This window comes from Phyllobates terribilis, unplaced genomic scaffold (genome assembly GCF_046119375.1).
Source record: "Phyllobates terribilis strain yellow unplaced genomic scaffold, ASM4611937v1 Scaffold_158__1_contigs__length_4374303, whole genome shotgun sequence".
NCBI lineage: Eukaryota > Metazoa > Chordata > Amphibia > Anura > Dendrobatidae > Phyllobates > Phyllobates terribilis.
Window position 1 is genome coordinate 639,856 of NW_027362918.1, and position 144,179 is coordinate 784,034.

Sequence of the window (144,179 nt, forward strand, 5' to 3'; positions counted from 1 at the left end):
AATCTCACTACACCCCTAGATGAATTCCTTAGGTAGTGGAGTTTCCAATATGGGGTGACCTGGGGGTGGGGGTTCTGCTGTTTTGGCACCTCAGGGGCTAAACTAATGGAGCCCATAATCTATTCAAAAGGAATCTGCGTTCTAAAAGCCAAGTAGCGCTCCTTCCCATCTGATCCCTGCCGGGTGCTCAAACAGTAGTGTATATCCACATATAGACTGCTGCCACATGCGGGAGAAATTGCAGAACAAATTGTTGGGTCCAAATTTGGTGCTAAAACAGTGTTTTTGTAAAAAAAAAAAAATTTGTTCTCACATCTAAATGTGTTATTCCTTGAGGGGGCTAGTTTCCCAAATGCTGTCACTTGTGGGGGTTTCTGCTGTTTTTCTTGTCAGGGGCTCTCCAAATGTGACATGGCATCCACTCTTGATTCAGTCTTTTTTGCGTTCAAAAAGTCAAAACGGTGCTCCTTCCCTTCCAAGCCTTGTTGTGTGCCCAAACAATAGTTTTCCCCCACATATGGGGAATCAACATGCTCAGTAGAAATTGCACAACAAATTTTGTGGTCCATTTTATCCTGTTACCCTTGTGAAAATAAAAAATTTGGGGCTATAGTAAAATTTTTATGAAAAAATGTTCATTTTTGCTTCCACATTGCTTTAGTTCCTGTGAAGCACCTGAAGGGTTAATAAACTTCTTGAATGCGGTTTTGAGGACTTGGAGGGGTGCAGGTTTTAGAATGGTGTCACTTTTGGGTATTTTCTGTCATATCGGCCTCCTAAAGTCACTTCAAATGTGATATAGTCCCTATAAAAATAGTTTTGTAAATTTTGTTGGAAAAATTAGAAATCACTGGTCAACATTTAAACCTTCTAACTTCCTAACAAAAAAAAAATATGTTTTAAAAATTGTGCTGTTGTAAAGTAAACATATGGGAAATGTTATTTATTAACTATTTTGTGTGACATAACTCTTTGGTTTAAAGGCATAGGAATTAAAAGTTTGAAAATTGCAAAATTTTCAAAATTTTCACCAAATTGTCGTATCAAAATTTTTTACCACTATCATGAAATACAATATGTCACTAAAAACAGTCTCAGAATCAGCGGGATCCATTGAAGCGTTCCAGAGTTATTACCACATGAAGTGACACTGGTCAGAATTCAAAAATTTGGCCTGGTCATTAATGTCCAAATTGTCTCAGTCACTAAGGGGTTAATAGACAATTTACACAGGAATACTGCGCTTCAGATACACTCTGAATGATCTGTATTAGACGATTGTTCATTGGCTGTCATTGTTCTCGGCAGCACAAGTCTTGTGCCAAGAATGATAATGTTGTGTGCATCCCAAAAGATCATTTCACCTGATGATTGAGCAGTTTGTTTATTCGGAGGATTTTTCGCAGCCGATTTAGGCCGGTTTCACATGTCCGTATATTTCGGTATAAACCGGTACCAGAGATATCCGTGTCTCGTGTGTCACATGTGGCAACCATGTGCCACCCCTGAGCAGCATCAAGATCACACGGAACGGTGCCTGGGAATCACTGTACAGTTAGCACTGTTCCCATGCGCGGGGTGCTGAACACTGCCCTCATCATGGTTCCTACCGGTGCTGCGATCAGCACCAGCAGGAGACAATGATGAGGGTAGTAGTGTCTGCTCCCGCAGTGTCCACCTGTAAAAATAAGAATAAAATAATAAAATCCTTATACTCACATGTCCTATGTGTCCCTAGCTTTAATTCTCTGACCGCTGATGCTGAGGAGCCAGGGATAATGAGCCGCACCAGCGAGCGGGCCCCGGAGCTGAGCCTCAGGAGCGGTGTCCTGTCACTCAGTGAGCCCAGCTCCGGGGCCATGTGTCTATAAATTCTTAGTGGGGTTTTTCCTAAAATTGTCAGCCGTTGGACTCACTGCATACCCTATAACTGTATAGCAGACTCTCTCCTTTCTAATGGGAACATGTCGTACTTGTTACTGTGGCCCTGCTCCATGTGTCTTTAAATTCTTAGTGGGGTTTTTCCTAAAATTGTCAGCTGTTGGACTCACTGCATTTCCCGGTGAATGCATTTGTCTTAAAAAAATACATAAAAAAAACAAAACAATAGGATCTTTCTTTAGTATAAAAAACAGCGTCACCAATTTAACAACAATGTAATCACATTGTTCAGCTCATGCACCTCCTCCTCCATCTCCGAAATGACCACATCAGTCACAAGCTGACAGCACTGCAGCACTGTCTTGGCCAAGCGGCAACAGGCTGTGCTGAAGATAACATGCTTAATACTTAATTGACAAACCGCCCAGCGCTGCAGAGTTGTTGAAAGCTGTAACACAGCAGTCTGATCTGTGGCTCTCACCGCTGAACATACAGCCAGGCATGGTCGTGTGTGTCAATGTCCGGAACCTGGTGACGGAGAAATGACACCCAGAATAGATATGGTTTCCCTCTATGCCAGACCTTTCGCCGAGCTAAATACAACTCTCAGCAAAAAAAGCTGTGGAGTGGCTCCATACCGTCCCTGGCCACATTCACCTGTCCACGTGTTTGTGGTTAGGCGGTCCTTCCCAGTAAGTGCACTGGGGAGGGCACTGGTAATGTTGTGGGACCCATGCTTGTGGAAGGCGGAGACGACACCGGGAGAAACAGTGGCGGCTGGGGACCGAGTATGGACACCCGGCCGCCGCAGGCATGAGGTTATGAAAAGCTTCCGCCTCCACGAGCCTAAAAGGCCACATTTCAAGTGCAAGCAGCTGTCAAAAATTTGGCAGTATAGTATTGCAGCCTGTGGGTGGGTGGCTGCCTGCATACTTGCGCTTGCATTCCAAGGAATGGGGTAGGGAAAACTGAATGCTGCACTGGGACAAGGACGTGGACGGTGATGTCTGCAACGACAGGTGCATGGCAGGAGGCATCTTCGCATGCGCCAAGAATCACTTATGATGGGCACACTTTTAGGCAGTGACCTGGGAGTCAGAAATGGTTCCAGAGGTCTTCCCCATGCTGGTCCCATGTCTTTTCAGCACTGTATGCATGTGTCTGATGATGTGTCACACACCACATGGCCAGATAAGGTTGTAAAATGTTAAAATGACATTTCCCAGTGTATGCATTTGTCTTTGCTGAAAGCAATGCAGAAGTGCAAAATCGCATCAAAAAACTACGTGTGAACATAGCCCAAGGTGTGGAGGAGTATTTTTGGTTTTGGTTATTTATTTTGCCATATATACAAGTCATTACCCTGGAAAGGATGTTCCTTAATATATTTCCCAGGAAAATCCATTTTGGTTTTGTTTTTGTATGTTTTATTGTGAGTCCTTAAAAGTGGCGTAATACTCTGACAACGTTGTTGACAGCAGTGACCTGGGAGTCAGAAATGCTTCCAGGGGTCTTCCCCATGCTGTTCCCATGTCATTTGGGCACTGTTCCCATCGATTTGGGAAATTTTTAGGCCCTCTGCAGACCGCCGGGTGGAGCCGCCTGAAAAATGCTCGAGTTTCCCATAGACTTACATTGGGCTCGTTGCTCGGGTCGAGCACCCGAGTATTACAATGTGTTCGACCCGAGCAACGAGTACGCAAGCATTTTAGTGCTCGCTCATCACTAATAATAATGCCTACACACTGTAGTTCACTCCCAGAAGATTTAGGTCTGAGCCGAAAATACAACAAACAAGCGTTTTTAAATGAAAAAAAATTCTGTTGTTTACCCGAGAAACACTCAGGTAATCCTACCTTAAGTTCTTCATAGCATTCTGCAGGGTATTTACTCATGTACTGCTGAAGATCGGCAACCTCCAGAGTCAATCCTTTCAAGCATTGAGCAAGCTCCTGGATGGTACACATACTGAAGATAACCCAGGAAGAGGAGAGGAGAAAAAAAAAAAAAACTTTTTTTTTTTAAACAGGGCGGGACATACTGTTATGTACTGCAACTTAGAACTAAGGAATAGGAGGGAAAAGCTGTCCCTTCACTGAGACTCAGCTTAACCCTACGCTGGAGTGGGTGCCCTATTATGAATAGCCGCACCTAAACTCCTGCACTGAACTCAAACGAAGACATGAAGGAAGGGGAAAAGGGGTCCCTAAAAGATCTAAGGACTGGGAGCAAAACTGGAGACCTCCTAACAGAAAAGTTAGTTGCAGAAACGAAGATAAAAGGGAACAAAACTGGTGGAACAAGAAGTCCCAAGCAATCAATTGTCCAAAGCACAAAGAACTTAACAAGGCTACTTAGCCAGAGCACAAGCGTAACAACACTGATGTGCAGCATGGAATGGGAGACAGGTGCTAAGTAATAAAGAGTGAAGAGATCACGTGACCAAGACACCCAGCACCAGAGGAAAAGACTAGAAGCCAGCAAACCACAACAAGATGGCCGATAGTAAAACAACATAGATTCAAACAGCCAGACTGCCAACAGCCAAGACTTCCCTTTCCTGACAAAGAGGACGACTGTCCATGCTTTCCTCCTCCTCATCCTCCACCTTTCCACCTCTTCATTCTCCCTCTCCTCACGCCATCCACGCTGACCAGGCGGTATGAATGTTGTGTGGGTTAGTAACATCTGTAGCGCATGAAACTAGCTCCTGTTCCTCCTCCTGTTCCTCCTTCTCCTCATTATCACCCAACCTGCATTGAGATGAGATGAGGCTAGGCTGTGTAGCATCAACCTGTATAGTTCCTTGCTTCATATCATGCTCCGCCTGCAATGCCTCCTCTTTAATTGTGAGCAACAAGCGTTTCATTAGACAGAGAAGAAGGATGGTGACGTCATCGCCGCTCACCATCTTGATGGAGTCCTCAAAGTTTTGGAGGATGGCACAGATGTCAGACATTTATGCCCACTCATCAGCTCTTATGTGTGGAGGCTGACTTGAATACCGACAGGCGTATTGAAGCTGGTACTCAACGACTGCCCTCTGCTGCTCACAAATCCTCCCCAACATATGCAAGGTTGAGTTCTACTGTATGGTGACATCACACACCAGTTGATGAGCTGGAAGCTGCAAGCGCTGCTGAAGCACAGCGAGGGTGGTGGAAGCTGTAGCTGACTTTCCGAAATGGGCAGACTGACGGCGTACTTTGACAACCAGCTCCGGCAGATCCGGGTAAGTTTTGAAAAACCGCTGAATCACTAGGTTGAGCACATGGACCAGGCATGGTACTTGTGCGAGGTTGCCAAGCTTCAGAGCCACCACCAGGTTCTGGCCATTGTCACACACCACCATGCCTGGCTGTAGGTGCAACGGTGACAGCCAGAGTTCTGCCTGCTCTGTTAAAGTTGTCAACAACACCATAGAGGTGTGCGGTTTGTCCCATAAGCATATCAGCTTCAGCACAGCCTGTTGCCACTTGGCCGAGGCAGTACTGCAGTGCTTCCAGCTTCCTACTGATGTGGTAATTTCGGAGATGGAGGCTGAAGAGGAGGAGGAGGTGCAGGAGCTTTATAATGTAGGGGCAACCCTGATTGACCCAGGGCCCACAATCCTTGGCGTCAGGAGGATGTGTTCCGTCCGACTGGGTCCCGGCTTCCCCTATTAACCCAGTGTGCCATCAGCGAGATGTATCGTCCCTGGCCACAAGCACTTGTCCATGTGTCCGTGGTTAGGTGGACCTTCCCTGTAACTGCATTGTTGAGGGCACGGCTAATGATCTGGGACACGTGCTTGTGTAAGGCAGGGACACCACACAGGGAGAAATAGTGGCAGCTGGAAACCGAGTACTGAGGGATGGCTGCCACCATGAGGTTGAAGAAAGATTGTGTCTCCACGAGCCTAAAAGACAATATTTAAAGTGCAAGCATTTTAGAAATGTGGCAGTTTAGTGCTATGGCCTGTGGGTGGTTGGCTGCATATTTGCGCTTGCGTTCAAAGGACTGGGGCAGGGACAAATGAATGCAGCCCTGGGACAAGGATGTGCACGTGGTTGCTGATGGTGGTGGTTGTGAGTGTCAAACTACAGGTGCAGGGCGGGAGGCATCTTTGCCTGCACCATGGACAGAGGATTGGTGTGCACGCACAACAGCGGTACAGGCAGTATGGTCACCCTTAGACACTATTTCTGGACTCTGGCATTACTAGTCGGGTGCTTTGCTGTCATGTGCCTGAGCTTGCTGGTGGTGGTCAGGCTGGTAGTTTTGCTGCCCCTGATGATGCTGGCATGGCAGATTTTGCAAATAGCCTTTTTTTGGGTTAACTGGACAGTTTTTAAAAAAGAGCCAGACTCTAGAAGACCTAACAGTTGGACTGGCAACTTTCCTCGTGTTAATGTCCCACCTCGTCTTCCCCGTATGCACCCTGGGCCTCCTTCTGACTCGCTGGCAATTGTGTCTCATCATCATCATCCACCTCTTGCGACAGTAATTGCACTTTTCGACCGTCGCCCTTATGTAACCATGGCTGCTCAAATATTTGGGCATAGCTACATGTGATCTCTTCTTGCCCCACTTGAAACGGGCCAGGAGAGAGGCCCAAATCTATAAATGGGAAAGTAAACAGCTCTTCTGAGCGTTCAAGTGTGGGATCAGTTGTCTCTGGGCACTCGGCATAGTGGGAGTAAGGAGGATCAGGGTGAGGAATATGTGGTCCATACTCATGGCTACTGAGACTGGACAGTGTGAAAGACGGTGGTGGTGGTGGCAAAGTGACTGGAAGCACTATATGCTATCCAACCAACAACCTTTTCACACTGCTCTGGCTTTAAGAGTGGGGTTCCGCTGCCCCCTACAAAGTGGGACAGGAAGATAGGGTGACCATGATGTGGGTGCTTGTTGTGCTCACTCAGCAGACATAATTTCAGCTTGCCCACGGCATAGGCCTTTGCGTGCACCATCACCATTACGTCCACTTCACTGTCCCTTGCCAAGCGTTTTGCCCATTTTAAATGGAGTGTAATTTTTGGCCCGCTCCAAAAAATGTCACGATTATAACTGCAGTAATATCGGATCACGTCTGATGACCAGGGTTTTAGGCAATGGCCTTATAGATGTGGTATTGGGCAGCGATCAAGTGTGAATAGGATGAACAACACACAACTGGCAGACTTTAAATGGAGGGTAATATGTAGCTTGCTCCAAAAAATGTCACGATTATCTCGTCAGTAATATCGGATAACGTCTGATGACTACGGTTTTAGGCAGTGGCCTTATAAATGTGGTATTGGTCAGCGACAAAGTGTGAATAGGATGAACAACACACAAATGGCAGACTTTAAATGGAGGGTAATATTTGGCAAGCTCCAAAAAACGTCATGATTACCGCAGTAATATCAGATAACGTCTGATGACCACGGTTTTAGGCCTTATAGATGTGGTATTGGTCATAGACCAAGTGTGAATAGCATGAATAACACACAGCTGGCAGACTTTAAATGGAGGGTAATATTTGGCATGCTCCAAAAAATGTCATGATTATTACAGCAGTAATATCGGATAATGTCTGATGACCATGGTTTTAGGCAGTGGCCTTATAGATGTGGCATTGGTCAGCGACCAAGTGTGAATATGTTGAACAACACATAACTTGCAGACTTTAAATGGAGGGTAATATTTGGCATGCTCCAAAACATGTCACGATTATTACAGAAGTAATATCATATCACGTCTGACCACGGTTTTAAGCAGTGGCGTTATAGATATAAATAATCAGGATTAAGAGCAAAAAAAAATTTGGATGTGAATGTATTTTAATGCACATCTGAAACACACTTCTTTTTTGTGTAGCATCATGGGAAAGTGTAAAGAAATCAGCCAAGATATCAGGAAGAGAAATGTGGACTTTCACAAGTCAGGCTCATCCTTGGGTACAATTTCAAGATACCTGAAGGTGCCTCGCTCATCTGTACAAACAATTATACATAAGTATAAACAAGATGGGAATGTCCAGCATTCATACTGCTCAGGAAGGTAATGGGTTCTGTGTCCCAGACATGAACGTGCTTTGGTCCAACATGTGCATATAAATCCAAGGACAAAAGCAAAAGACCTTGTGAAGATGATGGCAGAAGCTGATAAGATTGTGTCAATATCCACAGTGAAACGAGTACTGTATCAACATAGGCTGAAAGTCCATGCTGCCAGGAAGAAGTCATTACTCCAAAAGAAACATAAAGAAACCAGATTAATGTTTGTAAATGTACACAGGAACACATTTTTTTTTAATTTTTGGAAACTTGTCCTGTGGTCTGAAGTAACTAAAATTGAACTTTTTGGGCATAATGACCATCGTTAAGTTTGGAGGAAAAAGGGAGAAGCTTGGAAGCCTAAGAATACCATCCCAACTGTGAAATACGGGGGTGGCATCATCATGTTGTGGGGTTGTTTTGCTGCAGGAGGGTCTGGTGCCCTTCACAAAATAGATGGCATCATGAGAAAAGAAGATCATGTGACAATACTGAAGCAACATCTCAAGACATCAGCCAGGAAGTTAAAGCTTGGTAAGAAAATGGGTCTTCCAAATGGACAATGACCTGAAACTGTAATGCACATGCCCGGGCTGAGCGGCGTGTGCGTGCGATTCCACTGGACCATGCCGGAGAGTGAATGCCTGGAGGGGCGTAACTAGGTATTCACCCGATCCGACCAGGGTCGCACGACGGCATACGACGCCAATGCACCAAGGAGGAACCGAGCAGAGGGACCAGGTGCTACTCCAGGACAGACCCCGGACACGGCTGTTGACCCACACAGGGGAATACAGGAACAGACAGGTTAGGCTGGCACACAGACTGGTGGGTATAGGCAGGCACGACTGGTATGCAGGCAGGCGGGTATGCAGGCAGGGGGGTACAGGCAAGCACGGCTAGAGTGCAGACAGGGAGGCGCTAGCAGGTAGGAACACAGGCGGGATAGGACCCAGTACACAGTGGGACTCAGGAACAGAACCACAGATGTGGCGGACAAACACAGCAGAGTGAGGCCGCCCAGAGAGGCGAGCGAGAGCAGGGCAGGACGAGACCGCCTAGAGCGGCGAGCGAGAGCAGAGCAGGACGAGGCCGCCCGGAGCGGCGAGCAAGAGCAGAGCAGGACGAGGCCGCCTGGAGCGGCGAGCAAGAGCAGAGCAGGACAAGGCCGCCCGGAGCAGCGAGCAAGAGCAGAGCAGGACAAGGCCGCCCGGAGCAAGAGCAGAGCAGGACGAGGCCGCCCGGAGCGGTGAGCAAGAGCAGAGCAGGACGAGGCCGCCTGGAGCGGCGAGCAAGAGCAGAGCAAGACAAGGCCGCCCGGAGCGGCGAGCAAGAGCAGAGCAAGACAAGGCCGCTCGGAGCAAGAGCAGAGCAGGACAAGGCCGCCTGGAGCGGCGAGCAAGAGCAGAGCAGGCTAGAACCGCCAGGAGCGGCGAGCAAGAGCAGAGCAGGCTAGAACCGCCGGAGCGGTGAGCAAGAGCAGAGCAGGCTAGAACCGCCAGAGCGGTGAGCAAAGGCAGAGCAGCCTAGAACCGCCGGAGCGGTGAGCAAAGGCAGAGCAGGCTAGAACCGCCGGAGCGGTGAGCAAAGGCAGAGCAGGCTAGAACCGCCGGAGCGGTGAGCAAAGGCAGAGCAGGCTAGAACCGCCGGAGCGGTGAGCAAAGGCAGAGCAGGCTAGAACCGGTGGAGCGGTGAGCAAAGGCAGAGCAGGCTAGAACCGCCGGAGCGGTGAGCAAAGGCAGAGCAGGCTAGAACCGCCGGAGCGGTGAGCAAAGGTAGAGCAGGCTAGAACCGCCGGAGCGGTGAGCAAAGGCAGAGCAGGCTAGAACCGCCAGAGCGGTGAGCAAAGGCAGAGGAGGTTAGAACCGCTGGAGCGGTGAGCAAAGGCAGAGCAGGCTAGAACCGACGGAGCAGTGAGCAAAGGCAGAGCAGGCTAGAACCGCCGGAGCGGTGAGCAAAGGCAGAGCAGGCTAGAACCGCCAGAGCAGTGAGCAAAGGCAGAGCAGGCTAGAACCGCCGGAGCGGTGAGCAAAGGCAGAGCAGGCTAGAACCGCCGGAGCGGTGAGCAAAGGCAGAGCAGGCTAGAACCGCCGGAGCAGTGAGCAAAGGCAGAGCAGGCTAGAACAGGGCTCTGTTCACACGGAACAGACAGGAAGGGAAAGGCAGAACCAGATACCCACAGGGTACTTGCAGTGAAGTAGCGAGTGGACCACAAACTCACAACCGGGAGTACAGTGACAACGAGCAGGAGTTAGGTACGAGTTCAGACCGTGCAGAAAAAGGAAAGGTACGGACGTAGAGAAACACGGGAAAACAGGCTAGAAGAGTATACAGACAAGAACAGACACAGTAGCAAGATACAGGAGCGGGTCTAGGAATGCAGCCCCTAGAAGGTGGGAGGAACAGGCCAGGAGCGTGTTCAGACAGGACAGACAAGATACAGGAGCAGGTCTAGGTATGCGGCCCCTAGAAGGCGAAACGAACAGGCAAGGAGCGTGTTCAGACAGGCCTGGAAATACAGCCTCCAGGATAGGCAGACAAGAGAACACAGAAGGGGACCTGGCACAATCAGAGTGAAAGACCACACTGAATGAAACACAATGCTCAGGCAGGGATTCATTGGAGCAGCTGGGTTAAATAGCAGATGACAGACAGCAATAGGCTGAGAACACACAAGGGGTGTGCCTGCAGCAGGTACAAGAAACAGGAAGTGATCGGGCACCGTCCTTAAGCAGCAGACACAGAGGCAAGCAAACAGCATGGAGGGAAGCCAGGCTAGCAGACTGGACTGGAGATCAAGTGCGCGCTCTTGCACAGTGGGAGATGGAGCACTATGCAAGGATGCCGCCAGGTATGTTACAGAAACATACTGCCAAAATGCTAACAAAGTGGCTTAAGGATAACAAAGTCAATGTTTTGAAGTGGCCATTACAGAGCCCTCATCTCAATCCTATTGAAAATTTATGGGCAAAGCTGAAAAGGCAGGTGTGAGCAAGGCGACCTACAAACCTGGATCAGTTACACCAGTTTTGTCAGGAGGAATGGGCCCGAATTCCGACCAACTATTGTGAGAAGCTTGTGGAAGTCAGACCCAAGTCATTCAGTTTAAGGGCAATGGCACCAAATACTAATGAAATGTATGTAAACTTTTGACTTTGTAGTAAGTAATAAAAATGCCTTAAAACATTCTCTCTCTCTCATTATTCTGGCATTTTGGCAAATAGTAAAAATTATGGTAATCCTAATTGACCTAAAATGGGAAAGGTTTATTCTGATTTCAAGTTATATATTGAGAAAAACATGCATATGTGTCTTTTTATATAGTGTATGTAAACTTCTGGTGTCAGCTGTATATACAACTCCAATTTATAAGGAGGTTTTTCTCTAAAATTCTGCAGGAATCAGAGTGGAAAAGATTGCATTAATTCTAGGGGAGAAAATCAACTTAAATACAACACATAACATTCATAGTACAGCAGGTCCTATTTCACAACTTCAAACTTTTACAGTCAACTTTTTACAGACTGATGATGTCATAACAGTCATGACAAATCAAAGGCTGTCCTAGAGACTCCGAATGTAAGAGATCCGCAGGCCTCCCGTCTACCTGCCAGGTGCCACTGCCCTGGAACATGAACCGGAGTCTTGCAAATCGATCCGCTCATCTCAAATTGGGACTTGGATTTATTTTTGTCATTTTTAGTTGTATCTGAAGCGCCCCCTGGGCCGTGGGGTACTCGGTAGCCGGGTCGGTCGATGCTGGGGATGTCATGGTGGCGGTGACCCGGTCCGCGACCCAGAGTGGTCAATTAAAGGAAAAGTAAAACGGGAATAAAGTTTTTGGAGAATAATATTTTGTGACGCCACCTGTGGTATGCGGCTATATAGGGCTACCGCTGCGGTGCAGATCCACTGGAGCCGATGGTGACGCAGCAAAGTTGGTTCAGTTCTCCACAGGCAGAGCTTAGCTCCAGGGCAGTGTAGATGGTGATTTTATGAGGTAGATGTTGTCGGTGCAGTGTAGTGCAGGGCAGTTGATGGCGCATCAATTATTCAAGGACACAGTGGGTCTTCAGGTTTTACTCACAGTTGTTCAAGACTCCAGGTTACAGTTACCGGTGTGTAACATCGTCCTGTGTCCTCCGGGGTAGGGGTCCAGCAAACCCTCAGGTATCTCAGGAGCACTTACACGGGACCCCGTTCTATGTACCTTTTTCGGTCGTCTCACTGCGCTGGCTCTCACCCTCCTGCCCTGCACCTCACAATCAGTGTCCCAAGCTAGTGGCCTCGGGTCTTGTCGGGCGACGTGCTCTCAGTCCCCTGGACCCTATGCGGCCACCTTTTCGGCGATGTAATTGTGGATTTTGGCTGCAACACCTTGAAAATGCTGCTGCCTCCGGTTGGCTAGCTGAGAGTGGTTGTTCTCAACTAGTTTGGGGCCGGTCCCCTTCTGCAGCCTGATCCCTCCACGTCAGCGTGAATTCGGGGTCACGGGTTGCCTCTGCACTCGCCGTGCCTCTGGGATCCCTTCTGTCTTCCTGGAGCCCTCCTCACTGCTCCTCTCTTCTTTCCTCTCTCTCTCTCCTCCTTGCTCTCCTGAGCAGAGCTCCTCCTGAGCTCTCACAGACTCCTCTCCACTCAACTCTTTCTCCTGACTCCAAGTCTGTGCTCTACTGAACTTCTTCCTCCATCCACACAAACTACATGGTTCCCCCTCTCTTGGTTCCCCCCCCTTCCAGCCAGGGACAGGGCTCCGCAGTGAACAAGTGCATATTGCACCGCCTGCTGGTCTGGCGTGGTGTAGTGTTGGATGTAGATGTGTGGGTCCAGGGTAGTACTCCATCCTTACCTAAGAGTGGGGTACCACACCTCTGGGTGAGATGCAGTACCTCTGTGGCAACTGGACCTGCAGGGACGCCACATTAGTCAGAACTCTTTCATTTTTACATAAGCATCACTATATGACATCTGGCTTTTTTGATGTCTTTAAGGCCGAGTTCACACACTGAGTAAATACTCATTATTGCATTTTCGCTGCCTTTTTTATGAATTTTCTCCCTTATTTGATGTGTTTTTGGTGCAGATGTTGAAGCTGTATTTTAAATGTGTTTTTATAATACAGGAAAGCTTTGATTCTGCACGTATTTGGCTGAGTGCAGGCGCCGGGCAGCATAATAACGCTGTTATCCTGCAGATTAACCCCATATGTGCAGGCTAATAGCGTTATTTCTGGTGACGGTTTCCCTTTAAGCTGTGTATCTAATCCTATCATGTGTAGTTCAATCAAATAATACAGTCTGCTGAGCTGTGTATCTCATCCTATCATGTGTAGGTGTAGTCCAATCAAATAATGGAGACTGCATTCCCCTTCATCTGGTATTAACCAGAATGCCCTGGGCACATTGCCATTAGGGTGGAAAAGCTCCTCGAAAATAATAAAAAAATATGAAAAAGATGACAGCACCGGGGTCTTTGAAAAATTGATACAATGTGGATTTGTTACCACCACAAAGTGCCCATATACAGATATAAATATAGGTCAAGACTACATTGATTATAGTATTTATTAGGAAAAAAGTGAACGAAGAATGAATTAATAAAGATCACAAAAAAATGATAAAACATGATTCATAATAAGGGCTGGTTCGACAGGTAGGCAGGGTAGGCACTAGCCTAGGGCGCTACCCCTTGTCTCCCCGAGGGGGCTCAGTTTAAAAAAAAAAATGACATTGTTTCGGCCCCTTCCTCCAGTCACAGGCATTCAGTGAGTCACTAACACCGCTCACCGCCTGTCGCTCCCTCTCTGCACTGAATTGTATTTGCCTCTTTAAGACAATCTGAGCGCTGCCCAGGACAGGAGCAAAAGAGCTGTAATCAGCTCCCTCCCCTGCCGGTAACTCCAACAAGACGCAGGCTACTTCCGGTGTGTTCTCTGTTACAGGATGGCGCCACACAGGAATACGGCACTAGAAACGCCATCAGTTTTGTTACAAGTTGCATCTGTCACATGACCTTAATTGAAACCCACGGCCTCCATTATACTAACAGCTATATTAGTTTCCATCACTATCCTTGGGTAGGACATTTAAAATATAGAATGTCAGGGATTAATAACGCTATTTGTCCCTTGTAATGTGTAAATGGTCCACAAACAATGAACGATTCTATATATAACTTTGAAGTTGCGCTCCCTTTTAAGCCTCATCCCTAAAGTACGCCACATTTTTTTTACTTGTGCTGGTATTTTTTTGGTGAGAAAAGTAATAATTTGAGTGGAAGTGGTCATCAGAGATTATTATCGGGCTGATCGGAGGGGGGAGGTGCAGCGTTAGGGGTCCTGTTACCTCAGTTTCTTGCTTATTCCTTTGGTGGGGGTCACCATAGGCTTCATTTGCCTAAGGCACAAAAATACCTTGTCCTTATCATGATATTAATAAAAATAACAAAAAGCAGGTCTGTATATGAGAAGAATTTAACCAAACGCACAAAAGAAACTTAGATGTTTTATATATACATATATATATATTTGTGCAATAAAGTTGTTACAAATTTGCAATGATGATAAAAGAAAGTGTGTAGATACAGTGACTTTCTATAGAAAGGAGCAGATGATTCTGCTCCTCAGGCCTCGGCTTACACTTTTGCCGCTTTTGGACATCCAGGTCTGGATCACACATGAGAGAGGAGAAGAGCAGGAATGTGTGACTTGTGATCTGTATAGTTGGAGTTTTCCTGGATTCCTTCAGCATCGCGATCAGCCATATGGCCTTCTGTCTGACCATGGTCAGGAAGGTGAAGGAGCAGCCGCTTCCTTCTGTCTGACCATGGCCTGGTAGAGGAAGGAGCAGCCGCTGCCTTCTGTCTGTACATGGCCAAGTAGGAGAAGGAGCAGCCGCTTCCTTCTGTCTGTACATGGCCAAGTAGGAGAAGGAGCAGCCGCTTCCTTCTGTCTGTACAAGGCCAAGTACGAGAAGGAGCAGCCGCTTCCTTCTTTATGTCCATATCTTGTAGTCGTCTCCTTACCACCACATTGTAGATGAGTCGTCCAGATGGTAACATAGCAAGTATGGCTGAAAGAAGTCCTTCAATTTCAGCCTTTAATTACTTGCTATGTTGATCCAGAGGAAGGCGAAAAATAACCCTGAGGACTCGTTGTTGGATCATCCTCATATCAAGGGAAAAAAATTCCTTCCTGACCCCAAATATGGCGATCGGAATAAATCCCTGGATGTTTGGTGCTCAAATCTACTTGGATGTTATGTGGTGGAAGCTCGGTAGGTTGGTCACAGTCCGGTAAATAAGAAAGTCCAGTGTAATTGTCTCATCCGATTAATGTAAATCTTCATTCCTGGATGTTACTGGAATGGGGCTGATTTTTATCAGCCTAATACTCCTGCTGTAAGAAGAGAAATATACACGTCTTAGAATCAGCCCCTCACATACAGTATATACAGTACTAGGGGGATATAGCGATAAGGTGTATAGTGGGTAAGTGTGTTACTGGGTAGTGATAACACTATGGATGTCTGTATGTGTTGTACTTACATAGCAATATGGGAATGGTGGGTCGGCTCTGCCGGACTCCACATCGCTCCAGTCTATAGAATAGAAAAACGGATGCGATCTGATGGATGATGTAATGGCAGATCGGGCAGATGGAGATTTGCAGAGAAGCTAGAAAATGATAGAGACCATTAGTCATTATATTATGTATTATTACTGACAAGTTTTTACACAATGTCTATGGACTATTCCCATCTTATCTTCTATCTCTTTTAGTAATCCCCCCATCATACTTATCCATCTGATCTTACTCACCCCTTTTATGATGTCCATGGTATGACAGCAGATCCCAGGTGGAAAATAAGGGATGTCATCACGCAGAGACTGGTGGTATTCATCCATTGTGCCTTTGCAATAGAATGGCTGGTCACCTACACTCATTATATATAAGATGACGCCGAAGGAAAAGGAGTCTGCCAGATGGTTGTAGCCTTTACTGTCCATTATCTGTGGAAACATGAGATTGGAGAGGAGCTTAATATACCGGGAAGGGGATTTACACACAGAGACTATGAGGACCGGTCTGTGATTAGATATCAGCAGGATACATTGGGATCAGATTATCCCTCAATCCTACTATTGGCATCAATCACACAGAGATGTTCCTTACCTCGGGCGCTATGTAACCCTTAGTGCCAACCTTGTTCTTCACTATGCCATCCTCAAATACATTCATGGCTGCTAAGCCAAAGTCGGAGATTTTGATGTGTCCGGTGTCTTGGAGGAGGATATTACCTGGCTTCAGGTCACTGCAGGGAGAAGGAGCAGATACTGATTGTGAGGACAATTCATGGAAAGAACTTTCTACAATAGATATGTAAGGAGACAACAGAGAGTCACAGGTGACAGATTTATGAAGGTGAAATGATTACCGGTGTATGACGCCGCGTTCATGCAGGAACTGGAGTCCGCACACCATCTCTGCCGCAAAGAGTCTGTGGAGTAGAAAGGATGGATCAGTGGTTACATGCACAATCATACAGAGAACATGAGGAGATCACACACGTGTGCTTTTCATGTCATTATTTTCTCCTGTTGTCGTTGTCCATTGCTCTAGGACTACAGTGCGAGGGCAACGGATTATTAATATTCAGTATAAGACATTTACCTTGTTGTCCTTGTGTTAAACAGCATTGAATCTGCCATATGGTCAAACAGGTCTCCTCCGGCCATATAGTCCATGGCTATCACATACTCCAATGGTGATTCCATAAACGCCCGCATAGTCATTAGGTAGGGGCATCCGGCAGCCATTCTCAGGACTTCTAGCTCTGTAGAGAATATGTCCTCTCTACAATAACTTCTGTCCATGACTTTAATGGCCTGAAGTCCTTCATTGACCAGATCTAATGCCAAGATGACCTGGAGAAAAATCACAACAGATCAGACCAAACTCCCATCTATTAGTGTGTAGTAGTTCACTAGTTTATCTCATATATCATTACATATGAGCATCCTGTAATGAATATGTACAACCCTCCTGTGCATCTGGTGCAGGATACATTGATGAACATGGTGGAGGATAAATTCACACTTACATTTCCGAAGCCTCCCTTTCCAAGAACTTTCTGGAAGTCAAGGCTGTCAAAGTCAATAGTATTATTAGTGTTGACGACTTCTCTCAGGGGTGAAATACAGATTCTAGCATCACCGGGGTCTTCTTCTGGCATGTCTGCTATGTCAGGGGGTATCATAAGGCCTCCATCTGCTGAGAAAATACAAGATTTATTAAACCCTTTGCGAACACATAATGGAAATGTTTGTCATGTTGTGTATAAAATGTATGAAGCGGGCTCATTAGCTGAGCATGCACCATATCAGGCAGATGCTGGCTGTATTACATAGCTCACACTTGCCTTTAACTGCAGCGACTGGAGCACACTCCAATTACTGTAGTTTAACCATTTCAATGCTGACAGTGATATTTAAATGAAGCTATTGCTGATTTGAGTGCACCAGCACCTATTAACCCCCCAGGACACTATTGCAGGGGGTCAATTGTTTAAAATTACTACCTGGGCCTACTGCTGAAAGCCCCAGTCTGTCACTTTTGGCCTAGTGTTAAGACCAGCCTGGCTTAATTTCATACGAGAATGTCAATTTATCTATATACAGTTCTACCACAGTATATAGTACAAGCGATCAGAAAATCACAGGTTTAAGTCCCCAAGGAAACTAAAAAGTGAAGTAAATAAAAAAAAATAGTTTAAAAAAGAGGGAAAATGTAAAAAATATTTGAATCACCAAATTGACATAATTATAATCATATTTATAAGCACATCTTGTATCCGCATAAGTCAGATTTTGCAAAAATATAAAATTAAATATTGCAAACAGTGAACACTAACATGATAAAAAAATTAAACATTAGAATTGCATTTTTGGGGGGCGCTGTATTCACCTAAAAAATTGCAATAAAAAGATATCACAATGTCCTGTCTACCCAGGAAAGGTATCAATAAAAGCTACAGTTCACCACGCAAAAAATCATCAAGCCCTCACACATCTCCATCCAGCGATCACAATCACACAGTTCCAATGTCTCAGAACATGGCCACACAAAGCATTTGTTTAAATAAAATTCTTAAGTATTTTTTAGAAACCCCTATGCAAGTTCAGCAGTATCATAGCTGTAACTGACATGGAGAATCATTTTGTCAGGTCATTTTTACCACTCAATGAACATCTAGAAAAAAACAATGTTGGAATCACTTTTTTTCCACAATTTTACCACAGATTAAATCTTTTTCCCCGTGTTCCAGAACATTGAATGGTAAAATAAATAATGTTCAAAACTACAGCTCGGCCACTAAAAAAACAAGTCCACATACAGCTACATTGCCAGAAAAATTAATAAATAAATAGTTATGGGTTTTCAAAGGAGGGAGAGAAAAAAAAGGTTGCCTGGTCAATAAGGGGTTAACAAATGTAGCTCCAGAGAAAATTTTATAATTTTAAATGGCATTATGTAAATGAGCAGGAAATGTCTAATATTTGGGCTCTCATTTATCAAAACTGTCCAATAGCAAAACTGTCCTTGTTGTCCATAGCAACGAATCACAACATAGATTCCATCTCTTAACATTCTATGGAACAATGAAAGCCGCATTGTGATTGGTTGCTATGGGCAACAAGGACAGTTTTTCTGCACTTGTGATAATTGATGCCAGTACATAATATTAGGAGTATAATCCTCCTCACCCCCAGTCTTATTACAGTGAGCAGATCCATCTTACCTGGTCCATCTGTATCCAGTGATGTGTTTGGTGGAGAAACACTCAGCTGTTTGTTCTCTGGGATGGAGATGTTTTCAGCTGATGACCTCGACCTCCGTAATGCACCATTCCCATTTATAATGGGGTTGGCATAGATGAGACGTCTTCTACATTGGACAACCCAGTCTCTGCTGTTCCTGATCCTCTTCTGGGCTGCCACTCTTTGTAGTTTCGGTGCCTCCAGACTTTCAGATCTGGAGGATGTCACTTGTCTCGGTGTCTCTTGGAGAACCTCTTCCAGCTCTAACTCTGCGCTGATGTTTCTCCTCTTATTGAGGATGGCATCTTTGTTCCTCCTCCGTATTTCAGGGACCAAATGTCACACTGTCACAGAATACTGGAGGTAGGGGGCCTAAGCTGACCCTAAGCTGGGGCCCTGACTAATCCCTCAACCTGGAGGTACTGTTAAAGGTACAGAGGTCCAGGCCGCCAGCGTAACCCCTACCTCCTGAGGATCCCTGCACCTCAGTAATCTAGTCCTGAGAAGGACCCCGATCACAACAATTGGGAACCAGAAATAATATGCCCACACACAGTATTTAGACGAACGAGACAGTACAAGGGAAAAACCAAAACCACCTTGCATACAACTTCTACACAACTACAACAGAGGGAACACCAACGGGAAAGGAGATAAATGATAAAGCGAGGAAAGGGAAAAAACACTTCCAAATACACTTATCTCAGCAACTCCAAACACCACGATCCGCTCTGTAAGTCTGAATGAAAAGCTTTCACCGACACCTCCCAAACAGACCTGCAGGAATATGAAGGAGTCTCACTAAAGAAGCATTGATTGCAGCTGGGCGAGGCTGGACCTCAGCTAGCCCAGAGAGAGAGAATTAACTCCTTCACTGCCGAAAAAACACAAAGCACCAACAAGTCAGCTGCGAGAAGTCAGGCTGTGTACTCGTGACGATCTTCGTGGCAACACACCCGTGACAGTACCCCCCCTTCTACGAGGGGCCTCCGGACCCTCAGGGCCAGGTTTATTCGGGTGAGTCGTGTGGAAGGCCCGAACTAACCGGTCTGCGTTAATATCCGACGCAGGAACCCACATCCTCTCCTCAGGACCATACCCCTTCCAATGAACCAAGTACTGAAGGGACCGGCGATTAAAGCGTGAATCAATGACCCTCGATACCTGGAACTCCAAGTTACCATTGACAACCACAGGAGGGGGAGGTAAAAGTGACGGTACCACCGGCGCCACATACCTCTTAAGCAATGATCTGTGAAACACGTTGTGAATTTTAAACGTAGGGGGGAGGTCAAGACGGAATGCCACCGGATTAATAATAGAACTGATTCTGTACGGCCCGATGAACCTGGGACCCAGTTTCCAGGAGGGAACCTTAAGTTTAATATTCCTGGTAGACAACCATACCTGATCGTTCACACTTAGGTCCGGACCAGACACTCTCCTCCTATCAGCCATACGTTTGTATCGGTTCCCCATAGTATTCAGATTCTTCAGCACCCCTCTCCATACTGAAGCGAGAGATGAGGAAAATCGTTCCTCCTCCGGAACCCCCGAAGAGCCCCCCCCTACTGAAAGTACAAAACTGGGGGTGAAAACCATATGCCCCAAAAAACGGGGACTTACCAGTGGACTCGCTCCGCCTATTATTGAGAGCAAACTCTGCCAGAGGTAGGAAAGAAGCCCAGTCCTCCTGGTTCTCTGACACAAAACACCGAAGATATGTCTCCAAGCTCTGGTTCATACGTTCCGTCTGACCATTGGTCTGAGGATGAAAAGCCGACGAGAATGACAAATGCATCCCCCGCCGTGCACAAAACGCCTTCCAGAACTTGGACACAAACTGAGACCCCCGATCAGACACCACCTCGGAGGGTACCCCGTGAAGCCTCACAATCTCCCCAATGAACACCTGCGCAAGAGTTTTAGCATTAGGGAGAGCCGGAAGAGCGATAAAATGTGCCATCTTGCTGAACCTGTCCACTACAACGAGTATGACCGTTTTACCCGAAGACGGAGGGAGGTCCGTAATAAAGTCCATAGACAGATGAGTCCAAGGACGCTCCGGGATCTTCAAAGGTAAAAGGGCCCCAGACGGACGGGTATGTGAGGTCTTAGAGCGCGCACAAACCCCACAGGACGCGACAAAAGTTACCACCTCTTTATGCAAGTTAGGCCACCAAAACCGACGTGAGAGGAGATCCACAGTTGCTTTACTCCCCGGGTGTCCTGCAAAAACTGAGTTATGGTGTGCCTCGATCACCTTTTGTCGCAACTGATCTGGAACGAACAGTCTCCCCGGAGGTCCAACAGGGGCGTCCCCCTGAGCCTCCAATATCTCCTCCTCCAGCTCAGAGCATACTGCCGAAACCACCACCCCCTCCTGAAGAATAGGAATCGGGTCGTTCGTATTCCCGGCCCCAGGGAAACTACGAGATAAGGCATCCGCCTTTACATTTTTAGACCCAGGACGATATGTAACGACGAAATTAAACCTGGTAAAAAACAATGACCACCTAGCTTGTCTGGGATTCAGACGTTTAGCGGACTCCAGATATAGCAGGTTCTTGTGATCGGTGATGACGGTGACCGGATGAACTGCCCCCTCCAAAAAATGGCGCCACTCCTCAAAAGCTAACTTAATGGCCAAGAGTTCCCTATTGCCGACATCGTAATTCCTCTCAGCGGACGACAATTTTTTAGAGAAAAAGGCGCACGGATGCCACTTACCAGGGGACGAACCCTGTGACAATACTGCTCCCACCCCTACCTCGGAAGCGTCTACCTCTACAAAGAATGGCTGAGACGCATCAGGTTGAATGAGTATGGGTGCCGAGGCAAAACATTTTTTCAAGGAGGAGAATGCTTGACAAGCCTTGTCAGACCACCTAGAAAAATCCGTCCCCTTTTTAGTCATGTCTGTGAGAGGCTTAACCATGGACGAGAAATTACGAATGAACTTCCGGTAATAGTTAGCAAACCCCAGGAAACGTTGTAGTGCCTTAAGATTCTCCGGCCGATCCCACTCAAGAACTGCCCGCACTTTCCCAGGGTCCATACGAAAACCGGACGCTGAAACCAGGAAGCCTAAAAACTGGAGTTCCTGTACGGCGAACACACACTTTTCCCACTTGGCATACAGTTTATTATCCCGCAAGATCTGTAACACCTGTCTAACGTGCTCCTGATGAGACACCAGATCCGGCGAGTAAATTAAGATATCATCCAGATATATGACAACAAACTGTCCCACCAGGTGGCGAAAAATATCATTAACAAAGTGTTGAAACACCGCCGGGGCATTAGTCAGACCGAATGGCATGACAAGGTTCTCATAATGCCCCTCCGGAGTGTTAAAAGCCGTCTTCCACTCATCCCCCTCCTTCATCCTAATCAGATTGTACGCCCCCCTGAGATCCAACTTAGAGAACCATTTGGCGCCCACGATCTGATTAAAGAGATCGGGAATAAGTGGGAGCGGATACGGATCTCGGACCGTAATCCGATTAAGTTCACGGAAATCCAGGCAAGGGCGTAGGCCTCCATCTTTCTTCTTAACAAAGAAGAACCCCGCGGCCACCGGTGAAGATGAAGGTCTAATATGCCCCTTAGCCAGACTTTCAGAAATATAATCCTTCATGGCCTGCCTCTCAGGACCAGAAAGGTTATACAACCTAGCTTTAGGTAACTTGGCCTCAGGGAGCAGTTTTACAGAACAGTCATACTCGCGATGAGGAGGTAGTTCCTGACACCCATTCTCCGAGAATACATCCTCAAAGTCCGCCAGAAATGGAGGTAAGACCCAAGGAGTAACCGCACCGATGACCGTGTTCATGCAGTTTTTATTACAGAATTTACTCCATTGGCTTATCTCTCTGGTTTGCCAATTAATAACCGGGTTATGCTTAGCTAACCAAGGAAGGCCCAACACTATAGGAGTGGGAAGACCCTCCAACACGTAGCAAGACAACAGTTCTTTATGTATTGCCCCCACTTGAAGTTTTACGCCATGCACAGCTTGCAAAAAACTTCCCTGACCGAGAGGCCTGGCATCGATCGAGAATATGGGGATGGGTTTAGCCAACTCACTCAATCGCATACCTTGAACCCGGGCAAACCGAGCATCAACCAGATTAGCCCCGGCCCCACTATCCAGAAGAACAGATATCCTCTCAGTTCTCGCACCCACCACCACCGGTACGAGAAACTGAGACGAACCTAGGGACGAAATATCTACTCCCAGATTGCCGTCCACCACACAACCTGGGATCAACAGTTTTTTCGACGACTCTTTACTCTGCAAGGGACGGGATGGACACCCCCCAATAAAATGTCCCTTTTTCCCGCAGAGGAAACACCTTCCTGTCTTATGGCGCTCCACCGGTCCCCTTCCCCGAAATGATGTCCCTCCTAATTGAATAGGCTCCTCCGGACTGACCAGGGGAACCACCATATGAGGGGACCTTGTAGGAGGTGGAGACATTACAGGGGGTAGAGTTATCCCGCACCTCTCCCGAAGCCGTCTGTCAACGCGAATGGCAAGGGCCATAGCGGCTTCCAGTGACGCGGGAGAGTCATACTGTGCCAACACATCCTGTAATTTGTCGGATAAACCATGACAAAACTGGCTCCTAAGAGCCGGGTCATTCCACTGGGTGTCCGTGGCCCACCTACGGAACTCCGAACAGAATTCCTCCGCCGGACGATCTCCCTGCTGAATCCTACTTAACTTAGACTCAGCAAGGGAGATCCGATCTGGGTCATCATATACGAGTCCCAGAGCAGCGAAAAACCTATCCACTGACTGGAGAACCGGGGAGCTTGGGGGAAGAGAGAACGCCCAAGATTGTGGGTCCCCTTGTAGGAGCGAGATGACAATTCCCACCCTTTGTTCTTCGCTGCCCGATAACCGAGGCCGCAGCCGAAAGTACAATTTGCATGCCTCCCGGAAAACAAAAAACTTGTCCCGCCCCCCAGTGAACCTGTCAGGGAGAGCTACTTTAGGTTCTGGTCCGGCTTGCTCCAGAGGATGCAAAACCTTGGACCTAACGTCCGCCAGCCCCATGGACAAACTCTGCAACTGCCGAGCTAGACCGGCTACTGGATCCATGGTAGCTGGAGAAAAACTAAGTTGGTCGGTGAAAATGTCACACTGTCACAGAATACTGGAGGTAGGGGGCCTAAGCTGACCCTAAGCTGGGGCCCTGACTAATCCCTCAACCTGGAGGTACTGTTAAAGGTACAGAGGTCCAGGCCGCCAGCGTAACCCCTACCTCCTGAGGATCCCTGCACCTCAGTAATCTAGTCCTGAGAAGGACCCCGATCACAACAATTGGGAACCAGAAATAATATGCCCACACACAGTATTTAGACGAACGAGACAGTACAAGGGAAAAACCAAAACCACCTTGCATACAACTTCTACACAACTACAACAGAGGGAACACCAACGGGAAAGGAGATAAATGATAAAGCGAGGAAAGGGAAAAAACACTTCCAAATACACTTATCTCAGCAACTCCAAACACCACGATCCGCTCTGTAAGTCTGAATGAAAAGCTTTCACCGACACCTCCCAAACAGACCTGCAGGAATATGAAGGAGTCTCACTAAAGAAGCATTGATTGCAGCTGGGCGAGGCTGGACCTCAGCTAGCCCAGAGAGAGAGAATTAACTCCTTCACTGCCGAAAAAACACAAAGCACCAACAAGTCAGCTGCGAGAAGTCAGGCTGTGTACTCGTGACGATCTTCGTGGCAACACACCCGTGACACCAGATCTCCGAGTTTTTTCAAGGAGATAAGTATGGCCCTCTGAAGCTCAGCGGAGGTTGCAGAGTGAGACTCCGTGAGGGTCTCCATTTTCCTTCTCTCTGTAAGGATCTCGTATCTTTTGGTCTTTCTCATTTTGTCCAGAGTTTGACGTTTGGACGCCATTTCTGAGGCGTCAGTGTCCACGTCCGGTAGTATAAAGTCTTTTCGCCCAATAGCGAACAATGGTACTTGCTCTTCATTTAATCCTCTCCTCTCACTGAGAACCCGATCTCTATGGGCTCTTCTTCTCTCTTTATCCATTTTATAATCAATTTTTGCTTCGTTCGTGATGAAAAACAAAAGGGGCTGCCTCACCCTTGGGAGTCTGTAAGGCAGTGGTTTCCCTTAGGCCGGAACACAGGGATATAGAATGCGATGATGTCATCACATCACTTGTGACATCATTTTTATTCTGATCTCACCTCACAATGAGATAGATGGATAGATAGATAGATAGATAGATAAGATAGATAGATAAGATAGATATGAAATAAGATAAAAAACAGCACAAGCAAAAAGTTTAGGTGAAAAGCCCCCTTGTTACATACCAGTCCTCTAATATAATCCAAAAATATGTAGGCAGCACACAGATGAATTAGAAAAATTTATATTATGTAATAGCCCATGTAGCTTCAGAAAGGTGCACAATACTGGACCGAAACGTCGCCACATGGGCTATTAAATAATAAAAAAAAAAATTTCTTCAACTGTGTGCTGCCTCCATATTTTTGGATTAGATAGATAGATATCAAATTTGGAGGATGATGAACCAAACTTTTGCTTATAAATAAATAAATATATATTTTATATATATATATATATATATATATATATATATATATATATATATATACATATATATATATGCACTCTGTGCTGAATTTGTATTTTTGATTATTCATTTTAATATTGAACAACTCCAGTGCAGTCGGTCAATTTAAAACGTTAATAAACCTGAACCCTGAATATTTAGGAAAATAAAAGTGAGGTTTTGTCTTTCTTATGAGAATATCTATGTGTGCAGAATTATTATTGTTTTTTTTAAACTCGTTTCTTGAAGAATTCTTTATAATAAATGTTACAAACATACAGCAATAAGATATAAATCTGAATCCTGTTATAAACATCAGTAAATATCCATTTTAAAACAATGTTGCAGGTATTGTATCACACATTTAACAATAGGTAACTGCAATACAGTAAAATATATTAATATATAGGACATTGAAGTATCGGAATTATGTGAATATTGCAGAGATCAAAGTATTTATTATTCAAGACAGGAGGACAGTCTTCTTGATCCGTTTTATATCAGGAATCTCATCATCCCATGTATTTAGGAACCTGGAGCACATCGGGCTGCTACATATTTTTTAATTTCTTTGATTATTATTATTTATTCTTTCTGAATAAGCTATTATTTTTTATTCCTTATGGTTCATTTTTCATTATTTTTCTTTATTTTTCATCTTTTATCTTTATTTTTCCCCTTTTTTCATCTTTATTTTTTTATTTTATTTTTTATTAATTTTATTTTTTCCTTTATTTTTTTTTCATCTTCATTTTTATTTTATTTTTCTTTCCTCTTATTCAGTCTTTTCCTATGTTTTTTTCCCTTCCTCTACACTTTTTATCTGCTCCTAGCATGGTTTCATTTTCCACCTCTTTCTCTCTTCTGTTTTTTTATGACAATAAAACTACCCCTCCTGCTTTCCCACCCATTCCTCATGTTCTGCTCCATCCGTTAGTGGCCTGACATATATGATAAGGTTCCGCTTTGTATCTTATTTTACAGTTTGGGATAAATTAGTTCTATATCAGGACTCTCCAGTGGACTTTGGACTTGGGGCTTCTTTGTGACCACCATTCAATCCCCCCACCTTCTATGCACCATCTGTTTCATTTTTTATAGTCCCATGTTAAGTATTGCTTATTTCTATTTTGCGTTGTAGCCTGCATATTTATTTCCCCATAGAGACATAGTATCTTCTACACTATATATATTTTGGAGTTAGGGAACTGCCTACCTCCAACTCTGGTCTTCATGTATATTATTTTGTGGCTGTTACAAACTGCAATATATATTTTTCACCATTGCTCATAGACTTGGTGTCTGTATCTGCCAGATCTTGTGGTCCTCACTTAAGCATTACGTCATATCTATCTTTATAGTTTTACTAGATGGTGGCCCATCTAACGCATCGGGTATTCTAGCATATGTCTCCCGACCCTCCTTTATAATGCCCCATGCAGGAAGTCACATCCCCCCGTATATAATACCCCATGCATATAATACCCCATGCAGGATGTCACATCCCCCCTATATAATACCCCATGCAGGATGTCACATCCCCCCTATATAATACCCCATGCAGGATTCCACCTCTCCCCCATATAATGCCCCATGTAGGATGTCACCTCTCCCCCCATATAATGCCCCATGCAGGCTGTCACATCCCCCCTATATAATACCCCATGCAGGATGTCACCTCTCCCCCCATATAATACCCCATGCAGGATGTCACATCCCCCCTATATAATACCCCATGCAGGATGTCACATCCCCCCTATATAATGCCCCATGCAGGAAGTGACATCCCACTATAGTGCCCCATGCAGGATGTCACATCCCCCTATATAATACCCCATGCAGGATGTCACCTCTCCCCCATATAATGCCCCATGTAGGATGTCACCTCTCCCCCCATATAATGCCCCATGCAGGCTGTCACATCCCCCCCTATATAATACCCCATGCAGGATGTCACCTCTCCCCCCATATAATACCCCATGCAGGCTGTCACATCCCCCCTATATAATACCCCATGCAGGATGTCCCATCCCCCCATAGTGCCCCATGCAGGTCCCCTATGGCCCCGTACAAAAAAAAAAAAAATCCAATACTCACCTCACTGCTTCTCTGGACTCCAGCGTAGCCGGCATCTTCACGCTGTGCGCTGTGACCGGTCAGGAGAGAGCGCGGTGTAAAGACTTCACCGCGCCCTCTGACCTGAGACGTCACAGAGCTGCAGCGGAAGACACAGGAACTGCTGCGCAGGCACGGGGAGGGGTAAGTATGACGCCGGGTGCCGGGGTCCTGATCGAGCGGGGGGAGGGACGGGAGGAGAGGAGAGGGGAGGGGAGAGGAGGGGAGGGGAGGGGTAAGTATGACGCCGGGTGCCGGGGTCCTGATCGAGCGGGGGGAGGGACGGGAGGACAGGGGAGGGGAGAGGAGGGGAAAGGAGTGGAGGGGAGAGGAGGGGAGGGGCGTCACACTTGTCCTTGGGAGATAAGCGGCCGTAGCCGCTGATCTTCCGACGATAGCCGCATGTAGGTCAGCGGCGCCTGCGGTCGGGGGACTTATGCTGCGAGCAGCCGGCTGCATCTCCCGGCTGCATCGCCGCTGACCTCCGTGCCACACATGAGCCGCTAACGGCCGCCATGTTTTTCTGAAATGCCGCGTCGCTGATTGGTCCGGCCGCAGGATTTACAGGACAGACAGACAGACAGACAGAAAGACAGACAGACAGGCGGGATAAGACAATTATATAGATAGATGTTCTGTATTATATTTGTCATGTTACGTCTTTTGTTTTTTTATTTGTTGTGTGGCGCCCCTGAGGGTTCAGTCGCCACAGGGGTACTGCACCTCAGATAGAGATGTGGTATCTCCTCTCCCAGGTAAGGATGGAGCATCACTCAGAACCCCACTTCGCACTCAACACTTCACCACAAATGTCCTGTAGGGGGCCTAAATGCACCAGGGTGCTGCCCTGGCCCGGGATAGAGGAGATGGGGGGGAACCAAAGACAGGGGGAACGAAGTAGTGGGTGAGGGTGGAGGAAACACTTACAGGAAGCACTTATAGAACCATATATAATAAACGGCCATCTTTAGTTCAAAGTCTTTTGATTGTGGTCTTCTGTCAGGGTCCAGCAAGAGTCTGCAGCTGGCTGAAGATTCACGGTCCTTTTTCTCTGGCCTTGAGACGAGGAGCGGGTCAGAGTTAACCAGTGTCTCTGCCCGGTCAGGGTCCTGTTCTAAGAAGGCCTTGGAGGGGTGCAGAGGAGATAGGCTCCACAGGCAAAAGGATCCCAGGGGAATACGGACGGAGCGGAGTCGCCACCTGTATTCTTCACTCTGGCTTAGCCAGAGGGATTCCTGCTGCAAGAGGGGTGACCGGCCCCCGATATCTGACTGTGTACTTCACGTCACTGTTGGAAAAGCCCGGCGGCTTAGTGGATCCCAGGGAGGAACACAAGCGGGAGGAGAGAAAAAGGAGAGGAACACACCAGCGGGGTCTTGACAGGTGCTCTTGATCTACCTGAGAAGTGCTGAACCCCCTACCCGGTGGCCGCAGTGCGCCGTGTGTAGCAGAGAGAAGCTTTGCGGCTAAAAGTACATCTAAAGTGAGTAAAGACCAGGATGACTTTATCCACCGCCTCCGCTTGTTTATTCCTGCGCGGCACTGCACCCACCATACCTCCACACTAGTGTTGAGCGATACCTTCCGATATCGGGAAATATCGGATCGGATTGGATTGGACCGATACCCAAAAAGTATCGGATATCGCCGATTCCGATACCGGAACCCAATGCAAGTCAATGGGACACAAATATCGGAATAAAAATAAACCCTTTCTTTCCTTGTAGGTTAATTCTACATGAAGGAAAACAACTAAGAATAATGTAGAATGTATTGGGGGAGGTGGGGGAGACAATAAAGGCATAGAGGTTTAGCCCAATCAAATGGAATAGCAGGAATTAATATTTTTTTTAAGACGTTCTGAGTTACGGAAATATTGACTGTTAAGTTTTTTTATATTTTGTCAGATATTTATGTTTCACTACTTCCATGCTCTTCACCTTCTTTTTTACTTCTCCCACACTTTCTCCTTCATCATCCTCAGCATCAGCATCTTTTTCATCAACTTCTTCTTCACCTTCTTCTTCACCTTCTTCATATTATTCTTTTTTTTTACATTCTTCATATTCTTCTTATTCAACTATTATTCTTCTTCATATTCTACTTCTTCATCTTCTTCATATTCTTCTTCTTCATCATATTCTTATTTGTGACAGGCATTCCTGTAGTTGTTATCTATAAAAGTTTGAACATTACACCTTTCGTTCTGCCCATCACAAAAGATTTACAACAGGATTTGTCCGCGTTCAGTTTGCCCTGCAGCAGCAGGTCTTTTCCGGGGGCACCACGAGGAGGAACGGACTCACACCCATACACTGCTTAGTCATCTTCTGCTTATAATTTAGATAATATCTTTTGCTCTGATTTTTAGTCTTATGCTTAATGTTCTTCCGCTTTTTGTTCTGCAGCTTCTTGTACTTCTGCTTCTTGGTTTTCTGTCTCTTGTTCTTCTGTATCTTGGTGGTTGTCTTCTTGTTCTTTGTCCTCTTGGTCATCTTCTTCAGGGTCATCTTCTTGGTTTTCTTCGGGGTGGTCTTCAGGGTTGTCGTCTTCAGGGTCGTCGTCTTCGGGGTCCTCGTCTTCTTCGGGGTGGTCTTCAGGGTCCTCGTCTTCAGGGTCGTCATCTTCGGGGTCCTCGTCTTCTTCGGGGTGGTCTTCAGGGTCCTCGTCTTCAGGATACTTGTCTTCAGGGTCATCGTCTTCGGGGTCCTCGTCTTCTTCGGGGTGGTCTTCAGGGTCGTTGTCTTCAGGGTCATCGTCGTCGGGGTCCTCCTCTTCGGGGTGGTCTTCAGGGTCCTCGTCTTCAGGGTCCTCGTCTTCGGGGTACTCATCTTCTTCGGGGTGGTCTTCAGGGTCGTCGTCTTCAGGGTCATCGTCTTCTGGGTCCTCGTCTTCTTCGGGGTGGTCTTCAGGGTCCTCGTCTTCAGGGTCCTCGTCTTCGGGGTTCTCGTCTTCTTCGGGGTGGTCTTCAGGGTCCTCGTCTTCAGGGTCCTCGTCAGGGAGATCCAGAGTGATTACCAAGAACCATTTCAAAAAGCTTGAACTTGGAAATGTAGCAGAAGGTACAAGAAGGCTGAGGAACTGCCGAGAACCAGCTGATGGTACTGGAACCCAGATGGGTAGCAGAAGGTACAAGAGCCAATGGAACTACCGAGGACCAGCTGACGGTACTGGAACTCAGTTACTAAGCAGGAGGTACCTGTGCCAGAAAGCACTACCAAGGACCAGCAGACGTTGGTGGAACTTGGATACCGATAAGGAGGCACCTAAGCCAAAGGCACTGCCGAGAACCAGCTGACGGTACTGGAACCCGGATGGGTAGCAGAAGGTACCCATGAAAAAAAAAGTTGCAAGGCCGCGAGCCAGCCGCAGTTACCGAAACCCACAGTCCTACAGGGGGTGCTTGTCTTATTGGCACTATGGAATCAGCCTTCATTGCCAGATCCCGCAGCCCACATAGGAGTCACCTAAACTGCAGGCACCATAGAGTCGGCTAACCCTACCGCAACACGACAGGACAACGCATTGGAGCCAAAGTGACGTTGACACTACTTGGAAACAGCTGTCGTGCTGGAACCAGGCTGGGCAGGAGGGAGTACCCATGCCAAAGACACTGCCAGAACCAGCTGACGGTACTGGAACCCGGATGGGTAGCAGAAGGTACAAGAGCTAATGGAACTACCGAGGACCAGCTGACGGTACTGGAACTCGGTTACTAAGCAGGAGGTACCTGTGCCAGAAAGCACTACCAAGGACCAGCAGACGTTGGTGGAACTTGGATACTGAGAAGGAGGCACCTAAGCCAAAGGCACTGCCGAGAACCAGCTGATGGTACTGGAACCCGGATGGGTAGCAGAAGGTATAAGAGCAATTGGAACTACCGAGGACCAGCTGACGGTACTGGAACCCGGATAGGTAGCAGAAGGTACAAGAGCCAATGGAACTACCGAGGACCAGCTGACGGTACTGGAACTCGGTTACTAAGCAGGAGGTACCTGTGCCAGAAAGCACTACCATGGACCAGCCGACATTGGTGGAACTTGGATACCGAGAAGGAGGCACCTAAGCCAAAGGCACTGCCGAGAACCAGCTGACGGTACTGGAACCCGGATGGGTAGCAGAAGGTACCCATAAAAAAAAAGTTGCAAGGCCGCGAGCCGGCCGCAGTTACCGAAACCCACAGTCCTACAGGGGGTGCTTGTCTTATTGGCACTATGGAATCAGCCTTCATTGCCAGATCCCGCAGCCCACATAGGAGTCACCTAAACTGCAGGCACCATAGAGTCGGCTAACCCGACCACAACACGACAGGACAACGCATTGGAGGCAAAGTGACGGTGACACCACCCGGAAACAGCTGTCATGCTGGAACCAGGCTGGGCAGGAGGGAGTACCCATGCCAAAGACACTGCCGAGAACCAGCTGACGGTACTGGAACCCGGATGGGTAGCAGAAGGTACAAGAGCCAATGGAACTACCGAGGACCAGCTGACGGTACTGGAACTCGGTTGCTAAGCAGGAGGTACCTGTGCCAGAGAGCACTACCAAGGACCAGCAGACGTTGGTGGAACTTGGATACCGAGAAGGAGGCACCTAAGCCAAAGGCACTGCTGAGAACCAGCTGACGGTACTGGAACCCGGATAGGTAGCAGAAGGTACCCATGAAAAAAAAAGTTGCAAGGCCGCGAGCCCTCCGCAGTTACCGAAACCCACAGTCCTACAGGGGGTGCTTGTCTTATTGGCACTGTGGTCACTGCATTCTGAGTCTTCTATCCTTTGGATTACGAGCTCGGAGAGACTGAGACACAGGACAAGATGTGTGTCAAACAAGCTCTAAACTTTATTACAAAGCATGGGTTTATATCCACTCTGAAGGCAGGAAACGGATTTACCATATATGGTTTGATTATACAATTTTAGCACACAAAGACTAGTTTCTATTCTTGTGATGTCTATGCTTGCGTTGAAACATTTATTCGGACACATTTATTTAGACACATTTAATCAGATACATTCTGATGACTAGCAAGGACGCATTATTGATTCAAGAAGGAACATTCACAGCTGGTGTTATTTTGACCTAATGTAACTTTCAGACTTATATAGCATAGATGGGGTCTTTAAACTTGAGGGCCTCATCTTCTGCTCTAACATTCCATCCTTTTGTTCCTTCATTTATCAATATGTTTCTCTATATTTTCTTTTAGTACACCGCTGAATACACATTAGAAAAAGCTCAAAAACCAAATAAACCGCAAGACACATTAGCAAAACCTGTAAAATAGCTTGCACTATACCAGCCAACCACCCACCGATACCTTTAAACCAATTAGCAGGATTTAGAAAGGAAAAGGTGTTTGCCCACCAGGAATCCTGATTCTTGAGGTTGGCCTCATCATAAAGCTTCCTTAGTTTTACAACGTCCTCTAACTTATGTTTCAGCGTCAATACACTAGAATTGTCTATATAATGACAGCATGCGGGCCCTATTATCTGGCACATCCCTCCTTGTGCTGCTGTTAAATAATCTAGTACAAGGGTATGTTGGTTCGTGACAATAATCAATTGATTCTGTACTGCAAGAGATCCATTAACTTCTTCTAAAATATCCCAAATCTGATCATCAAGATAGTCCGTAGCTTCTACTAATTTATACCACATTTGTGTCAACATAGGATATATAAATAATGCACTGAAAAATTTGTTTACCCCTCCCATTTGAACTATATGGGGTCTCCCACTTGGTCTTTCTTTATTGTCTGCTGATCGCTTATGCAGTGTATGTTTTGGGATAGACAAAGGATCTAGCTGGTCTGGAGTAACAATATAAGTTGCGGGTGTCAATCTGGCTAAAGTACAAGTTCCTGTTACTCCTACTGGGAGCCACTTGAAAGCCTTGTCTCCACATACCCAATACATGGATAAGGGGAGATTCCATAATGCTGAATGTTGCAGTATTAGATGGTGAACTAAATCAACAAACTTAGAAACATTTGACATCATACACCACCCAGGCACTTGACCTATAGGGGAATAATAGCCAGCATCAGGATTGCCACACGTAGGTGCACCTCTCTGATAACTTGAGCTTTCATTACACTGTAGATTGCCAGGTATTTTGGCACAGGTATCACTTGTCCCGTTTTTAAAATAAACATTATTCACCCAATTAGAAGTGTGTAGATATCTTTCCAACAGGGAAGGTTTAAAGGCATCACTGCTTCCTGAAGTGGCATTAAAACTTATTTTCAATCCTTGTTCAGGTATTTTCCCTAGATCAGTAATTTTTGCTTTGTTACGAGGTACCCACTCCCCTCCTTTAAATGCTATATACAACCTGGGAATTATTTGACCCGTCAGGTTCCCTTGCCACCAGGGAAATTTTGTCCATCCTACTACGGGAATCCCAACAGTGGTATCCCAACAGTCTCTGTGTGGCATTATTGGCCCAAGTATCTGAACAGTTCACCCAAAAGTTTATCTCTTCCCATGAGACTGGGACAGCGAGAAAGGGTATGCTAGTGGATGTCACAGGGGCATGTGTACATATCCAACAATTAGCAATGGTCTGGTTTTGCTCCTTTAGTCCATCGATTAGAGCAAGATGGTGTTTAATGAATCTATTGTCGTCTCCATCTGTGGTGCTCAACCTAGTCCATGCACCTGTGGTCGCAAGGATGCAGGTAAGTATAAACAATGTCTTCATTCTTTGTCCGCTGGTTCTCCTAGTATCTTTTTGCAATGGGACGCGTGGATCCAGGTCTCTTTTCCCTCTAGCTTAACGGCTGTGCTTGTGGTCAGCAGAACTTGAAAGGGTCCGTCAAACCGTGGATCTAGGCTTTTCCTCACGTGTCTTTTTATAACCACCCAGTCTCCAGGTTGCAGCATATGGCTGCTAGAGTCTTGATCTGGATCTGGAAGAGAACTGAAGACATTATCATTAGAGATGAGCGTTGTTCTACTCGAACTGTTCGCCAATCTCAAATTCGAGCTGTTTTGGGCGGTGTTCGAGCCGGTCGGCGAACACGAACAATTTGAGAAAAATTCGGCTGTTCGAGGTTATGTTCGATAACTGTTCGTGCACCAAAATCATAACTGGATTTTTTCTCAGTAATGATGAAAATTAATGTTAATACGCAGTTTGAGTGTACAGCGGGGCGGGGGGAGGGGCAGGGGATGGATCTCTGCAGGAACAATGAAGATCTCCATTTTTTTTTCTCTTTCCCGCATTTGCAGTGGGGAGGTGCAATCTGTCAGCCTATCAGCAGCGCACACACGGAGCGAAGTGCTTTTTTTCACACAAGCAAGGGCATGTGTGATTGGCAGTGTATGATAGATTGTGGGAGTAAAGACTAATTGTAATTGGAGTCCTTTTCAGGACTAGGTTACATGAGTTCCTATCAGTTTTTGCCAGGCAGGTCTGTGCCAGTGCTGTGCAAGTTTTTTTCACAGCATTTGGCTGAATCTAGCAAAGCTAATCCTTTTTGGCCTATTGCAGAGTGTGTTAGTCAGTGGAGTAGCCTATCTGTGTTGCAAGATATACCACCTGTGTATAGAATACCAATTTTTTTACTGCACCTAGTGAAGTAAAATCTTTTGGGCATAGCATCATTCTATTAGTCCATCTATACTGACCTCCATCAGGTTGCAAACTGAATATAATTTTTTTCTGCATCTAGCTCTGAAAAAATATTTGGGCTTCTAGCAGTGTGTGGGACTTGGTCTATTAGTCCATCTATACTGACCTCCATCAGGTTGCAAATTAAAAATAATTTTTTTCTTCATTTAGCTCTGAAAAAATATTTGGGCTTCTAGCAGTGTGTGGGACTTGTTCTATTAGTCCTTCTATACTGACCTCCAGCAGGTTGCAAATTGAATATAATTTTTTTCTGCATCTAGCTCTGAAAAAATATTTGGGCTTCTAGCGGTGTGTGGGACTTGGTCTATTAGTCCATCTATACTGACCTCCATCAGGTTGCAAATTAAAAATAATTTTTTTCTGCATCTAGCTCTGAAAAAATATTTGGGCTTCTAGCAGTGTGTGGGACTTGGTCTATTAGTCCATCTATACTGACCTCCATCAGGTTGCAAATTGAATAAAAAAATTTTCTGCATCTAGCTCTGAAAAAATATTTGGGCTTCTAGCGGTGTGTGGGACTTGGTCTATTAGTCCATCTATACTGACCTCCATCAGGTTGCAAATTAAAAATAATTTTTTTCTGCATCTAACCCAGCCAATAGTTTTGGCCTAATACCACAGTTTGGCCACTCAGCTCTGCTCGGTTACCATCCATTGTTTTTTTGTGCAAACAACTCCAGAGTTGTGAATTAGTTAACCACCAAAATGAGTGGAAAAAGGCCTGCTGCTGGTGGAAAGGGGAATAGGCGTGTTGGGAAGGGGAAAAAAGGTTGTGTCCGTGGGGTAGGTGCAGAAGAAAGACCATCTTCCAGCCAAACTAAAATGTCTACTTCTTTTAGCGGACAATGTGATAAGATCCCTTTCTTACGGCCACGCCAATCGCTACAAATTCCAGATGAGGCACAAAAACAGCAGGTGCTTCAACGGATATCAAGTGCTCCTTTAAGTGGGCTCTCCTCCACATCAACTTCAACATCACAAATACTCCAGTCCTCAAAGGTGTCACCCAAATCGCACTTGCTTCCTCACAGCTCCCAAATCTCCAGCTGCCCGTCTGAGTATGAGGTAGAACAGGTTGAGTCTGCAGAGCTGTTTACTCATACTATAGCCTGGGAATCAGAGGTCGACTCCAGCGCTTCTGTGAATCCAGACGAGGAAATGATCTGCACTGATGCCCAGAATCTTTATGAGTCGGATCCAGGACCAGACGCAGAAGGTTCTGACCATAATGTAGACCCTCATTCCCAAACTGTAACTCCTGTTGGTGGAGACAATGAGGAAGACGATGATAAGACTCAAATACCTGATTGGAGCGACAACTTTAGTTTTTTGTCAGGGCAGGAACAGGTTGGCTCTGAGGAAGACGGGTGTGATAACGCACAGGGTGATGATGATGAGGTCGGAGATCCCACTTACTGTCAACCCACAGTCAGCCAAGAGATGAGGTCAGCAGAGGAGGTGGAGGAAGATGCTAGTGACGACGAGGTCAGGTTGCGCCTTCCTGGACAGAGACGTAGTACTGGAAGCACGTCAACAACTGCATCCTCAAACACAACTCTGCCTCTCACCACAAGTCGTGGTGGCTCTTCAGGTCGCATGGGTGCTAAGCCTTGCATAGCCTGGGCATTTTTTCAGATCGATAAAGATGACCCAACTCGTGTTATCTGTAACATTTGTCAGCAAAAGCTAAGTAGAGGCCAAAAAATACATAGTTTGAGTACTTCATGCATGAACCGGCACATGGACATGAAGCATAAGTTGCAGTGGGAAGCTCAGTGTGCTACAATGCGGTCTAGCCGGCCGGGCCAACCACCGTCTGCCATACCTTGTGCATCCGCGGCCTCTTCATCCTCTGTGACTGGGGGGACAGCAGTCACACCTGTTTTGGGGCGCAGACCTGCCACCTCTTTACCCGCAACAGCCAGCGTGATTGGCAGGTCATCATTTTCTTTGGAGGTGGTAACACCAGCTGGTCTTGAGCGCTGTCCGACATCGATAGCACCACCTTTGGATCAAGGCAACCTAACATGTCCGCCTGCATCTTCCTCACAGACCGGCAGTTTGCCGGGGACACCCTTATCAACCCCGTCTAAGCACAATAGCCAGCCCTCGGTCCCTCAGATGTGGACAAGTAAAAGACCATTTCCTCCTAGCCATGAGAAAGCTAAGAGGTTGAATTTCACCATCTGCAAGCTCTTGGCTACAGAAATGCTGCCTTTCCGCCTGGTGGACACAGAGGATTTTCGAGACCTTATGTCCGTCGCAGTGCCCCAGTACCAGATGCCCAGTCGGCACTACTTCTCAAAGAAAGGTGTGCCTGCGCTCCACCAGCATGTCGCACACAACATCACCGCTTCTTTGAGAAACTCTGTGTGTGACAGGGTGCATTTCACCACAGACACTTGGACGAGTAGGCATGGACAGGGGCGTTACATGTCGCTGACTGGGCACTGGGTAACTATGGTGACAGCAGGACAAGGGGCTGCTGTCCAAGTCTTGCCGTCCCCACGAGTTGTGCGTCAATCCTCTTTATGTCATTTTTCCTCCACTGCTTCTGCCTCCTCAACCTCCTCTCGGTCTTCCACCTGCACCCAAAGCCTGTCTGGTCATGCCACAAGCTTTCTAACTGCGCAGAAGGGATCCTGCACACCTCCTTACTATGCTGGCAGTAGGGCTCAACGTCATCAGGCGGTTTTTACATTGAAATGTCTGGGAAATGTGAGTCACACAGCTGAGGAGTTGTGGTCAGCTCTGGAGAACCAATTTCATGAATGGTTGTCTCCACTGGACCTGAAACCAGGGAAGGCCGTGTGCGACAATGCTGCAAACCTGGGTGCGGCCCTTCGCCGGGGCAATGTCACACACGTGCCTTGTATGGCTCACGTGTTGAACCTGGTTGTCCAGCAATTTTTAGCCCACTATCCCAGACTAGATGGCCTTCTGCAGAGGGCACGGTCGCTGTGTGCTCACTTCCGCCGTTCGCATCCCGCAGCTCAGCGACTTACATCTCTACAGAAGTCGTTGGGCCTGCCACTTCACCGGCTAAAATGCGATGTGCCTACCCGGTGGAATTCAACTCTGCACATGTTGCAGCGACTGTGGCAGCACCGACAAGCCCTGGTGCAATACGTTCTGACGTATAGCCTGGGCCAACGAGATTCAGAGGTGGGGCAAATCACGCTGGAGGAGTGGTCTCAGATCAGGGACCTATGCACCCTTCTGCACAGTTTTGAAATGGCGACGAAGATGTTTAGTGCTGACGATGCCATTATCAGCATGACTATTCCGGTGATTTACATGCTGGAGCACATGTTAAACAGAATTCGGAGTCAGGTGGTGGCACAAGAGGAGGTGGAGGAAGTAGAGGAGGAGGAGTTGTATGCGGAAGGGCTAACATCTGCAAGGTCCAGACGGTCGGCAGCACCAGGGCGGCAGGCATGTGAGGGTGGGGGAGATGATTTTACCAGGGCGCATGGTAGCAGCCAAACTAGTGAGGAAGGTGCAGGAGCCCAGGAAGAAGTGGAGGACGAACTGATGGAAGACTCATCAGATGAGGGAGACCTTGATCACATTTCTGTTGTGCGAGGTTGGGGGGAGAGGACAGAGGAAGGAAGCATGATTGTTACCTCGCCACCAACACAACAGGGACTTGGTGCTCCTGAATGCGCAACACACATGAGTGCTTTCTTGCTGCACTACCTGCAACATGACCCTCGAATTGTGAGAATTAGAAATAATCTTGACTACTGGGTTGCCACACTGTTAGATCCCCGGTACAAAAGTAAATTTGCAGAAATTATTCCTGCCATAGAAAGGGATGCACGCATGCAGGAGTATCAGCAGAGACTGTTGCAGAATCTTACATGTGCTTTTCCACAAAATACCAGTGGTGCACGTAGTGAATCTCACAGTTCCAACTTGCCAACCGTGGTCTGTATGGAATTGTTCAATAAAGGGCCCAAAATTAAGATAACATAGATGGGAGAGGTCTCTATGAATAGGAATTCCTAAGTATTTGATACCCTGTGAGGGCCAGGCAAAGGGAAAGTTGGACTGGATGGAATCCTATATGGATTTAGGGAGGGAGACATCGAGGGCCTCAGACTTCGCTGCATTGATTTTAAAATTTTACCATGTAACAAAGTGATCTATTTCAGCCATAACAGCAGGGATGGATATATGTGATTGAGTGATATATACTAGGACATCATCAGCAAATAGAGAGCACTTGTACTCGGTGCCTCCCACCTCAATCCACCTAATATTGGGGTTATGGCGAATTGATGAGAGCAGGTGCTCCGTCACTAGGATGTATAAGAGAGGGGACAGAGGACATCCCTGCCTTGTCCCATTGGTGATTGTGAAAGGTGATGAAAATGTTCTGACGCACCCCCTGGGCCTTGGGACACCCGGAGCCGGACCCTTTTTGGTGGATGCTGGTGGTTGTAGTCTTGGTGGCGGCGATCCGGTTCCGTGGCTCAGGGCGGTCAAACCGGTGGCGGAACTATTTATGTGGTTTTGATGTTTAAATGTCCGACGACGCCACCCGTGGATTGCGGTCAGAGTGAACCGCCGCTACAGGGCAGACCGTTAAGGCTGGTGTTGTGGGTGCAGCAGAGCGTAGCATAACTCCCCACGGGAGGAGTATAGCCTCAGGGCAGTGTATGCGGAGGATGGGGGTGATGGTGCAGGGCAGCAGCAGTAACGACACGGAGTCAGTGATGCAGTTCAGGGCCTTTACTCACAGTTCTTATTATCCAGACCACGTCTGCAGGTAACGGCTGCCCACGTCGTACTGTGCTCACCAGGTGAGGGGCTCAGACAACTCCCAGATTACTTTGGAGCGCTTCACAGGACCCCCTTTGTGTGTCCTTTGTCTGGCCTTTCTTACCAACACTTCTGTCCGGCTGCCTCGGGCCTCCTCTTGGTAAACTTGGCGCCAGTTTCCCTGACCCTATGTGGTGCCTTCCTAGCGGGTGGAGCAAGGGGCTGCGCCACATAAAATGTCAGAGCCTCCGGTTTCTAGCTGAGGGTCGTTTCCTGCCTCCACTAGTTCGGGGACCGGTCTCCCCCTTTGGCCTGACCCCTCCACGCAGGTGGATTCGGGCATGCGGTGGCGACTCGCCCGTCCGCACCCCTGGGATCCCTTCATTCCTCGTTCCTGGAGCCTTCTCCGCTCCTCTTCCTTCCTTCTCCCTCTTGCAGGCCTGGGCCTCTGTTACTAGGCCCGCCTCCGGAGTAGAGCTCATGCAGAGCCCCTGCTCCCTGCCACTTCTGCTCAGACTTCTCTGCACTGAACTAAGATGGTGCCCACCTTTTATACTCCCTTCTCAATGCACCCAGGAACTGCTTCCTCCCTGCTCCTGCACTGCAGGGTTCCCCTTCCTCAGTGTTCCCTCCCCCCACTCCAGCCAGGGACAGGGACTGTCGTGCCCATCTCAGGGGCATATTGGTCGCCCTGCCCCACGGCAATGTGGTGTAATGCATGCAGGTGTCGGGTCCTGATCCACACTCCATCCTTATCTGAGAGTGAGATATCACACCTCTGGGTGAGGTGCAATACGTCTGTAGCAACCGAGCCCTCGGTGCTACAGTTCCATTTATCTTCAGCCTAGGTGACGTATTGTGATACAGGGCCGTGATTTTGGCTATAAAAGGGTCCCCTAGACCCCTACCCCAAGCTTTTTAAGAGAATCATATATGGCGTGCCAGGAGACTCTATGGAATGCTTTCTCAGCATCCAACGAGAGTATCTACTTACAAATTTTTAACTGCATCTAGCCCAGGAAATATTTTGTGCCTAGTAGCAGTGTCTGCTAGTCAGCGGATTATCCCGGCTGTTAAGCAAGCTACACCACCTGTAGTTTGGACACTTAATTTTTTCAAAGGAAATGCTTCGGGACCACGGGATACTTAGTGAAGAGCATCAGGAGGCACCCCAAGGCATAGGGGCTGGGACTGGCACTAGGATGCCTTGCGGTGGACAGCCGAGCTCGATCCTTATAAAAGCTTTTTAACTGCAGCAGCTTTAGTGGACGCTACTGGAGCTGGAATTACGCGGCTGCTGGCATGAGACTTGCCCTCCAATAGATCCTTGTAAATGGATTTAAAGTGTATTCATTCAAATTAGAGGGACAATTTAAATTAAAAAGCTTAGAGCTGCCTCCACCACAGGGGGGCTCTCTCGACCCACCAGCGGACAGGCACCAGTATTGGGAGTGGGGGGCTGGCCGTCAGGGTTCACCGCGGCTCTGGCACAAACCCGGCGACACGGAGGTGGCACGGGCAGGAGCGGACTGGCCGTCTCGGCTTCTCACTTTTTGGATTTTAGAAGGGCATGACATGCCTATATCTGTGTCTCCCCCTCCTTTTACTCCTCCACCTCTTTTCTTTTCGCATGACTATATGTACTTGTCACTTTTCCATGTGTTAGTTGTGTCTTCTGAGCAGTTTGTCAGCTTTTGGACACCTTTGAAGGTGTTTTCTATGTGTTTCTATGTGTTTTTGTTTGCCTGCCATTGGTTTTAACGGTGTTCGAAGGTGTTCGACGAACAGTTCGACGAACAGTTCGGCGAACACACGGGTGTTCGACGAACCGAACCGAACTCGAACACTACGGGGGTGGCTCAACACTAATTATCATGTACTTGCTTAATCTTTTTGTGTAAAGCCCTCACGTAGGAACTTAGCACATGGTTATTCATTTCTAATGCTTGCGGATAGAAACACCCTAGGCTGGGTACGCTGCCAAACAATATCTCATATGGAGAGAGTCCATTCTTTCTATTAGGCGTGTATCTTACTGAAAACAGAGCAAGCGGTAAACAGTCTGGCCATGGTTTTCCTGTCTCAGCCATGGCTTTCTGAATTTTTAATTTCAATGTCCCATTCAGTCTTTCCACTTTACCACTACTTTGCGGGTGATATGGGGTGTGGAATGCTTGTTGAATTCCTAGAGCTGACATGACTTCATTCATTATTTCACTTGTGAAGTGTGTACCTCTGTCACTCTCAATTACCTCTGGTACCCCATACCTGCAGACCACCTCCGCAAGCAGTTTCTTTGCGGTTGCCGCAGCCGTGGCTTTGGCAATCGGGAAAGCCTCTGGCCATCCTGAGAATAAATCAATACAGACCAACACATATTCCCATGATCCTGACTTTGGCAGCTGAATATAATCAATTTGCAGTCTCTGGAATGGATACAGGGGCCGGGGGGTGTGTTTGGGTGGTGTTTTAACTACTCTACCCTGATTATGTGTAGCACATATCATGCACCCTTGTACCAGGTTTTCAATACAGGTGGAGAATCCTGGTGCCACCCAATGTTTCTGCATCACACTCATCACAGCCGTTTTAGATTGGTGTGTCGGCCCATGTAGCATCTGGGCAGCTGCTGGGTACAGTGCCCTTGGAAGGCATCGTCGTGTCCCTTTCCCCCATACCCCATTTGCTTCATTCAGGCATGCACCTTCCTTTAACCACTTATCAACCTCCTCCTTTTGAGCCTGAGCCTGCATTTGGGATAAGATGTCCTCCGACACAAAGGGGTTTTTAGGGGCACTTAACTGACGTACTGTTGACCCTTGTTGCGGCTTACAGGCTGCTGTTTTTGCCGCTGCATCTGCCATCACGTTACCTCTGCTTACCTGGTCGGTGCGTCTGGTATGTGCTCTTACCTTTATGACAGCTACCTTTTTGGGTAGTTGTAGTGCATCAATTAACTGCTGGACCGCATCAGCATTCTTAATGGGGTGTCCTGCTGCCGTCAGGAAACCTCTTGACTTCCATATGGGACCAAAATCATGCGATATACCGAATGCGTACCTATAATCTGTGTAAATGTTAACATTATTACCTTCCGCTAGTTTACAGGCCTCGGTTAGGACCCTAAGTTCAGCCTCTTGAGCCGATTGGTGTGGGAGCATTGGTTTTGCCTTGATTACTGCATTGAGGGAGACAACTGCATATCCAGTATGGAAAGTACCGGAATCGTCCTGATGACGGGATCCATCTACAAAAAATTCAAAATCTGCATTTTGTAATTCATGTTCAAATACAGTAGGCAAACCTGCCGTTTCTTGTGCCATCATTCGTACACAGTCATGAGGAACTTCCTCTCTTGGATCTTCCTTAAAAAGCACAGTACCTGACCCCTCCTTCAGATCCGAGAGAGGTAACAAAGTTGCTGGATTCAGGGTAGTACACCTCTGTAAAGAAACATTGGGAGGCATTAACAGTGCACATTGTAACCTAAGATGACGTGCTGCTGAGAGGTGAGAGGGTTGCACTTGATTCAATATAGTGTAGACATCATGAGGTGTTAGAACGGTGAGCAGGTGGTCAAGAACAATGTCTGCGGATTTATGGAGTAATAGTCCAACAGCATGCAGAGCACGTACACAGGATGGTGCACCTCTGGCTACCGCGTCTAATCTGCCACTAAAATAGGCAACAGGTCTCTGATTATCACCGTGTGTTTGAGTTAAAACTCCTGCTGCATGTCCGGCTTGTTCATGAAGGTACAGAGTAAATGGGAGCTCATAATTAGGGGTACCCAAAGCTGGAGCAGCCAAAATACGGTTTTTGAGAGAATAAAAACAGTCTATTGCCTCTGGTGTTAGTACAAAAGGTGTTGGGGTAAGACAGTCATAGAGGGGCTGCATCTAAATAGAGACGGCATGAATCCACTGTCTGCAATAGGAAACAAGTCCAAGAAAAGTTCTGAGGGCTGCAACATTAATGGGGACGGTGAATGCCTGTACTGCTTGTTTACGTGCATTTGTTAAATGGCGGGCTCCTGGTGTAATGCAATGTCCCAAAAAGGTGACTGAAGATTTACAAAACTGAAGCTTATCTTTCGATGCCTTGCAGCCAGCGTGATAAAGAAACAACATAAGCGATATAGTTGCACTATGACATTGTTTCCTAGAAGGGGCACAAATGAGCAGGTCATCGACATATTGCAAAACAACGATATGTGGTTCAGACCATCCCTCCAGTATTTCGTGCAGACTTGCAGTTTACATTGTGGGTGAATTCTGGGCACCCTGTGACAACACCGTCCATGTATATTGACTGCCCTGGAACGTGAAAGCAAACAAGTACTGGCAGTCAGGATGTAATGGTACACTGAAAAATGCATTTGCCAAATCGACCACTGAAAAACAAAGAGAGTTAGAAGGTATCTGTGACAGAAGAGTATGCGGGTTGGGCACAACTGGTGTTAGAAGTTCTGTGGCTTTGTTAACCAACCGGAGGTCATGGACCATTCTATATGCGTCTGGTTGTCCTGGCACGCTCTTTTTCTTTACTGGGAACAGGGGAGTGTTGCAAGGGGACTGGGTTTTGACTAGGACTCCCCTGTGTAGTAATTTTTGGACTTGCTGGGCTATGGCATTCTCCTGAGCCGAGCTAAGGGGATACTGCTTCTGTTGAGGCAAAATTGCTCCTGGTTTTAATTTTACCATTACTGGTTGAACTCTTAACCTACCAACATCTGTTTTGTCTGAGGCCCAAAAATCATGTGGTACAGCATGCTCCAATATCGGGGGAAACTCATTTTTCTCTTCTATGCTGGCAATATCTAGTGACATAATTTTGCAAAGGGTACTTGGTTTTAAACCTGGGGTCATGGTGACAGTGCCATCGGGATGATACTCAATATGTGCTTGTAATTGGGACAACACATCATTTCCCAATAGATTACATTGGCCTCGGGGCGATACCATGAGCTGGCTATGTACAGTATCTCCTTGAATTTGCAGGGGAATTCTTTTAGTGACAGGGAGCAGGACAGACAGGGAATTGAAGGGGGTGGCAATGACATGATGTGAAAAATCAGTGTCAGTGTATGGCCAATCACCTTGCGTAATTACTGAATTGTCGGCTCCCGTATCTACTTGGAAATCGATTTCATGTCCCCCTGGTATGTTCACCTGCACTATACAACTGGGAGTTGGGGGTAAGGAGATGAGGGGGTTCATGTGCAAGCTACCCTCATCCTATGGGGGCGTTGTTTGGTCAGCTGGAGGACCCGTACTCTGAGCATTTGGATACGGGTTGGTCCTACAGTCCTTTCTAAAATGTCCTGGCTTTCTACATCCGTAACACAGTTTCTGTCCTCCTCCTGCAGTCCGTCCTCTGCCTCTGTTGTTTCTGGGGGTCGTCTCTACTATGTGTATTCTGGCAGCTCTTTTTGCCTGCGCTATGTCATGCTGTGCCCCCTGAGCTATTCTAGCTAAATCTTCTGCCTTCACTGATCTCTAGTCCGGTCTACTTGCTTTTATCTTCTCTGCAATCTCCTTCTTTAGTCCATTCATGAAAGCACTTGCTAATACCCTCTCACTAGTCTTATTTCCGGGGTTGAACCCCATTTCTGACCAGGTTTTCTTTAATGCATAGAAATAATCCTTAGGATCTTCCTCCTTCCCCTGCACTCTATCTTCTAGTGTAACTTGGTTTTCTGCTTGCCTATCTTTACATGCTTTTACCAACGCTTTTACGTACAGAACCCCGGCTGCTGCATCATTAGCCTCCGCTACATCAGGGCCCGTTCTACTGTCATATTGTTTATAAGTTTCGTCTGTCAGTCTGTCATACCTAGCTTCATCTGCCAATTTCCCTTTAATTACCCCTTGCAGATCTATTCTAGTGGCATGGTACGTATCCTGTATGGTGGTGATCATTCTAGCGAAACCCATAGGGGACTGGGATGGGTCTGGCAGCTGGGAGATCAATGCCAACTGCTCTGAAGGACTCCATGGTCTATACATTAACATTGTGCGAGCTTCCTGACCTGGAACAACTGCATCCCCCCCTGCTGCTGCCGCTGCTGCTCCCGGTGCTCCTGGCACAACTACCGTCCTCATTGGGAATAGACTAGCTGGGTGGGGTCTCGATCCTCCACATGCCACACAGATGTCTACTGTCAAGGGGTTCTGCTGTCCACATCTGGGGCAAACCCAACAATTGGGTTCCTGAGAATTCTGGTACTGGGGTGAGGGTGAGCTGGGTGACGTCGGGAGCGGACAGGGAGAAAAATCTGTCATTCCGGTTTTTGTCAGTCTGTAACGTCCGTCTCCTAATTCTTCAATTTTTCCTTTAAAATGAGCGCATGCATTCATCCATACATCCACTGTCTCCAACAGACCCTTATCTTTCAGCCATCCATGATAGCAGTTAAAGAAGGATTTCCATTTCTCTCCGTTCATCTCTCCATTCTCATTCATTCCCGCTTTACACAATATTTTGTCAATTCCAATCAGTGCCTGTTTCCCTTCTCAGCGTACCACTAAGTCTTTGGCTATAATGCCTTCCTTGGCATTTTGGTTCCCCATTTTTTTTCGGTTCTCCTCACTTAGAGTAGACTCCTCAGTCACTTAGACAATGGTCACTTAGACAATGGGCCACAAAGGTTTCTGAACCATTCCACTACTAGCCTTCCAGGACTTATACGCCAACCAGAAAAACAGACCAAAAACACCAATCCCGAGACACACCCACAACACAATCATCGGATCCATACTTTCATTCTTAAGTTTTTCCAAAGGATAGAAGGCAGGACTGTCAATTTATCTGAGGGAATTCTACTGGTTCAAAGGGACCTGAGCCAGACAACAATCTGTGAATTACCTGGGGAGCCGACCGCTCGGGGGTGAGGGAGTCTCTTCTATGCAGTGATATAATTAGGTAGAATATAACAGTTATTCTTACCTCAGCGCTGTATATATCACCAACAGAGAGCTTCACTAGTCCCACGTCTCGGACCGGTCGAGCACCCCTGGGTAGATTAACTCAAGGTCCCTGTTCGAGGCGCCAGCTGTGGTCACTGCATTCTGAGTCTTCTATCCTTTGGATTATGAGCTCGGAGAGACTGAGACACAGGACAAGATGTGTGTCAAACAAGCTCTAAACTTTATTACAAAGCATGGCTTTATATCCACTCTGAAGGCAGGAAACGAATTTACCTTATATGGTTTGATTATACAATTTTAGCACACAAAGACTAGTTTCTATTCTTATGCTGTCTATGCTTGTGTTGAAACATTCAATCGGACACATTAAATTAGACATATTTAATCAGATACATTCTGATGACTAGCAAGGACGCATTATTGATTCAAGAAGGAACATTCACGGCTGGTGTTATTTTGACCTAAAGTAACTTTCAGACTTATATAGCATAGATGGGGTCTTTGAATTTGAGGGGCCTCATCTTCTGCTATAACACTTGTATATATGCTGCTCCCCCATTCTTGTATATAAGCTGCTCCCCCATCCTTGTATATATGCTGCTCCCTCATCCTTGTATATATGTTGCTCCCCCATCCTTGTATATATGCTGCTCCCCCATCCTGGTACATATGCTGCTCCACCATCCTTGTATATATGTTGCTCGCCCATCCTTGTATATATGCTGCCCCCCATACTTGTAGATATGCTGCTCCCCCATCCTTGTAGATATGCTGCTCCCCCATCCTTGTAGATATGCTGCCCCCCATCCTTGTAGATATGTTGTCGTCTCCCATCCTTCATCCTGGTACATGCCCACCCATGAATATGCTCCGCCATCCTTGTATATGTGCTGCTCCCTCATCCTTGTATATGTGCTGCTCCCCCATCCTTGCATATATGTTGCTCCCCCATCCTTGTAGATATGCTGCTCCCCCATCCTTGTAGATATGCTGCCCCCCATCCTTGTAGATATGTTGCTCCCCCATCCTTGCATATATGTTGCTCCCCCATCCTTGTAGATATGCTGCTCCCCCATCCTTGTATATATGCTGCTCCCCCATCCTTGTATATATGTTGCTCCCCCATTCTTGTATATATGCTGCTCCCCCATCCTTGTATATATTCTGCTCCCCATTCTAGTATATATCCTGCTCCCCCATCCTTGTATATATCCTTCTCCCCCATCCTTGTATATATGCTGCGCCCCCATCCTTGTATATATGTTGCTCCCACATCCTTGCATATATGTTGCTCCCCCATCCTTGTATACATGCTGCTCCCCCATCCTTGTATATATTCTGCTCCACCATCCTTGTATATATGTTGCTTCCCCATCCTTGTATATATGCTGCTCCACCATCCTTGTATATATGTTGTTCTCCATCCTTGTATATATGTTGCTCTCCATCCTTGTATATATGCTGCTCCCCCATCCTTGTATATATTCTGCTCCCCCATCCTTTTATATATGTTGCTCCCCTATCCTTGTATACATGCTGCTCCCCCATCCTTGTATATATGCTGCTCCCCCGTCCTTGTATATATGCTGCTCCCCCATCCTTGTATATATGTTGCTCCCCCATTTTTGTAGATATGCTGCTCCCCCATCCTTGTTTATGTTTCTCCCCCATAATTGTATATATTCTGCTCCCCCATCCTTGTATATATGCTGCTCCCCCATCCTTGTATACATGCTGCTCCCCCATCCTTGTATATATGTTGCTCCCCCATCCTTGTATATATGCTGCTCCCCCATCCTTGTATATATGCTGCTCCCCCATCCTTGTATATATGCTGCTCCCCCATTCTTGTAGATAAGTTGCTCCCCCATCCTTGTATATATGTTTCTCCCCCATCCTTGTATATGTGTTGGTCCCCCATCCTTGTATATATGCTGCTCCCCCATCCTTGTATATATGCTGCTCCCCCATCCTTGTATATATATTTCTCCCCCATCCTTGTAGATATGCTGCTCCCCCATCCTTGTATATATTCTGCTCCCCCATCATTGAATATATGCTGCTCCCCCATCATTGTAGATATGTTGCTCCCCCATTCTTGTAGATATGTTGTCGTCTCCCATCCTTCATCCTGGTACATGCCCACCCATGAATATACTCCCCCATCCTTGTATATATGTTTCTCCCCCATCCTTGTGTATATTCTGCTCTCCCATCCTTGTATATATGCTGCTCCCCCATTCTTGTATATATGCTGCTCCCCCATTCTTGTAGATTTGTTGCTCCCCCATCCTTGTAGATCTGCTGCTCCCCCATCCTTGTATATATGCTGCTCCCCCATCCTTGTATATATGCTGCTCCCTCATCCTTGTATATATTCTGCTCCCCCTTTCTTGTATATATGCTGCTCCCCCATCCTTGAATATATGTTGCTCCCCCATCCTAGTATATATGCTCCTCCCCATCCTTGTATATATGCTGCTCCCCCATCCTTGTATATATGCTGCTCCCCCATTCTTGTATATATGTTTCTCCCCCATCCTTGTATATATGCTGCTGCCCCATCCTTGTATATATGTTGCGCTCCATCCTTGTAAATATGTTGCTCTCCATCCTTGTATATATGTTGCTCCCCCATCCTTGTATATATGTTGCTCCCCATCCTTGTATATATGTTGCTCCCCCATCCTTGTATATATGTTGCTCCCCCATCCTTGTAGATATGCTGCTCCCCCATCCTTATATATATTCTGCTCCCCAATCCTTGTATATATGCTGCTCCCCAATTCTTGTAGATATGTTGCTCCCCCATACTTGTATATATGCTGCTCCCCCATCCTTGTAGATATGTTGTCATCTCCCATCCTTCATCCTGGTACATGCCCACCCATGAATATGCTCCACCATCCTTGTATATATGTTTCTCCCCCATCCTTGTATATATGCTGCTCCCCCATCCTTGTATATATGCTGCTCCCCCTTCCTTTTATATATTTTGCTCTCCCATTCTTGTTTATATGTTGCTCCCCCCATCGTTGTAGATATGCTGCTTCCCCATCCTTGTATATATTCTGCTCCCCCATCCTTGTATATATGCTGCTCTCCCATCCTTGTATATATGCTGCTCCCCCATTCTTGTATATATGTTGCTCCCCCATCGTTGTAGATATGCTGCTCCCCCATCCTTGTAGATATGCTGCTCCCCCATCCTTGTAGATATGCTGCTCTCCCATCCTTGTATATATGCTGCTCCCCCATCCTTGTGTAACGGGTCTGGGAGGCGGAACCTCTGAGCTACTATACAAGGGGGCGGTCCTTGTAAGGGAGCGGGTGGCGACCAGGGAAGACGGGCACGCAGTCACAGCAGGTGACCGGGACAGTCTCTGAGTGAACGGGCTGGGAGTCACGGCAAGTGACCGGGGCAGTCTCTGGATGAACGGGCAGGAGGTCACGGCAAGTGACCGGGGCAGTCTCTGGATGAACGGGCAGGAGGTCACGGCAAGTGACCGGGGCAGTCTCTGGATGAACGGGCAGGAGGTCACGGCAAGTGACCGGGTCAGTCTCTGGATGAACGGGCAGGAGGTCACGGCAAGTGACCGGGGCAGTCTCTGGGTAAAGGGGTGGTACGACCTGTGGCGGCTGATGGTAGACGTGAGCTCCAAGGTGAGCAGGCGAGAGTCTCTGGATAAACGGGTGGTCACAGCATGTGACGGCGGAGCCTCCAGGAAGACCAACAGACAGGCGGCAGATGAGCGCTCCCAGGTGAGCGGGCAGAAGTCTCTGGACAGGCGGGTGGTCACAGCACGTGACGGCAGAGCCTCCAGGTAGGCTAGCAGACAGGCAGCGGATGAGCGCTCCCAGGTGAGCGGGCAGGAGTCACTGGACAGGCAGGTGGTCACAGCACGTGACGGCGGAGCCTCCAGGTAGGCTAGCAGGCAGGTAGCAGATGTGCGCTCCCAGGTGAGCGGGCAAGCTGGTCCATAGACAGACTGACAGGAGTTGGAAGGCACCGTCGGACCTCAGGCAAGCAGGCAGGTAGCTGATGTGCGCTCCCAGGTGAGCGGGCAAGCTGGTCCTTAGACAGACTGACAGGAGTTGCAAGGCAGACCTTCGGACCTCAGGCTAGCAGGCAGGTAGCAGAATATCAGGCAGGAATAAGACAGCAAGCTGGCAGGAATCTGGCAGGTATCTGGCAGGTAACTGGCAACGGGACCTGAGGGCTGAAGCAGAGTAGTGAACAGTGCAACAACATTGCTCGGGCACCTCCATTTTGGAGGAGGTGCCTTATATATGGTGAAGTCATCCAGCCATTGGCCGGGGACTCTTTAGGACGGCGCACGCGGCCCCTTTAAGAGGGAGGGAGAGCGCGCGCGCGCGCCCTAAGCACAGTGGCCGGGTAGGAGCGCGCGCTGCCAGGAGAGCGGGAGGAGGACGCCGGGCACGGAGCAGAGAGGTGAGGGGAAGAGCGTCCCTGACTAGCAGAGGGCAGGGACGCCGGCGCTACACCTTGTATATATGCTGCTCTCCATCCGTGTATATATGTTGCTCTCCATCCTTGTATATATGCTGCTCCCCCATCCTTGTATATATGCTGCTCCCCCATCCTTGTATATATGCTGCTCCCCCATCCTTGTATATATTCTGCTCCCCCATCCTTGTATATATGCTGCTCTCCATCCGTGTATATATGTTGCTCTCCATCCTTGTATATATGCTGCTCCCCCATCCTCGTATATATTCTACTCCCCCATCCTTGTATATATTCTGCTCCCCCATCCTTGTATATATGTTGCTCCCCCATCCTTGTATATATGCTGCTCCCCCATCCTTCTTTATATTCTGCTCCCCCATCCTTGTATATATGCTGCTCCCCCATTCTTGTATATATGTTTCTCCCCCATCCTGGTATATATGCTGCTCCCCTATCCTTGTATATATGTTGCTCCCCCATCCTTGTATATATGTTGCTCTCCATCCTTGTAAATATGTTGCTATCCATCCTTGTATATATTTTGATCCCCCATCCTTGTATATATGTTGCTCCCCCATCCTTGTATATATGTTGCTCCCCCATCCTTGTAAATATGTTGCTCTACATCCTTGTATATATGTTGCTCCCCCATCCTTGTATATATATTGCTCCCCCATCCTTGTATATATGTTGCTCACACATACTTATATATATGCTGCTCCTCCATCCTTGTATGTATGCTGCTCCCCCATCCTTGTATATATGTTGCTTCCCCATCTTTGTATATATGCTGCTCCCCCATCCTTGTATATATTCTGCTCCCCCATTCTTGTAGATATGCTGCTCCCCCATCCTTGTATATATGCTGCTCCCCCATCATTCTATATATGCTGCTCTCCCATCCTTGTATATATGCTGCTCCCCCATTCTTGTATATATGCTGCTCCCCCATCCTTGTATATATGGTGCTCTCCATCCTCGTATATATGCTGCTCCCCCATCCTTGTATATATGTTTCTCCCCCATCCTTGTATATATGTTTCTCCCCCATCCTTGTATATATTCTGCTCCCCATCCTTGTATATACGCTGCTCCCCCATCCATGTATATATTCTGCTCCCCCATCCTTGTATATATCCTGCTTCCCCATCCTTGTATATATTCTGCTCCCCCATCCTTGTATATATGCTGCTCCCCCATCCTAGTATATATTTTGCTCCCCTATCCTTGTATATATGCTGCTCCCCCATCCTTGTATATATGCTGCTCCCCCATCCTTGTAGATATGCTTCTCCCCCATTATTGTATACAGGGTGGTCCAAAAGTAGGTGGACAGAAAGTGTAATAAGGTTATGAAGGGGGAGATTTATCAAACATGGTGTAAAGTGAAACTGGCTCAATTGCCCTTAGCAATCAATCAGATTCCACTTTTCATTCATCATAAACTCTTTGGAAAATGAAAGGTGGAATCTGATTGGTTGCTAAGGGAAACTGAGCCAGTTTCACAGATCTAGTTTTCACAGATAGATCTCCCCTAAATCTGTTTTCTTTTTAGATAATTCAGATAACACATAATGGCAAATAATTTAAATACAGATTAAAGAAAATGTATTTTAACAGAGTATTGGAAATCTCAAAATGCTGAAACCGTTAGAGCAAATTGGGTTGAAACATTTGGTACTCAAGCCCCAAAGAGACAAACCATTTACCGCATTCGTGACAAATTCAATATCACTGGCTCAATCCTTAATGCTCCAAAAACTGGTCGACCCAAAACAGTCTGTACAGAAGATAATAAACAACTTGTTGCTGAAACATTTGTTAAGAGTCCAAAAAAGTAAACCAGAAGAGCCTCTTTGGAATTGGGAATTTCACGAGCTTCTATCATGCGAATCATGAAATCTATTGGGTGGAAAGCTTATCGTCCACGTCTAACTCATGGTTTATTGGAGGATGATCCAGACAGGCGGCTGCAGTTTAGTGTATGATAAATCTCCCCCTTCATAACCTTATTACACTTTCTGTCCACCTACTTTTGGACCACCCTGTATGTTTCTCCCCCATCCTTGTAGACATGCTGCTCCCCCATCCTTGTATATATGCTGCTCCCCCATCCTTGTATATATGCTGCTCCTCCATTCTTGTATATATTCTGCTCCCCCATTCGTGTATATATGCTGCTCCCTCATCCTTGTATATATGTTTCTCCCCCATTCTTGTAGATATGCTGCTCCCCCATCCTGGTATATATGCTGCTCCCCCATCATTGTATATATGCTGCTCCCCTATCCTTGTATATATGCTGCTCCCCCATCCTTGTATATATTCTGCTCCCCCATCCTTGTATATATGCTGCTCTCCATCCGTGTATATATGTTGCTCTCCATTCTTGTATATATGCTGCTCCCCCATCCTTGTATATATTCTACTCCCCCATCCTTGTATATATTCTGCTCCCTCATCCTTGTATATATGTTGCACCCCCATCCTTGTATATATGCTGCTCCCCCATCCTTCTTTATATTCTGCTCCCCCATTCTTGTAGATATGCTGCTCGCCCATCCTTGTAGATATGTTGTCGTCTCCCATCCTTCATCCTGGTACATGCCCAACCATGAATATGCTCCCCCATCCTTGTATATATGTTGTTCACCCATTCTTGTAGATATGTTGCTCCCCTATCCTTGTATATATGCTGCACCCCCATTCTTGTATATATGCTGATCCCCCATCCTTGTATATATTCTGCTCCACCATTCTTGTATATATGCTGCTCCCCCATCCTTGTATATGTTTCTCCCACATCCTTGTATATATTCTGCTCCCCCATTCTTGCATATATGCTGCTCCCCCATCCTTGTATATATGCTGCTCCCCCATCCTTGTATATATGTTGCTCCCCCATCCTTGTATATATGCTGCTCCCCATCCTTGTATGTATTTTGCTCCCCCATCCATGTATATATGCTGCTCCCCCATCCTTGTATATATACTGCTCCTCCATCCTTGTATATATGTTGCTCCCCCATCCTTGTATATATGTTGCTCCCCCATCCTTGTATATATGTTGCTCCACCATCCTTGTATATATGCTGCTCCCCCATCCTTGTATATATGCTGCTCCCCCATTCTTGTAGATATGTTGCTCCCCCATCCTTGTATATATTCTGCTCCCCCATCCTTGTATATATGTTTCTCCCCCATCCTTGTATATATTCTGCTCCCCCACCCTTGTATATATGCTGCTCCCCCATCCTTGTATATATTCTGCTCCCCTATTCTTGTATATATGTTGCTCCCCAATCCTTGTATATATGCTGCTCCCCCATTCTTGTATATATATTTCTCCCCCATCCTTGTAGATATGCTGCTCCCCCATCCTTGTATATATTCTGCTCCCCCATCCTTGAATATATGCTGCTCCCCCATCCTTGTATATATGTTGCTCCCCCATTCTTGTATATTTGCTGCTCCCCCATTCTTGTAGATATGTTGCTCCCCCATTCTTGTAGATATGTTGTCATCTCCCATCCTTCATACTGGTACATGCCCACCCATGAATATACTCCCCTATCCTTGTATATATGTTTCTCACCCATCCTTGTATATATTCTGCTCCCCCATCCTTGTATATATGCAGCTCCCCCATTCTTGTAGATATTTTGCTCCCCCATCGTTGTAGATATGCTGCTCCCCCATCCTTGTATATATGCTGCTCCCCCATCCTTGTATATATGCTGCTCCCCCATCCTTGTATATATGCTGCTCCCCCATTCTTGTATATATGCTGCTCCCCCATCCTTGTATATATGTTGCTCCCCCATCCTTGTATATATGCTGCTTCCCCATCCTTGTAGATATGTTGTTCCCCCATCCTTGTAGATATGCTGCTCCCCCATTCTTGTATATATGCTGCTCCCCATCCTTGTATATATGCTGCTCCCCCATCCTTGTATATATGCTGCTCCCCCATCCTTGTATATATGCTGCTCCCCCATCCTTGTATATATGCTTCTCCCCCATCCTTTTATATATGCTCCTCCACCATTCTTGTATATATGTTTCTCCCCCATCCTGGTATATATGCTGCTCGCCTATCCTTGTATATATGTTGCTCCCCCATCCTTGTATATATGTTGCTCTCCATCCTTGTAAATATGTTGCTCTCTATCCTTGTATATATGTTGCTTCCCCATCCTTGTATATATGTTGCTCCCCCATCCTTGTATATATGCTGCTCCCCCATCCTTGTATATATGCTCCTCCCCCATCCTTGTATATATATTGCTCCCCCATCCTTGTATATATGCTGCTCCCCCATCCTTGTATATATGTTGCTCCCCCATACTTGTATATATGCTGCTCCTCCATCCTTGTATGTATGCTGCTCCCCCATCCTTGTATATATATTGCTTCCCCATCCTTGTATATATGCTGCCCCCCATCCTTGTATATATGTTGCTCACCCATACTTGTATATATGCTGCTCCCCCATCCTTGTATATATGTTGCTCCCTCATACTTGTATATATGCTGCTCCTCCATCCTTGTATATATTTTGCTCCCCCATCCTTGTAGATATGTTGCTCCCCCATCCTTGTATATATGCTGCTCCCCCATCCTTCTATATATTCTGCTCCCCCATCCTTGTATATATGCTGCTCCCCCATCCTTGTATATATGTTTCTCCCCCATCCTTGTATATATGTTTCTCCCCCATCCTTGTATATATTCTGATCCCCATCCTTGTATATACGCTGCTCCCCCATCCTCGTATATATTCTGCTCCCCCATCCTTGTATATATCCTGCTTCCCCATCCTTGTATATATTCTGCTCCCCCATCCTTGTATGTATGCTGCTCCCCCATCCTAGTATATATTTTGCTCCCCCATCCTTGTATATATGCTGCTCCCCCATCCTTGCAGGTGTGCTTCTCCCCCATTATTGTATACAGGGTGGTCCAAAAGTAGGTGGACAGAAAGTGTAATAAGGTTATGAAGGGGGAGATTTATCAAACATGATGTAAAGTGAAACTGGCTCAATTGCCCTTAGCAATCAATCAGATTCCACTTTTCATTCATCATAAACTGTTGGGAAAATGAAAGGTGGAATCTGATTGGTTGCTAAGGGCAACTGAGCCAGTTTCACAGATCTAGTTTTCACAGATAGATCTCCCCTAAATCTGTTTTCTTTTTAGATAATTCAGATAACACATAATGGCAAATAATTTAAATACAGATTAAAGAAAATGTATTTTAACAGAGTATTGGAAATCTCAAAATGCTGAAACCGTTAGAGCAAATTAGGTTGAAACATTTGGTACTCAAGCCCCAAAGAGACAAACCATTTACCGCATTCGTGACAAATTCAATATCACTGGCTCAATCCTTAATGCTCCAAAAGCTGGTCGACCCAAAACAGTCTGTACAGAAGATAATAAACAACTTGTTGCTGAAACATTTGTTAAGAGTCCAAAAAAGTCCACCAGAAGAGCCTCTTTGGAATTGGAATTTCACGAGCTTCTATCATGCGAATCCTGAAATCTATTGGACGGAAAGCTTATCGTCCACGTCTAATTCATGGTTTATTGGAGGATGATCCAGACAGGTGGCTGCAGTTTAGTGTATGATAAATCTCCCCCTTCATAACCTTATTACACTTTCTGTCCACCTACTTTTGGACCACCCTGTATATGTTTCTCCCCCATTCTTGTAGACATGCTGCTCCCCCATCCTTGTATATATGCTGCTCCCCCATTCTTGTATATATTCTGCTCCCCCATTCGTGTATAAATGCTGCTCCCCCATCCTTGTATATATGTTTCTCCCCCATCCTTGTAGATATGCTGCTCCCCCATCCTGGTATATATGCTGCTCCCCCATCATTGTATATATGCTGCTCCCCTATCCTTGTATATATGCTGCTCCCCCATCCTTGTATATATGCTGCTCCCCCATTCTTGTATGTATGCTGTTCCCCCATCCTTGTATATATGTAGCTCCCTCATCCTTGTAGATATGCTGCTCCCCCATCCTTGTATATATGCTGCTCCCCCATCCTGGTATATATGCTGCTCCACCATCCTTGTATATATGCTGCCCCCCATCCTTGTAGATATGCTGCCCCCCATCCTTGTAGATATGCTGTCGTCTCCCATCCTTCATCCTGGAACATGCCCACCCATAAATATGCTCCCCCATCCTTGTATATGTGCTGCTCCCCCATCCTTGTATATCATCCTTGTATATATGTTGCTCCCCCATTCTTGTATATATGCTGCTCCCCCATCCTTGTATATATGCTTCTCCCCCATCCTTGTATATATGCTTCTCCCCCATTCTTGTATATATTCTGCTCCCCCATCCTTGTATATATGCTTCTCCCCCATTCTTGTATATATGCTGCTCCCCCATCATTGTATATATGCTGCTCCCTCATCCTTGTATATATGTTGCTCCCCCATCCTGGCATATATGCTGCTCCCCCATCCTGGTATATATGTTGCTCCCCCATCCTTGTATATATGCTGCCCCCCATCCTTGTAGATATGCTGCTCCCCCATCCTTGTAGATATGCTGCCCCCCATCCTTGTAGATATGTTGTCGTCTCCCATCCTTCATCCTGGTACATGCCCACCCATGAATATGCTCCCCCATCCTTGTATATGTGCTGCTCCCCCATCCTTGTATGTATGTTGCTCCCCCATCCTTGTATATATTCTGCTCCCCCATCCTTGTATATGTGCTGCTCCATCATACTTGTATATATGTTGCTCCCCCATTCTTGTATATATGCTGCTCCCCCATCCTTGTATATATTCTACTCACCCATTCTTGTATATGTCCTGCTCCCCCATCCTTGTATATATCCTGCTCCCCCATCCTTGTATATATGTTTCTCCCCCATCCTGGTATATATGTTGCTCCCCCATCTTGTTATATATGCTGCTCCCCCATTCTTGTATATATCCTGCTCTCCCATCCTTGTATATATGCTGCTCCCCCATCCTTGTATATATGCTGCTCCCCCATCCTTGTATATATGTTTCTCCCCCATCCTCGTATATATTCTGCTCCCCCATCCTCGTATATATTCTGCTCCCCCATCCTTGTATATATTCTGCTCCCCCATCCTTGTATATATGCTGCTCCCCCATCCTAGTATATATTTTGCTCCCCTATCCTTGTATATATGCTGCTCCCCCATCCTTGTATATATGCTGCTCCCCCATCCTTGTAGATATGCTTCTCCCCCATTATTGTATACAGGGTGGTCCAAAAGTAGGTGGACAGAAAGTGTAATAAGGTTATGAAGGAGGAGATTTATCAAACATGGTGTAAAGTGAAACTGGCTCAATTGCCCTTAGCAATCAATCAGATTCCACTTTTCATTCATAATAAACTCTTGGGAAAATGAAAGGTGGAATCTGATTGGTTGCTAAGGGCAACTGAGCCAGTTTCACAGATCTAGTTTTCACAGATAGATCTCCCCTAAATCTGTTTTCTTTTTAGATAATTCAGATAACACATAATGGCAAATAATTTAAATACAGATTAAAGAAAATGTATTTTAACAGAGTATTGGAAATCTCAAAATGCTGAAACCGTTAGAGCAAATTAGGTTGAAACATTTGGTACTCAAGCCCCAAAGAGACAAACCATTTACCGCATTCGTGACAAATTCAATATCACTGGCTCAATCCTTAATGCTCCAAAAGCTGGTCGACCCAAAACAGTCTGTACAGAAGATAATAAACAACTTGTTGCTGAAACATTTGTTAAGAGTCCAAAAAAGTCCACCAGAAGAGCCTTTTTGGAATTGGAATTTCACGAGCTTCTATCATGCGAATCCTGAAATCTATTGGGCGGTAAGCTTATCGTCCACGTCTAATTCATGGTTTATTGGAGGATGATCCAGACAGGCGGCTGCAGTTTAGTGTATGATAAATCTCCCCCTTCATAACCTTATTACACTTTCTGTCCACCTACTTTTGGACCACCCTGTATATGTTTCTCCCCCATTCTTGTAGACATGCTGCTCCCCCATCCTTGTATATATGCTGCTCCCCCATTCTTGTATATATTCTGCTCCCCCATTCGTGTATATATGCTGCTCCCCCATCCTTGTATATATGTTTCTCCCCCATCCTTGTAGATATGCTGCTCCCACATCCTGGTATATATGCTGCTCCCCCATCATTGTATATATGCTGCTCCCCTATCCTTGTATATATGCTGCTCCCCCATCCTTGTATATATGCTGCTCCCCCATTCTTGTATGTATGCTGTTCCCCCATCCTTGTATATATGTAGCTCCCTCATCCTTGTAGATATGCTGCTCCCCCATCCTTGTATATATGCTGCTCCCCCATCCTGGTATATATGCTGCTCCACCATCCTTGTATATATGCTGCCCCCCATCCTTGTAGATATGCTGCCCCCCATCCTTGTAGATATGCTGTCGTCTCCCATCCTTCATCCTGGTACATGCCCACCCATAAATATGCTCTCCCATCCTTGTATATGTGCTGCTCCCCCATCTTTGTATATCATCCTTGTATATATGTTGCTCCCCCTTTCTTGTATATATGCTGCTCCCTCATCCTTGTATATATGCTGCTCCCCCATCCTTGTATATATGCTGCTCCCCCATCCTTGTATATATGCTTCTCCCCCATTCTTGTATATATGCTGCTCCCCCATCCTTGTATATATGCTTCTCCCCCATTCTTGTATATATGCTGCTCCCCCATCATTGTATATATGCTGCTCCCTCATCCTTGTATATATGTTGCTCCCCCATCCTGGCATATATGCTGCTCCCCCATCCTGGTATATATGTTGCTCCCCCATCCTTGTATATATGCTGCCCCCCATCCTTGTAGATATGCTGCTCCCCCATCCTTGTAGATATGCTGCCCCCCATCCTTGTAGATATGTTGTCGTCTCCCATCCTTCATCCTGGTACATGCCCACCCATGAATATGCTCCCCCATCCTTGTATATGTGCTGCTCCCCCATCCTTGTATATATGTTGCTCCCCCATCCTTGTATATATTCTGCTCCCCCATCCTTGTATATGTGCTGCTCCCTCATACTTGTATATATGTTGCTCCCCCATTCTTGTATATATGCTGCTCCCCCATCCTTGTATATATTCTGCTCCCCCATTCTTGTATATGTCCTGCTCCCCCATCCTTGTATATATCCTGCTCCCCCATCCTTGTATATATGTTTCTCCCCCATCCTTGTATATACAGTGCCTACAAGTAGTATTCAACCCCCTGCAGATTTAGCTGGTTTGATAAGATGCAAATAAGTTAGAGCCTTCAAACTGCAAATGAGAGTAGGTTTTATGAACAGAAGCATAAATCTTACAAACCAAAAAGTTATGTTGCTCAGTTAAATTTTATTAAATTTTAAACATAAAAGTGTGGGTCAATTATTATTCAACCCCTATGTTTAATATTTTGTGGAATAACCCTTGTTTGCAATTACAGCTAATAATCGTCTTTTATAAGACCTGATCAGGCCGGCACAGGTCTGTGGAGTTATCTTGGCCCACTCCTCCATGCAGATCTTCTCCAAGTTATCTAGGTTCTTTGGGTGTCTCATGTGGACTTTATTCTTGAGCTCCTTCCACAAGTTTTCAATTGGGTTAAGGTCAGGAGACTGACTAGGCCACTCCAACACCTTGACTTTTTCCCTATTGAACCAGGCCTTGGTTTTCTTGGCTGTGTGCTTTGGGTTGTTGTCTTGTTGGAAGATGAAATTACGACCCATCTTAAGATCCTTGATGGAGGAGCGGAGGTTCTTGGCCAAAATCTCCAGGTAGGCTGGCTATCCATCTTCCCATGGATGCGGACCAGATGGCCAGGCCCCTTGGCAGAGAAACAGCCCCACAGCATGATGCTGCCACCACCATGCTTGACTGTAGGGATGGTATTCTTGGGGTCGTATGCAGTGCCATCCAGTCTCCAAACGTCACGTGTGTGGTTGGCACCAAAGATCTCGATCTTGGTCTCATCAGACCATAGAACCTTGAACCAGTCTGTCTCAGAGTCCTCCAAGTGATCATGAGCAAACTGTAGACGAGCCTTGACATGACGTTTTGAAAGTAAAGGTACCTTACGGGCTCGTCTGGAACGGAGACCATTGCGGTGGAGTACGTTACTTATGGTATTGACTGAAACCAATGTCCCCACTGCCATGAGATCTTCCCGGAGCTCCTTCCTTGTTGTCCTTGGGTTAGCCCTGACTCTTCGGACAAGCCTGGCCTCGGCACGGGAGGACACTTTCAAAGGCTGTCCTGGCCGTGGAAGGCTAACAGTAGTTCCATAAGCCTTCCACTTACGGATGATGCTCCCAACAGTGGAGACAGGTAGGCCCAACTCCTTGTAAAGGGTTTTGTACCCCTTGCCAGCCTTGTGACCCTCCACGATCTTGTCTCTGATGGCCTTGGAATGCTCCTTTGTCTTTCCCATGTTGACCATGTCTGAGTGCTGTTCACAAGTTTGGGGAGGGTCTTAAATAGTCAGAAAAGGCTGGCAAAAGAGATCTTTAATCCACACATGTGAAGCTCATTATTCTTGGTGCCTGAATTACTTCTTAATACTTTAGGGGGACCAAACAGAATTCTTGTGGTTTGAGGGGTTGAATAATAAATGACACTCTGAATTAACTTTTAACGTTTTAAAAAAAAGAAAAAAAAAAAACAAAAACAAAATTTGCTGCAGTGCATTTCCCACTTCCAGGCTGATCTACAGTACAAATGTCACAATGCCAAGTTAATTCCGCATGTGTCAACCAGCTAAATCTGCAGGGGGTTGAATACTACTTGTAGGCACTGTATGTTGCTCCCCCATCTTGATATATATGCTGCTCCCCCATTCTTGTATATATCCTGCTCCCCCATCCTTGTATATATGCTGCTCCCCCATCCTTGTATATATGCTGCTCCCCCATCCTAGTATATCATAGAATCATAGAATCATAGAATCATAGAATGGTAGAGTTGGAAGGGACCTCCTGGGTCATCTGGTCCAACCCCCTGCTCAAAGCAGGATTCACTAAATCATCTCAGACAGATGTCTGTCCAGCCTCTGTTTGAAGACGTCCATTGAAGGGGAACTCACCACCTCTCGTGGCAGCCTGTTCCACTCATTAATCACCCTAACTGTCAAAAAGTTTTTTCTAATATCTAATCTGTGTCTCCTCCCATTTAGTTTCATCCCGTTGCTTCTAGTCTTTCCCTGTGCAAATGAGAATAAAGATGATCCTTCTACAATGTGACAGCCCTTGACATATTTGTAGACAGCTATTAAGTCTCCTCTCAGTCTTCTTTTTTGCAAGCTAAACATTCCCAAATCCTGCAACCGTTCCTCATAGGACATGGTTTGCAGACCAGTCACCATTCTGGTCGCTCTTCTCTGAACTTGTTCCAGTTTGTCTATGTCTTTTTTAAAATGTGGTGCCCAAAACTGTACACAGTATTCCAGATGAGGTCTGACCAAAGAGGAGTAAAGACCGATAATGACTTCACGTGATCTATACTGTATGCTTCTGTTAATACATCCCAGAATTGTATTTGCCTTTTTTGCTGCTGCATCACACTGTTGACTCATGTTCAGTCTATGATCTATTAGTATACCTAAGTCTTTTTCACATGTACTGTTGCTTAGCTCTATTCCTCCCATTCTGTATATGCTTTTTTCATTTTTATTGCCCAGATGTAGTGCTTTGCATTTTTCCCTGTTAAAAACCATTCTGTTGGTTGCTGCCCACTGCTCCAGTTTATTTAGGTCTATTTGAATCCTCTCTCTCTCTTCTCTAGTATTAGCTATCCCTCCTAGCTTTGTGTCATCAGCAAATTTAATCAGTTTACCCTCAATTCCTTCATCTAAATCATTGATGAAGATGTTGAACAATACAGGTCCCAGGACAGAGCCTATCCTTGTATATATGCTGCTCCCCCATCCTTGTATATATGCTGCTCCCCCATCCTTGTAGATATGCTTCTCCCCCATTATTGTATACAGGGTGGTCCAAAAGTAGGTGGACAGAAAGTGTAATAAGGTTATGAAGGGGGAGATTTATCAAACATGGTGTAAAGTGAAACTGGCTCAATTGCCCTTAGCAATCAATCAGATTCCACTTTTCATTCATAATAAACTCTTGGGAAAATGAAAGGTGGAATCTGATTGGTTGCTAAGGGCAACTGAGCCAGTTTCACAGATCTAGTTTTCACAGATAGATCTCCCCTAAATCTGTTTTCTTTTTAGATAATTCAGATAACACATAATGGCAAATAATTTAAATACAGATTAAAGAAAATGTATTTTAACAGAGTATTGGAAATCTCAAAATGCTGAAACCGTTAGAGCAAATTAGGTTGAAACATTTGGTACTCAAGCCCCAAAGAGACAAACCATTTACCGCATTCGTGACAAATTCAATATCACTGGCTCAATCCTTAATGCTCCAAAAGCTGGTCGACCCAAAACAGTCTGTACAGAAGATAATAAACAACTTGTTGCTGAAACATTTGTTAAAAGTCAAAAAAAGTCCACCAGAAGAGCCTCTTTGGAATTGGGAATTTCACGAGCTTCTATCATGCGAATCCTGAAATCTATTGGGTGGAAAGCTTATCGTCCACGTCTAATTCATGGTTTATTGGAGGATGATCCAGACAGGCGGCTGCAGTTTAGTGTATGATAAATCTCCCCCTTCATAACCTTATTACACTTTCTGTCCACCTACTTTTGGACCACCCTGTATATGTTTTTCCTCCATCCTTGTAGACATGCTGCTCCCCCATCCTTGTATATATGCTGCTCCCCCATTCTTGTATATATTCTGCTCCCCCATTCGAGTATATATGCTGCTCCCCCATCCTTGTATATATGTTTCTCCCCCATCCTTGTAGATATGCTGCTCCCCCATCCTGGTATATATGCTGCTCCCCCATCATTGTATATATGCTGCTCCCCTATCCTTGTATATATGCTGCTCCCCCATCCTGGTATATATGCTGCTCCCCCATCATTGTATATATGCTGCTCCCCTATCCTTGTAGATATGCTGCTTCCCCATCCTGGTATATATGCTGCTCCCCCATCATTGTATATATGCTGCTCCCCTATCCTTGTATATATGCTGCTCCCCCATTCTTGTATGTATGCTGTTCCCCCATCCTTGTATATATGTAGCTCCCTCATCCTTGTAGATATGCTGCTCCCCCATCCTTGTATATATGCTGCTCCCCCATCCTGGTATATATGCTGCTCCACCATCCTTGTATATATGCTGCCCCCCATCCTTGTAGATATGCTGTCGTGTCCCATCCTTCATCCTGGTACATGCCCACCCATGAATATGCTCCCCCATCCTTGTATATGTGCTGCTTCCCCATCCTTGTATATCATCCTTGTATATATGTTGCTCCCCCATTCTTGTATATATGCTGCTCCCTCATCCTTGTATATATGCTGCTCCCCCATCCTTGTATATATGCTTCTCCCCCATTCTTGTATATATGCTGCTCCCCCATTCGTGTAGATATGCTGCTCCCCCATCCTTGTATATATGCTTCTCCCCCATTCTTGTATATATGTTGCTCCCCCATCATTGTATATATGCTGCTCCCTCATCCTTGTATATATGTTGCTCCCCCATCCTAGTATATATGCTGCTCCCCCATCCTGGTATATATGTTGCTCCCCCATCCTTGTATATATGCTGCCCCCCATCCTTGTAGATATGCTGCTCCCCCATCCTTGTAGATATGCTGCCCCCCATCCTTGTAGATATGTTGTCGTCTCCCATCCTTCATCCTGGTACATGCCCACCCATGAATATGCTCCCCCATCCTTGTATGTGTGCTGCTCCCCCATCCTTGTATATATGTTGCTCCCCCATCCTTGTATATATTCTGCTCCCCCATCCTTGTAGATATGTTGCTCCCCCATCCTTGTAGATATGTTGTCGTCTCCCATCCTTCATCCTGGTACATGCCCACCCATGAATATGCTCCCCCATCCTTGTATATGTGCTGCTCCCCCATCCTTGTATATATGTTGCTCCCCCATCCTTGTATATATTCTGCTCCCCCATCCTTGTAGATATGTTGCTCCCCCATCCTTGTAGATATGTTGTCGTCTCCCATCCTTCATCCTGGTACATGCCCACCCATGAATATGCTCCCCCATCCTTGTATATGTGCTGCTCCCCCATTCTTGTATATATGTTGCTCCCCCATCCTTGTATATATGTTGCTCCCCCATCCTTGTATATATGTTGCTCCCCCATCCTTGTATATGTGCTGCTCCCTCATCCTTGTATATATGTTGCTCCCCCATTCTTGTATATATGCTGCTCCCCCATCCTTGTATATATCCTGCTCCCCCATTCTTGTATATATCCTGCTCCCCCATCCTTGTATATATGCTGCTCCCCCATCCTTGTATATATGCTGCTCCCCCATCTTGGTATATATGCTGCTCCCCCATTCTTGTATATATCCTGCTCCCCCATCCTTGTATATATGCTGCTCCCCCATCCTTGTATATATGCTGCTCCCCCATCCTTGTATATATTCTGCTCAACCATCCTTGTATATATGCTGCTCCCCCATCCTTGTAGATATGTTGTCGTCTCCCTTCCTTCATCCTGGTACATGCCCACCCATGAATATGCTCCCCCATCCTTGTATTTGCGCTGCTGTTCATCGCATAGTAAAAACAGACAAACATTATAAACCCTCCTACTCACCTTCCTTCCTCTCCCGCGCCGCGTCCTCTCCTGTAGCCGGCAGCTGATTTCAGCGTCCTCTCCTGTAGCCGGCATGACGTCACTGCCATGCGCCCAGTCGCTTGTACGCTGACGCCGCCTGCTGGCAGAGTGTATGGCCGCGCACGGGTTTGGCAAGTTCGTGCGCTGCAATACACTTCAGCTAGATGTGTGTCAGAGAACGCACATCTAGCTGAAGTCGGGGGGCTCCAAGTAATCACCCGCCAGGCCCGGTCCTAGTGCTGAGGCGATGGCGCGCGTGCCCTTTAGGGAGCACTCTGCGTGCCCTCTCTGGCGCGCGTGCCATAGGTTCGCCAGCACGGTCCTAGGTCATAGCACAAAGGCTCAGCAGATGGATAGTACCCAGCGCCCAGGACATAAGATATTTTAGGAATCATTCTGAATTATTAGAAAACTTACAGTGTAAAATCATAATCTTCTTAAAGGGTTTTACTGCTGCAATTAAAAAATATAAGTCACATGCAGATCTCCACTGGGAATTTAAAGGGGTTGTCCACTACTCGGACAACCTCTTCTCAATCCCTATGTGTCCCCCAGTAAAATAATAACACTCACTTCCAGTGCCGGCGCTGTTCCAGCGGTGTAGGCACTGGTTCTCCCGGGCTTGTGTGACATTGTTATATCACGCAATCCCTGCAGCCAATCAGCGCTGGCTTCACTTTTCCCTCCTTCATACAAATCAAGACATTCGGAGTAAGTGAGAGTTGCTGCGGCTCTTTCACTTCCCCTGGATGTCAATTCTATCCATAGCAGAGGAAAGTGAAGCCACCGCTGATTGGCCGAAGGGATCGCAGGGAGCACTGGAAGGGACACCGTAGGAACGGCGCCGGTGGTAAGTATAAGTTTTGTTATTTTAACTGAGTGTAAACATAGGAATTCAAAAGGGGTTGCCAAGTAGCTAACTTAGCAAAGTAGGTAACTTCTCCACAAAGAGAAAATGTATCCCTTGGATCCCCTGTCAGAGGTCACTCACCCATACAAGCAAGTTCTCTCCTGTCTTGCACTGATGAGGGACAAACATCCTTAAACACGTGTCCTGAAAATGGAGTTTCTGGTTTGGCCTTTTTATCCTAAGTCATGTGACAATACCCTTTAAAGAATCGATATTGACTTTTGAAATTAATACTTACAATAGGTGGCGCTAGTGTCATGGGTATGTCAAATGTAACAGACAGTTGCCCTGCAGTTGGTTGCAGAAGATCTCTTCATTTGGCAATACAGACACCTTCTTAGCTGTTTCCCTCTGGGACCCATCGGCTACCTCCCACCAGCTAATTGACACCCTGGCCTGGGTGTTTAAATAGTTTCACTTTGCAGCAGGGAGGGTCCGGTGATAGTCACGTTTCCTTGTGAATGCTTGGAGCTCTCAGACTGCTAACTTCCTCTGTGGTGGTAGGAGGACTCCTGGAGTTATCTCTACGAAGTCGGCTAAAGCTAAGCTACTTTCCCCCGTGTCTGTCTACCTTGTAGTCTTTATGAGGCAAAGTAATTTGACCATATAGGTCACATTTTAGAAAAACAGAGTCTGTTCAACGTCTCAAATAATGATTCATATAAAGAGAATGACGTACAAGAACATAGTAATATTAAAAATACAAAGTTTATTATTATCCAAACTTAAAAAAATGACTTACATATAAACCATAATGGCGCAGATACATTAGTGGTGGGCAAAAAGACAAAGTACTCTAGGACTGATCCAACACATGATATAGATTAGTAATAAAGAGAACATTAGAGTAAGATATATATAATCCAACACATGATGTAGATTGATAATCAAAAAGTCGCTGAAATGAGACGGATAGTCCTCCAAATTGTATGATGGCCTCTACATAGCATTCCAAATAGCATGATGGCCTTCAAATAGTATGACGGCCCCCGCATAGCCCTCCAGATAGTATGACCGCCCCCACATAGCCCTCCAAATAGTATGTCGGCCCCCATATAGCCCTCCAAATAGTATGATGGTCCCCACATAGCCCTCCAAATAGTATGATGGCCCCCACCTAGCCCTCCAAATAGTATGATGGCCCCCACCTAGCCCTCCAAATAGTATGATGGTCCCCACATAGCCCTCCAAATAGTATGATGGTCCCCACATAGCCCTCCAAATAGTATGATGGCCCCCACATAGCCCTCCAAATAGTATGATGGCCCACAAACAGTATGATTACCCAAGATCCCTCAGATTCATGGGCCTCATAGCAGCCATATGTTTATCTGCTGTTAGCGGTATGCCACTGCGTCATGACCGTACCACATGTGACTGCTGCAGCCAATCAGTTGACTGATCAGCTCATACCATGTACACTAGGATTAGACAGCACCTGGCACAGCTGTGATGGATTTGTTTGGCCATATCAGGTGCACACATAGTGAGGCCAATATTATTCACTAGGTCAGATGTTGAAGCAGGGTAAGACATGGTTCCAGAGGCAACTGAGATGAGGATAGAGAAGCCATGCTCTCCTCTATCGTAGCCACCTCAGAGCTGGACCGGGACCGCTCCCTGCACATAGCCCCGGGTGTCAGCTGTGACAATCAGCTGACACCCGGCGGCGATCGCGCCCGCACAGCCTGTGTACGGGCGAAATCGTCAGGGCGTATTAATAAGTATCTGGTCCATAAGTCCCAGGGCACAGATACGTACTAATACGCCCTATGTCGTAAAGGGGTTAATATCCATTAAAAAGGCACATATAGAAGTCCTTATATTTAAAGGGGTTGTCCACTAGTTTTGTAGGATAGGGCATCAATGTAAAAGTAGTGGACAACTTCTTAAGTAGTATAAATCCAGCTCATTAAGTGGATTCTTTCAGATGAGGTAGTAGAAGTTGGGACAGGACCCTCTAGGACCTGGTAATAGGTGGTCCTTTGTCTGTAGTGTCAAATAGGCAAAAACATAGTGTGAACAGATTATTCAGATAAGGAGCAATGTCTGGTAAGACACTAATGTCAAGGCAGGGCCCCCAGAGAGGTTAGCGGGGGGAACACATAGTTTTACAGGCCCAGTATAATATTTGTTCTGTAGGTAAGAATTTTGGCTATACTTTGGCTGTATTTGTGCTCCCCTTTCCGTTCTTCTTTCTCCTCCTACTCTTTTCGGCAATGGTACTTATCATTTCAGAGTCACTGTTGTCTCAGCTGTGATCCTCTACCAGCAAGTTATAGAAGATTCTGTTGTTTGCGCAGGAAGATGCATCTTTATCCTGATGGGAGAACTAATGCTAGCGCGGGAATATTTCTGCATAAAAGGCCCAGTTTCACCAAAGTCCGGGGTAGTCCATGCACAGCAAGTCACCAGCGTTGGCCACCCACCCTCTTTTTGTTGCGATGCCTATCAGTTGGCTAAGGCTGGGAGGACTAGGTCCATTTTTGATAGTCACAGTTGATTATTTATTTGATTACTGACTGATTAATTTATTCCATGGTTTTTAATATTTATTGACTTATTAATTTATGTTTTAAGTAACCTATTCTTTATCCAAACTAACCTTGTCTAGTCTTTTTTTATTAATAGGTTAAAGGGAATCTGTCACCAGGTTTTTGTTACTGAATCTGAGAGCAGCATAATGTAGAGGCTCTGATTGCAGTGATGTGTCACTTATTGGGCTGCTTGCTGTAGTTTTGATAAAATCACTGTTTTTTCAACAGGAAATTATCACTAGACGACTACTAATCCTGCTGCCAGGTAGTCCTCCATATTCATGAGCTCTATATAACCTCGCCCCCTATCACTGATTGGCAGCTTTCTGCCTATGCACAGTGTACACAGAAATGTGCCAATCAGTGATGTGGGCAGGGTTATACAGAGCTCTGCATTTTTAGATCTGCTAGATCTGCTGCAGGGAAAACTGTGATTTCATAAAAACTGCAGCAAGAAGCCCATTAAGTGATATATCACTGGAATCAGGGTCTCAGCCCCTACATCATGCTGCTCTCAGATGGGGCAGCAAAAACCCAGTGACACATTCACTTTAAGTTAATTGGTTGTATTTTTGTTGGTTCTTGAGAGGGTGCAACCTAAATAAAGACCAGAGTGGCAGCCAAAAATGCACAGTTACAATATTGTCAACAAGAAAAACAAAGGATCGGACATCCAAATATATAATAGGATATCTTTATTGTCAACGCTATCAAGAGAAAAGCAGAACAAATCCACAGATCACAAAAATCTAAAAAACACATCAACGTGTGCAAAATGACCAATCCATGTCCCAAGTCATGGACGGAAAGGACAACCACCCCCCATACTCCAAATAAGAGCAGGGGTTCCCAGGAAACATACAAGGATAGTAAAAAATACTCAATAAGTAGAAAAGACTCAATGTAACAGAGGAAATATGGAATGAAAAAAATTATTAAATTGCAGAAAATGGCTTTGATAAAGTATTCATACCCTGTGAACTTTTCCATATTTTTCCATGTTACATCCACAAACTTAAATGTATTTTATTGGGATTTTATGTGATCCAACAACACAAAGTACCAAGTATTTGTGAAGTGTAATGGAAATGATACATGGGTTTCTAAATATTTTAAAAATATCATCCCTAGTAACCATGATATATGAGAAATAGTATTATAACATGAAAGATAAAAGTAATGATTTTTTAAATATATGGAAACCCTAGAATTACATTGGTAATGGGAAGAGCTGGTATTTTATAGTATGTTAGGTTTTTTAATGTATTTTTGACTTATTATTATCTGTCTGTATAATGTGAATAAAAAGAATGTATTATGAAATAAAAAAAAAACAGCACTAGAAGCCGCCATGAAGTTCTGTGCCGTTCCTCTGGACCCTAAACTGTCACCCATGATGCCCACATCAGTGTATCGGGCAGAGCGGGCCATGAGCCGCTGCCTGCACACGACCAACTGCCGTTTACTTTCAACTGTCGGCTGAAGAGATCGGACGGAAGTCTACAGACTGGAAGATATTACTGCAAATGGCGTCTACTGGACACAGAGAAAGCGAGAAGCAGAGAGAAGACAAGAGGACGAGAGAAGAGGACAGTGATACTTCTGGATTCAAGAATATCACAAAGAAGAGGAGAGAGGCCAAAGGCAATGGACTGGAGGATGAACAGCCAACACCTGGATGCAGCAGGGACCCCGGAACATCCAGCCCCTACCCCAGGCTTAACATCAGCAATTTTACCATCCATGATATCTTGGGTAGGGGCAGTTTTGGCCAAGTAAGTTTTTATATATTTTTCTTTATCACCTATACTTGCCATGTTATCTCCATCCGTTGTCTTCTGCAGCAGGGTCGGCATCACCAGCCGGCACACCCGGGAAAGCGCCAGGGCCCTGAGGAAGCGGGGGAGCACACTCACCGTCAGGACACTGGCACATTGTGGGACCTGTGGGGCTGGATGGCAAATTTTGGCCTAGGGGGCAAGCACACAGCAGCGGCTCATGAGCAGCGTCCCATCTTTTTTGTATTTACCTATGGCTATTTCATAAAGGGAGCAGAAGGTACAAGACTTTAAAAACATAAAGCCGGAGTAATGATGGGATAGTTGTGGTCAAATGCCGACTAGATTCTCATCCACTTCTATCAGTGAGCTGCTCAGAGCGGTGTCTGAGACTAATCGGCATGCGACCATAACTATGCAAACTCATACTTGTGATCACTACGCTGGAAATACGAAGGAATCGTGACAGTGTGTGCACAGCGCTCTATCACGATTCAGCAATCTGCAGTGACAGAGGGACTACAGGAAGATGAGCTCTGAAAAGAGTGTTAGAAACAAAAGTATGCGGCTGGTAAATTGCATCATGTCTTCAGAATTGATTAATAATATAATAATAATATATTTTAATTTTATAGCACCAACATATTCAGCAGCACTTTACATTTTAGAGGGGACTTGTTCAGAAAATAAAAGACATTACAGAATAACGATGATCACATAAATCAACAGATACCAGGAGAAGAGAGGACCCTGCTCGCAAGCTTACAATCTATGAGGAAAGGATTAATATATTCGTGCCTCTATTGTAAAATAGACAAAACCGTCCACCTATACAGGATAATATGTGACTGCTGTATATTATACTATGTGTACAGACATCTGATGGTATATACAGGATAGTATGTGACTGCTGTATATTATACTATGTGTACAGACATCTGATGGTATATACAGGATAATATGTGACTGCTGTATATTATACTATGTGTACAGACATCTGATGGTATATACAGGATAGTATGTGACTGCTGTATATTATACTATGTGTACAGACATCTGATGGTATATACAGGATAATATGTGACTGCTGTATATTATACTATGTGTACAGACATCTGATGGTATATACAGGATAATATGTGACCGCTGTATATTATACTATGTGTACAGACATCTGATGGTATATACAGGATAATATGTGACTGCTGTATATTATACTATGTGTACAGACATCTGATGGTATATACAGGATAATATGTGACTGCTGTATGTTATACTATTTGTACAGACATCTGATGGTATATACAGGATAATATGTGACTGCTGCATATTATACTATGTGTACAGACATCAGATGGTATATACAGGATAGTATGTGACTGCTGTATATTATACTATGTGTACAGACATCTGATGGTATATACAGGATAGTATGTGACTGCTGTATATTATACTATATGTACAGACATCAGATGGTATATACAGGATAGTATGTGACTGCTGTATATTATACTATGTGTACAGACATCTGATGGTATATACAGGATAGTATGTGACTGCTGTATATTATACTATGTGTACAGACATCTGATGGTATATACAGGATAGTATGTGACTGCTGTATATTATACTATGTGTACAGACATCTGATGGTATATACAGGATAATATGTGACTGCTGTATGTTATACTATTTGTACAGACATCTGATGGTATATACAGGATAATATGTGACTGCTGCATATTATACTATGTGTACAGACATCAGATGGTATATACAGGATAGTATGTGACTGCTGTATATTATACTATGTGTACAGACATCTGATGGTATATACAGGATAGTATGTGACTGCTGTATATTATACTATGTGTACAGACATCTGATGGTATATACAGGATAGTATGTGACTGCTGTATATTATACTATGTGTACAGACATCAGATGGTATATACAGGATAGTATGTGACTGCTGTATATTATACTATGTGTACAGACATCTGATGGTATATACAGGATAGTATGTGACTGCTGTATATTATACTATGTGTACAGACATCTGATGGTATATACAGGATAGTATGTGACTGCTGTATATTATACTATGTGTACAGACATCTGATGGTATATACAGGATAATATGTGACTGCTGTATATTATACTATGTGTACAGACATCTGAAGGTATATACAAGATAGTATGTGACTGCTGTATATTATACTATGTGTACAGACATCTGATGGTATATACAGGATAGTATGCGACTGCTGTATATTATACTATGTGTACAGACATCTGATGGTATATACAGGATAGTATGTGACTGCTACATATTATACTATGTGTATAGACATCTGATGGTATATACAGGATAATATGTGACTGCTGTATATTATACTACGTGTACAGACATCTAAAGGTATATACAAGATAGTATGTGACTGCTGTATATTACACTATGTGTACAGACATCTGATGGTATATACAGGATAGTATGTGACTGCTACATATTATACTATGTGTACAGACATCTGATGGTATATACAGGATAGTATGTGACTGCTGTATATTATACTATGTGTACAGACATCTGATGGTATATACAGGATAGTATGTGACGGCTGTATATTATACTATGTGTACAGACATCTGATGGTATATACAGGATAGTATGTGACTGTTGTTTTTATACTATGTGTACAGACATCAGATGGTATATACAGGATAGTATGTGACTGCTGTATATTATACTATGTGTACAGACATCTGATGGTATATACAGGATAATATGTGACTGCTGTATATTATACTATGTGTACAGACATCTGATGGTATATACAGGATAGTATGTGACTGCGGTATATTATACTATGTGTACAGACATCTGATGGTATATACAGGATAATATGTGACTGATGTATATTATACTATGTGTACAGACATCTGAAGGTATATACAAGATAGTATGTGACTGCTGTATATTATACTATGTGTACAGACATCTGATGGTATATATACAGGATAGTATGTGACTGCTGTATATTATACTATGTGTACAGACATCTGATGGTATATACAGGATAGTATGTGACTGCTGTATATTATACTATGTGTACAGACATCTGATGGTATATACAGGATAGTATGTGACTGCTGTATATTATACTATGTGTATAGACATCTGATGGTATATACAGGATAATATGTGACTGCTGTATATTATACTACGTGTACAGACATCTGAAGGTATATAAAAGATAGTATGTGACTGCTGTATATTATACTATGTGTACAGACATCTGATGGTATATACAGGATAGTATGTGACTGCTGTATATTATACTATGTGTACAGACATCTGATGGTATATACAGGATAGTATGTGACTGCGGTATATTATACTATGTGTACAGACATCTGATGGTATATACAGGATAATATGTGACTGCTGTATATTATACTATGTGTACAGACATCTGAAGGTATATACAAGATAGTATGTGACTGCTGTATATTATACTATGTGTACAGACATCTGATGGTATATACAGGATAGTATGTGACTGCTGTATATTATACTATGTGTACAGACATCTGATGGTATATACAGGATAGTATGTGACTGCTACATATTATACTATGTGTATAGACATCTGATGGTATATACAGGATAATATGTGATTGCTGTATATTATACTACGTGTACACACATCTGAAGGTATATACAAGATAGTATGTGACTGCTGTATATTATACTATGTGTACAGACATCTGATGGTATATACAGGATAGTATGTGACTGCTACATATTATACTATGTGTACAGACATCTGATGGTATATACAGGATAGTATGTGACTGCTGTATATTATACTATGTGTACAGACATCTGATGGTATATACAGGATAGTATATGACAGCTGTATATATATTATATACCGTTTTGCTGGGGATTCGGAAGTAGGCCCCAGCGGGACCAATGAACGAGCGCCAGAACGCAGTGTGAATACACCCTTACTGATTACACCTGGACCTGGCTACAGAACATCACATATTATCATGTATAGCAGTATATATAATGTATGATGTCCTGGATCCAGGCTCAGGAGCAGTCAGTGTTGGAGTATGTATACAGTCTGCAGTGGCTCTGGGACTTTCCTGCAGATCTGGCTACAGACAGCGCGACCTGATGAAGCTGCAGTAATAACTCATGAGACCTCAGAGCATCGCTGACACAAGACACTCAGGATCCAGCCCTGACCTCCTGCCCTGGCCCTGCTGACCTCTCTCCGGTGAAGACCCAGCAGGCCGGCGTGCTAGTGAGTTCAAGAGATAGGGTCACACAGTCGGCAATACAGGGATGGCCGGACCAGCACTTATATACAATTAAAGTGCTGGCTGCTGTCTTCTTGGCAGCCGACGGCTCAAAGCCTCTGCGGTGGAACTGGCCCGGGGGGCATTTGCCCCTCTTCCCCCAGGCCCAGCCCACTCCTGCCTGTGAGTAAGCGGAGTTTGGTGCCAAAGCCCGTGAGAGGGGCCCCCCCGCTTGCTCAGGGCACCGGTACTTGCAATACTTACCTCTCCCTGTTCCACCACAGCTCTGGTGTCTTCGGCGTCTTCTAACTCTGTGATGTTGTGACGCCTCACGAAAGCCCTACCCTGGGAGATGGGGGACTCGGAGCCGGGTCCTATGTTGTAGATGGGGTGCAGCCGTGGCCCGGACCCGCTCCGTGCTCAGGGCCGTCACATTAAAAAGGGATGGTACGGGCTTATCCGGGTTGAGTGGCTGATCTCCACTACGCCACCTGTGGCACCTGGTGAAGGCCACCAGCGCTGCTGCAGTCCTCTGAGGAGGGATGTTACGGCAGCCGTCGTTGTTACTACTCCCCACAGGCGGAGCAGGGCCTCAGGGCAGAGAGACAGGATGGAGGGGGTAGTAGTCTAGGAGTTCTTGTGCCGTGTAGTGCGGAGTAGTGCCGAATAAAGAGTCCGGAGGCCATAGGGGTTAACTTCCAGGGTTTTTACTCACGTTGAAGAGTACAGCTGCAATGCTTCTCCCTGCTCCTCGCGGAGTTCTGCGGTCACCAGGAACGAGGGTCCAACCACCTCCGAGTAATACAAGTGTTTAATCAGGACCCCACACCAGAGTGTTCCTAGACTTCAGACTGGGTCCATTCCTGTCTGCGTGTGTAGATAGGCCAGGTCTCCCTCTGAACTCCTCTCAGAAACAGGGTACGGGTGGCAGCTTTGCTCCTTCCATTACCCGGTGGGATCCTCAGGGCCTACCGGGCTTTCCCGACCAGGACGTGGAGTAGCAAGGTCGGGTGTCGGTACCCCTCTTGCAGCCGGAATCCCTCTGAATAGATCAGCATAGCGAGGACAGGTGGCGTACACCGCTCCGTCTGCATCCTCCCTGGGATCCATTTGCGGTGGAGCTACACTCTTAAGCTCCGGGCCTTCTTGGTCATGGTCCTTGACCGGGTTGAGACATACATTATCTGCAACCTGCCCCTCGACCCAAGGCCAAGGTACGAGAGCTGTGTCTCCATCAGCTGCAGGTCCACACAGGATCCACGCTCAGGGTGGGAGATCACAGTAGAGGACAGTCAAAGAACCATTGCAAAGGACAGACTGCCAAAAGACGACGACCAATGACCAAGATGGCTGTGTATTAAATATGAATTATTGTCACTAAAATGTGAGTCCTCCACCCTCACCCACTAAATGGTTCCCCTATCTCTTGGTTCCCCAGTCTCCCGAGTACCCAAGAGGGAAGCACCTAGTGCATTCTAGCCCCCTCTGGTGGGAGAAGTGTGGTGTTGGATGTGGAGGTGGGGTCCTGACCATCACACTGTTCTTACCTCAGAGGAGGAACACTACACTCCATTAAAGAAGTGCAGTATCCCTGTGGCAGTCGAACCCTCAGGGGCGCCACATTGTCATAGGACAGAGGGAGCGATGACGTCACTACAGAAGCACCCTCTGTACTGAGAAGTGCTCAGAGCCAGAAGACGCTAACACTGAGGACTCCGAAGCAGAGCAGCGGCCAGCGAGGAGAGGTGAGTATTTGATTTTTTTTATGTAAGGAGCAAAATATGGGGCCCATTATGTATGGAGCATTACATGGTGCCCATTCTATATGGAGTATTATATTGGGCCCATACTGTATGGAGCAATATATGGTACCCATTATTCTGTATGGAGCATTATATGGGGCCCATAATTCTGTATGGAGGACTATGTGGTGCCCATAATACTGTATGGAGGACTATCTGGTGCCCATAATACTGTATGGAGGACTATGTGAGGCCATTATACTGTATGGAGGACTATGTGGTGCCTATAATACTGTAAGGAGGACTACGTGGGGCCCATTATTCTGTATGGAGGACAATGTGGTGCCCATAATACTGTATGGAGGACTATGAGGGGCCATAATACTGTGTGGAGGACTATGTGGTGCCTATAATACTGTATGGAGGACTACGTAGGGCCCATTATTCTGTATGGAGGACTATGTGGTGCCCATAATACTGTATGGAGGACTATGTTGGTTCCATAATACCGTATGAAGGACTATGTGGTGCCTATAATACTGTATGGAGTTCTATACTGTCCGGTCTGCACTGTGCGTTGCGAGGATTCGCCGGTTTCTGAGTTATTGTAGAATTTACAATAGATATCACTCATGTAAGTGAAATCTTTGGCATTGTACTATACCTATATTTCTCTACCGTATGTGTGCATCATGAATGGTGGTATGTGTCAAAGGGGCCCACTTAGACTTTTTCACCCGGTGCCCATGAAAACCTGGGGTTGGCCCTGTTCTGTAGATATATATTCATTGAAGTGCTCTTCTATGGGATGACTGAAAAAACATCCAGACGCTCCCCTGAGCCCATGATTATTTCACATATTAGCTCATCTATTCTATAAATGGGTATTCTGATTCATTGAAGAGCTGATCTCTGGGATCACATCTGTGGGGACAAGGTTTATTTCCGTCCATACCCTGGTCCATATGACGCGCCCCCCTGGGCCGTGGGGTGCACGGTGCCGGGCCGGTCGGTGCAGGGGATGTCACAGTGGCAGTGACCCGGTCCGTGACCCAGGCCGGTCAATAAAAGGGGATTATAGTTTTTATAGCTTAATGTTCATGACGCAACCTGTGGTATGCGGCTATATGGAGCCGCCGCTGCGGTGCAGATCCCTTGGAGCTAATGGTGATGCAGCAGAGTTGGTTCAGCTCTCCACAGGTAGAGCTATGCTCCAGGGCAGGATATAGTGATTTTATGAGGTAGATGTTGCTGGTGCTGTGTAGTGCAGGGCTGGTGATGGTCATTCAAGGACACAGTGGGGTGCAGTCTTCAGATTTTACTCAGTTATCACGCTGCTCCTGGTTACAACTGCCAGCTTATAACCACCCACGTCGCCCTGCGTTCACCAAGGAAGGGGTTCAGCAATCCCTCTTTCAGGAGTACTTAAACGAAGTACTAAAACGGGACCCCGTTCTATGTGCCTTCCTTTTTCAGGAGTACTTAAACGGAGTACTTAAACGGGACCCCGTTCTATGTGCCTTCCTCGGTCGTCTTCCTGCACTGGCTCTCACCCTCCTGCCCTGCGCCTCACAATCAGTGCCCCAAGCCGGTAGCCTCGGATCTTGTCGGGCGACCTGCAGTCCCCTGGACCTTCTGTGACCACCTTTTTGGCGATGTAATTGTGGTGGTTGGCAGCTGCACCTTGCAAGTACAGCAGCCTCTGGTTTCTAGCTGAGATTTGTAGTTCTCCACTAGTTAGGGGCCGGTCCCCTCTGCGGCCTGATCCCTCCACTTCCTGGTAAATTCGCGCGCACGGGTGGCATCCGCACTTCCCGTGCCCCTGGGATCCCCCCTGTTCCTCTTGGAGCCTTCCCTCTGCTCCCATCCTCTCTCTCAGTCTGTTCTCCTGGGCCTCCCAGACTAGGCCCGCTCCTTCCTCCTCTCCTCCTGAGCAGAGTTCCTCCAGAGCTCCTGCTCCCAACTATCTCTCTCTCAGACTGACCACACTCTCTCAAGATGGCTCCCCTTTTTATACACCTACTGAAGTGCTCCCCTAAACTAGTTCTTCCACCCACACCCACTACATGGTTCCACCCTCCAGCTAGAGACCAGGGACTGTGCTCTCCCTTAGGAGCAATCTCGCCCTTCCCTCTGAAGTGGAGTGTAATGGATGCAAGTGTGTGGGTCCCGGGCAGTACTCCATTCTTACCTGAGAGTGGGATACCACACCTCTGGGTGAGATGCAGTACCTATGGGGCGCCACACATATATGCTCCTATCAGGATACAATATATACTTTGCCCTCTATGTTTCAGTAAACTTTAAATCAGTTGCACATTGATATAAGACCAATACTGACTCCAACCAGCTCAAAGTGCCATCCAGTGTTTGTCCTATTTGTTCCCATATGGTGATAATGGAATACCCTTTAAGACCTCTCCATAGAGCATTCATGGAGCAGATAATGCATTATGCCGATAGATTAGCTTTGCTCAGCTATAAGGTCCAGGTTATTGTGACGCCTCCCCTCACGGGGACTCGCTCGCTAGCCCACCCTGAGAGATGGGGTACTCGGAGCCGGGCCTCCGTGTAGGGTGGTTGCAGTTGTGACCTAGGCCCGCTCCGTGCCCAGGGTTGTCACATAAAAATACGGGCTAGGAGGGATGATGGAAAGGTACTCGACTACGCCACCTGTGGTGTCCAGTGATTGCCAACAGCGCTGCAGCAGTCCTCTGAGGTGGGATGTCGTGGCAGCAGCAGATGGTACTACTCCCCACAGGCGGAGCAGGGCCTCAGGGCAGCGAAGAGGGATCAGGAGAGTAGTAGTGGGTTGTATGTTGTGGTGTGGTGTCGCGCTAGAATAAAGGACTGGAGGCAATGGATGCAGTCTTCCAAGCTTTACTCACGTTGTCAATGGTCATCTGCAAGGCTTCTCCTTGCTCCTCACGGCGCGCTGCGGCCACCAGGAAAGGGGGTTCGGCACTCTCCAGGTAGTTCGGGTGCATCAATCAGGAACCCCAGCACCAGAGTGTTCCTAGAAACTCCCACTAGGTCCTCTCCTGTTCGTGTGTGGTGCGTGTAGTAAGGCTGGGTCTCCCACTGGTTACTCACAGAACAAGGGTACGGGTGGCGACTCCGCTCCGTCTGTTACCCGGTGGGATCCACCAAGCCTCCGGAGCTTTTCTGACTAGGACGTGAAGTAACAAAGTCAGATAACGGGTGCCGGTCCCCTCTTGCAGCAGGAGTCCCTCTGACTAGGCCAGAATGAGGAGTACAGGTGGCGTAAACCGCTCCGTCCGAAATCACTGGGATCCTTTTGCCTGTGGAGCTTTACTTCTCCGCTCCCCTCCAGGCCTTCTTAGGTAGGGACCTTGACCGGGTAGAGACAGCCATTAACTCTAACCCGCTCCTCGCCTCAAGGCCAGAGTACGAGGACCGTGTATCTTCAACAGCTGCAGGTTCTAGCAGAAAGCCAAGTTCAGCGATGAAGATCTCAATCAAAAGACCTTGAACCTAAGATGGCCGTTTATTAAATATGTATTAGCAAGTGTAACCTCCTGGTGTGTCCTCCACCCTCACCCACTACTAGGTTCCCCCTATCTTTGGTTCCCCCCCATCTCCTCTTATCCTGGCTGGGGCAGCACCCTGGTGCATATAAGAACCCTACATGTGGGAGAGGTGTAGTGTTGAATGCAGAGGTGGGGTCCTGACAGGTGCTCCATCCTTACCTCAGAGAGGAGATACCACACCTCATTAAAGAGATGCAGTACCCCTGTGGTGACAGAACCCTCAGGGGAGCCCCATTACTATCAGACTCACACACCACTCAGCCCACCCGTTTCTTGTGCAGTGATAAACCAGCTGTTCACCTCCCATACACATTTTCTAAGCATTCCCTATTTCTTTCTTCAGGTGGTCCTGACATCAGTCCCCAGCCGAAACATCTTTATGGCTGTAAAAATGATCAAGAAAAAGAAGGTGAAGGAAAACATCCTTATGAGAGAGCGGCGGATACTCCTGGCGGCCCGAGACTGCCCATTCTTATGTCACCTCTATGCCGCACAGCAGTCTCGGAAACTGGCGTATTTCATCACGGAGTATCTGTCCGGCGGCAGCCTTGAGGCTTTGATTGACATGTGCGGCTGCCTGAACATCGACAGCGTAAGGTGAGTATGAGGAAGATATACCAAAAAGAAAGCAGAGGGGTGAAAATAAAAGCAGAGGTGGAAATGTAGCTGGGAGAGGACTGGCAGGTCATGTAGCCCAGGAGGGAAGGAGGTATCAGCGATGACATTGATACTACACTCTGTTCTCTCCATCAGATTCTACACAGCAGAGATTGTATGTGGTCTCCAGTTCCTCCACGGACACAACATCGTCCACCGGTAAGCACAACTTTCCTCCTTCTCTCTGTCCCCTCTACATGCTCAAAAAATTGCCCCCAACTTTCCTGGGCTCCTGTCTGCCTAGTCCACCTGATCTTGCAGTGACCCATTTTCCATCTCCTGTATCATGGGGCAGATTTCTTATTATGTTTTCTTATTTCATTGCAGAGATATTAAGCCAGTAAACATCATGTTGGATGCCGATGGCCACATCCGTGTAGTTGACCTGGGGCTCGCCCAAGATGGGGTCACCTCCTCCAATAACATCTCTGGAGTGACGGGCACTTTCCACTTCATGGCCCCTGATGTGCTTCTCAAAAAAGGATATGGCACAGCAGTGGATTGGTGGAGCCTGGGGATTGTGGTGTCCAAGATGGCAACAGGACGCTCCCCATTTTACACCGGCTCCGTCAGCAAAATGGCTTACACAGCGATAACCAGAGGAGAGCCTGAAATTCCATCTTGGCTTGATGCTGACTTCAAAGATCTTATCAAGAAGCTGCTGTGCAAAAATCCTGAGAAGCGCTTGGATGTGTGCGGGAACATCAGAGAGCATCCATTCTTTACCAACATCGGCTGGGAGGATCTAGAGAAAAGGAGAGCAAAGCCGCCATTTATACCATTCAGGCCAGTTCTGGAGAACCATCATCTGCAGTGGCCGGAGGATAAGAAAGCCTTTAACCCCGTGGCCGGATTCAATTATGTGTCATCAAGCTGGGCCCGGTAAGATCATCCTCTGTGAGGATAAATCCCATCAAATGTTCTTCTCACCTTGTGGCCATTATGACCATCTTTGTCTTCTCCCACTGTTTCTGTCAATGACTATGTCTCTGTCATTCTTAGGTGGATGAGAATATCTGGGCTGTGAAAGAATCCACGACCATCTGGTGAGTGACCGCTGTACACACAGGACACCGATCATTAGATGTGTACATTATATCTGATGTTACATAGGGGAATGGTTCATTATAATGACCATTCCTCTAAGATAACAGAAGATCCAGGAGATAGAAGTTATTGAAATGTCTTCCTTCTTATGTCTTGCAGGATGAACCCGTGCCAACTGCCCAGAACTTCTTGCCTCCTGACCCGTACCTCACGTCTCTGCTGCTGTTTGTCACCTCGGCTGCCCTAGAACATCATGTCTCTCATTAACACCTTCATGTCGGACCACTGCCATCGTGTCGCTGCACCAGGCCCTTGACTTGGCCTCCTCCAATCCATGGCTGGCATCTGAGATCCCTCCAGCCCGAAGGTCTTCTGCGCCCCAGGAGCGGCCTGTGCTAAGTTTCCATCTGGTGAGTTCAGGAACAATAGTATAATATTGGCCATTATCCCTGAACTTACCTCAGCGCAGGCCGGGTAAGTACTGCACCCATCATTCGTCACATCCACAGTACATGATAGGTGTAGACCCTACACTACACTACAGGTATAGGCACACACACATAGACACATAGGACGTAGATAGAAGTTTCGGCTTTTGATCCTGGGATTTAATCTGATCGCCATATTTGGGGTCAGGAAGGAATTTTCCCCCCTAATATGAGGATAATTGGCCCATTCCTCATAGGGGGTTTTCGCCTTCCTCTGGATCTTCACGGCCTTAAATAGGTTTAGTAATATATCAATAAGTAGATTCACACATAAGTAGTGCAAAAAAATAAGTTTAAAAAAATAAAATTCAAAAATAGTTTATTTTACACAAACCAAAAACATTTTTAGTCTAAATATATAACAATTAAAAAATGTAAATATATTTTTAAAAAATCTCACTTCCATTACACACAGGGAGGTACGAGCCTTTGATCCTGGGATTTAATCTGATCGCCATATTTGGGGTCAGGAAGGAATTTTTCCCCCGTCATGAGAATAATTGGCCCATTTCTCACGTGGGGTTTTCGCCTTCCTCTAGATCAACACGGCCCATAGATAGGTTTAGTAAAATAGAAGAAATAAGTAGGTTCTTATATTTATAATGAAAAAATATCTAAAAAAATAATTTATTTTTTGGTTTAAGAAAAATTATTTAATATAAATATAAAAATAAATTAGTCCAAAAATTGAAAATAATTAAATATTTAAATAAAAAATGTACACTTACGTATCACACATTAGCTATGAGCCCTTGATCCTGGGATTCATCCCGATCGTCATATTTGGGATCAGGAAGGAATTTTTCACCTTCATCTGGATCAACACGGTCTTAAATAGATATAAACTGACAGTTATATAAGTAATTCCCAGATTAATGGCTTATTATAAATACATAAAAACATTTTAAAGTATAGGCAGATTTTCAGATAATGTATAATATATACCGTAGCTCTGAACTTAAATAAGGAAAAGATAAATAGTTTAATACATTTTTTAGAAATTCATTTATTTTCGGTCTCAGCCCTTGATCCTGGGATTTATTCTGATCGCCATATTTGGGGTCAGGAAGGAATTTTCCCCCCTGATATGAGGACAATTGGCTTATTCCTCACAGGGGGTTTTCGCCTTCCTCTGGATCAACGGGGCCCATAAATAGGATTATTCTGATAGAAGAATAATTTACACATATACATGATACTATAACATATAATAACCCCATCTATAAATAAAATCTTTCGTTTACCCCCTACATCGTTGTTCTTGTCTTTATTCCATAGGTCGTCCATGTAGTGAATGTGGGTTTCGCCCCTGAGTCTTGATGGGGTCGTACGGTATCATGTAAGGTTTCTCCATATGGGTCAGAGGTGAAACCCCAATGTGCTGCGGATAAAGACCAAACTGATCCCTTCTGCAGTAAGCGAGTACCCGGCAGCAGGTGCTGAATTTCCCTACAGCGCCTCCAAAGGAGAAATTAAGTATTACAAGTGATTCTCTGTAATCACTGGGCTGTACCTGGAAATCATGGAAGTGTTGGGTCCTCCAGGGCAGGAGACGCTGTTTGGTGGTCGTTTTCATTCTGACTAATGGATGAGAATACAGAACTTCAGATTCCCATAAAATGGCATTTGGATATTGGGTTTTCTACAGCTGCCGCTCACTATACACAGAGCGGTGATTGAAACCGCGCAGGCGCCGCCCCTGTGACTGACAGAGAGAGGCTGCTGGGTGACATAAAGTTAATTTCCTCCTGGCAGCGGGGCTCTCAGTGCAGGCACCGCACAGTGTCACAATGCTATTACTTGCAGATTTACCCCATATCCCATATCTGCAGGTTAATAGTGTTATTTTACATGACAGGTTCCCTTTAACCCATGATGTAGTTTTGTCCCAGGTCTCTAAGGCCTGTATGAAACCAACTCAGTAGTAGAGCTCACATCATATGTAGCAGATGCCGGCTGTGCTACACAGCCAAAAACTGCCTGTAACTGCAGCAACCAGAGCTCGCTCCGATCGCTGAGGTTTATCCATCTAAATGCCTTTGTCAATCACTGAATGGCGATTGCAGGGAGCTGATGGGTTACTGACGCGCCCCCTGGGGCTGTGGGGTACTCGGTAGCTGGGCCGGTTGGTGCTGGGGATGTCACGGTGGCAGTGACCCGGTCCGTGGCCCCGGGTGGTCAAATTAAAGGAAAAGTAAAAGGGGAATAAAGTTTTTTAGAGATAATGTTTGTGACGCCACCTGTGGTATGCGGCTATATGGGGCCGCCGCTGCGGTGCAGACCCACTGGAGCTGAAGGTGACGCAGCAGAGTTGGTTCAGCTCTCCACAGGCAGAGCTTAGCCCCAGGGCAGAATAAGATGAATTTTGAAGGTAGATGTTGTTGGTGCGGTGTAATGCAGGTGATGACGCAGCAATTATTCAAGGACACAGTGGGGTGCAGTCTTCAGGTTTTACTCACAGTTGTTAAGTTCCTCAGGTTACAGTCACCAGTGTGCAACTTCCCATGTCGCCCTGTGTCCTCCGGGGTAGTGATCCAGCAAACTCTAAGGTACCTCAGGAGCACTTGGACGGGACCCCGTTCAATGTACCTTTCCTGGTCGTCTCACAGCGCTGGTTCTCACCCTCCTACCCTGCGCCTCACAATCAGTGTCCCAAGCTAGTGGCCTCGGGCCTTGTCGGGCAACTTGCAATCTCCTGTACCCTATGTGGCCACCTTTTCAGCGATATAATTGTGAATATTGGCTGCGACACCTTGCAAATGCTGCAGCCTCCGGTTGGCTAGCTGAGCCTGGTTGTTCTCCACTAGTCTGGGGCTGGTACCCCTCTGCGGCCTGATCCCTCCACGTCAGCATGAATTCGGGCGCACGGGTGGCTTCCTGCGCTCACCGTGCCCCTGGGATCCCCTCTGTCTCTGGAGCCTTTCTCTCGCTGCTCCCATCTTCTCTCACTCTCCTCCTGGGCTTCTCTTACTAGGTCCGACTCCTCTCTCTCCTTCCTTGCTCTCCTGAGCTCCCACTCCCAACTGAGCTCCTCTCTGTACTGTCCGCTTCTAGATGGTTTCCCTTGTCTTTTATACTCTTTCTGTCTGTGCTCCCCTGAACTTCTTCCTCCACCCACCTCCTGTACCTAGTTCCACCTCCAGCTAGGGACCAGGGACTGCTCTCCCTTAGGATCAATCTCGCCCTTCCCTACTGTAGTGAAGAATATTGGATGTGGGTGTGTGGGTCCCGGGTAGTACTCCGTCCTTACCTGAGTGTGGAGTACCACACCTCTGGGTGAGATGCAGTACCTCTGTGGCAACTGGACCCGCAGGGGCGCCACATTACCATGGCAGCCGGTAAGTATAGTGTAAGCAATCGAACAATTGCAGGTTGAGATTAGTGTTGAGCCACCCCCGTAGTGTTCGGGTTCGGTTCGGTTCGTCGAACACCGGGATGTTCGAGGAACTGTTCGTCGAACTGTTCGTCGAACACCTTAGAAAACCGTCGAACACCGCTAAAACCAATGGCAGGCAAACAAAAACACATAGAAACACATAGAAAACACCTGCAAAGGTGTCCAAAAGCTGACAAACTGCTCAGAAGACACTCTCTTTAAAAAAGCCGGCCGGCAAATTCAGCAGCGGCATACACCGGTACCCGACAATTTAGACAAGAAGGAATAGAGCTTCACACATAGATTAGATAGATAGAAACATGTCAGTCACACATATAAGAAGCACAGTGACAGTGTTGGTTACTGCACTTGTCATTTAGTGTAAAGGATTTATTAAAAAAAATATTAGTGTTTTCATGCACCGTCTCTTTAAAAAAGCCGGCCGGCAATTCAGCATCTGTACCCGACAATTTAGAACAGAAAGAATAGAGCTTCACACATAGATTAGATAGATAGAAACATGTCAGTCACATATATAATAAGTACAGTGACAGTGTTGCTTACTGTACTTGTCATTTAGTGTAAAGGATTTATTTAAAAAAATAATAGTGTTTTCATGCACTGTCTCTTTAAAAAAGCCGGCCGGCAATTCAGCAGCGGTACCCGACAATTTAGAACAGAAAGATAGAGCATCACACATAGATTAGATAGATAGAAACATGTCAGTCACATATATATGAAGTACAGTGATAGTGTTGGTTACTGTACTTGTCATTTAGTATTAAAATAAAGGATTTATTATTAAAAAAATTGGCGTGGGGTTCTCCTTAATTTTAGGCTCTAGCGGAGGTTAAGCAGACGGCTGGGGCAGATGTTTGAAGCCTGGGAAGGGGGTAATACCCACGGAGCTTCCCAGGCTACTAATATCAGCCCCCAGCTGAATACATAGCCTTTACTAGCTATTAAAATGGGGGACCCCCCAAAAAAAATGACGTGGGGTCCCCCCTAATTTAATAGCTAGCAAAGGCTAGGCAGACAGCTGGGGGCTGATATTAATAGCCCAGGAAGGGAGCCATGAATATTGGCCCCCTCCCAGGCTAGAAACACCAGCCGTCAGCCGCCCCAGAAATGGCGCATTCATAGGATGCGCCAATTCTGGCACTTAGCCTCGCTCTTCCACGCTGCCCTGGTGCGGTGGCAGGGGGTAATAGGGTTGGGGTTGATGTCAGCTTATAATGCCAGCTGACGTCAAGCCCAGGTTAGTAATGGAGAGGCGTCTATAAGACACCCCCATTACTAACCCCATAGTCAAAGTTAAAAAAAACACAAGCACCCAGAATAAAGTCCTTTAATTGAAATAAAGACACAATCCTTTATTGTTCTAAATTAAACCATACTTACCATCACGCCCATTCCAGCTGAAGCCAACGATCTCCTGCAATAAAAGAAAAATAATAAAGCAACCTCATCCTTACCTTTCCATGGTTCCCACGACAGCTTCAGCTCTGCTACATCGAGATGACAGGCTGGACCGCAGCAGAACGCTGCCATCCAGCCTGTCATCCCGCAGACACTGAGAAGCGCAGGCTTGCTTGCGCTGCTCAGCGTCTCTCTGTGACGACATCCAGATGAGCCGAGTTCATGTCCAATGAACTCGGCTCACCTCATGCACGTCACTGACAGCGTGGGAAAATTCTCACGCTGAAGCGCTGATTGCAGGAGAATTTTCCCACGCTGTCAGTGACGTGCAGGAGGTGAGCTGAGTTCATTGGACATGAGCTCACCTCATGCACATCACTGACAGCGTGGGAGAATTCTCCTGCACTCAGCACTTCAGCGTGAGAATTTTCCCACGCTGTCAGTGACGTGCATGAGGTGAGCCGAGTTCATTGGACATGACCTCAGCTCATCTGGATGCCGTCACAGCGAGACAGTGAGGAGCGCAAGCATGCCTGCGCTTCTCAGTGTCTGCGGGATGACAGACTGGATGGCAGCGTTCTGCTGCAGTCCAGCCAGTCATCTCGATGTAGCAGAGCTGAAGCTGTCGTGGGAACCATGGAAAGGTAAGGATGAGGTTGGTTTATTATTTTTCTTTTATTGCAGGAGATCGTTGGCTTCAGCTGGAATGGGTGTGATGGTAAGTATGGTTTAATTTAGAACAATAAAGAATTGTGTCTTTATTTCAATTAAAGGACTTTATTCTGGGTGTTGTGTTTTTTTTAAATACTTTACTAGAAATTCATGGCGGTCATGTCTAATACTGGCGTGACCCCATGAATTTTGGGCTTGGGGCCAGCTGATAATACCAAGCTGGCCCTAACCCCTTTATTACCCAGTGAGCCACCGCACCAGGGCCCTGGATGAGTTGGGTACAGCGCCAGAAGATGGCGCTTCTATGAACGCGCCATTTTCCGGGGTGGCTGCGGACTGCAATTTGCAGCGGGGGGGGGGCCCAGAAAGCTTGGGCCTCCCTGCGCTGCAGATTCCAGCCCCCAGCTGCCTAGTTGTACCTGGCTGGACACAAAAACAGGGCGAAGCCCCACGTACTTTTTTTTAAATTATTTCATGAAATTCATGAAATAATTAAGAAAAAAAGGCCTTCCCTATATTGTTGTGTCCGGCCAGGTACAAATAGGCAGCTGGTGGTTGGGGGCAGCCCGTTCCTGCCTGCTGTACCTGGCTGGACACAAATATAGTGCGAAGCCCCACTTCAATTTTTTTAAATTATTTCAGGAAATTCATGAAATAATTTAAAAAAAATTGACGTGGGGCTTCGCACTATATTTGTGTCCAGCCAGGTACAGCAGGCAGGAACGGGCTGCCCCCAACCACCAGCTGCCTATTTGTACCTGGCCGGACACAACAATATAGGGAAGCCCTTTTTTTCTTAATTATTTCATGAAATAATTTAAAGAAAATTGACGTGGGGCTTCGCCCTGTTTTTGTGTCCAGCCAGGTACAACTAGGCAGCTGGGGGCTGGAATCCGCAGCGCAGGGAGGCCCAAGCTTTCTGGGCCACCCCCGCTGCAAATTGCAGTCCGCAGCCACCCCGGAAAATGGCGCGTTCATAGAAGCGCCATCTTCTGGCGCTGTACCCAACTCATCCAGGGCCCTGATGCGGTGGCTCACTGGGTAATAAAGGGGTTAGGGCCAGCTTGGCATTATCAGCTGGCCCTAAGCCCGAAATTCATGGGGTCACGCCAATATTAGACATGACCACCATGAATTTCTAGTAAAGTATTTAAAAAAAACAACACCCAGAAAAAAGTCCTTTAATTGAAATAAACACACAATTCTTTATTGTTCTAAATTAAACCATACTTACCATCACGCCCATTCCAGCTGAAGCCAACGATCTCCTGAAATAAAAGAAAAATAATAAAGCAACATCATCCTTACCTTTCCATGGTTCCCATGACAGCTTCAGCTCTGCTACATCGAGATGACAGGCTGGACCGCAGCAGAACGCTGCCATCCAGCCTGTCATCCCGCAGACACTGAGAAGCGCAGGCTTGCTTGCGCTCCACAGTGTCTCTCTGTGAGGGCATCCAGATGAGCCGAGTTAATGTCCAATGAACTCGGCTCACCTCATGCACGTCACTGACAGCGTGGGAAAATTCTCCTGCACTCAGCGCTTCAGCGTGGGAGAATTCTCACACTGAAGCGCTGAGTGCAGGAGAATTCTCCCACGCTGTCAGTGACGTGCAGGAGGTGAGCTGAGTTCATTGGACATGAGCTCACCTTATGCACGTCACTGACAGCGTGGGAAAATTCTCCTGCACTCAGCGCTTCAGCGTGGGAGAATTCTCACGCTGAAGCGCTGAGTGCAGGAGAATTCTCCCACGCTGTCAGTGACGTGCAGGAGGTGAGCTGAGTTCATTGGACATGAGCTCACCTTATGCACGTCACTGACAGCGTGGGAGAATTCTCCTGCACTCACCGCTTCAGCGTGAGAATTTTCCCACGCTGTCAGTGACGTGCATGAGGTGAGCCGAGTTCATTGGACATGAACTCGGCTCATCTGGATGTCGTCACAGAGAGACGCTGAGCAGCGCAAGCAAGCCTGCGCTTCTCAGTGTCTGCGGAATGAGAGGCTGGATGGCAGCGTTCTGCTGCGGTCCAGCCTGTCATCTCGATGTAGCAGAGCTGAAGCTGTCGTGGGAACCATGGAAAGGTAAGGATGAGGTTGCTTTATTATTTTTCTTTTATTGCAGGAGATCGTTGGCTTCAGCTGGAATGGGCGTGACGGTAAGTATGGTTTAATTTAGAACAATAAAGGATTGTGTCTTTATTTCAATTAAAGGACTTTATTCTGGGTGTTTGTGTTTTTTTTAACTTTAACTATGGGGTTAGTAATGGGGGTGTCTTATAGACGCCTCTCCATTACTAACCTGGGCTTGATGTCAGCTGGCATTATAAGCTGACATCAACCCCAACCCTATTACCCCCTGCCACCGCACCAGGGCAGCGTGGAAGAGCGAGGCTAAGTGCCAGAATTGGCGCATCCTATGAATGCGCCATTTCTGGGGCGGCTGACGGCTGGTGTTTCTAGCCTGGGAGGGGGCCAATATTCATGGCTCCCTTCCTGGGCTATTAATATCAGCCCCCAGCTGTCTGCCTAGCCTTTGCTAGCTATTAAATTAGGGGGGACCCCACGTCATTTTTTTTGGGGGTCCCCCATTTTAATATCTAGTAAAGGCTATGTATTCAGCTGGGGGCTGATATTAGTAGCCTGGGAAGCTCCGTGGGTATTACCCCCTTCCCAGGCTTCAAACATCTGCCCCAGCCGTCTGCTTAACCTCCGCTAGAGCCTAAAATTAAGGGGAACCCCACGCCAATTTTTTTAATAATAAATCCTTTATTTTAATACTAAATGACAAGTACAGTAACCAACACTATCACTGTACTTCATATATATGTGACTGACATGTTTCTATCTATCTAATCTATGTGTGAAGCTCTATTCTGTCTGTTATAAATTGTCGGGTACCGCTGCTGAATTGCCGGCCGGCTTTTTTAAAGAGACGGTGCATGAAAACACTATTATTTTTTTTGATAAATCCTTTACGCTAAATGACAAGTACAGTAAGCAACACTGTCACTGTACTTCGTATATATGTGGCTGACATGTTTCTATCTATCTAATCTATGTGTGAAGCTCTATTCTTTCTGTTATAAATTGTCGGGTACAGATGCTGAATTGCCGGCCGGCTTTTTTAAAGAGACAGTGCATGAAAACACTATTATTTTTTTTGATAAATCCTTTACGCTAAATGACAAGTACAGTAAGCAGCACTTTCACTGTACTTCATATATATGTGACTGACATGTTTCTATCTATCTAATCTATGTGTGATTCTCTATTCCTTCTATTCTAAATTGTCGGGTACAGATGCTGAATTGCCGGCCGGCTTTTTTAAAGAGACGGTGCATGAAAACACTATTATTTTTTTTGATAAATCCTTTACGCTAAATGACAAGTACAGTAAGCAGCACTGTCACTGTACTTCGTATATATGTGGCTGACATGTTTATATCTATCTAATCTATGTGTGAAGCTCTATTCTTTCGGTTCTAAATTGTCGGGTACCGGTGTATGCCGCTGCTGAATTGCCGGCTTTTCATGTTTCACTGTGAGCACTGTTCCCATCGATTTGGGCAATCACTGTAATGCCACAACCACCATGGCTGTGGCATTACAGTGAGTGGCAGACAATCCCTGCATGATTGGTGCTCTAAATAGCGCCAGACATGCAGGACATGCTTTTGGTGCACGAACAGTTATCGAACATAACCTCGAACAGCCGAATTTTTTGCAAATCGTTCGGGTTCGTCGAACAACTCGAACACCGCCCAAAACAGCTCGAATTTGAGATTGGCGAACAGTTCTAGTCGAACACCGCTCATCTCTAGTTGAGATCCCCTAGTGGTACAAGAAAAGTAGAAATAAAAAAATGGGAACCTGTCACGTGAAAAAACAGGGTTAATCTGCAGGTTAATAGCGTTCTGAACCTGTCTGGCCCTGGCACTTAGAGCCCCGCTGCCGGGAGGAAATTATGTGTATTCCTCCTGGCAGCGGTCAGCTTCCAGTCATAGGTGCGGTGGCGCGGGTTCAGTCACTGCTCTGTACATAGAGAGTGGCGCCTCCAGCACTGACTGTCGTCCGGTCGTACTGCTGAGCTGCTGTCAATCAATGCCGGGGGGTGCGGTTACACCAATGCCGGGAGGAATAAAGCTTCCTCCTGGCAGCGGGGCTCAAAGTGCGGGCGCCGAGCAAGTTCAGAGTAACCCCACATCTGCAGGTTGATAGCGTTTTTCACATGATAGGTTCCATTTAAAAAATAAAACTGTATAAAAAACTGCACCTCCTTTGTCCCCATTCAAAAATGGAAAAATGGAAAAAAAAATTGATATCGTCATGACTAAAAAGTCCGATCTATCGAAATATTAAATTATTCAGACAATATGTTAAACATGAAGAAGGAAAAAAAAGTTATGGCTCTGGGAAGAAGGGGAGCAAAAAACGAAAACGCAAAAATGGAAAAACCCAAGGTGGTGAAGGGGTTAAAAGCATCAGCTCCCAGCGAAAAATAACCAAGACCTCACTCAGCTCCATGAGCGAAAAGATGCAGGTCTCAGAATATGGAGGAACAGACAATTTAAGGTTCTGAATTTTTTTTTAACCACTAAAATATAAAGAAACGTCATAAGGGTATGTGCACATGTTCAGTAATTGCAGCAGAAAAACCCACTGCAAATACCAGGGGAGGAGTCCTGAGGAGATAATTTGCATATTCCCACTGCATTTTGGGGTAAGTGAAGAGTCTCCGCGAGCTCAAAGAACACTGGATTTTGGCTGTTGGAGCTGAAAAGAGGACATCGGTAAAGCATTTTGAAGCTTTTTTTTTTTAAGCTTTTTTCACTGTTTTCAGAACATTAACAATAAGAACATGGAAGAGTCCAGGAGCCATTTGGTGAGCTGCATATCCTGCTACATGTTCACAGACTTGCCAGTGGAAAAGCCAAACTTCACATGCCAGAAATGCAAGCTTGTGTCCCTGTTGGAGGAAAAGTTGCGAAATCTAGAAGAGAGGTTAACTACCTTGAAAATCATTAAGGAAGGTGAAGAGTTCTTAGACAGAGCAGAATTATCTCTTCATGATTCAGAAAGAGAAGAAATTCGAACTGCACCTGACGAAACAGAGGAATGGAAGAATGTGACCCACAGAAGCAGGAGGATCGAGAGGCAGTCAGCACCCATACTGCTCAGGAACCAGTACCAGGCTCTCACGCAGGAGAACCATGAAGAAATACAGCAAAATAAGACTTTGCCAGCAATGAATAACCTTGTAAGCCCTCAGAATCCTCCTGGATGGAGAAAGAAGAATGTTGTGAAGAAAAACGGAGAGTGGTGGTCATGGGTGATTCCCTGTTAAGAGGAACAGAGGCCGCTATCTGCAGACCAGACATAACCTCAAGAGAAATGTGCTGTCTTCCAGGAGCAAAAATTAAAGATGTGTCTGACAGGATATCAAGACTCTTCAGACCTACAGATCACTACCCATTACTGCTAATACATGTGGGGACAAATGACACCGCAAGAAAGGACCTGGAAACCATCTGCAGTGACTTTGAAGACTTAGGCAAGAAAGTGAAAGAATTGGGAGCGCAGGTGGTCTTCTCATCCATCCTCCCAGTGGATGGCCATGGAACAATGAGGTGGAATAAGATTCTACAGGTGAACAACTGGCTACGTCGATGGTGCCGTCAACAAGGATTTTGATTTCTGGATCACGGAATGAATTACCTATACGATGGACTACTTGCTAGAGATGGGGTGCACCTTACGAAGACTGGAAAACATGTATTTGGAAGTCGCCTTGCTACACTCATCAGGAGAGCTTTAAACTAGAACAATGTGGGAAGGGAAGCAAAAGGCCAGAAAAAGCCATACAGCTGACAAATACTATTGAGATCTCTGCTACTGGAAGTGGAAAGGAAGAACAAAGACAAAACAATTTAAATAATAAAAATATGGGAGGAAGAGAAACCAATCAGAAACTAAAATGTTTTTATACAAATGCACAAAGCATGGGCAACAAACAAGGAGAATTGGAACTACTAATGCAGGAAAAGAAATATGATGTCATTGGAATCACTGAAACTTGGTGGGACGATACACATGATTGGAATAAAAGGCTAAAAGGATACAACTTATTTGCAAGAAACAGACTTGATAAACGAGGAGGAGGTGTTGCATTGTATGTTAGAAAAGCGTATATCTGCACAGAGATTGAAGCTTCAGAGACTGGGAGTTCTGTGGAAACTGTTTGGGTAAGAATACAAGGAGAGAACAACGGAAAGGACACCATTGTAGGCATTTACTACAGGCCACCTGGGCAAGCTGAAGATATGGATGAACTCTTTATGTATCAAATGACCAAGTTCTCCAAAAAATATGACGTAGTGGTCATGGGAGATTTCAACTATCCAGACATTTGTTGGGAATCTCTCTCAAGTAAAACTAACAGGTCAAGCAAATTCTTATCCTCTCTTGCTGACAACTTTATCTTCCAAAAGGTAGGGGAGAAAACAAGGGGATCTGCTACTTTGGATCTAATCCTTATAAACAGGGAGGAAATGGTTGAGGAGGTAAAGGTGGCTGGGACCCTAGGAGGCAGCGATCATGCTATTATAGAATTTTGGATAACTAGAGGAGGAAGACATGTGAAGACTCAAACTTCAAGGTTAGATTTTAGAAAGGCAGATTTTAAGAGACTCAGAAAGAGAATAGGAGGGATCCAATGGCTGGATGTCCTTAAGGACAAAAATGTCCAGGAAGGATGGGAAATTTTTAAAAATGAGATTCTCAAAGCACAATCGTTAACAATCCCGAAAAGTAGGAAGAATGGGAAGCATTTAAGGAAACCAGGATGGATGAACACAGAACTTAAACACATACTAAAAAGAAAGAAAGAAATGTTTATTAAATGGAGAGAGGGAGGCATATCTAAAGAAGATTATAATGCAGTCTGCAGATCCTGTAGGGCACGTATCAGGGTAGCTAAAGCTGACAATGAATTAAGGCTTGCAAGAGATGTCAAAAGCAATAAAAAAGGATTTTGGGGGTATGTCAAAAGTAAAAGAAAAGTCAAAGATGCTATAGGATTTTTACAGGATGAAAATGGAGAAATGGTAAGAGAGAATGTTGAGAAGGCCGAACTTTTTAATTCCTATTTTGCATCTGTTTTCTCTCAGAAAGAAAATGTAACATCAACTGATCTTCACTGTCCTTTTAAAGGAATAGAGGAATCCAAGTTATCTGTAAACAGAAAGATTGTGAGGGAATATTTAGCTAACATAAATGAGTTCAAGTCTCCAGGTCCAGATGAATTACACCCCAGAGTACTGAAGGAGATCGTAGAAGAAATTTTAGAACCACTCTCCATAATCTTTGAAAATTCTTGGAGAACAGGAGAAGTCCCAGAAGACTGGAGAAGAGCAAATGTTGTTCCTATCTTCAAAAAGGGGAAGAAGGTGGACCCAGGGAACTATAGGCCGGTGAGTCTGACTTCTATACCAGGAAAGATCTTTGAACAAATTATTAAACAACATGTATGTAAGTACATGGATAAGAATGAAGTGATTAACCAGAGTCAGCATGGGTTTGTAACTAACAAGTCATGTCAGACTAACTTAATTTCCTTCTATGACAGAATCACTGACTGGGTGGATCAGGGAAATGCTGTAGATATAGTATATCTTGACTAGAGATGAGCGTTGTTCTACTCGAACTGTTCGCCAATCTCAAATTCGAGCTGTTTTGGGCGGTGTTCGAGCCGGTCGGCGAACACGAACAATTTGAGAAAAATTCGGCTGTTCGAGGTTATGTTCGATAACTGTTCGTGCACCAAAATCATAACTGGATTTTTTCTCAGTAATGATGAAAATTAATGTTAATACGCAGTTTGAGTGTACAGCGGGGCGGGGGGAGGGGCAGGGGATGGATCTCTGCAGGAACAATGAAGATCTCCATTTTTTTTTCTCTTTCCCGCATTTGCAGTGGGGAGGTGCAATCTGTCAGCCTATCAGCAGCGCACACACGGAGCGAAGTGCTTTTTTTCACACAAGCAAGGGCATGTGTGATTGGCAGTGTATGTCACATGTCCTTGCCCTATAAGACCAAGCCATTTTCCCCGTCGCCACCATTTTCTCACTGCTGCAGCTGCGTGTTAGACGGCACCGCTGTTGCTGTGTGTGCTATACCTTGTTAATTTCAAGCCAATTTTCGCACAAATATACAGATAGCTTGGGAGTAGGGAATAGTTGTGATTGCAGTCCTTTTAAGGACTAGGTTACAGCATTTCCTACGACTTTTATCAGGGAGGTCTGTGCTCTTAAATAGATAGGTTGTGGGAGTAAAGACTAATTGTAATTGGAGTCCTTTTCAGGACTAGGTTACATGAGTTCCTATCAGTTTTTGCCAGGCAGGTCTGTGCCAGTGCTGTGCAAGTTTTTTTCACAGCATTTGGCTGAATCTAGCAAAGCTAATCCTTTTTGGCCTATTGCAGAGTGTGTTAGTCAGTGGAGTAGCCTATCTGTGTTGCAAGATATAACACCTGTGTATAGAATACCAATTTTTTTACTGCACCTAGTGAAGTAAAATCTTTTGGGCATAGCATCATTATATTAGTCCATCTATACTGACCTCCATCAGGTTGCAAACTGAATATAATTTTTTTCTGCATCTAGCTCTGAAAAAATATTTGGGCTTCTAGCGGTGTGTGGGACTTGGTCTATTAGTCCATCTATACTGACCTCCATCAGGTTGCAAATTAAAAATAATTTTTTTCTGCATCTAGCTCTGAAAAAATATTTGGGCTTCTAGCGGTGTGTGGGACTTGGTCTATTAGTCCATCTATACTGACCTCCATCAGGTTGCAAATTAAAAATAATTTTTTTCTGCATCTAGCTCTGAAAAAATATTTGGGCTTCTAGCAGTGTGTGGGACTTGGTCTATTAGTCCATCTATACTGACCTATATCAGGTTGCAAATTAAAAATAATTTTTTTCTGCATCTAGCTCTGAAAAAATATTTGGGCTTCTAGCGGTGTGTGGGACTTGGTCTATTAGTCCATCTATACTGACCTCCATCAGGTTGCAAATTAAAAATAATTTTTTTCTGCATCTAGCTCTGAAAAAATATTTGGGCTTCTAGCAGTGTGTGGGACTTGGTCTATTAGTCCATCTATACTGACCTACATCAGGTTGCAAATTAAAAATAATTTTTTTCTGCATCTAGCTCTGAAAAAATATTTGGGCTTCTAGCGGTGTGTGGGACTTGGTCTATTAGTCCATCTATACTGACCTCCATCAGGTTGCAAATTAAAAATAATTTTTTTCTTCATTTATCTCTGAAAAAATATTTGGCCTTCTAGCAGCGTGTGGGACTTGTTCTATTAGTCCATCTATACTGACCTCCATCAGGTTGCAAATTGAATAAAAAAATTTTCTGCATCTAGCTCTGAAAAAATATTTGGGCTTCTAGCGGTGTGTGGGACTTGGTCTATTAGTCCATCTATACTGACCTCCATCAGGTTGCAAATTAAAAATAATTTTTTTCTGCATCTAGCTCTGAAAAAATATTTGGGATTCTAGCGGTGTGTGGGACTTGGTCTATTAGTCCATCTATACTGACCTCCATCAGGTTGTAAATTAAAAATATTTTTTTTCTGCATCTAACCCAGCCAATAGTTTTGGCCTAATACCACAGTTTGGCCACTCAGCTCTGCTCGGTTACCATCCATTGTTTTTTTGTGCAAACAACTCCAGAGTTGTGAATTAGTTAACCACCAAAATGAGTGGAAAAAGGCCTGCTGCTGGTGGAAAGGGGAATAGGCGTGTTGGGAAGGGGAAAAAAGGTTGTGTCCGTGGGGTAGGTGCAGAAGAAAGACCATCTTCCAGCCAAACTAAAATGTCTACTTCTTTTAGCGGACAATGTGATAAGATCCCTTTCTTACGGCCACGCCAATCGCTACAAATTCCAGATGAGGCACAAAAACAGCAGGTGCTTCAACGGATATCAAGTGCTCCTTTAAGTGGGCTCTCCTCCACATCAACTTCAACATCACAAATACTCCAGTCCTCAAAGGTGTCACCCAAATCGCACTTGCTTCCTCACAGCTCCCAAATCTCCAGCTGCCCGTCTGAGTATGAGGTAGAACAGATGGTTGAGTCTGCAGAGCTGTTTACTCATACTATAGCCTGGGAATCAGAGGTCGACTCCAGCGCTTCTGTGAATCCAGACGAGGAAATGATCTGCACTGATGCCCAGAATCTTTATGAGTCGGATCCAGGACCAGACGCAGAAGGTTCTGACCATAATGTAGACCCTCATTCCCAAACTGTAACTCCTGTTGGTGGAGACAATGAGGAAGACGATGATAAGACTCAAATACCTGATTGGAGCGACAACTTTAGTTTTTTGTCAGGGCAGGAACAGGTTGGCTCTGAGGACGACGGGTGTGATAACGCACAGGGTGATGATGATGAGGTCGGAGATCCCACTTACTGTCAACCCACAGTCAGCCAAGAGATGAGGTCAGCAGAGGAGTTCGAGGAAGATGCTAGTGACGACGAGGTCAGGTTGCGCCTTCCTGGACAGAGACGTAGTACTGGAAGCACGTCAACAACTGCATCCTCAAACACAACTCTGCCTCTCACCACAAGTCGTGGTGGCTCTTCAGGTCGCATGGGTGCTAAGCCTTGCATAGCCTGGGCATTTTTTCAGATCGATAAAGATGACCCAACTCGTGTTATCTGTAACATTTGTCAGCAAAAGCTAAGTAGAGGCCAAAAAATACATAGTTTGAGTACTTCATGCATGAACCGGCACATGGACATGAAGCATAAGCTGCAGTGGGAAGCTCAGTGTGCTACAATGCGGTCTAGCCGGCCGGGCCAACCACCGTCTGCCATATCTTGTGCATCCGCGGCCTCTTCATCCTCTGTGACTGGGGGGACAGCAGTCACACCTGTTTTGGGGCGCAGACCTGCCACCTCTTTACCCGCAACAGCCAGCGTGATTGGCAGGTCATCATTTTCTTTGGAGGTGGTAACACCAGCTGGTCTTGAGCGCTGTCCGACATCGATAGCACCACCTTTGGATCAAGGCAACCTAACATGTCTGCCTGCATCTTCCTCACAGACCGGCAGTTTGCCGGGGACACCCTTATCAACCCCGTCTAAGCACAATAACCAGCCCTCGGTCCCTCAGATGTGGACAAGTAAAAGACCATTTCCTCCTAGCCATGAGAAAGCTAAGAGGTTGAATTTCACCATCTGCAAGCTCTTGGCTACAGAAATGCTGCCTTTCCGCCTGGTGGACACAGAGGATTTTCGAGACCTTATGTCCGTCGCAGTGCCCCAGTACCAGATGCCCAGTCGGCACTACTTCTCAAAGAAAGGTGTGCCTGCGCTCCACCAGCATGTCGCACACAACATCACCGCTTCTTTGAGAAACTCTGTGTGTGACAGGGTGCATTTCACCACAGACACTTGGACGAGTAGGCATGGACAGGGGCGTTACATGTTGCTGACTGGGCACTGGGTAACTATGGTGACAGCAGGACAAGGGGCTGCTGTCCAAGTCTTGCCGTCCCCACGAGTTGTGCGTCAATCCTCTTTATGTCATTTTTCCACCACTGCTTCTGCCTCCTCAACCTCCTCTCGGTCTTCCACCTGCACCCAAAGCCTGTCTGGTCATGCCACAAGCTTTCTAACTGTGCAGAAGGGATCCTGCACACCTCCTTACTATGCTGGCAGTAGGGCTCAACGTCATCAGGCGGTTTTTACATTGAAATGTCTGGGAAATGTGAGTCACACAGCTGAGGAGTTGTGGTCAGCTCTGGAGAACCAATTTCATGAATGGTTGTCTCCACTGGACCTGAAACCAGGGAAGGCCGTGTGCGACAATGCTGCAAACCTGGGTGCGGCCCTTCGCCGGGGCAATGTCACACACGTGCCTTGTATGGCTCACGTGTTGAACCTGGCTGTCCAGCAATTTTTAGCCCACTATCCCAGACTAGATGGCCTTCTGCAGAGGGCACGGTCGCTGTGTGCTCACTTCCGCCGTTCGCATCCCGCAGCTCAGCGACTTACATCTCTACAGAAGTCGTTGGGCCTGCCACTTCACCGGCTAAAATGCGATGTGCCTACCCGGTGGAATTCAACTCTGCACATGTTGCAGCGACTGTGGCAGCACCGACAAGCCCTGGTGCAATACGTTCTGACGTATAGCCTGGGCCAACGAGATTCAGAGGTGGGGCAAATCACGCTGGAGGAGTGGTCTCAGATCAGGGACCTATGCACCCTTCTGCACAGTTTTGAAATGGTGACGAAGATGTTTAGTGCTGACGATGCCATTATCAGCATGACTATTCCGGTGATTTACATGCTGGAGCACATGTTAAACAGAATTCGGAGTCAGGTGGTGGCACAAGAGGAGGTGGAGGAAGTAGAGGAGGAGGAGTTGTATGCGGAAGGGCTAACATCTGCAAGGTCCAGACGGTCGGCAGCACCAAGGCGGCAGGCATGTGAGGGTGGGGGAGATGGTTTTACCAGGGCGCATGGTAGCAGCCAAACTAGTGAGTAAGGTGCAGGAGCCCAGGAAGAAGTGGAGGACGAACTGATGGAAGACTCATCAGATGAGGGAGACCTTGATCACATTTCTGTTGTGCGAGGTTGGGGGGAGAGGACAGAGGAAGGAAGCATGATTGTTACCTCGCCACCAACACAACAGGGACTTGGTGCTCCTGGATGCGCAACACACATGAGTGCCTTCTTGCTGCACTACCTGCAACATGACCCTCGAATTGTGAGAATTAGAAATAATCCTGACTACTGGGTTGCCACACTGTTAGATCCCCGGTACAAAAGTAAATTTGCAGAAATTATTCCTGCCATAGAAAGGGATGCACGCATGCAGGAGTATCAGCAGAGACTGTTGCAGAATCTTACATGTGCTTTTCCACAAAATACCAGTGGTGCACGTAGTGAATCTCACAGTTCCAACTTGCCAACCGTGGGACCGTCAAGTGTTCAGCACTCAAACCGTGACAGAACCACAGTATCTGCTGGTAACATCAATTTTGCGGAATCATTTCACCACTTTTTTAGCCCATCCTTTGCAAGGCCACAGGAGACAAGAAGTCTGACACATAGTCAACGCCTAGAGACGATGGTACAGGAGTATCTCCAAGTAAACATTGAAGCCACGACTGTGTCACTGGACCCTTGCTCTTTTTGGGCTTCCAATCTGGATAAATGGCCGGAGCTAGCCACTTACGCCTTGGAGATCTTGTCATGCCCCGCAGCCAGCGTTCTGTCTGAACGTGTGTTCAGCGCTGCTGGTGGTGTGCTGACAGATAAGCGCACGCGGCTCTCCACTGATAATGTAGACAGACTCACGTTCATAAAGATGAATAAATCATGGATCCGAAACGACTTTTCTACCCCTGTGTCATCCTGGGGAGAGTAAAAGCTTGATGATTGGTTAAAATCACCCTACCAACCGTTTTAAGCTTTCAAATTACTAATCATGTTTATCTGTATCTTGACTGGAAAATAATTTGGGCTTTGTAGCAGTGTGCAGCACTGATCCTATTAGGCCATCTATACTAAAGCTTCACCAGATTTAAAATTAAAAATAATTTTTAGCTGCATCTAGCCCGGAAAAAAATTTTGGGGCTCCGAGATGCGCAAGGCACATAAGTGCCTTCTTGCTGCACTACCTGCAGCATGACCCTCATATTGTCAGAATTCGAAGTAATCATGACTACTGGGTTGCCACACTCTTAGATCCCCCAAACTTTCGATCAACCTTTTCATTTTAATAAAGACCAAAAAAATGGTCATTTTTGAAATTATAAGCATTAGCAGGTTGTTAGAAACTGAAATCAAACAGTTTTCAACTCAAAACTTTATTCTAGGTGATGTTACATTTTCACATAGGACCCCTTGTTCGAAAGGAGCTTCTGAACTCTCTCGTCCATTGAATTTGTCAGGTTTTGGATGGTTTCTGCTTCAATTGTTTTGCATGAGGACAGAATACCCTCCCAGAGCTGTTGCTTAGATGTGAACTGCCTCCCGCCATAATAGACACTCCTTTTAATGATGCTCCAAAGGTTCTGAATGGGGTAGAGGTCAGGGGAGCATGGGGGTCACACCATAAGTTTGTCCCCTTTTATGCCCATATCAGCCAGAGATGCAGATGTTTTATGTGCAGCATGAGATGGTGCATTATCATGCAGAAAAATGATCTTGCTGTGAAATACACGGTTCTTCTTCTTGAACCATGGCAGGAAGTGCTGTTTGAGAAAATCCACATACATTATGGAGTTCATCTTTAGCGCCTTCAGGGATCCTAAAGGGGCCGACAATCTCTCTCCCCATGATTCCAGCCCAAAACATTACTCCACCTCCTCCTTGTTGGCGCTGTAGCCGTGTTTGCGTGGGGTGTCCATCAACCAGCCATCCTCCACTCCATCCATCTGGACCATCGAGCGCTGCACGGCACTCATCCGTGAACAAAACAGTTTTGAAATCAGTCTTCATGTAATGTTTGGCCCACTGGAGCCGTTTCTGCTTGTGTGAAGTGGATAGAGGAGGTCGACAGGATGGCGCATGCACAGCTGCAAACCTCTGAAGGACCCTGCATCTTGTTGTTCGGGGGACGTTGGAGGCACAAGCAGCTTCAAAAACTTGTCTGCTGCTATGACAAGGCTTTTTTGCCGCTGCTCTTTCAACCTGACGTAATTGCCTGTAGGAAAGAGTCCTCAATTTGCCCTTATCAGCACGCACACGTGTGTACTGTGAATCAGCTACATACTTCTTGATTGCCAAGACACTTCATCCTGATCATCGCACAATGTTGATTGTAGTCATGCCTTGACCTAAACACTCCACAATTTGTTGCTTCTCAGCAGCCGACACATCCTTTTTCTTTCCCATTTTGGCAGAAAATGTAGGCTGCTTAATAATGTGAGAGAGCCTTCTTAAGTAGTCTTGCCTTTCATTGGACACACCTGCCAAACTAATTAGCACAGGTGTCTGCAATTGCTTACAGTGATATAAAGAGCCCTGACACACATCACCATCAATGAGTTTAACTGACAAACAAACAAATTCTTCCCTTATCACTCCTAAACACTTTTTGTATAATAATTTGGAACGCAGTGTACATGTGCTTTTCCACAAAACACCAGTGGTTCACGTAGTGAATCTTACAGTTCTAACTTGCCAACCGTGGTCTGTATGGAGTTGTTCAATAAAGGGCCCAAAATTAAGATAACATAGATGGGAGAGGTCTCTATGAATAGGAATTCCTAAGTATTTGATACCCTGTGAGGGCCAGGCAAAGGGAAAGTTGGACTGAATGGAATCCTATATGGATTTGGGGAGGGAGACATCGAGGGCCTCAGACTTCGCTGCATTGATTTTAAAATTTTACCATGTAACAAAGTGATCTATTTCAGCCATAACAGCATGGATGGATATATGTGATTGAGTGATATATACTAGGACATCATCAGCAAATAGAGAGCACTTGTACTCGGTGCCTCCCACCTCAATCCACCTAATATTGGGGTTATGGCGAATTGATGAGAGCAGGTGCTCCGTCACTAGGATGTATAAGAGAGGGGACAGAGGACATCACTGCCTTGTCCCATTGGTGATTGTGAAAGGTGATGAAAATGTTCTGACGCACCCCCTGGGCCTTGGGACACCCGGAGCCGGACCCTTTTTGGTGGATGCTGGTGGTTGTAGTCTTCGTGGCGGCGACCCAGTTCCGTGGCTCAGGGCGGTCAAACCAGTGGCGGAACTATTTATGTGGTTTTGATGTTTAAATGTCCGACTACGCCACCCGTGGATTGCGGTCAGAGTGAACCGCCGCTACAGGGCAGACCACTGAGGCTGGTGTTGTGGGTGCAGCAGAGCGTAGCATAACTCCCCACGGGAGGAGTATAGCCTCAGGGCAGTGTATGCGGAGGATGGGGGTGATGGTGCAGGGCAGCAGCAGTAACGACACGGAGTCAGTGATGCAGTTCAGGGCCTTTACTCACAGTTCTTATTATCCAGACCACGTCTGCAGGTAACGGCTGCCCACGTCGTACTGTGCTCACCAGGTGAGGGGCTCAGACAACTCCCAGATAACTTTGGAGCACTTCACAGGACCCCCTTTGTGTGTCCTTTGTCTGGCCTTTCTTACCAACACTTCTGTCCGGCTGCCTCGGGCCTCCTCTTGGTAAACTTGGCGCCAGTTTCCCTGACCCTATGTGGTGCCTTCCTAGCGGGTGTAGCGAGGGGCTGCGCCACATAAAATGTCAGAGCCTCCGGTTTCTAGCTGAGGGTCGTTTCCTGCCTCCACTAGTTCGGGGACCGGTCTCCCCCTTTGGCCTGACCCCTCCACGCAGGTGGATTCGGGCGTGCGGTGGCGACTCGCCCGTCCGCACCCCTGGGATCCCTTCATTCCTCGTTCCTGGAGCCTTCTCCGCTCCTCTTCCTTCCTTCTCCCTCTTCCAGGCCTGGGCCTCTGTTACTAGGCCCGCCTCCGGAGCAGAGCTCATGCAGAGCCCCTGCTCCCTGCCACTTCTGCTCAGACTTCTCTGCACTGAACTAAGATGGTGCCCACCTTTTATACTCCCTTCTCAATGCACCCAGGAACTGCTTCCTCCCTGCTCCTGCACTACAGGGTTCCCCTTCCTCAGTGTTCCCTCCCCCCACTCCAGCCAGGGACAGGGACTGTCGTGCCCATCTCAGGGGCATATTGGTCGCCCTGCCCCACGGCAATGTGGTGTAATGCATGCAGGTGTCGGGTCCTGATCCACACTCCATCCTTACCTGAGAGTGAGATATCACACCTCTGGGTGAGGTGCAATATGTCTTTAGCAACCGAGCCCTCAGGGTGCTACAGTTCCATTTATCTTCAGCCTAGGTGACGTATTGCGATACAGGGCCGTGATTTTGGCTATAAAAGGGTCCCCTAGACCCCTACCCCAAGCTTTTTAAGAGAATCATATATGGCGTGCCAGGAGACTCTATGGAATGCTTTCTCAGCATCCAACGAGAGTATCTAATTACAAATTTTTAACTGCATCTAGCCCAGGAAATACTTTGTGCCTAGTAGCAGTGTTTGCTAGTAAGCGGATTATCCCGGCTGTTAAGCAAGCTGCACCACCTGTAGTTTAGACACTTAATTTTTTCAAAGGAAATGCTTCGGGACCATGGGATACTTAGTGAAGAGCATCAGGAGGCACCCCAAGGCATAGGGGCTGGGACTGGCAGTAGGATGCCTTGCGGTGGACAGCCGAGCTCGATCCTTATAAAAGCTTTTTAACTGCAGCAGCTTTAGTGGACGCTACTGGAGCTGGAATTACCGCGGCTGCTGGCATGAGACTTGCCCTCCAATAGATCCTTGTAAATGGATTTAAAGTGTATTCATTCAAATTAGAGAGACAATTTAAATTAAAAAGCTTAGAGCTGCCTCCACCACAAGGGGGCTCGCTCGACCCACCAGCGGACAGGCACCAGTATTGGGGGAGGGGGGCTGGCCGTCAGGGTTCACCGCGGCTCTGGCACAAACCCGGCGACACGGAGGTGGCACGGGCAGGAGCGGACTGGCCGTGTCGGCTTCTCACTTTTTGGATTTTAGAAGGGCATGACATGCCTATATCTGTGTCTCCCCCTCCTTTTACTCCTCCACCTCTTTTATTTTCGCATGACTATATGTACTTGTCACTTTTCCATGTGTTAGTTATGTCTTCTGAGCAGTTTGTCAGCTTTTGGACACCTTTGAAGGTGTTTTCTATGTGTTTCTATGTGTTTTTGTTTGCCTGCTGTTATGCACACGCCCGGGCTAAGCGGCGTGTGCGTGTGATTGGTAGTGATTCCACTGGACCGTGCCGGAGAGTGAATGCCTGGAGGGGCGTGACTAAGTATTCACCCGATCCGACCAGGGTCGCACAACGGCATACGACGCCAGTGCACCAAGGAGGAACCGAGCAGAGGGACCAGGTGCTACTCCAGGACAGACCCCGGACACGGCTGTTGACCCACACAGGGAAATACAGGAACAGGCTGGTAGGCTGGCACACAGACTGGAGGGTATAGGCAGGCACGACTGGTATGCAGGCAGGCGGGTATGCAGGCAGGGGGGTAAAGGCAAGCACAGCTAGAGTGCAGACAGGGAGGCACTAGCAGGTAGGAACACAGGCGGGATAGGACCCAGTAAACACCGGGACTCAGGAACAATACAGGCAGAGGGTTACAGGCAAGCACAGCTAGAGTGCAGACAAGGCTGAGCAGGGAGGACAGGGCTCTGTTCACACGGAACAGACAGGAAGGGAAAGACAGAGCCAGATACTCACACAGTACTTGCAGAGACAACAAGCAGGAGTTAGGTACGAGTTCAGACTCTGCAGAAAAAGGAAGGGAACGGACATAGAGGCAAAACAGGTAAAGGACAGGAGAGAGTTCAGACTGGAACTGAGTGTACGGAGGAGACCGACACTGCAGAGGGATACAGGAGCGGGTCTGGGAATACGGCCCCCAGAGAGGCGGAACGAACAGGCAAGGAGCGTGTTCAGACAGGACAGACCAGACACAGGAGCGGGTCTAGGAAAACGGCCACTAGAAGGCGAGAGGAACAGGCTAGGAGCGAGTTCAGACAGGTCAGACAAGATACAGGAACGGGTCTAGGTAATCGGCCCCTAGAAGGCAGGAGGAACAGGCTAGGAGCGTGTTCAGACAGGACTGACAAGAGACAGGAGCGGGTCTAGGTAATCGGCCCCTAGAAGGCGGGGGGAACAGGCTAGGAGCGTGTTCAGACAGGACAGACAAGATACACAGAAAGGACTCAGTTCAGACACGGGAACTAATACCGCAAAGCAGGAGACATACAGGACTCAGTTCAGACACGGGAACTAATACCGCAAAGCAGGAGACATACAGGACACAGTTCAGACAGGCCTGGAAATACAGCCTCCAGGAAAGGCAGACAAGGAAACAAAGGACGGGACCTGGCACCTTCAGAGTGCAAGCACACACTGAAGGAAACACTTATGCTCAGGCAGGGATAGAAGGGAGCTGCTGAGCTATATACCAAGTGACAGACAGCAATAGGCTGAGGACGCACAAGGGGTGTGACCCACAGCAGGTACAAAAGGCAGGAAGTGATCGGGCGCCGCCCTTAAGCAGCAGAAACAGACACAAACAGACAGCATGGAGGGAAGCCAGAGAGACATTCTGGACAGGAGATCAAGTGCGCCCTCTTGCACAGTGGGAGATGGACCACCATGCAAGGACGCCGCCAGGTATGTTACAGTACCTCCCCCCTTACGCCCCCTCTTCTTCAGGCCTGCCAGAATCTTCCGCAGGGAATTCGAGGACCAGTCGTTCACTGGGTTGGAGGGGGACAGAGACTTAAGGGTAATCTCTGCTTCGAGGTACATCTTGTCAAGCTCACAGGAAGAAATAGACGGGTTATCAGGTACATAATGAGGAAAAGTCACTGTCTCTTTGTTATCTGGTGGTATCCCGGAGGATTCAGGAAACAACTGGAGGTCCTCCGCCGGGTCAGAAGAGTGCAGAGGCTCAGAGAAAACAACTGCTTCAGAGTACACTAGGTCGGACTCACTGGAGGAAGCAGGCGAGGTATCGGGTACCGAGTATAGGAAAGTCTCTGTCCATTCACCACCAGGTGGCACCCCGAAGGGTTCTGAACACAACTGGAGGTCCTCCGCCTGGTCGGAGGGGTGTAGAGACTCGGGAGTAACTTCTGCTTCGGAGTACACTAGGTTGGACTCACTGGACGAAGCGAACGAGGTATCAGGTACAGAGTATAGGAGAGTCTCTGTCCTTTCGTTACCAGGTAGCACCCCGAAGGGTTCAGGAGACAACTGGAGATCCTCCGCCTGGTCGGAGGGGTGTAGAGACTCGGAGGTAACTACCACTTTGGGGTACCCATTGTCAGGCTCACAGGACGAAGCGGACAAAGTATTGAGTACCGGGTGTAGAGAAGTCTCTCTCCATTTGTCATCGAGTGGTATCCCGGAGGATTCAGGAGGCAACAGGGGATCCTCCGCCAGGTAGTAGAGGTGCACAGACTCAGAGGTAACCACAGCTTTGGAGCATCCTTGGACATGCACACCGGTTAAAGAGAGAGAAGCATCTGATGCCGGGTGCAGGAAGTTCTCCTGTGTGGAGTCTGGATGGGCAGAAGTCTCTTCGGGCAGGAGAACTGGTGCACTACCCATGCACATTACCCATTGGGGTTTCTCCGGGATACAGGGAGATGAAGCTTCAGTAGGGACTTCAAGGTTGGGGTCAGGAGGTCTCAGGGAGGACAGACCCTGGCGTGACGGCTTGCCTCTACGTCTAGCACGTCTGGACTGCCTCTTGAGGTTGAGAGAAGTATTCCGGAAAGCGTAGTCACCCTGTGAGGATTCTGGGTGGGCAGTAGTCTCATTGGGCTGGAGGACTATTGCGCTACCCACACACATTACCCGTCGGGGCTGCTCCGGGATATTGGGAAGTGAAGCTTCAGCAGGGGCTTCAGAGTTAGGGTCCTCGAAGACCATACGAAAGGCCACCAGGAAGGCCTGCAGGTCAAGGATGACAGGATCCCATGCTTCCCATAGGGGGGTGACCCATTTCAAGGCATCACCCGCTAGGTAGTCAATCATAAAGGCCACTTTAGCCCAATCGGAAGGAAAATAGAGAGGGTAGGCCTTAAAGTGTAGCATGCATTGCTCCACAAATGCACGACACTGTCTTGGATCCCCATAGTAACGTGGCGGATCCGCAGGAACGAGGGCTGATAGATCCATCTGGACGGGTGCGTAATTCGCCTGGAACTCAGCTAAAGGGGGAAAAAAATTTATTTATTTTATTTTAATGCATGTATTCGCTGGAAAAACTTCTCAAAGAGCGAAGGCCGTGGGGCTCAACGGGAACCATGGCCTGAGCATGCTGTTATGCACACGCCCGGGCTAAGCGGCGTGTGCGTGTGATTGGTAGTGATTCCACTGGACCGTGCCGGAGAGTGAATGCCTGGAGGGGCGTGACTAAGTATTCACCCGATCCGACCAGGGTCGCACGACGGCATACGACGCCAGTGCACCAAGGAGGAACCGAGCAGAGGGACCAGGTGCTACTCCAGGACAGACCCCGGACACGGCTGTTGACCCACACAGGGAAATACAGGAACAGGCTGGTAGGCTGGCACACAGACTGGAGGGTATAGGCAGGCACGACTGGTATGCAGGCAGGCGGGTATGCAGGCAGGGGGGTAAAGGCAAGCACAGCTAGAGTGCAGACAGGGAGGCACTAGCAGGTAGGAACACAGGCGGGATAGGACCCAGTAAACACCGGGACTCAGGAACAATACAGGCAGAGGGTTACAGGCAAGCACAGCTAGAGTGCAGACAAGGCTGAGCAGGGAGGACAGGGCTCTGTTCACACGGAACAGACAGGAAGGGAAAGACAGAGCCAGATACTCACACAGTACTTGCAGAGACAACAAGCAGGAGTTAGGTACGAGTTCAGACTCTGCAGAAAAAGGAAGGGAACGGACATAGAGGCAAAACAGGTAAAGAACAGGAGAGAGTTCAGACTGGAACTGAGTGTACGGAGGAGACCGACACTGCAGAGGGATATAGGAGCGGGTCTGGGAATACGGCCCCCAGAGAGGCGGAACGAACAGGCAAGGAGCGTGTTCAGACAGGACAGACCAGACACAGGAGCGGGTCTAGGAAAACGGCCACTAGAAGGCGAGAGGAACAGGCTAGGAGCGAGTTCAGACAGGTCAGACAAGATACAGGAACGGGTCTAGGTAATCGGCCCCTAGAAGGCAGGAGGAACAGGCTAGGAGCGTGTTCAGACAGGACTGACAAGAGACAGGAGCGGGTCTAGGTAATCGGCCCCTAGAAGGCGGGGGGAACAGGCTAGGAGCGTGTTCAGACAGGACAGACAAGATACACAGAAAGGACTCAGTTCAGACACGGGAACTAATACCGCAAAGCAGGAGACATACAGGACTCAGTTCAGACACGGGAACTAATACCGCAAAGCAGGAGACATACAGGACACAGTTCAGACAGGCCTGGAAATACAGCCTCCAGGAAAGGCAGACAAGGAAACAAAGGACGGGACCTGGCACCTTCAGAGTGCAAGCACACACTGAAGGAAACACTTATGCTCAGGCAGGGATAGAAGGGAGCTGCTGAGCTATATACCAAGTGACAGACAGCAATAGGCTGAGGACGCACAAGGGGTGTGACCCACAGCAGGTACAAAAGGCAGGAAGTGATCGGGCGCCGCCCTTAAGCAGCAGAAACAGACACAAACAGACAGCATGGAGGGAAGCCAGAGAGACATTCTGGACAGGAGATCAAGTGCGCCCTCTTGCACAGTGGGAGATGGACCACCATGCAAGGACGCCGCCAGGTATGTTACACCTGCCATTGGTTTTAACGGTGTTCGAAGGTGTTGTTAGTGTTGAGCCACCCCCGTAGTGTTCGAGTTCGGTTCGGTTCGTCGAACACCCGTGTGTTCGCCGAACTGTTCGTCGAACTGTTCGTCGAACACCTTCGAACACCGTTAAAACCAATGGCAGGCAAACAAAAACACATAGAAACACATAGAAAACACCTTCAAAGGTGTCCAAAAGCTGACAAACTGCTCAGAAGACATAACTAACACATGGAAAAGTGACAAGTACATATAGTCATGCGAAAATAAAAGAGGTGGAGGAGTAAAAGGAGGGGGAGACACAGATATAGGCATGTCATGCCCTTCTAAGATCCAAAAAGTGAGAAGCCGACACGGCCAGTCCGCTCCTGCCCGTGCCACCTCCGTGTCGCCGGGTTTGTGCCAGAGCCGCGGTGAACCCTGACGGCCAGCCCCCCTCTCCCAATACTGGTGCCTGTCCGCTGGTGGGTCGAGCGAGCCCCCCTGTGGTGGAGGCAGCTCTAAGCTTTTTAATTTAAATTGTCTCTCTAATTTGAATGAATACACTTTAAATCCATTTACAAGGATCTATTGGAGGGCAAGTCTCATGCCAGCAGCCGCGGTAATTCCAGCTCCAGTAGCGTCCACTAAAGCTGCTGCAGTTAAAAAGCTTTTATAAGGATCGAGCTCGGCTGTCCACCGCAAGGCATCCTACTGCCAGTCCCAGCCCCTGTGCCTTGGGGTGCCTCCTGATGCTCTTCACTAAGTATCCCATGGTCCCGAAGCATTTCCTTTGAAAAAATTAAGTGTCTAAACTACAGGTGGTGCAGCTTGCTTAACAGCCGGGATAATCCGCTTACTAGCAGACACTGCTACTAGGCACAAAGTATTTCCTGGGCTAGATGCAGTTAAAAATTTGTAATTAGATACTCTCGTTGGATGCTGAGAAAGCATTCCATAGAGTCTCCTGGCACGCCATATATGATTCTCTTAAAAAGCTTGGGGTAGGGGTCTAGGGGACCCTTTTATAGCCAAAATATCGCAATACGTCACCTAGGCTGAAGATAAATGGAACTGTAGCACCCTGAGGGCTCGGTTGCTAAAGACGTATTGCACCTCACCCAGAGGTGTGATATCTCACTCTCAGGTAAGGATGGAGTGTGGATCAGGACCCGACACCTGCATGCATTACACCACATTGCCGTGGGGCAGGGTGACCAATATGCCCCTGAGATGGGCACGACAGTCCCTGTCCCTGGCTGGAGTGGGGGGAGGGAACACTGAGGAAGGGGAACCCTGTAGTGCAGGAGCAGGGAGGAAGCAGTTCCTGGGTGCATTGAGAAGGGAGTATAAAAGGTGGGCACCATCTTAGTTCAGTGCAGAGAAGTCTGAGCAGAAGTGGCAGGGAGCAGGGGCTCTGCATGAGCTCTGCTCCGGAGGCGGGCCTAGTAACAGAGGCCCAGGCCTGGAAGAGGGAGAAGGAAGGAAGAGGAGCGGAGAAGGCTCCAGGAACGAGGAATGAAGGGATCCCAGGGGTGCGGACGGGCGAGTCGCCACCGCACGCCCGAATCCACCTGCGTGGAGGGGTCAGGCCAAAGGGGGAGACCGGTCACCGAACTAGTGGAGGCAGGAAACGACCCTCAGCTAGAAACCGGAGGCTCTGACATTTTATGTGGCGCAGCCCCTCGCTACACCCGCTAGGAAGGCACCACATAGGGTCAGGGAAACTGGCGCCAAGTTTACCAAGAGGAGGCCCGAGGCAGCCGGACAGAAGTGTTGGTAAGAAAGGCCAGACAAAGGACACACAAAGGGGGTCCTGTGAAGTGCTCCAAAGTTATCTGGGAGTTGTCTGAGCCCCTCACCTGGTGAGCACAGTACGACGTGGGCAGCCGTTACCTGCAGACGTGGTCTGGATAATAAGAACTGTGAGTAAAGGCCCTGAACTGCATCACTGACTCCGTGTCGTTACTGCTGCTGCCCTGCACCATCACCCCCATCCTCCGCATACACTGCCCTGAGGCTATACTCCTCCCGTGGGGAGTTATGCTACGCTCTGCTGCACCCACAACACCAGCCTCAGTGGTCTGCCCTGTAGCGGCGGTTCACTCTGACCGCAATCCACGGGTGGCGTAGTCGGACATTTAAACATCAAAACCACATAAATAGTTCCGCCACTGGTTTGACCGCCCTGAGCCACGGAACTGGGTCGCCGCCACGAAGACTACAACCACCAGCATCCACCAAAAAGGGTCCGGCTCCGGGTGTCCCAAGGCCCAGGGGGTGCGTCAGAACATTTTCATCACCTTTCACAATCACCAATGGGACAAGGCAGTGATGTCCTCTGTCCCCTCTCTTATACATCCTAGTGACGGAGCACCTGCTCTCATCAATTCGCCATAACCCCAATATTAGGTGGATTGAGGTGGGAGGCACCGAGTACAAGTGCTCTCTATTTGCTGATGATGTCCTAGTGTATATCACTCAATCACATATATCCATCCATGCTGTTATGGCTGAAATAGATCACTTTGTTACATGGTAAAATTTTAAAATCAATGCAGCGAAGTCTGAGGCCCTCGATGTCTCCCTCCCCAAATCCATATAGGATTCCATCCAGTCCAACTTTCCCTTTGCCTGGCCCTCACAGGGTATCAAATACTTAGGAATTCCTATTCATAGAGACCTCTCCCATCTATGTTATCTTAATTTTGGGCCCTTTATTGAACAACTCCATACAGACCACGGTTGGCAAGTTAGAACTGTAAGATTCACTACGTGAACCACTGGTGTTTTGTGGAAAAGCACATGTACACTGCGTTCCAAATTATTATACAAAAAGTGTTTAGGAGTGATAAGGGAAGAATTTGTTTGTTTGTCAGTTAAACTCATTGATGGTGATGTGTGTCAGGGCTCTTTATATCACTGTAAGCAATTGCAGACACCTGTGCTAATTAGTTTGGCAGGTGTGTCCAATGAAAGGCAAGACTACTTAAGAAGGCTCTCTCACATTATTAAGCAGCCTACATTTTCTGCCAAAATGGGAAAGAAAAAGGATGTGTCGGCTGCTGAGAAGCAACAAATTGTGGAGTGTTTAGGTCAAGGCATGACTACAATCAACATTGTGCGATGATCAGGATGAAGTGTCCTGGCAATCAAGAAGTATGTAGCTGATTCACAGTACACACGTGTGCGTGCTGATAAGGGCAAATTGAGGACTCTTTCCTACAGGCAATTACGTCAGGTTGAAAGAGCAGCGGCAAAAAAGCCTTGTCATAGCAGCAGACAAGTTTTTGAAGCTGCTTGTGCCTCCAACGTCCCCCGAACAACAAGATGCAGGGTCCTTCAGAGGTTTGCAGCTGTGCATGCGCCATCCTGTCGACCTCCTCTATCCACTTCACACAAGCAGAAACGGCTCCAGTGGGCCAAACATTACATGAAGACTGATTTCAAAACTGTTTTGTTCACGGATGAGTGCCGTGCAGCGCTCGATGGTCCAGATGGATGGAGTGGAGGATGGCTGGTTGATGGACACCCCACGCAAACACGGCTACAGCGCCAACAAGGAGGAGGTGGAGTAATGTTTTGGGCTGGAATCATGGGGAGAGAGATTGTCGGCCCCTTTAGGATCCCTGAAGGCGCTAAAGATGAACTCCATAATGTATGTGGATTTTCTCAAACAGCACTTCCTGCCATGGTTCAAGAAGAAGAACCGTGTATTTCACAGCAAGATCATTTTTCTGCATGATAATGCACCATCTCATGCTGCACATAAAACATCTGCATCTCTGGCTGATATGGGCATAAAAGGGGACAAACTTATGGTGTGACCCCCATGCTCCCCTGACCTCTACCCCATTCAGAACCTTTGGAGCATCATTAAAAGGCGTGTCTATGATGGCGGGAGGCAGTTCACATCTAAGCAACAGCTCTGGGAGGGTATTCTGTCCTCATGCAAAACAATTGAAGCAGAAACCATCCAAAACCTGACAAATTCAATGGACGAGAGAGTTCAGAAGCTCCTTTCGAACAAGGGGTCCTATGTGAAAATGTAACATCACCTAGAATAAAGTTTTGAGTTGAAAACTGTTTGATTTCAGTTTCTAACAACCTGCTAATGCTTATAATTTCAAAAATGACCATTTTTTTGGTCTTTATTAAAATGAAAAGGTTGATCGAAAAGTTTGGGGGATCTAAGAGTGTGGCAACCCAGTAGTCATGATTACTTCGAATTCTGACAATATGAGGGTCATGCTGCAGGTAGTGCAGCAAGAAGGCACTTATGTGCCTTGCGCATCTCGGAGCCCCAAAATTATTTTCCGGGCTAGATGCAGCTAAAAATTATTTTTAATTTTAAATCTGGTGAAGCTTTAGTATAGATGGCCTAATAGGATCAGTGCTGCACACTGCTACAAAGCCCAAATTATTTTCCAGTCAAGATACAGATAAACATGATTAGTAATTTGAAAGCTTAAAACGGTTGGTAGGGTGATTTTAACCAATCATCAAGCTTTTACTCTCCCCAGGATGACACAGGGGTAGAAAAGTCGTTTCGGATCCATGATTTGTTCATCTTTATGAACGTGAGTCTGTCTACATTATCAGTGGAGAGCCGCGTGCGCTTATCTGTCAGCACACCACCAGCAGCGCTGAACACACGTTCAGACAGAACGCTGGCTGCGGGGCATGACAAGATCTCCAAGGCGTAAGTGGCTAGCTCCGGCCATTTATCCAGATTGGAAGCCCAAAAAGAGCAAGGGTCCAGTGACACAGTCGTGGCTTCAATGTTTACTTGGAGATACTCCTGTACCATCGTCTCTAGGCGTTGACTATGTGTCAGACTTCTTGTCTCCTGTGGCCTTGCAAAGGATGGGCTAAAAAAGTGGTGAAATGATTCCGCAAAATTGATGTTACCAGCAGATACTGTGGTTCTGTTACGGTTTGAGTGCTGAACACTTGACGGTCCCACGGTTGGCAAGTTGGAACTGTGAGATTCACTACGTGCACCACTGGTATTTTGTGGAAAAGCACATGTAAGATTCTGCAACAGTCTCTGCTGATACTCCTGCATGCGTGCATCCCTTTCTATGGCAGGAATAATTTCTGCAAATTTACTTTTGTACCGGGGATCTAACAGTGTGGCAACCCAGTAGTCAGGATTATTTCTAATTCTCACAATTCGAGGGTCATGTTGCAGGTAGTGCAGCAAGAAGGCACTCATGTGTGTTGCGCATCCAGGAGCACCAAGTCCCTGTTGTGTTGGTGGCGAGGTAACAATCATGCTTCCTTCCTCTGTCCTCTCCCCCCAACCTCGCACAACAGAAATGTGATCAAGGTCTCCCTCATCTGATGAGTCTTCCATCAGTTCGTCCTCCACTTCTTCCTGGGCTCCTGCACCTTCCTCACTAGTTTGGCTGCTACCATGCGCCCTGGTAAAACCATCTCCCCCACCCTCACATGCCTGCCGCCTTGGTGCTGCCGACCGTCTGGACCTTGCAGATGTTAGCCCTTCCGCATACAACTCCTCCTCCTCTACTTCCTCCACCTCCTCTTGTGCCACCACCTGACTCCGAATTCTGTTTAACATGTGCTCCAGCATGTAAATCACTGGAATAGTCATGCTGATAATGGCATCGTCAGCACTAAACATCTTCGTCGCCATTTCAAAACTGTGCAGAAGGGTGCATAGGTCCCTGATCTGAGACCACTCCTCCAGCGTGATTTGCCCCACCTCTGAATCTCATTGGCCCAGGCTATACGTCAGAACGTATTGCACCAGGGCTTGTCGGTGCTGCCACAGTCGCTGCAACATGTGCAGAGTTGAATTCCACCGGGTAGGCACATCGCATTTTAGCCGGTGAAGTGGCAGGCCCAACGACTTCTGTAGAGATGTAAGTCGCTGAGCTGCGGGATGCGAACGGCGGAAGTGAGCACACAGCGACCGTGCCCTCTGCAGAAGGCCATCTAGTCTGGGATAGTGGGCTAAAAATTGCTGGACAACCAGGTTCAACACGTGAGCCATACAAGGCACGTGTGTGACATTGCCCCGGCGAAGGGCCGCACCCAGGTTTGCAGCATTGTCGCACACGGCCTTCCCTGGTTTCAGGTCCAGTGGAGACAACCATTCATGAAATTGGTTCTCCAGAGCTGACCACAACTCCTCAGCTGTGTGACTCACATTTCCCAGACATTTCAATGTAAAAACCGCCTGATGACGTTGAGCCCTACTGCCAGCATAGTAAGGAGGTGTGCAGGATCCCTTCTGCGCAGTTAGAAAGCTTGTGGCATGACCAGACAGGCTTTGGGTGCAGGTGGAAGACCAAGAGGAGGTTGAGGAGGCAGAAGCAGTGGAGGAACTTTGACATAAAGAGGATTGACGCACAACTCGTGGGGACGGCAAGACTTGGACAGCAGCCCCTTGTCCTGCTGTCACCATAGTTACCCAGTGCCCAGTCAGCGACATGTAACGCCCCTGTCCATGCCTACTCGTCCAAGTGTCTGTGGTGAAATGCACCCTGTCACACACAGAGTTTCTCAAAGAAGCGGTGATGTTGTGTGCGACATGCTGGTGGAGCGCAGGCACACCTTTCTTTGAGAAGTAGTGCCGACTGGGCATCTGGTACTGGGGCACTGCGACGGACATAAGGTCTCGAAAATCCTCTGTGTCCACCAGGCGGAAAGGCAGCATTTCTGTAGCCAAGAGCTTGCAGATGGTGAAATTCAACCTCTTAGCTTTCTCATGGCTAGGAGGAAATGGTCTTTTACTTGTCCACATCTGAGGGACCGAGGGCTGGCTATTGTGCTTAGACGGGGTTGATAAGGGTGTCCCCGGCAAACTGCCGGTCTGTGAGGAAGATGCAGGCGGACATGTTAGGTTGCCTTGATCCAAAGGTGGTGCTATCGATGTCGGACAGCGCTCAACACCAGCTGGTGTTACCACCTCCAAAGAAAATGATGACCTGCCAATCACGCTGGCTGTTGCGGGTAAAGAGGTGGCAGGTCTGCGCCCCAAAACAGGTGTGACTGCTGTCCCCCCAGTCACAGAGGATGAAGAGGCCGCGGATGCACAAGATATGGCAGACGGTGATTGGCCCGGCCGGCTAGGCCGCATTGTAGCACACTGAGCTTCCCACTGCAGCTTATGCTTCATGTCCATGTGCCGGTTCATGCATGAAGTACTCAAACTATGTATTTTTTGGCCTCTACTTAGCTTTTGCTGACAAATGTTACAGATAACACGAGTTGGGTCATCTTTATCGATCTGAAAAAATGCCCAGGCTATGCAAGGCTTAGCACCCATGCGACCTGAAGAGCCACCACGACTTGTGGTGAGAGGCAGAGTTGTGTTTGAGGATGCAGTTGTTGACGTGCTTCCAGTACTACGTCTCTGTCCAGGAAGGCGCAACCTGACCTCGTCGTCACTAGCATCTTCCTCCACCTCCTCTGCTGACCTCATCTCTTGGCTGACTGTGGGTTGACAGTAAGTGGGATCTCCGACCTCATCATCATCACCCTGTGCGTTATCACACCCGTCGTCCTCAGAGCCAACCTGTTCCTGCCCTGACAAAAAACTAAAGTTGTCGCTCCAATCAGGTATTTGAGTCTTATCATCGTCTTCCTCATTGTCTCCACCAACAGGAGTTACAGTTTGGGAATGAGGGTCTACATTATGGTCAGAACCTTCTGCGTCTGGTCCTGGATCCGACTCATAAAGATTCTGGGCATCAGTGCAGATCATTTCCTCGTCTGGATTCACAGAAGCACTGGAGTCGACCTCTGATTCCCAGGCTATAGTATGAGTAAACAGCTCTGCAGACTCAACCATCTGTTCTACCTCACACTCAGACGGGCAGCTGGAGATTTGGGAGCTGTGAGGAAGCAAGTGCGATTTGGGTGACACCTTTGAGGACTGGAGTATTTGTGATGTTGAAGTTGATGTGGAGGAGATCCCACTTAAAGGAGCACTTGATATCCGTTGAAGCACCTGCTGTTTTTGTGCCTCATCTGGAATTTGTAGCGATTGGCGTGGCCGTAAGAAAGGGATCTTATCACATTGTCCGCTAAAAGAAGTAGACATTTTAGTTTGGCTGGAAGATGGTCTTTCTTCTGCACCTACCCCACGGACACAACCTTTTTTCCCCTTCCCAACACGCCTATTCCCCTTTCCACCAGCAGCAGGCCTTTTTCCACTCATTTTGGTGGTTAACTAATTCACAACTCTGGAGTTGTTTGCACAAAAAAACAATGGATGGTAACCGAGCAGAGCTGAGTGGCCAAACTGTGGTATTAGGCCAAAACTATTGGCTGGGTTAGATGCAGAAAAAAATTATTTTTAATTTGCAACCTGATGGAGGTCAGTATAGATGGACTAATAGACCAAGTCCCACACACCGCTAGAAGCCCAAATATTTTTTCAGAGCTAGATGCAGAAAATTTTTTTATTCAATTTGCAACCTGATGGAGGTCAGTATAGATGGACTAATAGACCAAGTCCCACACACTGCTAGAAGCCTAAATATTTTTTCAGAGCTAGATGCAGAAAAAAATTATTTTTAATTTGCAACCTGATGGAGGTCAGTATAGATGGACTAATAGACCAAGTCCCACACACTGCTAGAAGCCAAAATATTTTTTCAGAGCTAGATGCAGAAAAAAATTATTTTTAATTTGCAACCTGATGGAGGTCAGTATAGATGGACTAATAGAACAAGTCCCACACGCTGCTAGAAGCCCAAATATTTTTTCAGAGATAAATGAAGAAAAAAAATATTTTTAATTTGCAACCTGATGGAGGTCAGTATAGATGGACTAATAGACCAAGTCCCACACACTGCTAGAAGCCCAAATATTTTTTCAGAGCTAGATGCAGAAAAAAATTATTTTTAATTTGCAACCTGATGGAGGTCAGTATAGATGGACTAATAGACCAAGTCCCACACACTGCTAGAAGCCCAAATATTTTTTCAGAGCTAGATGCAGAAAAAAATTATTTTTAATTTGCAACCTGATGGAGGTCAGTATAGATGGACTAATAGACCAAGTCCCACACACCGCTAGAAGCCTAAATATTTTTTCAGAGCTAGATGCAGAAAAAAATTATTTTTAATTTGCAACCTGATGTAGGTCAGTATAGATGGACTAATAGACCAAGTCCCACACACTGCTAGAAGCCCAAATATTTTTTCAGAGCTAGATGCAGAAAAAAATTATTTTTAATTTGCAACCTGATGGAGGTCAGTATAGATGGACTAATAGACCAAGTCCCACACACCGCTAGAAGCCCAAATATTTTTTCAGAGCTAGATGCAGAAAAAAATTATTTTTAATTTGCAACCTGATGGAGGTCAGTATAGATGGACTAATAGACCAAGTCCCACACACCGCTAGAAGCCCAAATATTTTTTCAGAGCTAGATGCAGAAAAAAATTATATTCAGTTTGCAACCTGATGGAGGTCAGTATAGATGGACTAATAGAATGATGCTATGCCCAAAAGATTTTACTTCACTAGGTGCAGTAAAAAAATTGGTATTCTATACACAGGTGTTATATCTTGCAACACAGATAGGCTACTCCACTGACTAACACACTCTGCAATAGGCCAAAATGGATTAGCTTTGCTAGATTCAGCCAAATGCTGTGAAAAAAACTTGCACAGCACTGGCACAGACCTGCCTGGCAAAAACTGATAGGAACTCATGTAACCTAGTCCTGAAAAGGACTCCAATTACAATTAGTCTTTACTCCCACAACCTATCTATTTAAGAGCACAGACCTCCCTGATAAAAGTCGTAGGAAATGCTGTAACCTAGTCCTTAAAAGGACTGCAATCACAACTATTCCCTACTCCCAAGCTATCTGTATATTTGTGCGAAAATTGGCTTGAAATTAACAAGGTATAGCACACACAGCAACAGCGGTGCCGTCTAACACGCAGCTGCAGCAGTGAGAAAATGGTGGCGACGGGGAAAATGGCTTGGTCTTATAGGGCAAGGACATGTGACATACACTGCCAATCACACATGCCCTTGCTTGTGTGAAAAAAAGCACTTCGCTCCGTGTGTGCGCTGCTGATAGGCTGACAGATTGCACCTCCCCACTGCAAATGCGGGAAAGAGAAAAAAAAATGGAGATCTTCATTGTTCCTGCAGAGATCCATCCCCTGCCCCTCCCCCCGCCCCGCTGTACACTCAAACTGCGTATTAACATTAATTTTCATCATTACTGAGAAAAAATCCAGTTATGATTTTGGTGCACGAACAGTTATCGAACATAACCTCGAACAGCCAAATTTTTCTCAAATTGTTCGTGTTCGCCGACCGGCTCGAACACTGCCCAAAACAGCTCGAATTTGAGATTGGCGAACAGTTCGAGTAGAACAACGCTCATCTCTACTCAACACTAATCTTGACTTCAGCAAAGCATTTGACAAAGTATCTCACACCATCCTTATTGAAAAAATGACCAAGTATGCAATGGACCAGGCAACTGTTAGGTGGATTCATAACTGGCTTAGTGATCGGACTCAAAGGGTGGTTGTAAATGGCTTCACATCCAGCTGGATGAATGTCTCAAGTGGGGTACCACAGGGCTCCGTCCTGGGACCTGTATTGTTCAACATCTTTATCAATGATTTAGATGAAGGAATTGAGGGTAAACTGATTAAATTTGCTGATGACACAAAGCTAGGAGGGATAGCTAATACTAGAGAAGAGAGAGAGAGGATTCAAAAAGACCTAAATAAACTGGAGCAGTGGGCAGCAACCAACAGAATGGTTTTTAACAGGGAAAAATGCAAAGTACTACATCTGGGCAATAAAAATGAAAAAAGCATATACAGAATGGGAGGAATAGAGCTAAGCAACAGTACATGTGAAAAAGACTTAGGTATACTAATAGATCATAGACTGAACATGAGTCAACAGTGTGATGCAGCAGCAAAAAAGGCAAATACAATTCTGGGATGTATTAACAGAAGCATACAGTCTAGATCACGTGAAGTCATTATCGGTCTTTACTCCTCTTTGGTCAGACCTCATCTGGAATACTGTGTACAGTTTTGGGCACCACATTTTAAAAAAGACATAGACAAACTGGAGCAAGTTCAGAGAAGAGCGACCAGAATGGTGACTGGTCTGCAAACCATGTCCTATGAGGAACGGTTGCAGGATTTGGGAATGTTTAGCTTGCAAAAAAGAAGACTGAGAAGAGACTTAATAGCTGTCTACAAATATGTCAAGGGCTGTCACATTGTAGAAGGATCATCTTTATTCTCATTTGCACAAGGAAAGACTAGAAGCAATGGGATGAAACTAAATGGGAGGAGACACAGATTAGATATTAGAAAAAACTTTTTGACAGTTAGGGTGATTAATGAGTGGAACAGGCTGCCACGAGAGGTGGTGAGTTCCCCTTCAATGGACGTCTTCAAACAGAGGCTGGACAGACATCTGTCTGAGATGATCTAGTGCAGGGGTCTCAAACACGCGGCCCTCGGGCCGCTTGCGGCCCCTGAGGCTGCTTTATGCGGCCCGCAGGCACAGACCCCTTGATGATCCTGACCAGGTCCAGGAGGAGCCGCCGACAGCAGCGCTGAATTGCCACACAGAGACTGTTTCCCAGCACAGCATTTCCAATGACAGCCGCTGACCAATCAGAGGCCAGCAGCTGATATCTGCGTGTCGGCGCAGTGAGTATGACGTCATTGCCGTACGCTGATGTCAGCTGCTGGCCTCTGATTGGCCGGCGGCTGGCATTGGAAATGCTGTGCTGGGAGACAGTCTGTGTGCGGCAATGCAGCGCTGCTGTCGGCGGCTCCTCCTGGACCAGGTCGGGATCGTCAAGGGGTCTGACTCTGTGGTGCCTGCGGCCACATCTGCAGGAAGGACGCCGAGGGAACGGAGGACAGGTGAGAATCATCTTTTTTTTTTTATGTGTATGAAGAACAGCACAGGGGGCACATAGCCACAAGAGGGGACCTGGATGGGGCACATAGCCAAAAGATGGGGACCTGGATGGGGCACATAGCCACAAGATGGGGACCTGGATGGGGCACATAGCCTCAAGATGTGGACCTGGATGGGGCACAGAGCCACTAGATGGGGACCTGGATGTGGCACATAGCCACAAGATGGGGACCTGGATGGGGCACATAGCCAAAAGATGGGGACCTAGATGGGGCACATAGCCACAAGATGGAGACCTGGATGGGGAACATAGCCACAGGATGGGGACCTGGATGGGGCACATAGCCACAAGATGGAGACCTGGATGGGACACAGAGCCACTAGATGGGGACCTGGATGTGGCACATAGCCACAAGATGGGGACCTGGATGGGGCACATAGCCACAAGATGGGGACCTGGATGGGGCACAGAGCCACTAGATGGGGACCTGGATGTGGCACATAGCCACAAGATGGGGACCTGGATGGGGCACAGAGCCACTAGATGGGGACCTGGATGTGGCACATAGCCACAAGATGGAGACCTGGATGGGGAACATAGCCACAGGATGGGGACCTGGATGGGGCACATAGCCACAAGATGGAGACCTGGATGGGACACAGAGCCACAAGATGGGGACCTGGATGGGGCACATAGCCACTAGATGGGGACCTGGATGTGGCACATAGCCACAAGATGGGGACCTGGATGGGGCACATAGCCAAAAGATGGGGACCTGGATGGGGCACATAGCCACAAGATGGGGACCTGGATGGGGAACATAGCCACAGGATGGGGACCTGGATGGGGCACATAGCCACAAGATGGAGACCTGGATGGGACACAGAGCCACTAGATGGGGACCTGGATCGGGAACATTGCCACAGGATGGGGACCTGGATGGGGCACATAGCCACAGGATGGGGACCTGGATGGGGCACATAGCCACAGGATGGGGACCTGGTTGGGGCACATTAGTACAAGATGGGGACATTACTACAAGATGTTTGCCATTATTACTATATGATGCTAATTGTAAGACAATTTTACTGTATGTGGCCAATTGGGGGAAACAAAATTGTAAAAATCAAAAAAATAAAAATAAAGCATGAAAAAATATTGGGCGCTAAAAATGCTATTTTATATGTAAACTAAAGTAAACACAAAAAAGTACACGTTTATTATCGCCACATCCATAAGGACCCAAGCTATAAAGAAATAAACAGGGCAAAAATGTTCAAAAGGTGTATACAAAAAAAAATGGTATCACTAAAAATGTCACATTGAACAAAAAATGCGGCCCCCCAAATTCTAATTTTTTCCATTTGCGGCCCATATACCCAGCCGAGTTTGAGACCCCTGATCTAGTGAATCCTGCTTTGAGCAGGGGGTTGGACCAGATGACCCAGGAGGTCCCTTCCAACTCTACCATTCTATGATTCTATGATTCTATGATATTGGAGTATTATTTTCCGTACTATAACAGAACCCAGAGGGTCCCCTTGCTTCCATTTGTATCAGACATACTGATAGGGAATGTAGATTGTGAGCCCTGATGGGGACAGCGCCCAGAATGGCTGTAAATTGTCTGAATTGTAAAGAGCTGCAGAATATGTTGGCGCTATATAAATAAAAAGATTATTATTATTATAAAGATTATTAGTTATGCAAAGGGTTGAAAAAACGCAGCATGTGAACATAGCCTAATAACTGTTCTTAAAAATAAACTATTATCACTTCTATTTTTAAAGCTTTTTACTCTGCGGCATATTTTCCACACCTGCCTAAAACTTTTGCACTGTACTGTATATGAGATGCTTTTACAAAAAGATGCAGTATTTTTTGATAGTATGATACAAATCACTCTTGCTATGTGACTCCCTATTTCTTAATTTAAGAATCCATGTAGTAATTTGCATTTCGACCTCTAGATGGTGACACCTGAATACTGCAGTGACAATATCTCCAAAATATCCTAGGTTAGTGATGGCAAACCTTTTACAGACCGAGAGCCCAAACTGCAACCCAAAACCCACTTATTTATCCCATAGTGCCAACACGGTCATTTAACCAGAATGCTGAGGTTTTAGTTTAGAAAAACAACTCATACATAGAGCAGGCGAGGGGAACCGAAAGCAGCCACAAACAGCAGCAGGGGTATGAGACTGCAGATAGAAAAAATATGCTCCCCCTTCCATCCTGGTATATGTTTGCCCATCCTTGTATATATGCTTCTCCCTCATCCTTGTATGTGCTACCCCCCATCCTTGTATATATCCTGCTCCCCATCCTTGTTTATATGCTGCTCCCCCATCCTTGTATATATCCTGCTTCCCCATCCTTGTATATATGCTTCTCCCCCATCCTTGTATGTGCTCCCCCAAATCCTTGTATATATGCTGCTCCCCCATCCTTGTATATATGCTGCTCCCCCATCCTTGTATATATGCTGCTCCCCCATCCTTGTATATATGTTGCTCCCCTATCCTTGTATATATTCTGCTCCCCCATCCTTGTATATATGCTGCTCCCCCATCCTTGTAGATATGCTGCCCCCCATCCTTGTATATATGCTGCTCCCCCATCTTTGTCGGAACAAAGAGGAATCTGCTACTAGTGAAAAGTTTCTGTGTTTTCTTATTAGGAGTTTTCCCTGGAGAAGGTGATGCATACCATGGAAGAAATGTGGGACTCCATAGCTTTTAATAAAGATAAAACCATATATATTTATATTATGCACAGCTACTACTTACACATACACACATGGAGTACAGGATATACAGACAATTACCACATACTACATACAGAATATTTCTCACTCTCTGAAAAAGTGTAAAATGCATAAAGGTGCATCCAGACACCAATTCTACAGCGCTGCTCATACACTGCAAAGAGTCTAAATACCTGTGGTCATCTGTGACTTGCACACACAAGTTAAGGTGGCCACACACAATAACCCTCTCCTCAATCCTGGTATATATGCTGGTCCTCCCCTCAATCCTGGTATATATGCTGGCGCTCCCCTCAATCCTGGTATATATGCTGGCCCTCCCCTCAATCCTGGTATATATGCTGGCCCTCCCCTCAATCCTGGTATATATGCTCCCCCCCTCAATCCTGGTATATATGCTGGCCCTCCCCTCAATCCTGGTATATATGCTGGCCCTCCCCTCAATCCTGGTATATATGCTGGCCTTCCCCTCAATCCTGGAATACATGCTGGCCTTCCCCTCAATCCTAGTATATATGCTGGCCCTCCCCTCAATCTTGGTATATATGCAGGCCCTCCCCTCAATCCTGGTATATATGCTTGCTCTCCCCTCACTCCTGGTATATATGCTGGCCCTCTCCTCAATCCTGGTATATATGCTGGCCCTCCCCTCAATCCTGGTATATATGCTGGCCCTCCCCTCAATCCTGGTATATATGCTGGCCCTCTCCTCAATCCTGGTATATATGCTGGCCCTCTCCTCAATCCTGGTATATATGCTAGCCCTCCCCTCAATCCTAGTAAATATGCTGGCCCTCCCCTCAATCCTGGTATATATGCTGGCCCTCCCCTCAATCCTGGTATATATGCTGGCGGTCCCCTCAATCCTGGAATATATGCTGGCCCTCCCCTCAATCCTGGTATATATGCTGGCCCTTCCCTCAATCCCGGTATATATGCTGGCCCTCCCCTCAATCCCGGTATATATGCTGGCCCTCCCCTCAATCCCGGTATATATGCTGGCCCTCCCCTCAATCTTGGTATATATGCTGGCCCTCCCCTCAATCCCGGTATATATGCTGGCCCTCCCCTCAATCTTGGTATTTATGCTGGCCCTCCCCTCAATCCTGGTATATATGCTGGCCCTCCCCTCAATCCTGGTATATATGCTGGCCCTCCCTTCAATCCTGGTATATATGGTGGCCCTCCCCTCAATCCTGGTATATATGCTGGCCTTCCCCTCAATCCTGGTATATATGCTGGCCCTCCCCTCAATCCTGGTATATATGGTGGCCTTCCCCTCAATCCTGGTGTATATGCTGGCCCTCCCCTCAATCCTGGTATATATGCTGGCCCTCCCTTCAATCCTGGTATATATGGTGGCCCTCCCCTCAATCCTGGTATATATGCTGGCCTTTCCCTCAATCCTGGTATATATGCTGGCCCTCCCCTCAATCCTGGTATATATGGTGGCCTTCCCCTCAATCCTGGTGTATATGCTGGCCCTCCCCTCAATCCTGGTATATATGGTGGCCCTCCCCTCAATCCTGGTATATATGCTGGTCCTCCCCTCAATCCTGGTATATATGCTGGCCCTCCCCTCAATCCTGGTATATATGCTGGCTCTCCCCTCAATCCTGGTATATATGCTGGTCCTCCCCTCAATCCTGGTATATATGCAGGCCCTCCCCTCAATTCTGGTATATAAGCTGGCCCTCCCCTCAATCCTGGTATATATGCTGGCCCTCCCTTCAATCCTGGTATATATGCTGGCCCTCCCCTCAATCCTGGTATATATGCTGGACCTCCCCTCAATCCTGGTATATATGCTGGCCCTCCCCTCAATCCTGGTATATATGCTGGCCCTTCCCTCAATCCTGGTATATATGCTGGCCCTCCCCTCAATCCTGGTATATATGCTGGCCCTCCCCTCAATCCTGGTATATATGGTGGCCCTCCCCTCAATCCTGGTATATATGCTGGCCCTCCCCTCAATCCTGGTATATATGGTGGCCCTCCCCTCAATCCTGGTATATATGCTGGCCCTCCCCTCAATCCTGGTATATATGGTGGCCTTCCCCTCAATCCTGGTGTATATGCTGGCCCTCCCCTCAATCCTGGTATATATGGTGGCCCTCCCCTCAATCCTGGTATATATGCTGGTCCTCCCCTCAATCCTGGTATATATGCTGGCCCTCCCCTCAATCCTGGTATATATGCTGGCTCTCCCCTCAATCCTGGTATATATGCTGGTCCTCCCCTCAATCCTGGTATATATGCAGGCCCTCCCCTCAATCCTGGTATATAAACTGGCCCTCCCCTCAATCCTGGTATATATGCTGGCCCTCCCCTCAATCCTGGTATATATGCTGGCCCTCCCCTCAATCCTGGTATATATGCTGGACCTCCCCTCAATCCTGGTATATATGCTGGCCCTCCCCTCAATCCTGGTATATATGCTGGCCCTTCCCTCAATCCTGGTATATATGCTGACCCTCCCCTCAATCCTGGTATATATGCTGGCCCTCCCCTCAATCCTGGTATATATGGTGGCCCTCCCCTCAATCCTGGTATATATGCTGGCCCTCCCCTCAATCCTGGTATATATGGTGGCCCTCCCCTCAATCCTGGTATATATGCTGGCCCTCCTCTCAATCCTGGTGTATATGCTGGCCCTCCCCTCAATCCTGGTATATATGCTGGCCCTCCCCTCAATCCTAGTATATATGCTGGCCCTTCCCTCAATCCTGGTATATATGCTGGCCCTCCCCTCAATCCTGGTATATATGCTGGCCCTCCCCTCAATCCTGGTATATATGGTGGCCCTCCCCTCAATCCTGGTATATATGCTGGCCCTCCCCTCAATCCTGGTATATATGGTGGCCCTCCCCTCAATCCTGGTATATATGGTGGCCCTCCCCTCAATCCTGGTATATATGCTGGCCCTCCCCTCAATCCTGGTATATATGATGGCCCTCCCCTCAATCCTGGTATATATGCTCCCTCCCCCCCCCCAGTCACTGTGCATCACATATTAATAAAAAAAATAAAAAAAAAACACATAATAAACCCTCCTCCTCACCTTCCTTCTTCTCCCGCGCAGCGTCCTCTCCTGTAGTCGGCACATCTAGCTGAAGTGTATTGCAGCGCACGTACTAGCCAGGCCCGAGCGCGCTGCAGTACACGCTGCCGGCCAACATCATATGCCCCGTCGATTGGCCAGCAGACGCTGGCCTCTAATTGGCCGGCCGAAGTCATGCTGGCCTCTGATTGGCCGGCAGCCGCTGATTGGCCGGCCGAAGTCATGCTCGCCTCTGATTGGCCGCCCGCCGCTGGCTTCTGATTGGCCGGCAGCATGTATTGCAGCGCACGGGCCTGGCTAGTTCGTGCGCTGCAATACCCTTCAGCTCGATGTGTTTCCGTCCGAGAGAGATCGCACATCTAGCTGCAGTAGCGGAGCTGGTGCCGGCACTCGGCGGCTCAGAGTTCTCCCCGCCGGCCCGATCCAGTAGCGCTAGTGCTGCGGCCATGGTGCCCCCCAGGAGGGCTCTGCTGCCCCCTCTGCACGCTGCCATAGGTTCCCAGCACTGGTGTAAAGCATTTCTTCTTTTACAGCTGACGACCCAAAATTGGTGATTTTATGAAAAAAAAAAAAAAAAATGGCCAGTCTGCATTATATATGGTGGAAGTGAGAATGTATCATCTGGATAGGGGGTGGTCTTCACAGAGGGGTCTATGAAGAGATGTCACTTTATAAGAAGCACATAGCATGGAATACCGGGGGGAAGCCTTCTGGCTCCTTATGTTGCTCCAGTCCGGAATGCTCCACTATGGTCCATCCTTCTATAGTTCTTCTCTTACACTTTCAGCTGGTCGGTATATGGACGTATTCGCTCTATGCTGACAGGCGCTCCCTTAGTATAGCCCATGTAATGCACGGCACCACAATGTTGTAGGTTCTGACTACTGTGTAAAAAAACACCCACCCAGAGACCGGCCATAATCTTATAGTCTGGGTGTGAATACGCTGTAGGTAGAGCTACACTTTTGTTGTGGAAATTTTGGTCATTTTATTTACCTTTTTGCATTTACCCAAATGAGGCTTGTGAGAAATCCTTAAATATGCTGCAGATTTCCCCTGTATGATGCTGACCAATCATAAGCAAGCAGCAACACTCAAAGAAAAGAAGAACAAGCCCCCACCATAGCTCAAAGCGGGTTTCTTAGGGTATAAAGCTACGTTCTCACAATGAGTTTTTAGTGAGTTTTTTCGCTGCATATTTTAGAAATAATGCAAGTAACCTATCTTAATGGGTGCAGAAATTCTACAACATCAAAAACTCACCAAAAGCTCAACGTGGGAACCTAGCCTAAGATGTATAATGATGGAGAGTCCTGATCTCCGGGTCTAACCTTCTGCATGATTAGAAAGCAGAGGTAACAGCTCTAAGACAAGGAAGGAGCCGCACAGCTGAGTTTCTCTGTGTCACATTACAAACCCTTTTATTGACTCTCCTGATTATGGAGTGTGCCAGTATCACACTTATGTCTTCTGTGCTAAAGCAACTTGTATTCTCTCTGCAGTGATATTAGGCTGTTATTACACCTCACACAGGAGCAGTGTGTTCTGGGTTACTTCTATGGTGAAATGTAATGACAGTCTGCTCTAATCTCACTGCAGAATGAGTACAAGTTGAGCACAACGGATCTAAGTGTGATACTGACACTGTGCTCTCATTTCTGGACAGGCAGTGTGGGATAGGCGCAGTACAGCAGAGGTGAGAGTGCCATAAGAGGAGGAGAGCTGTTAGAAAGGTTTGTAATGTTGCACAACTAAACTCTCTTGTGCTGCCCCTTCACCCACAGAGACCTTAACTGAAAGGTATTAGTCAGTTGTGTGCTCTAATCATGCAGGAGGTTAGCCCAGGAGACCAGGTCTGTATCCTTACATCTTAGACACTGAGAAATCTGCTCTAAGCTATGGTGGGGATGTGATCATCTTTCTTTTCAGTGCTGTCGTCTGCTTATAATTGGTCAGCATCATGCAGGGAGAAGAATTTCGCACCCCCAGTGAAAACTCTGATAACATCTACTTGGACTTAATTTTTTTAACTCATTTGGCGCCAAATACTTTCATTGCTAATATCTCCGCAAATGAAAGATAAAATAGAAAAAAAAAACATGAAAATTTGGTGACAGGTCCTCTTTAGGATGAGACAACCCCTTTAAATGTAAGAATTGAATTTTAGTCGAAAAAATGTATGCAACAAAAATGCCACATGTGATTTGATCCAAAAACATGCTGCATTTCAGGATGAGAAAAGCAAGTATTTGCAACAAAAAGTTAAAAGGGGTGTTCACTGTTATGATATTGATCACTTATACTTAGGATGGACCACCAAGATCAGATTGGTAGAGTTCCAACACTCTGCCACCCCATTGATTCCATGCTGGAGCTGGTAACAGCTGATTGGTGGTGTTAGGATTTGGACACCTATCAATCTGATACTACTGACTTATATTGATGCCTTCTCCTAATTGATAAGTGGTAGCATACCCCTTTAAAACAATACGTAGTTTTTATTTAGTTGTAAGATGAAAGTGACTCTACACATTAAGGCGTGTCATGGTCTGAGCACAAAATGATTCTAAGATTAGTTGCTGGCCTCTTGACCCGAACTTAAGAGCTTAAGGCCATGTTCATACATTCAGTAATTTGGTCAGTATTTTACCTCAGTATTAGGAAGCCAAAACCAGGAGTGGAACAATTAGAGGAAAAGTATAATAGAAACACGTCACTGATGAAACTTACTGAACGTGTGAAGGTGGCCTAATAGAGACGCTGTGGAGAAGGACAGGAGCGCACACAAAATAGGGCAATAGCGTCTGATAAGGGGTCGGGATAATTGATGGCAGCGCTCACCTAGAGGTGTTGTGTGCAGTCACCACAGCTATAATGGTGTAGAAAGCCGCTGCTGCCCTGTGGCTGGAGGAAAGGTTCTTCAAGAGGTGGAATGGCAAAAATGGAAGCTGGCACATTTAGGTGGGCTGTGCTGCGGGAGTGAAGAGCTTGTTTTTTTTATACCTTGAGAAAGGCCCTGGTCCATTGCAGAAACGCATTGATATTAATAAAAAACGTTTGGGAATCCCAAGGCTCTTCATTCCCACAGTGCAGCCCACCTAAACGTGCCAGCTTCCATTTCTGCCAATGTGGCCTAATAGACGTATATGAGGCTGTCAAAGATCGGGGCAGGAGACTCGCAAACAGCTTGTGCATCACGATCTATGACACACAGATGTGTGAATACGCCATTACTCTCATATAAGATTACCTGCATCAAGTTTCAAAGGAGCAATTGTAACCCTCTTTCAATTATTCAAAGGGGTTTTCCCACAAACAAAATTAATTTTAATCAATAGATCTTGGAATAATAATAAGTTCCACAATTGGATGTGTTTAAATAAAATGTTCCTGTGCTGAGATAATCTTAGAAATATGCCCCTGCTGTGTACTGTGTAACGTCTGACCATACAGGAACATGGTCTGAACATACCTCATCTCCTGGACGGGGAGGATGCAAGAGAGTATACAGACATTACAGCAGGGGATCACAGCCGATTCTTTATGTGAGGTAAAACAAGTTTTTAAACAGGCAGGGAAATGTTTTACCTCACAGAATCAGCTGCCATCCTGTGGTGTCCTGTCTGTATACTCTTTTGCTTCCTCCCATGGCCAGCTGTGTTCATGGGAGGTCCATTATGCATTCATTTGCTTTTCATGGCAAAAAAGGTGCAGCATGCAGCGCTATTCCTACCATCCAAACAATGCAGACCTCGAAGACCACTCAGCAGCTTGCGTCAATGGGATCCAGGGGTGCCATATGGCAATGGATCCGCAGGGATCCAGCATTGAATTTTATTTCCCCTAATAACTGACTTAATGATGCCCCTTCAAACACATCAGATGACTGTATGATGCCAAGAATACAAATAAAGTAAAGAGCATAATTGCTGTCCAGACACTGAACAAGCAGGCTATGCAGTAAAATTAAGAATGATCAATGTAGATATGGAAGAGAATAAGGTATAACTCAGGGCCAGTGCAAGACAAGCAATTCTATCTAGTAACAAAGTTGCTCAATTTATTATGTAGATTATAAATGGATGTAATATAAAATTGTTTTGCGGATGAATCGCTGCTCTGAGTGTTAGGTTTTCAAAGTGGTAAAAGGGTTTATCTGCCAGTAATGATATTTACCTGGGGACATCCACCTATTGGAGACAGGCCATTAAAACTGGCCAAACTTTCTCCTTACTTTCTTGGCCACTGAGGGGCTTTTTGGACTGCAAATGGTTGATAAGTGTTGGTAAGAGTTTTTGAAGTATATATGTCATAAGTGTCTATGGTTGGAGAATCCCTTTAAAGAAAAACATTGGTCAACAATTTTAGGAATTGTAAGGAAGGTTAGAAGATGTTTGGCTACGGTCACAGTCTGGTGGTTTCGCATTTTATATAATTTAGGCTTTGCATGTGTTAGTTCACTATATCGCACCTCTGATCTCTCTATTGGACCATGTAAAACATAAAAAACCTATCGACAGGAGAAAGGATCTGCAGGATCGGTGATGGTAGTTACTGGGAATCCCACCAATCACTAGAGTGGGGATTCCTATCCTCTCTTATGGAGGAAATAGTATGGAGCCGTTGCCAGGCATGCGCACTGCCACACTCCATTCAGTGTCTATGGGACTGATGGGGACAGCCGAGAACATCAGCAGCCGCGTATATATATATATATATATATATATTTATATATATATATATATATATATACGCGGCTGCTGATATATATACAGTACAGACCAAAAGTTTGGACACACCTTCTCATTTAAAGATTTTTCTGTATTTTCATGACTATGAAAATTGTACATTCACACTGAAGGCATCAAAACTATGAATTAACACATGGAATTATATACTTAACAAAAAAGTGGGAAACAACTGAAATTATGTCTTATATTATAGGTTTTTCATAGTAACCACCTTTTGCTTTGATGACTGCTTTGCACACTCTTGGCATTCTCTTGATGAGCTTCAAGAGGTAGTCACCGGAAATGGTTTTCACTTCACAGGTGTGCCCTGTCAGGTTTAGTAAGTGAGATTTCTTGCCTTATAAATGGGGTTGGGACCATCAGTTGTGTTGTGCAGAAGTCTGGTGGATACACAGCTGATAGTCCTACTGAATAGACTGTTAGAATTTGTATTATGGCAAGAAAAAAGCAGCTAAGTAAAGAAAAACGAGTGGCCATCATTACTTTAAGAAATGAAGGTCAGTCAGTTTGAAAAATTGGGAAAACTTTGAAAGTGTCCCCAAGTGCAGTTGCAAAAACCATCAAGTGCTACAAAGAAACTGGCTCACATGAGGACCGCCCCAGGAAAGGAAGACCAAGAGTCACCTCTGCTTCTGAGGATAAGTTTATCCGAGTCACCAGCCACAGAAATTGCAGGTTAACAGCAGCTCAGATTAGAGACCAGGTCAATGCCACACAGAGTTCTAGCAGCAGACACATCTCTACAACAACTGTTAAGAGTAGACTTTGTGCAGCAGGCCTTCATGGTAAAATAGATGCTAGGAAACCACTGCTAAGGACAGGCAACAAGCAGAAGAGACTTGTTTGGGCTAAAGAACACAAGGAATGCACATTAGACCAGTGGAAATCTGTGCTTTGGTCTGATGAGTCTAAATTTGAGATCTTTGGTTCCAACCACCGTGTCTTTATGTGACGCAGAAAAGCTGAACGGATGGACTCTACATGCCTGGTTACCACCGTGAAGCATGGAGGAGGAGGTGTGATGGTGTGGGGGTGCTTTGCTGGTGACACTGTTGGGGATTTATTCAAAATTGAAGGCATACTGAACCAGCATGGCTTCATTAGGAGAATATTTCTGTGTGAGCACATTTAAAGGAGCAGGTGAGATTAGGGTCCCAGCACTATACACTCGCTCTCTTTCTTATTTGTGAGGTATGTACAAGGACCCTTCTTCACTGATAAAGCCATGTACAATAGTTTAGTTATTATATTCTGTAACGTTCATTAACTTGTAAATAACCTGCAGTCTATAATGAGCCGTGTTAATAATATGATCCCACCAATAGTGACAATAAACTGTTGGTATTGTACTTTTTATTTTTCATCACTAGATGGCAGTGCAGCAGTGTAAATGTGTGAGAGAATGGGATGATGGCTCCATTACTGATCACTGGCGGCATTTTCTCTGTATTGGGTAAACTGGAGATAAACCGCTCTTGTCAGCAGATAGAATATTTCAGACTTTTGCCATATTGATTAATTTGCACATCATTTTCCTGTTTACAGTTTAGGCACCTGGATGGTGGAGGCCTCCATTACACATGTGGACATCTACAAATTCCAGGACTTAAACATCATATATATCTTGTTTTTTTCACTTCAAAGTCCATTATTATACGTAAATAAGCCGGAGCCTTCACAATTTTACTTACTTAATAATAATCTATTAATCTTGAATAAATGCTCCAGATCCTGGATTTTACAATTTGGCTATTATGTTCCATTATGTAAAATCTGGAGCTGACCTTCTTTATTGGTAAATCACGATGTAATTCAGGTTAATGATTCTTATGATTTTGCTAATAAAAACACTATTGCATTGTACACGTGTCGTTGTGTGATTGATCTAGATCCCAGCAGCCTCAATTGTCCGCTATTATTGAGAAGTCTTGGCTGCTAGATATGGCAGTGTCATCAATCTCAAGAAGCCTTTTATTCTCACATACATGATAGAATCCAATAGTAAACATCAGCATATCCCTTCCAGGAGCGGAACGACATCCGTCACAGAGGGTGCGACCGGGCCCGTCAGGAGGGGGGTCGGCCGCCACCAGCACCTATTTCAGTTAGAGGTGCATGCAAGGACACACATTCAGCTGAAATGTATTGAGACGCAGAGACCATCTGTGTCCCTGCACCGCAATACACCCTGCCAGCCAATCAGAGGCCGGCTGTTGACGTTGGTGTGCCAGTCGCAGGCGGCACATGACCGTGACGTCATGCACCATGCCAGCAAGACGAAGTTAGATGCCAGTTCCTTCAAGTGCTATAGAAGAATACGCTGCGAGTTGTGGGAGTGGAGGAAGGGAAGAAGAAGAATTTATTTATTTTTAAATGTATTGGAGAAGAACAGCAAACATTATTAATGGAAGGGGCACAGGATGGGGGACATTATACCAGGAAGGGTACAATAAGAAAGCACAGCAACACACTGCAAGGGACAATACATATGCAGACACTGAGAACATAAGAGCTAAACTGCATTATTGCTAAATAAAATGTACTTACAAAAAATGAAGGTTCTTAGCGCACAAATTGGCCAATTCATGTATGCCCATCAACCACGACAAGGTAGCCTCCGCATGATGGGTAACTAACCTCTTAAACATGCCTCTCTTGGGCTATAAGCCTACAATATAAGTGGGCAAACATGCCTCTCTTAGGAGAGAAACCTACAAATTTAAGTGGGCAGGTAGAAACCAACACTAATTAAAAGCACCCGTGGGCTGATGGGTGCTTATACCAGGAAGGGTCCCAGGATGGAGTGCATTATACCAGGAAGGGTCCCAGGATGGAGTGCATTATACCAGGAAGGGTCCCAGGATGGAGTGCATTATACCAGGAAGGGTCCCAGGATGAAGTGCATTATACCAGGAAGGGTCCCAGGATGGGGAACATTATACCAGGAAAGGGCTCAGGATGGGGGACATTATACCAGGAATGTGCTCATGATGGGGGACATTATACCAGGAATGTGCTCAGAATGGGGTACATTATACCAGGAAGATGCCCAGGATGGAGTGCATTATACCAGGAAGGTGCTCAGGAAGGGTAACATTATACCAGGAAGGTGCCAAGGATGTAGTGCATTATACCAGGAAGGTGCTCATGATGTAGTGCATTATACCAGGAAGGTGCTCATGATGTAGTGCATTATACCAGGAAGGTGCTCAGGATGGGGAACATTATACCAGGAAAGGGTGCAGAATAGAGCACATTATACAAGGAAGAGTCCCAAGATGTACAGTTGAAACCAGAAGTTTACATACACTATATAAAAAGACACATATGCATGTTTTTCTCAATATCTGACATGAAATCAGAATAAACCTTTCCCGTTTTTTTAAATGCCTTAATACATTCTCTCTCTCCTTATTCTGGCATTTGGCAAATATAAAAAATTATGGTAATCCTAATTGACCTAAAACGGGAAAGGGCATCAGCGTTCCCATGTAACTTCCCAGGCCTATGCTCTACATGAAAGTTGAAGTCCTGAAGAGCTAGGAACCATCTAGTTACCCTGGCATTGTTACCCCTCTTTTCCCTCAACCATCTCAGCGGGGCATGGTCTGACACCAACTTAAACTTCCGGCCTAGTAGGTAGTATCTTAATGTATCTACGGCCCACTTTATGGCTAAACACTCCTTTTCTACTATTGCGTAGTTTTTCTCGCAGGAGGACAGCTTCCGGCTCAGATAGAGAATGGGATGTTCTTCCCCATTTATCCATTTATCTCTTGAGAGAGTACAGCTCCTAGACCAAGCTCTGAAGCGTCTGTCTGGACCACAAACTCTTTCTTAACCCCTTTACCCCCGAGGGTGATTTGCACGTTAATGACCAGGCCAATTTTTACAATTCTGACCACTGTCACTTTATGAGGTAATTACTCTGGAAAACTTAAATGGATCCCCCTGATTCTGAGATTCTTTTTTCGTGACATATTGTACTTCATGATTGTGGTAAAATTTCTTCGATACCACTTGCGTTTATTTGTGAAAAAATGGAAATTTGGCGAAAATTTTGAAAATTTTGCAATTTTCAAAATTTTTATTTTTATGCCCTTAAATCAGAGAGATGTGTCACACAAAATAGTTAATAAGTAACATTTCCCACATGTCTACTTTACATCAGCACAATTTTGGAACCAAATTTTTTTTTTGTTAGGGAGCTATAAGGGTTAAAAGTTGACCAGCGATTTCTCATTTTTCCAACAAAATTTACAAAACCATTTTTTTAGGGACCACATCACATTTGAAGTCACTTTGAGAGGTCTTTATGACAGAAAATACCCAAAAGTGACACCATTCTAAAAACTGCACCCCTCAAGGTGCTCAATACCACATTCAAGAACTTTATTAACCCTTCAGGTGCTTCACAGGAATTTTTGGAATGTGGAAGAAAAAAATGAACATTTAACTTTTTTCACAAAAATGTTAGTTTAGACCCAATTTTTTTTATTTTTGCAGGGGTAACAAGAAAAAATGGACCCCAAAATTTGTTGTGCAATTTCCCCTGGGAACGCAGATACCCCATATGTGGGGAAAAAACACTGTTTGGGCGCACGGCAGGGCTTGGAAGGGAAGGAGCGCCATTTGACTTTTTGATTGGAATATTTGCTTGAATAATTAGCGGACGCTATGTCGCATTTGGAGAGCCCCTGTGTGCCTAAACATTGGGGCTCCCCCATAAGTGAACCCATTTTGGAAACTAGACCCCACAAGGCACCTATCTAGATGCATAGTGAGCACTTGGAACCCCCAGGTGCTTCACAAATTGATTCGTAAAAATGAAAAAGTGGAAAAAAAAACACTTTTTTATTTTTACGGATTAATTTGTGAAGCACCTGGGGGTTCCAAGTGCTCAATATGAATCTAGATAGGTGCCTTTGGGGGTCTAGTTTCCAAAATGGGGTCACTTGTGGGGGAACTCCAATGTTTAGGCACACAGGGGCTCTCCAAACGCGACATGGTTTCAACTTGTTATCGGACACCATATCGCGTTTGGAGAGCCCCTGTGTGCCTAAACATTGGATCTCCCCCACAAGTGACCCCATTTTGGAAACTAGACCCCTCAGGGAACTTATCTAGATGTGTGGTGAGCACTTTGAACCCCCAAGTGTTTTGCAAAGGTTTATGACGTAGAGCCGTGAAAAAAATATTTTTTTTTCCACAAAAATGCTCTTTTAGCCGCAATATTTTTATTTTCACAAGGGTACTAGGAGAGATTGGATCCCAAAAGTTGTTGTGCAATTTCTTCTGAGTACGCTGATACCCCATGTGTTGGAGAAAACTACTGTTTGTGCGCATGTCAGGGCTTGGAAGGGAAGGAGTGATGCTTTGGAATGCAGACTTTGATGGAATGGTCTGCGGGCGTCATGTCACGTTCTCAGAGCCCCTGATGTGCCTAAACAGTGGAAATGCCCAACAAGTGCCCCCTTTTTGGAACAGATACCTGATTTGTCAATTTTATAATGTAGTGTTATACGCCAGTTGTGTAAGACAACCTGACAAACACTACACAACTGAAGTATGACAACCTGACGAACATTACGTCAGGTGTGTAGTGTTCGTCAGGTTGTCATACATCAGAAATTAATTCAATAGTCCATGGAAGTATGGTACCTTTTGAAGTAGTCTTTCATGCAGAGGCCAGGTTTGTCGGGGCAGGTGTCACATTGGTAAATGGTGTCCTTGCGTATTCCCCTTCGGTAACACACTCGGCACTTCTTTTGTGACTTACCTTTTTTTCCGCTGTGAGGGATCTGCCCCAGGAAATGCTGGTCAGGTACAATTCTAGGTCCTTCAGTTCCAGAAGTAGAGGGGCCCGCTCCACCACCACTGCCAAATATCAGGGCCTTGATAACTGTCTCCTGGAAGTGAAGGTACGATGTAGAAGTCTGGCCTGCACATTTTGACAGAAGGAAAGCGTTGTGCATTGCCATCTGAACAATGTGCACGGCCGGCTTCTTATACCATACCTTGGCCTTTCTCAAAGCACTGTACGGCTGGAGGACTTGATCGGAGAGATCAACTCCCCCCATGTACTTGTTGTACCCCACTACACAGTCTGGTTTGGCGACCTGTGTAGTGGAACCTCTTACAGTGCTGAGGGTGCTGCCATCACCATGTATGGTGGTCAAGAGAAGGACATCCCTCTTGTCCTTGTACTTGACCACCAACAGGTGGTCGCTACATTGGGCTCTGCTCTCACCCCTTCTGAGCAGCTGCCCAATTAGCGCCTTTGGGAGGCCTTTCTGATTTTTGCGGACAGTACCGCAAGCTGCGGTATGTCGCGCAGAGAGGGACTTGAAGAGCGGGTTACTTGTATAAAAGTTATCCACGTACAGGTGATAACCTTTATCCAGCAGTGGGTGCACCAAGTCCCACACAATTTTCCCACTCACTCCCAGAACAGGGGGGCATTCAGGGGGTTCAATCCAGGAGTCCTTCCCTTCATAAACTCTAAACTTGTGAGTGTACCCTGAGGTACTCCCCCAAAGCTTATACAGCTTGATCCTGTACCTGGACCTTTTACTGGGCAGGTACTGCCGGAATTCAAGCCGCCCCTTAAAAGAAATTAAGGACTCATCCACGCAGATGTCCCTTTGGGGCACGTGCACTTCACCAAACTTGTTGAAGTGCTCGATGACCGGCCGAACTTTGAAAAGACGATCAAAGTTTGGGTCATCGCATGCAGGACACATTGCATTATCTTGGTAATGCAAGAACTTGCGGATGGCCTCAAAACGTGTCTGGATCATGACCATTCGGAACACTGGAGTGTTATACAAAACGTCAACACTCCAGTATTGCCGAACCTCTGTTTTTTTCAGGATCCCCATATGAAGGACCAGGCCCCAAAACTTCATCATTTCTTCTGCGTCTACAGGAGACCAGTTAGAAAATGATGAAGAGGGGTTTTGTTCCAAAAATTGATGAGCATACAAATTAGTTTGGCCCACCATGAGGTTTATAAAGTCCTCAGAGAAAAAGACTTTGAAAAAGTCTATTTCTGTCAGGCCGGTGGTGTCAAACTTGATTCCTGATTCCGCCACGAAATCAGGAATCAGTGGCTCAACATTTTCGGGGGGCGAGGTCCATATGGGGTCAGTAGTGGGGGGCGCTGGAACATCTTCTCTCCTGCGACGACTGCGGGGCGGTTCAGCAGCACCTGAGGAGGAAGAGGAGGAAGAAGAGGAGGACGATGAGGCATCGGAAAAGTAAAGAAATGTGGGATCCTCACCCTCGCTGTCAGTCTCAGTGTCGGAGGCAACAATAGCGTATGCCTCCTCCGCTGAATAGCAAGTTTGGGATGAGCCGGACATTTTTTTTTTCTCGTGTATGTGGTGCGTGTGTGTCAGTACTTTATTTAGAGTGTGTGTGTGTCAGTGTGCTTGGTGTGAATTTTTTTTTTCTGAAAAAAAAAGAGAAAAAAAGGAACTACCGTAGGTGGTGCAAACAGCGAGCACGAGTGCGGATCGGTGAACTATGTCACCTATCAACTCTCGGCAGCTGCTGGGTGTGTGCGCGGATGTGGTGCAAAGGTGGGGGGGGAGAATTGACAGGGGCAAGAAAAAGTCCTGAAAAGCAGCGAGCACGGACGTTGATCAGTGACGTAGACACTGCTCAGCGCTCGGCCGCTGCAGGACGCACGTAAAAAAAAAAACTGGGGGGGAGGAGGATTGGGGGTAAAAGGAGGGGGGGAGAGGAGGAGGGGGGGGAGCGGTGGATGAGGGGAGAACAGAGATGGACTTACCAAAGTCTTCTCTGTTCTTCTTTCAGCAGGATCAGCAGCAGGTTCTGGAAGAGGCTCTGGAGCAGGATCCGCAGCAGCTGGATAAGGAGCTGGAGACCCAGGACCCTGGAGACAGCAGCAGGACGCCGAAGCTGGAGACCCAGCAGCCTGGAGACAGCAGCAGGATGCCGGAGCAGGAGATCCAGGACCCTGGAGACCGCAGCAGGATGCCGGAGCAGCAGCAGCGACTGGAGCAGGTAAGAGAAAGGTCTTGTAGTGTAACAGAAGATTCTGTGGCACTACAAGGCCCAGCACAGCGCAGATCAGACGTGACCGCTCTGTAGAAATCCTCACCAAGTGTGAGGATCTGCAGGGCGGTCACAGGGGGGTGACAGGGTGGTGACAGGCAGGTCACCGGCTGGTCACCACCCGGTCACCTCCCGGTCAGGTACTCTGATTGGTGCGATCAATGATGACATCGATCGCACCAATCAGAGATGGCAGGGGCCTGGGCAGCATCACAGGGGGTCACAAAGAGGTGACAGGCAGGTCACAAGCCGGTCATCGCCCTGTGACCGCCCTGTCACCTGTGTTCAGGTACTCTGATTGGAGCGATCGATGTCATCATCGATCGCTCCAATCAGACCTGGCTGGGGCTTATTTGACATCACAGGGGGTCATGGGGAGGTGACAGGCAGGGTTACTAGGCAACAGCCTAGGATCGGTGCTCTTAGGAGCACCGATCCTAGGCTGCACATCACTGTTTCTGGCAATCTGATGCTGGCGCCATCTACCCTAAGGTAAGATGGCACCGGAATTTTAATGCTATCACCGCGACTTCGGTCGCGGTGCCGCATTAAAGATAGGGCGTATTAATACGTATCTGGTCCATAAGGCCCAGGGCACAGATACGTACTAATACGCCCTATGTCATAAAGGGGTTAAAGTTTGGTGCGACCAGGACCGGTTGTTTACACAGTGCTGACTTCAACAGTTGGAACGTGGTCTCTGTTTTCTCCGTCCACTTCCCCATGGTTGACCTGGTGCTTTTTAGGAGATCCGTCAGTGGTGCAGCCATCATGGCAAAATTTGGGTTAAACTGCCGGTAATATCCCACCATTCCCAGGAATGCTCTCACTTGCTTCTTGGAGAGCAGTTGCGGGCAGGTCTGGATTGCCTCCACTTTATTAACTTGCGGCTTTATTTCGCCTCTCCCGACGACATAGCCCAAGTACTTGGCCTCCTCTTTTCCAAAGGTGCATTTTTTCAGATTTATTGCAAATCCCGCCTTCCTTAGAGCATCCAGAATTGGCTGTAGTTTAGGTCTAAAGTCTAGGCTAAAAACTACAATGTCGTCAAGGTAGGCTGCGGCATACTTCTTATGTGGGGCTATGATCCGATCCATAGCCCTCTGGAAGGTGGCTGAGGCCCCCTGTAACCCGAATGGCATCCAAGTGTATTGAAAGCACCCATCTGGGTGTAGAGAAAACCGTCTTCTCCTTGGCCACCTGGGACATGGGGATCTGCCGATAGCCCTTCGTCAGGTCGAGAGTGGTGATGTATCTCGCCTGTCCAAGCCTTTCGATGAGTTCGTCAACGCGGGGCATCGGGTACGCATCACACTTGGACACCTCATTCAGCCGGCGCTAGTCATTACAAAACCTCCACTCTCCACTCTTTGGTACGAGGACGATTGGGCTCGACCACCCACTCTTTGACTCCTCTATCACATCGAGGTCTAACCTCCTTTTCACCTCGGCCGAGATCATTTCCCGGCGTGCTTCCGGAACCCGATACGGCTTCAGATTCACTCTTACATGTGGTTCTGTTAACTCGTCATGCTCTACCACCTGAGTATGCTCCGGCAACTCTGAGAACAGCTCCCGATTCCACTGTAGTAGTTCTCGACACTCTTGCTTCTGGGCTGGCAATAGAGTCTCTGAAATAGTGACCTCTTCCACCTTGCCTTCGGGAGCGGCTCCCAGGCAAGGAGTTTCCACAGGCTCCCGATTCCGCCACAGCTTGAGCAAGTTCACATGGTATACTTGGTGCGGCTTTCTTCAGCCATGCTGGTGGACTCGGAGTTCACTTAACTGAGTTTCTCCACCACCTCATATGGGCCCTGCCACTTGGCCAGGAACTTACTTTCGACAGTGGAAATGAGAACCAGAACACTATCCCTGATCAAGGTCACCAGACTCCTGGAGTCCAACAGCCCATCACTCCATTAACGGACATGGCACACCCCTGCGGTCCCTCGCCGTGTCGACAGTCCACACTGCATGTTGGGTAAGCATAGTATGAACATCATCTGCCAAGGCTCAGCAGATGTATGACACTGGGCGGCTACGTGTCCCGGACTGCGACATCGCCAACAAATCACATCCTTCACAACAGACCTTGCAGTCTCTTCAGTGGAAATGGAATGCCATCAGTTGTAGCTCTGAATCCCTTCCATGGTGAACCCATCCCCTTTTGGGCACTCCAGTAAGGGAAGGTGGCTATGTCGGGTTTCCCCAGGGATTTTTCGACCACTTGGTATCTTTCTACCAGACCTACGAGATTGTCTGCGTCCGAGGGTCACCTTGGGCAAACCAGGTCTGCATCGGCCTGGTTAGGGAATGGATGAACCTGTCCATCACCACACGCTCAACCATCTGGGCAGGAGAGGAAGACACTGGCTGCAGCCATTTTTGTACAAGATGTAACAAGTCGAACATCTATGAGCGTGGAGATCTGTCGCCAGCATACGCCCAGTGGTGGACCCTTTGTGCTCTGACAGACATAGTCACTCCTGAGCGTGCCAATATTTTGGTTTTTAATTTGGCGTATTCCTTTGCGTCCTGTAAAGTCAGATCGTAATAAGCCTTCTGCGGCTAGAATTGGGGGCTTTGTGGGCAGTACACAATGTTAGTACTAGTATAGTTGGCTATCATACAGTGTGAGGAGTATTATA